Source organism: Anguilla rostrata, chromosome 3, assembly GCF_018555375.3.
Source record: "Anguilla rostrata isolate EN2019 chromosome 3, ASM1855537v3, whole genome shotgun sequence".
Classification (NCBI taxonomy): domain Eukaryota; kingdom Metazoa; phylum Chordata; class Actinopteri; order Anguilliformes; family Anguillidae; genus Anguilla; species Anguilla rostrata.
This window is the reverse complement of record NC_057935.1, coordinates 12,185,392-12,321,275: the sequence shown is the minus strand read 5'-3', so window position 1 is coordinate 12,321,275 and position 135,884 is coordinate 12,185,392. Positions and strand designations below refer to the sequence as shown.

General features: G+C 45.6%; 9 protein-coding genes and 1 long non-coding RNA gene across 13 annotated transcripts in view; 7 read left to right on the top strand and 3 right to left on the bottom strand.

The window, feature by feature from the left end:
• Positions 1-15,187, top strand: part of LOC135250191 (integrator complex subunit 6-like) — a 22,335-nt gene extending 7,148 nt beyond the window's left edge. The window contains exons 3-18 of the mRNA XM_064326243.1: positions 597-746; positions 939-1,028; positions 1,474-1,657; positions 2,095-2,223; positions 2,735-2,898; positions 5,915-6,067; positions 7,738-7,870; positions 8,209-8,303; positions 9,158-9,268; positions 9,522-9,737; positions 10,192-10,318; positions 10,719-10,861; positions 11,293-11,521; positions 11,881-12,261; positions 12,365-12,458; positions 13,160-15,187. Coding sequence (XP_064182313.1) covers positions 597-746; positions 939-1,028; positions 1,474-1,657; positions 2,095-2,223; positions 2,735-2,898; positions 5,915-6,067; positions 7,738-7,870; positions 8,209-8,303; positions 9,158-9,268; positions 9,522-9,737; positions 10,192-10,318; positions 10,719-10,861; positions 11,293-11,521; positions 11,881-12,261; positions 12,365-12,458; positions 13,160-13,262 — 2,502 coding nt within the window. The 3' untranslated portion in view covers positions 13,263-15,187. The remainder of the gene's footprint in view (positions 1-596; positions 747-938; positions 1,029-1,473; positions 1,658-2,094; positions 2,224-2,734; positions 2,899-5,914; positions 6,068-7,737; positions 7,871-8,208; positions 8,304-9,157; positions 9,269-9,521; positions 9,738-10,191; positions 10,319-10,718; positions 10,862-11,292; positions 11,522-11,880; positions 12,262-12,364; positions 12,459-13,159) is intronic.
• Positions 15,188-16,176: 989 nt separating this feature from the next.
• Positions 16,177-19,825, bottom strand: LOC135250195 (ER membrane protein complex subunit 5-like). The gene is made up of 4 exons (XM_064326248.1): positions 19,589-19,825; positions 18,427-18,479; positions 18,106-18,209; positions 16,177-17,299 (listed from the first exon to the last, which is right to left on the bottom strand). The coding sequence occupies exons 1-4, from the start codon at positions 19,665-19,667 to the stop codon at positions 17,137-17,139; spliced, it is 399 nt and encodes a 132-aa protein (XP_064182318.1). The 5' UTR covers positions 19,668-19,825; the 3' UTR covers positions 16,177-17,136.
• Positions 19,826-20,184: 359 nt separating this feature from the next.
• Positions 20,185-34,511, top strand: LOC135250192 (sodium/hydrogen exchanger 6-like). The gene is made up of 16 exons (XM_064326244.1): positions 20,185-20,601; positions 21,807-22,021; positions 24,125-24,202; positions 24,415-24,491; positions 24,775-24,887; positions 25,048-25,153; positions 25,980-26,121; positions 26,672-26,777; positions 27,399-27,487; positions 27,816-27,929; positions 28,126-28,237; positions 28,444-28,597; positions 29,326-29,356; positions 29,519-29,601; positions 29,936-30,041; positions 30,558-34,511. Exons 1-16 carry the CDS (start codon positions 20,259-20,261, stop codon positions 30,813-30,815), a joined length of 2,127 nt encoding a protein of 708 aa, XP_064182314.1. The 5' UTR covers positions 20,185-20,258; the 3' UTR covers positions 30,816-34,511.
• Positions 34,512-37,407: 2,896 nt separating this feature from the next.
• On the top strand, positions 37,408-50,943 carry fhl1a (four and a half LIM domains 1a). 3 transcript variants are annotated; one of them, XM_064326242.1, is made up of 7 exons: positions 37,408-37,551; positions 39,264-39,356; positions 48,209-48,390; positions 48,896-49,070; positions 49,467-49,636; positions 50,028-50,214; positions 50,644-50,943. In XM_064326242.1, the coding sequence occupies exons 2-7, from the start codon at positions 39,347-39,349 to the stop codon at positions 50,796-50,798; spliced, it is 879 nt and encodes a 292-aa protein (XP_064182312.1). In that variant the 5' UTR covers positions 37,408-37,551; positions 39,264-39,346; the 3' UTR covers positions 50,799-50,943. The 3 variants fall into 3 exon arrangements, with proteins under 3 accessions (XP_064182312.1, XP_064182310.1, XP_064182311.1); XM_064326240.1 differs by lacking the exon at positions 37,408-37,551 and adding an exon at positions 38,949-38,967; XM_064326241.1 differs by lacking the exons at positions 37,408-37,551; positions 39,264-39,356 and adding an exon at positions 45,470-45,608.
• A 648-nt stretch (positions 50,944-51,591) lies between these two features.
• On the bottom strand, positions 51,592-83,962 carry LOC135249711 (ensconsin-like). The gene is made up of 22 exons (XM_064325229.1): positions 83,810-83,962; positions 73,274-73,384; positions 71,626-71,706; positions 70,874-71,037; positions 70,293-70,407; positions 69,285-69,365; positions 68,248-68,355; positions 67,381-67,482; positions 66,679-66,774; positions 64,414-64,539; positions 62,366-62,499; positions 60,263-60,399; positions 59,901-60,139; positions 58,360-58,495; positions 57,856-58,036; positions 57,468-57,572; positions 57,297-57,350; positions 57,040-57,106; positions 56,555-56,875; positions 56,366-56,504; positions 55,726-56,048; positions 51,592-55,513 (listed from the first exon to the last, which is right to left on the bottom strand). The coding sequence occupies exons 1-22, from the start codon at positions 83,853-83,855 to the stop codon at positions 55,506-55,508; spliced, it is 2,874 nt and encodes a 957-aa protein (XP_064181299.1). The 5' UTR covers positions 83,856-83,962; the 3' UTR covers positions 51,592-55,505.
• A 1,216-nt stretch (positions 83,963-85,178) lies between these two features.
• Positions 85,179-91,179, bottom strand: LOC135249710 (tumor necrosis factor receptor superfamily member EDAR-like). The gene is made up of 10 exons (XM_064325228.1): positions 91,153-91,179; positions 89,733-89,849; positions 89,182-89,360; positions 88,682-88,809; positions 88,368-88,418; positions 88,145-88,255; positions 87,694-87,874; positions 87,092-87,251; positions 86,713-86,752; positions 85,179-85,831 (listed from the first exon to the last, which is right to left on the bottom strand). The coding sequence occupies exons 1-10, from the start codon at positions 91,177-91,179 to the stop codon at positions 85,533-85,535; spliced, it is 1,293 nt and encodes a 430-aa protein (XP_064181298.1). The 3' UTR covers positions 85,179-85,532.
• Positions 91,180-96,122: 4,943 nt separating this feature from the next.
• Positions 96,123-97,109, top strand: LOC135252018 (uncharacterized). Its single transcript, XR_010329255.1, has 3 exons — positions 96,123-96,182; positions 96,542-96,690; positions 97,030-97,109. It is a non-coding gene; the product is annotated as an uncharacterized LOC135252018 (long non-coding RNA).
• Positions 97,110-98,018: 909 nt separating this feature from the next.
• Positions 98,019-109,110, top strand: LOC135250189 (adhesion G-protein coupled receptor G2-like). Its single transcript, XM_064326239.1, has 18 exons — positions 98,019-98,059; positions 98,179-98,201; positions 98,385-98,536; positions 98,813-98,942; positions 101,112-101,221; positions 101,821-102,025; positions 102,284-102,449; positions 103,346-103,486; positions 103,895-104,020; positions 104,343-104,388; positions 104,780-104,883; positions 105,326-105,447; positions 105,711-105,976; positions 106,096-106,201; positions 106,387-106,667; positions 107,163-107,264; positions 107,552-107,707; positions 108,184-109,110. The coding sequence occupies exons 1-18, from the start codon at positions 98,051-98,053 to the stop codon at positions 108,288-108,290; spliced, it is 2,352 nt and encodes a 783-aa protein (XP_064182309.1). The 5' UTR covers positions 98,019-98,050; the 3' UTR covers positions 108,291-109,110.
• A 281-nt stretch (positions 109,111-109,391) lies between these two features.
• ch25hl1.1 (cholesterol 25-hydroxylase like 1, tandem duplicate 1) lies at positions 109,392-114,052 on the top strand. Its single transcript, XM_064326238.1, has 2 exons — positions 109,392-109,479; positions 112,891-114,052. Exon 2 carries the CDS (start codon positions 112,946-112,948, stop codon positions 113,867-113,869), a length of 924 nt encoding a protein of 307 aa, XP_064182308.1. The 5' UTR covers positions 109,392-109,479; positions 112,891-112,945; the 3' UTR covers positions 113,870-114,052.
• An 11,871-nt stretch (positions 114,053-125,923) lies between these two features.
• Positions 125,924-135,631, top strand: LOC135250186 (opsin-3-like). Of its 2 annotated transcripts, XM_064326236.1 has the most exons (4): positions 125,924-126,336; positions 129,465-129,793; positions 132,389-133,573; positions 134,388-135,631. In XM_064326236.1, the coding sequence occupies exons 1-3, from the start codon at positions 125,958-125,960 to the stop codon at positions 132,632-132,634; spliced, it is 954 nt and encodes a 317-aa protein (XP_064182306.1). In that variant the 5' UTR covers positions 125,924-125,957; the 3' UTR covers positions 132,635-133,573; positions 134,388-135,631. The 2 variants fall into 2 exon arrangements, 1 of the variants encoding a protein (XP_064182306.1); XR_010328869.1 differs by lacking the exons at positions 125,924-126,336; positions 129,465-129,793; positions 132,389-133,573 and adding an exon at positions 133,614-134,205.
• Positions 135,632-135,884: the final 253 nt, after the last annotated feature.

Here is a 135,884-nt window from a genome sequence, read left to right as displayed (position 1 = left end):
CGGTAATGTGCTCTGTTACAGAGAGGTGTAACGTGCTCTCTTACAGTGATGTGTAATGTGTTGTGTTGCAGTAATGTGCTCTGTCACAGAGAGGTGTAACGTGCTCTGTCACAGAGAGGTGTAATGTGCTCTGTTACAGTGATGTGTAATGTGTTGTGTTGCAGTAATGTGCTCTGTCACAGTGATGTGTAATGTGCTCTGTCACAGAGAGGTGTAACGTGCTCTGTCACAGAGAGGTGTAATGTGCTGTGTTGCAGTAATGTGCTCTGTCACAGTGATGTGTAATGCGCTGTGTTGCAGTAATGTGCTCTGTGACAGAGAGGTGTAATGTGCTCTGTTACAGTGAGGTGTAATGCGCTGTGTTGCAGTAATGTGCTCTGTTACAGTGAGGTGTAATGCGCTGTGTTGCAGTAATGTGCTCTGTCACAGTGAGTTGTAATGCGCTGTGTTGCAGTAATGTGCTCTGTTACAGTGATGTGTAATGTGCTCTGTCACAGTGAGGTGTAATGCGCTGTGTTGCAGTAATGTGCTCTGTTACAGTGATGTGTAAGGTACAGCGTGGTGTAAAGCTCTCTCTCCCTGTCCCTGTATTGCAGGCGGGCTGGAAGGAGAACCACGCCACCTTCATGAGCGAGCTGAAGAACCTGCAGGCCTCGGGCCTGACCACGCTGGGCCACGCCCTCCGCGCCGCCTTCGACCTGCTCAACCTCAACCGCCTCGTCTCCGGGATCGACAACTACGGACAGGTACTGCGCTCCTTCCATTTCTCTCTCCCTCGTTCTCTCCCTCCATCAATCTCCCTCTCTATCTCTTGATCCCACTTTCCTTCTGTCTCTCTCTCCCCCGTTCTGTCTCCATCCATCTCTATTTCTGTTGATCTTTATCTCTCTCCCCCTCAATCTCACTCTCTCTCTCTCTCTCTCTCTCTCTCTCCTCAGGGCCGGAACCCCTTCTTCCTGGAGCCCTCTGTGATCATCACCATCACCGACGGCAACAAGCTGACGCACACGTCCGGCGTGCCCGATGAGGTGAGAGATGGGTCCTCAGAGCTGCATTCACACGGGCAGCACTGTGGAGTCAGCCACTGAAACGCTCCAGAATCTCCCCTTTACACATTTAATCTCCGCTGTTTAATGAAGTGGGGTAATGGACTGAGGATAATGGGTGGATAATAGATAATGATAATGAACAGACTGGACCATAGGTGAGAATGCTGAGGTGGCCAGGCCCCACAGGCTACTGTAGCTTTTACTTCACTAAAACAGTATCATTATCAGTCTCATTATCTCGTGTATATGGTGCAATAAAAGAGACCACAAGCCTTGTAATGTGTTAACAGCACCTGCTGACACGATTAGGAATATGTTTTTTCTGACCTCCTCCGCCTCCCCCTCCTCCACCTCTTCCTCCTCCTCCTTCACCTCTTCCTCCTCCTCCTCCACCCCCTCCTCCTCCTACGCCTCCCCCGAGCAGCTGCACCTCCCGCTGAACTCGCCCCTGCCGGGCAGCGAGCTGACCAAGGAGCCGTTCCGCTGGGACCAGCGCCTGTTCGCCCTGGTGCTGCGCCTCCCGGGCGCGGCCGCGCTGGACAGCGAGCAGCTGGGCAGCGTGCCCACCGACGAGTCGGCCATCACCCAGATGTGTGAGGTCACCGGAGGTACCGCCCCGCGCCGTAGCCCGGCAACCGCGCCTCGTCACCCGCGGCCCCTAACGACGGCCTGTAACCGTGGTGCACGACCCCTGGCCCATAATGCAAACTCAGCCCTGGGCGGGGACAGGGGCCGTGGGCCGTGAGCTGTTCTCTGATGGGTCAGTCATGTGACCAAACGGAAGGGGGAGCTCTGTATATTCTTCAATGCCTTGTGTGTGTGTGTGTGTGTGTGTCTGCGTGAGACCTCTGTGTCTTCTCAATTCAATTTCACTTCAATTCAGCATGCTTTATTGTCATGGAATACATATAGTACATATTGCCAAAGCAAACAAGAAACATACAAGACAAGTTGTAAGTAAAATATTACATTTACAATTAGAGTTCAAGTAAGATAGTAAAGTAGTAATTAGTGTCCTGTCTCTCTCTCTGACTCTCTCTTCCAGGCCGGTCCTATTGTGTGCGCACCCAGAGGATGCTGAATCAGTGTCTGGAGTCTCTGGTGCAGAAGGTTCTGAGCGGCGTGGTCATTAACTTTGAGAAAACGGGGCCTGATCCGCCTCTGGTGGGCGAAGGTAGGCCCAAAGCGGGAGACGTCACTCACAATGTAACGTCAGTGAGGGAAAGACCGTTTCCTGTTGCAGTTACTCCAAATTTATTCAGTTATCGCAAATTCTGCAGGGTAACCAAATGGTCAGCTAATGACAGGAAGCTTCTCTTTCAATTAGTGCCAGTGTTGGTGATTACACAGAGGTTTCTTTGGTCCAAATAGCCTGTAGATTTTAAAATGAAAACAAGGACCAGCCACCCCAGGGCTCTACAGTGCCATGCTACTGAACTGGTGGGTCTATAGGAGGGGTTTATAGTCCTGCTAATGGTGGTGAACCATAGGATCTGCATGTTTTTGTTTTTACTCTAAAATCAGTGACCAGTTTGGCCCCAGTAAACCTGAGTAACAGTGATGCTATGGCCTGCTGGTCTGTGGAGTTTCTGTAATGCGTGGTGCTGAGTGGGCGGGGTCACGGACCCTGCGGTGGTTTCCATGGTGTTGGCGGCTCACCCGCTCCGTGCGCTCTGGCTCCGCAGACGGCCTGGCGGACCCGGCTCGGCCCGCGCCCCCCTTCGGCCCCCAGGCCTGGCACAGCTGCCACAAGCTCATCTACGTGCGGCCCAACCCCAAGACCGGGGTGCCCGTGGGCCACTGGCCCGTCCCAGAATCCTTCTGGCCCGACCAGAACTCCCCCACTCTGGTGAGTCTGATCCAGGCGTGTTCGTTCTGCGGCTGGGCTTTGTTAGAATCCAGGCGGTTCCAGTTACAGTCGGTCGGTTCAGGTTATTAGTCTAAATTCATCAATCGACAAATCCATGTTGAATATTGTGGGCTTTTTTTTTTTTTTACAGTACATGGATCGAATCGCCGTTCATTTCCTAAATTGACTGAATAGAAATGTAATTGACCTCCACCTTGATAAGGCAGTGGTGTCAGACTGCAGTACAGGCGAAGCTGCTGGCCAGGTACACTGCTTGTCACGTCATGTAGTAGAGGCAGAATCTCTGGGGGTTTTGAAGACCAGGCTTGATACGGTGCCAGATGCTATCTAGTTTGTAGTTAAACCAAGTACTAGGTACACTTTAGTGGTAGGTAAATTACATGCATTGTTTTGTGCTAAATGGCTTGTTATGTTATGTTATGTTATGTTATTAGGGCTGCGGTGTGTTTAACCTGAGTAACAAGCCCACATCTCTAACGACTGTTCTGCACTGCTGCATTTTGTAACGGGAAACCACATTGACCTCTGTTGTTTCTCACTGGCTTAAAGCTTTCTGTCTTTTTAAGGTGAAACCTGGCAGTGTTGTGGGTGCATAGTACATGTAAATGTGTATTATGGAAAACAAACAAAATTATATTTAAAAAAAAAGGGAATGTCGAAAAACTAACCAGAGTATGGAGTCATTTCGCTCTCCCTAAGCGTTGCTAGACTGGGGCTGTTCTCCTGCTGGCCGCTGGCCCTGTGGCTCGCAGTGGCTCCTGCGTTGCGCCGCTTGGCTCTCCTGTTCTGGGTGATCCGCAGAGGAGTAAACCTCTGCAGGAGCCCCTGGAGGCCTGGTCTCCCCCCTCGCTGCCAGCCTCAGGAACACAACTAGCCCCACTCCCACACGCTCTGCTTTCACTGGGGCCCTCGGAGCCAGGCTCTGATTGGCTGGCCTCGGGCCATTGGCGATGCGTGCCAGCTGAGGGAGGCATTGGCATTGCCATCTTCAGCTTCAGCACTGGCTGCTCTTCTCTTAGCTTGGTGCTCTCTGTCGCCCTCAAGTGACAAGACCACAGTACGGCACCTCTATAAACCTGCTATTAAATCCCTGTGGTTTTGCCCCGGAGAGCTGCACAGTGTGTTGGTTTTTCTTCTTCTTCCTCTTCATTGATGAATTTAGCGGTCGATCACATGATTAACCCGGCTTTTCAGATTTTTTTTGGGCCTGAATTGGAAGCTGAATGGAGTTGCAAACATAAGCCAAGCGCACTGCGGCTCTCCCAAGGGCAGAAGTGAATGCCGCTGTGTCACAAAGTGGGTCTGTGTATAGACTACTGCGCAGATGAGCTCAACCTGTGGGCTGCTTTAGAGGACACGAGCTGCAGACACAGGCAGGTACAGCACTGAGATAAAAAAACCCACAATATTCACCACACAGAACACTCAGGCTGCATACCAGTGAACATATCCAGCTTAAACTAGCTGCTGCGATCATAGCTGCACTCAAAGATTCCCTCTTTTTTTGGTCTTGTAAAGTGTGTTGTGTGTGTTCAGGTTATGTATTGTATCGTGTATCGTGGTTTCAATAATGTCTGTTGTTTGTCTCATAATACTGCCATCTAGCCACGTATGCCTCTTGGGGGACAAAGAAAGGTTCAGTGTATTGTTGTATTATATTATATTGCATTGTATTGTATTGCATTGTATTGTATTGTAATAGGGAGGATTACAGGTGCCAGTGTAAATAAGCAGCAGCTTGCTGTGAGCTTGCCGAGCTCAGGATTGTAAGAGGCGAGGGAAGGGCGTCTGTGCTGCTGAAATGCTTATCAGTGAGGCAGCTGTGCGGTTGATTTACCTGCGATGTTAGCGGTCAGCTGAAACGTACGCTCGTTGCCTGGGAGGAACCGTAATGTAGCTCCATGCCGCGAGATTAAATCTGTCGGGCAGCGAGGTGACCACCCGCGGATGAGAGAGGTCCCCGCGCGTGCGGGCGAACGATGATGTCATGCAGTGAGAGCTTTCGCCGTGTGACTGCGGGGACATCTCTCACAAAGGGCCTCGCTTTGCCTTTCGCTTCAAACGGAGTCCCATTATTTCTTCTGAAAGGGGTTTTAAAGTAAAAAAAAAAAAAAAAAGAAGCAGAAGCACCCCTCTGCTCAGCAGGTGAGCGCTTATGCTGAAGTGGGTTTCGTCATTCAGGCCACATGCACTGTTGAGGCTCCGTGGAAAGCTGGCACTGAGGACTAGGAGTTAAAGGAGTGTAGTTAACTGTTCCTAGAACTGTCCGTTGTTCAAATCTCTCGACAGTTTTCCACACAGGACAGTTTGGTGCATGTTGCTGTGTAGAATAATCTTCAAGGCTTTGACAAATTTAAAGCAAAGCCTCTCTCTCGCTCTCGCCCCCTCTCTCTCTCCCTGTGATAGAGAGACATTTGGCACTAAAAAGCAGGTTTGCTTTCTGCAGATCTAAGCTCTTCCCCCCCCCCGCTTTTTCGAAAATCATTTTTCTGTTGTTGGTTTTAAAGCATCCGTAAGCACAATGACTCAGTAGTCATCAGCACTGCAGTATCTTGCCTCAGTGATAGCTGAACGGCGATAGTCTGCCTTGGCAGACCCATGCAGGGTGATTGGCGCACCCGCGGTGACATCAGCATGCAGGACAGGAAGTGAATGTGATGTGTCAGAAAGAGAAGTTTGCCTCAGATCATACCGGACCACTTTTCTCACTTTTAGAAAGGTGTTCTGGCCGTCCTTGCACAAGCTCCTTCAGGAATTCGGTATCCAAAAATATGTAGATCCACAAGGGGGCGACAGCTGTCTGCCGTGACATTCTGCCAGTTTCGGAACGAAGCCAACCTAACTCTTTTGCTTCCTCAGCTGCTTCCATGAGGTTGAACTTTGTATGTTTTGTCTGACAGCGGAAAAATAGTGGCTCCTACATCCAGGGGGCAGTGATGGCTGTCCTGGAATAATCATTGCATGACCCCCGCCCCCCCTCCCCTCCTCCCCCCAGCCCCCACGCTCAGCCCATCCCGTGGTTCGGTTCTCCTGTGTGGACTGCGAGCCCATGGTGATCGACAAACTGCCGTTTGACAAGTACGAGCTGGAGCCCTCCCCCCTCACGCAGTACGTCCTGGAGAGGAAGTCCCCGCACATGTGCTGGCAGGTAGGGTCCACCGTGCAGCTTTTTAAGTGGGTACCTGGTGTAGGAGCCCATGTTAAATGGGCTCATGCTCACCCCCTCTATTGAAAATAAAGGTGATGGCACCCCAGTGATGTAATGGTTAGCCAGTGACATCCTCGTGCTCTGATGGTCAGTTAATGAATTACATCCTGGTGACCTATTGTCAGTTTGCCAATAGCAACCAATTGGTCCGTTCAATTCACCGGATGCCTCCTGGGGAATTAATGACAGTTAATCAATGACTGATGGGTAAACCGCTTTCCATAAGGTGAGAAACACACTTCAGAAATATCTCAGTAAAATGTCTCAATGGTAGATTCATAAAAAGTAGTAAGAGCTTAAAAAGGTTAGAAAAACATTTTTTAAGGTTTATAACAAGTGAAGTAATATGAAGTAATACAAAATTAGCCTCTTCTAATATTTTTCAGGGCTGGAAACAAAAGTAGTTACAGAAGGGCTGTTTGAGCAGTTAGCCACCGTACAGCAGCAGTATCGTTATGTGATATTTTTGTAGAAAAGGGAAGCGGGAGAGAATGTCTCTTAAAAACAGGATGGAGGTTCTGCTTTATAACCACAGACCGCTGATACAGCCCACCTTAAACACCCCTAGAGCTTCACTTGCAGAAGTCCAAAGTGTTAGGAAACATCTAGTGTCATTGTGTGAGATGCAGTATCTCAACACAGCTGCTTAACCTTTGGTGTACTGCTATTTTTTGTCATTTTTGTTCACATCGTATTATTTTTAGCTGCAGATACATGATTGGTTTTTGAAACCTTTTACAGCACAGGTGCCTCATCAGAATGTGTTGCGAAGGAATGCGAAGGTTGTCCCCTGAGTTGGAAGCAGATTGTAGTATAAAGTTTTATAATAAGGCATTGTGTCTGATTGGGCTATTTTAAGAGTCCCCAAAGTAATGGTGCCACTGCAGTATTGTAAAGCAAGTGGACCACTAGGTATTGTAAAACACAGCCTACTGGCTGTAAGTACGTATCCAAAACTATGAGGCCATACCGCCACCTTAACCAATCACCTGCCATTGATCCCGTGCCAGTTAAAGAATGACAAAGCAATCATCAACATGACAGTTAAAACAATGGCGTCCCAGTCATCTGCTTTCAGCCAGTCACCCTCAGATGAACCAGACCTGTTGTTATTGTTTCTGACAACCTTCACCAGCCGCAGAGCTGGCAGAGACGAACGGTGTTTGTGCTCCTGCAAAGGGCTCCCGCTGGGAGAAATATAAAAGATCCGCTTAACGGTTATGATCCCGTCTGCTCAGTGAGGGAGTCTCAGAGGGCTGGGAGAGAGAGACGGGGTCCCGGAAGAGCCCCTGAGCCTCAGCCCTCTGCCGTGCAGGGAATACAGTTTATGCACGCACAGGGGCGGCAGTGTAGTGTAATGGGTAAGGAACTGGTCTTGTAACCTAAATGTCGCAGGTTCGACTCCTGGGTAGGACACTGTCGTTGTACCTTTGAGCAAGGTACTTAACCTGCATTGCTTCTGTATATATCCAGCTGTCTGGATAAGAGTGTCTGCTAAATGCCTGTAATGTAATGTAATGTTATTACACTGTAAGAGGGACAGAGTTTATACACACACTTTTTCCACTGTATGAGGGGTAATTTATTCAGAGATTTGTCCTGTCATCCAGGTATTTGTGAACAGCAGCGGGAAGCACAACGACCTTGGCCAGCCCTTCGGCTACCTGAAGGCCAGCACCGCCCTCACCTGCGTTAACCTCTTCGTCATGCCTTACAACTACCCGGTCCTGTTACCACTCCTAGGTATGCGTGTGATCCGCGTGTGTCACTTCAGTTGGCTCGTTTGCTTTTGCATATCTTGCCACGGAGGTGGATTGTGGGAGAGCTGAAGGGTGCTCCTCTCTGATGGAATTGATGTCGCCAAGGTGCACGTAGTCAAAGCACCGCCATTTTTTAATTGAGCTCTTAAAAGAATCTGGGCAGTTGCCACCAAGTTGAAAATTGTTGACTCATCTTGAGTGTTGGCTTTAGACTGTAACTGCATGCTTCGTTATGTTTTTTTTTTTTGCCCATTGGTAATCTTTCCTTGCTCAGCAGTCTTTGGTTCCTGACATGTCCCCAATCCTGTTCTGTCCTTGCAGACGACCTGTTCAAAGTGCACAAACTGAAGCCAAACCTCAAGTGGCGGCAAGCCTTTGAGATCTACCTGAAGTCAATGCCTCCCTACTTCCTGCTGGTACTTTTTTTTTTTTTAATGCATTTGTTATGTTACACAGGAAAATACATTTTCCATCAAGGGCCTGATTTACTTAGCATGTGCAAAACCTTTTAGCACACACAAAACTAATAGCATAACCAGTGATCGGTGCAAAACAAATACGATGACCAATTATTAGTTATGTTATTGGTTTTGCCTATGCTAAAAAGTTTTCCTTGTGCTAACGGTCATAATAAAACAGGCCCCAAGTGTAGAGATGTTTTTATTGAAACTCCACAGTTTGAAAACTGTTAGTCAGCTAATCCAGTGTGTGGGGTAAAAGGCACAGAAGCAAATAGTTAAGGATATAAAACAGAGAGATAGGAAGAGTATGAAGGCACATTTACATACATATACTCACATACTATAAACTGAACATAACCCTATTTCTAAGGGGAAGGAGAAGGGCTGCTTTCTTGAATAGCTGTGTGTATGCACTTAAAAATGCATTATTATCCAGTCGAGGTTCTGAGACTGGATACCTACCCCAGTGCCCCTCAGTAAAATTCAGGGCAGCAGGCTTCGTTGTCTCTGCTAAACACTAGAGCTCGACTCTGTGGACTACTAGCAACAACAATAAAAGAAAGCTATTGACTTAGGTTTGTCTGTGACCTCAATTTCTTTTTCAGCTGAAGTGCTGCTCTTTGATCCTTGTTAGCTGTATTTACATCCAGTGAGTGTCTCCTCGGATGAGGGCATCTGTTAAACAGCCCAATGTACTGCGGTTGTGAATGTGTCCGCCCTCCCTAACATCGGCGCGCCAGCCTGTGCGTTCGCCGTGCGAACGCGTCGTGTGACTCTCCGGTTGAAAGATGCTCTGTTTCTCTCCGCAGCCTCTGAAGAAGGCGCTGAGGATGATGGGAGCGCCCAATCTGATCTCGGACAACATGGACTGTGGCCTGAGCTACAGCGTCATTTCCTACCTAAAGAAGCTGAGTCAGCAGGTGGGCCCCCTCCCTCTGCAGGCTCGCCTGAATTTTACTAATAATAATGGCAATAATAATAACAATACTTTTATTATTATACATTTCATATTGGAGCATGTTTCACATGAGAGCATTCAGCCGAAAGTAAAGTGAAGTGGAAATGTAATTGAAGTATACTGTCAAAATGATCAAGTAAAAATGACACGTGTTAAAAGCACAAAAAAGCAACAGAAAAAGTCAGTGCATGAAGTCTGACCCGGTTGCTCCTCAGGCGAAGATGGAGTCGGACCGGCTGATCGTGTCGGTGGGGAAGAAGCCCCCCCAGGAGACGGGGTTAAAGGTGAAGAACCACTCCAGCGGCCCATCTCTGGCCCTCCGCTGCGACTTCAAACAGCTGCTGCAGGGCATCACCGGGGAGACGCCCCTGCGCCTCGCCGACGTCAACCTCAAGGAGTTCGCCGGGTTCCAGATCGCGCTGCTCAACAAGGTACCATGGCGGTGTCTGCAAGGGTCGTGGGGCCCCATTTTAAGCTGAATGGTGTCAGGGTCACACCGTAGGACATAGTGGAGCCACATTCTCAACCTCAAACCGTGTGCTTGTCCATGGGAGATGCTCTCCTTGCATTGGCGCTAGCTCTCTCCTGCAGTACTGCGTGGACTGAATAGAGTCAAATGGTCATGTGCGCATGGGGAAGTGCATTGGAGAAGTGCACATGATTCAGCTGCAGTGGCCCATGCATGTGTGCGAGTCACAAGGGGCCCAACTGGTCTGAAATCTGAAGAGGAATATTTTAGAGGAAAGAAGGGAGAGATAGAATTTGAATGATAGAGCTTGAGCATGCATATGGGGTAAGTGTCTGTATAAGGGCAGAGCTGTGTGAAGATTTTTCATGGATGTTTCAGAAACCGATCACTGATTTCCCTCCGTCCCTCCCATCCAGGACGTAAAGCCGCAAGCCTACCGGAATGCCTTCGACATTCCCCGGCGGAACCTTCTGGATCAGCTGACGCGCATGCGCTCCAACCTCCTGCGTACCACACAGAAGCTCATCCGCGGGCAGGACGAAGGTACTGATCCACGCACGCAGCTCTGATGTTTGTGAAAATTGGTCAACCCAGTTTTCACAAACATTAATCATACGTATAGACTGACAAGATAGAACATGTCGTAGTTCTCAAATCCTTATTCGGGCCAATAGTAGATGCTCTTATCCAAAGCAATTTACACAGCTTACATTTTGTTTACATACAGTCCATTCATACTGAAGAAATTCTAATTAAGCTCTTAGCTCAAAGGTACAATGGCACCAATCTGTCTGGGAACTGACCCAACAACCTCTGAGTTCCTAGCCTAGCTGCTATACTACTCCCCTGAGATCCATGCAGCCTCTTTAAATTGATGAATTGAATATGGGTTCATTCCCTGAAATGAAATGGTGTCTCAGACGTGGAGTTCTCCGGTTCACAGACTACCTGCACAGCATCCCGGTGGGTCAGATGGGGAACTACCAGGAGTACCTGAAGATGATGCCGTCCCCCCTGCGGGAGATCGACCCGGACCAGCCCAAACGCCTGCACACCTTCGGGAACCCCTTCAAACAGGACAAGAAGGTGCACCCTCGCGCGCGTGCACACCGCCAAGCATTTCCTCTCTCTGGCGTTTAGATTTTAAAAGATCTTTCTAAATACTGGTCCAGCAAACATCACTATGGGCCGGTGTAGGGAACCCAAATGTGACTAGAATTTAAATTTAGAGTAAATTAAGCGATGGAAATCCGTTGATCTTTCTTTTATAATTGGGCATGTATGTTAACAAGGAAAGCATTAATATCTCAATAAGGTTAATGCATGGTCAAAATATTTTAATAAGCAGCTTTTAAAAAAGCTCAACTGGATTAGTTAGTCTTAAACTGGACCTGATGTAGAGTAATTTAATTCACACCTTCTTGAAAGCATTAATTTGTCCTGTAAATGTAATATTGCGCCTCTCTGTCTCTCTGTCTCCCCCCCTCTCTGTCCCTCTCCTGCCTTTCCTTACTCAGGGAATGATGATCGACGAAGCGGACGAGTTTGTGACGGGCCCCCAGAACAAGAAACGAGGGGGTGCGGGGGACCCGAACTCGGGGGCCACGCTGAAGAGGAGGCGGAGCATGTCCCCGTTGCTGCGCCGGCCGCAGACTCCGCCCATCATCACCAACCACGTGGTGGGGAAGGGGCCCTCGGGGGCCCTGGCGCAGCACAGCCTTATAAAGCCCATCCCGCTGCACAAAGGTGAGGCTGCCATGGCGGTGCCCGCAGCGACTCTGGGGGGAACAGGTTTCAGTCTCTGAGGTGCGATAGTGGAGTCTGAACAGGAGGACTAAAGCTGCATCACTGTGTGGTTAAACACATCACCTTCTGTGTAAGAATCCTTCAGATGTCACTGACCAACATTTTAGATCAGGAGTAGGCAACTCTGCACCAGGAATATTCAGAGATGTTCCTAGTTTTTTGTCCCATCCAAACCACAAAGAAATGGTAACTGTATTTGTCTATTTGTTGCTTTTTGAATGTGTTGCAACTGTGTTTGGCTAATATGTTGATAGAGCTTTTTTTCCCTTTGTTGATGTTTGTGGTATCTCCCCCTACAGGAGTGGAGGGGAACAGCGTGTCGGGGGTGGAGAGTAAAGGGGAGCGGATGCAGGCTGGAGAGGCAGCAGACGGCTGGCCCGGAGGACCGGACGAAGTTGGGACAGGGCTCCCCCTGGAGGACAGGCCTGGATTGGCGGTGGGCGAAGGCGGGGAGGACGGGGCGGGGCTGGAGGACAGGATGGAGGAGGACGGCCTCGATGTGAGGCCTCTGAGCCGGCCGGGGAACTGCGAGGAGCTGAGTCCTCCCGGCCTGCAGGGGGCGATGGACGACGCTGGCGCAGACCCGGCCGTTACCAGGATGGTCATCGTGCTTCCCCTGGAGGGCAACAACGCAGAGCTGCGCGCTCGAATCATTAAGGAGGTCCGGAAGCCAGGCCGCAGTGAGTACCTGAGGGGAAGCAGTGTGTCTAGATCAGCTGGACTTTGTCAAATTTAGTATAAAAGTTGTGACTGGTACTCAGAATTCGCACTCTGACTTGACAGATTTTGAGGCAATAATAAGGCTGCTGGAGGAAGTGAAGGGACCTCTGGACGTGCAGAGATACATCATCCATCACGCCATCAAGGAGGCAGCCAGGTATGCCCACCGCCACACTGCCCAGGCCAACACGCCTAGGAGCATTTACGCAATTACTACTATATGGAAGTAAACATTTCTCACTCTCTCTCTCAAATTCAAATTCAAATTCAAAATGCTTTATTGGCATGAAATACACTTGTACTTATTGCCAAAGCGTACACATAGAAACAGGAATAGGAAAAATTAAATACAAACAACAATGCAATCAACAGTGTGGCAATGGCCATAACGAGTAGGCTATACAACAACAACAATAACAATAAAAAATAATAATAATTGTGATTATAATAGTAATAATAATAATAATGTAGAAGAAAAAGGGATAGAAATTAATAAATAATTAAAATAAATATATTTGTCGTGGTCAACCAGTGTCCCTCAGATTATGGCAGGCCGAGATGTACTTTGCTGCTAGTGGAGCCGTTGGCCTTTCTCCTAGCAGGATTTGCATTTTTTCCTCTTTTGTTTGGGAAAGGAAGTCCTTTATAATTATAGAGAATTTGTTGAAATAATGTGTCCTAATTTCTGAATATTTTTCACAATGTAGGAGAAAGTGCATCTCTGTTTCCACCTCTCCTGTCTTACAGTGACCACATATACGTTGTTCTTTTGGTAACCATGTATTCCGGTGTCTGCCTTTTTCAATTGCAATTTCCTCTCTCTCTCTCTCTCTCTCTCACTCTCTCTCCTTCTCTCAGGTTTAAGAAGCGGGTTCTGATCCAGCAGCTGGAGCTGGCCATGGAGGAGATGGAGGAGAAGCAGCTGCTGTCTGCTGGTCTGAACAGCATCCACAGCAGATAGGGCTGGAGCAACGCTGAGGCTGAGACACGGAGCCTGAGAGGGGGAGAGACCTGGGGCTGCACACATGGTGGAGAGGAGAGAGAGGGAGAGAGGAGAGGAGAGAGAGAGAGAGAAAGAGAGAGAGAGGAGAGAGAGAAAGAGAGAGAGAGAGGAGAGGGTGGGAGAAAGGAGAGTGAGGGAGAGAGTAGAGGTAGGGAGAGAGGAGGAGGAGGGAGAGGGGAGAGGGAGAGAGAGACTCCACTCTCACACTCCCCACCTGGTAGCCAGCAGCAGCCCGGACTCTCAGGGTCCCCTCGCACACGGACGAGGAAGAGGAGGTGGAAGGGAAGCACCTGAGCCTTCCCCGCGGTGACAAACTCCGCCCCCGCCCGTCCGTCTGTCCAGCCGTCCCGGCGTCCGTGCGCGTGCTCCCGCTGAAGCCCCTCGCTGTAATGGGCGCAGTCTGCCGGGAGGCTGCCGGACCCAGGGCCCGGTCTTCAGCCTGCACCCCGAACCCCACGCTGGGCGTGTCTTACGGTACCTTCCTAACGAACGGGTCAGCAATAGAGGAGAAGGAGCGAGACCCAACCCAGCAAGTACCTGAAAGACAGACATTTACTCAGAAATGTGTGACCGGAGGGCTGGAGGCTGGGGGAGCTCAGCTGGAGAGCTCCTATTGGACGATACAGAGCAATGGGACCTATACAAGCTAGCAGCCTCAACAGCAGGGATCTCAAACGCCAGTGTCTGAGGGAGGTGCAGTGACTGCTGGTTTTATGAGCATTTCAGAGCTTAAATGCTGAATTTAAGTCAGTGAAAAGGAGCCACAACATCCTGAGAGCAGATACTGCTGGCCCTCTAAGACTGGAGTTTGAGATCCCTGCTGCACACAGCTGAGTTTTCATTCTCCTCTTTCCCGTCCTTAAGGGGGAAGGCACTGACATATTACATATTAAAGGGAGAGGGGAAAACAGGTCAATATGTTTGCAGGTAGGAGGGCCTCACAAACACACAGACGACGGGGCCCGGGAATCTTATCTACCTCAGTTTTTTAAAAGTGTGGTGTAATTTTTTATTATGTTTTCATTTATTGATATCTGTCTCCATGTCCTTTGGGAGTGAAGTGTGGTGTCGGTTGGCCCTTCTGGACAACAAACGTGACAAGACGTTCCTCTCAATCAACATCTACCAAAAACCGGTGTCTGTTGGTTTTCGGTGTGTTTCAGCACTTAAGAGTGATTCATTCAAGCCATTGATTGGCTGAAGATTTCACACAATCCTTTTCCAAGGCTGTGACTGGCTGCTAATTGAGAAGAACCAGTGGCACTCCATGACTGGAGTTTTGACACCCCCACTCTAAATCATATTTGCAACAGTTCAGGCATGCTTAAAAGCAATAGTATCACAGCACCATTTTTATGAACATTATTCTCTTCCCTTCCCAACTCAGTTAAGGGTAAAACTAATGGTAAAAGGTATGTACAGCCAATCTGTCACCTGAGAAATCTGTGCAGGTTGTCAGAGAGTCCAACCCGCTCACCTTTGTCTCACTTGCAGCTCACAGCATCCCCTAATTGGTCAAATTTTGTGGGGTCATTTAGAATCTCTGCAGCCCGTGTCATCGGGCACCTGTTCCTGATTGGACGCCTGCAAACAATCCATTCAACAAATCGACAGATGCAAAGCTACCTGCTTCTTCTGTTTATCTTTTCTTTGGGTTTTATTTTTAAAAGAAAAAGATGTATACTACTTTCTAAATGTTCATACATGCAAAAATCAAGAGGTTATTTTTGGACAGTATTCTTTCAGAGCATAAAAATGGAAATATTTTAAAAGAGAAAAAAGTTGTATAAAGAACATTTTTTAGTGTTATATATAAAATGGAACATTTTATGATTTTTTTTAAAGAAACAAAAATGAATAAACAGCAGAAAGGTACGAAATGAGTTCAACGGTGTCGTTACATTTGTCTAATATGCTCGGTCGCTTGTTCTCTACCTCAATTTCACATAAACAAGTGGTAATCCAAAATGGCAGTTCTCTTGCCAGTGATTCACATTTCCCTTTTTTGATTTCACCCACAATAATGTGAAGACATTAATAGTAAGTCTTATGTTGTAATGTGGTTGAGTGACTTGCAGGTGTGCCACATGCCAAAACCAGGTCACACAGTTTTTTGTGAAATTTTGAGTGAAAGGTTTACAGACCCTGCAGTTGCCAGACCAGAAGACCAGTTGTACGTGAGCTCATGTCCGATATCCATGCTCATCAGTAGTCTTACAGGGCAAGGCTCCGTTTACCCCACACTGAGTGAAGCTGCAGTACCATGTACTCTCAGTCCCTGACTAATTGTGAACCAGCTGCAAGACACTGCTTTCCAAACATGTCCGTGGTGTGCTGCGATGACTCATTCATTTTTTGGGGTTCATGAAGCCTCAGATGTTCCAGCACCACAGGCTCATTACGTGCTCCAGCTCAGTGCCGGCCCTCCATCACTGGGGTGATGGGAGCAGCATTAAGGTTTGGGCCAACTCCCCTTCAGCTCTGCCAATTCAGGAAATAAACTCCATCAAAACTTGATTGAGTTCATTTGATTGAAAAATGACCATAATGTTCTTAGAAGGGTTTTCAATGAATTCATTGAATTTAATTTCCTGAATTGGCTGAACTCCCTACTCTGAGAGATACAACCCTTTTCTCAAGAAGGATCCTGTTCAGGAGTACCACTGCCCTTCACAATGTGTCTGCTGGAGTACTGGGTAAGAAATGTTCTTAAAATTGGATTGAGGGAGGTTTTCATCAAATGTACAGTGATATTTTCTGTGAATACAATCAGACATAGTGTAAATAAATGTGCCCAGTCTAGTATATGATGGACACATGTCTACAAAAATGATTCTAAAAAAAGAAAGATTATTTTTAAGGCCAAAAAAAGTCATCATAAAGCTTAAATTTATTTAGTTACAAACCCATCTGTTGCATTTTACATAACATAAAAAAGGAAAACTATATCATTCCAGGAAAATGTATCAAGTGAGGTTCAACACCTCCATGTTCACAGCATAATTAGCAAAATAACTTTACCATAACCCATGTCCAAATGTATAAACAATTATCATAACAAACCTGCATAAGAGGCCTATACCAGCTCCATTTCCCTCAGGGAGATCACTATAAATATGACCAGAGTAAAAATGGCTCTCGGTTTATAAACCGAGTCCTTGTGTACATTGGAGTGCACAGAGAGGGGGGGGGGCAACAGTTCAGCCAGAAACAGCTGCAGACAGGAATATTTAAAACCCAATAGGCAGCAAAGTTTGACAATGTAAAAGGAAAATCCAGGAAGAGTTTGATTGTATATTAAGGGTTCTGCTACTGCTCTTCCTTGTGTCGACTATTAGCGCTGATGTTTTGGTGAAGTCTTTATTTTCCAGAAAGCATTTTAAATGTCTGAATGCATATACATTAAATTTATAATTCTAAAGTTAAAAATAATATTTTACAGAGGCAGCAATGCATTTGAAATTTTGGACATGACAAAGGTTTGCAGTCTTACTTGCTGATGCAAATTGCACCTGTGGCAAACTTGTTTGAACTAAGGGTGGCTGCATAGGCAAAATCCTTAGGACTTCCAAGCATTGGCATTTATTTACAAGTAAATCAACCTATAAACCAAAGGAGTTGGCACAGTCCAAAGAGTGAAAAATGCTGTTACTGTTGTGATGAAAACTGAATGCAAAATGAATTATGTATCATAAATAGAAAAGAAGAAAAAAAAGGGCTTCTTTGCTTCTTAAAAGCTTTTCTCCCCCCTTCCAACCAATGAGCTCGTCTGTTCATGGAAAAAGGAAGAAAAACAACCAGGGGAGGGAAAAAGGCCCCAGAGAGGCCGGCCTCAGTGACGCGAGGGCTCCAGCTTGCGCAGCCTCAGGGGGTTGGAGGGCAGGGACTCTGGGCCCGACCTACAGGGGGGCTCCTGGTCGGGGGGACAGAACAGCACCCTGCCTCGGTGGTTGAATACATAGAAAGAGGGATGATTCTTTAACGTGTCGAATGACCTGGCCAAAGACAAAAAAAAAAAAAGCATTAGGAGTCTGTGATTTTTTCCATTTAATGAAAGGGTAAAATATGGGGGCAATAATGAAGACAGCGGCCTCATAACCAAAGGGTTGGGGGTTCAAATCCCTTTAGTGAAGCTGTTGTTGTTGTGCTCTTAATCAAGCTACAGGATCTGAATTGCTCCAGTACCTATGGAGCTGTTCAGATGGACAGAATACAAAGGGTCAGGTATGTAATAGGCCCCAGGTAAGGATTTCTGCTGAAAGAGCAAACAAATAAATAATTCATTAACTAACAGGACGTAACTGATTATTTTGCTAAACAAAGAATAGTTCCTCATTAAACTGATAGGGTCAAGCACCACTCTGGTAACTTGTGCATTGTGTAATAATTGGTTTGTTGGTAAGTTGAGGCAAATTATAAATTAAATTAATGGTTTATTTGCAGTGAAGAAACAGGACCAGTTCAAAAAAGCATTTCTGAAACCGCCAAGTTTATCCAAAAAGGCCAGTTAGACCACGTAACTAATTTATGGTAAAATCTGTAATGTTCGAAGTCACCAAGTAACAGACTGTGCTTCCACATATGGTACAAGTCTGATTCTGATCAAGTGATAGATGATATGATGGAAGGTATTTCCACTGGAAATGTACTGAAAACTAAATGAGGCATACAAGACTGCAGTGCACAGAGGTTGCACTGAAGGATGTTAATTTGTCATGTGTGCTGATGTTCTGACAAGCATACTTATGCATTGGCCAGTAGGGCCAATACTACAGGACTGAGATGTTTCATAAACACTTACTTGTTCTTGAGCTCTGATGAGGCATCCATTTCTTTGAACTCTCCCGCAATGTGGACTATGCCATAACAGGTCATTATAAATGCTAACAATGTCTGCAGGACTATCTGTAAAAGAAAAAATGAAAGCCCGGTTATTACAGGACAGACAGATGACTGGATGACAGTTATTTATTGACACATTGTTCATCTCTAGAAGGATTTTATTACACAATTGCACAGAATAGTGTTTCAGAAAATAGCAAAGCTTTCAGTTACCTCAACTCTGTCTAACAGCTCCACACCTCAAATGTGATTTGTACAGGAAAAACGAGTAGGTACTCACGTCTATTGGAAGTGTTTCATTCTCCTTCTCTGTGAGTCGCATGTACGATCGATCTGGGTGAGGGTGGAGGAAAAAAAGAATCAAGCTCTTTCACTGCCTATAAATCCTCAGTAAGATGAAAAAATTAGCCAATTTACCAAATTATGCTCAAAAAGACATTGGTCATCTTGGACCATTTTTATGGCTACAAGATCAAAGACATTGGTTACCTATGAATAGCAATCTGGATATTTTGCAGTTTCAGTTACCTATAAATTTTCCCTGTAAATATTATTTTGCTCTGGAGCGCAATCTTTCATCGGAGTCAGCGACAGAGAGCTCAAGACAGCTCGAACCATCACCGAGTCCACAAAGCCTCACTCTGTAAACTGTAAACAGGCCTACATTATACCCATATTAAACGTCAACGGCTGATAAGATGTTCTGAACAAAACTTGAACAAGGAAAATGCAATAGTTCATAGACTGCCACCCAGTCAACTAAAATCATAATTTCTTTATATGGTCAAGAAAATTACAGCTGACCATCTACATACATGTATCATACATTAGATATAAGCGCACTCAGTTAGAACACGTAGCTAAACAACCTCATACTTGCATATGGCTAGTTATCGTCGAGCTTCTTAGTCTGTTGCAATTACGTCCAGGCTGTACCCACATTTCCTAAGTATTTTATGAATTATTGGCAGGCTGGTGGAATAAATGAATTACATTTATTGACACTGTTTGTGCTAGCTACATCACCAGCTACATGAGTGACTTTCTACCCAAATACTAGTGTAAAAGCTAACTACCATGGCTAGCCACGTGAACTGGGTTGTTAATTAGGTACAGTGAAAACTGTCAAAATTATCTCCATTGCCATCAACTGCTTTCACCACGAGTACATCGACAACATAAAACAGTATATGTATGGCTAGCTACCTAAACATATCTAACGACCCAACTTCGTACATGCACATTTTACAATACAGCAGAACTGTCACTATCAGATAACCTTAGCAACCAAGCCAACTTAACAAGCTACATAGTTCTCCAGCTACCGGCTTATTTTAAGCAGTCACTCGTAGACAGGCCACACTGTGTGGGTTAATGTGTGGCCGGTACTAGTTAGCTAGGCAGCTACGACTTTTTCCCTTTCAGCGTTTTATTATACTCACGTTGTGCCGCTGAGAAAGCTGCATGGGCCAAAGCAAAAAGACCAATACCGACTAAACCCTTCCAAATAGAAGAAGCCATTTTCAACGTCGTCTAATATAGCTAGCTGGCGAGCTAGTCACGCAGCTAGCTTCTCAGCGGAAAGCTTCAGCTAACGTGTTTGCTAGCTAACCACTTTGTGTGTCGCGACAGAATGTCGTCATTAACAGGCTATACGGCACAATCGGTGCGCTGTTATCATAGATACATCTATGGCTGTTATCACATTAACCCTTTCAGATTCAAATCAGGTCACTAGCTAATAACATTAATTTGGAACGATTGCCTGCAGGTTATATTTTGGTTACAACGTAATTGAAAGCCCAAATATATAGGCCCCGTACATTAATTTAATATGGCTAATTAGAAAGTTATTGCGGCCGTATACGCTGAATGCCTGTGCATCTCCCAGCATTTCGCGCTACTCACAGCATCACATTCCAGTGATTCCACTTTTCGCTTACTATTTTTTTAAAACTATTTTTATTAATAAAATATTACAATGCGTAAAACTTTTTATGGGATTTGTCTCATACCTGATTATTCAGGACTAGTAATATCTCAGTCATGTGACACGTGAGTGGGGTTGAGCGGGGAGGAGTGGCGCTGCTGCCCACTCGGCTGTTGCTGTAGATGATAACAGAGACGTCGAAACGGAAGCACCAGTCAATAGTAGGGGGCGAGTTAAACCACAACATGGGACCCAGGACGAGAAACACCGTGGCCCTCAGGGTCTGGAAGACGGCGCCCGTGTCCGTTTTTGTCAGCTTCTTGGTTTGCCTGTGTGCCATTAATGCTGATGACAGCGCTATGGAGAACATTGTAACCGAAAAGAAGGCTGAGGAAAGCCATAGACAGGACAGTGCCGACCTGCTGATATTCATCATGCTGCTTACCCTCACGATCCTAACTATATGGCTCTTCAAACACCGCCGGTTTAGGTTTTTACATGAAACCGGACTAGCCATGATATACGGTAAGGACCAGCGATTTCTGTATGTAATTAAATTGATGTTACAATGTAACTGTTTACAACTAACGTTAGCTAGTAACTATCCATGTGTTTCCAAAGTGTTCATCATAACAGTCATTAGCCAATTAGCTAGCTTCTCACCGTACTTAAGTAGGCGTTGCTAGGTAGCTAAGAAATGGTCCAGCAAGTTACATGGAGAGCAAGCTAGTTACGAGCAGGGAAATAAGGCGAAATTAATTTGATGGGAAAATGAGGCCTTTGAAACCTTGAAGTCCATGCATTACAGCTAGCTAATTTAACCATCTAATTTATAAAGCGTAACGCACATACACAGACACACAGACATTGCTTAATCAGGTAATGACACTATGATTTAGCAGCTAGCAAGAATGCAGCGAGAATAGGTTTGAGTTGAGCTTGAGTTCGAAGCTGGCCAGGTAGCTTGCAGGTTAGTTAACCTAGACTACCTAACTGGTCAGTCCACTTTGGCAACGGGGACACTTGGAATGACAAGTGTAAGTGCTCCGGCTAGACTAGAGTTTTGCGGTCGTTAGCCTTTAAACACTTCTTCCAACACTCATGCTAGTTTTAACCCCCCCCCCCCCACTCCAAAAAAGGACTCTGAAGCATCAACCATCTGGCACCATACACATTTTGTCCCACAAACCTCAGCATGGCGACCCTGAAGTGTATCTGAAACATTCAGAGAATAAAAAGATTACTCGGAAGGATGGGACCAAGGGCGCGCAATAACGATTCAACTGCCTATTCACCAGAATCCAGCACCCCTTGTTTACGCTTCAGTGGCTGTGTGGGTCACCTTAAGACTGACATAGACATTTCAGGCTAATGGTACATTTTGAGAAAGAGGAACAAAGCATGTTCTCTTATCTAGTAAATAAGTAACGCTACAAATGTGTTTGACTGGTGAGTGGTGTATTTCACAATACAGTAAATACACTGGTCACACTTTGACTTATGCCATGTTGCTTGCCCCTAAAGGCTCTCTGCCATAACTTATAAAAAATATTTTGAACTTCTCAAGATGTGCATTTTCCAACAAACATCACTTTTGAAATGTGTAGCTCTTGCTTAGACCCTGTGAGTGGAGTTATTATTTGGCTGTTACATATTATTGCATGTGTGTTGCATCTAGTGTTGCATGTACGCACCTTGATTGTCTTAACATTTCCCTCTCTTTATGGAAGGCCTGCTGGTGGGTGTGGTTCTGCGCTACGGAATCCATGTTCCCCGGGATATCAACAATGTCACACTGAGTTGCCATGTCAATGCAAGCCCACCCACACTGCTGGTGAACGTCAGCGGCAAGTTCTATGAATACACTCTGAAGGGCGAGATAAGTGCCAGCGAGGTCAACGATGTGCAGGACAACGATGTGCAGGACAACGAGATGCTGAGGAAGGTAGTGTATAGACTGCCACTACATACTGGGCACTTCACTGTTTACTGTAAAGTGTCGGTGCTTTAGTGTTTCAAACCAAGTGATGAAACAGGAGTGTTAAGACTAAATGAACCTCAGCAAGAAGAGTGTTTCTCCTGTGGTCTGATTTTTCAAATCACAAGGGTGCTGCTCAAGCGTACTGCTGATAATTGCCAGACTTTTTTGCCACATTAGTACAGTTGCTTTAATTCAGAGAGAAGCCCAGGCAGATTGTACTCTTTTTTTTTTTCTTTTTTCTTCCTGCAAATATTTATCCCACCTCTTATGCTAATGATAAGTAGACTCTACTGTACACAGTTAAAATGACCTTGGATGGAGTATAGTGCTGGATCTGCATCTCTCCTTGAAACCACTCATTCAAAGACTAACCCAACAGCCAAAATGGAAAATATTTCTGTAACAAAATGAGCCTATATTTATATTAAGAATAATCAAAATTGGATCTTGTATGGTCTCTGATCTATCACCATAAAAGGAGCTCAGGAATCAGTTCGAGGATTATAAAAAAAGATAAGGAAGGTGATATGAATGGATTATTAGTTTTTAATGTTCAGCTTCCTGTAGTGCATGTAATGTCATTGACAAAGACAGATCCTGTTTGACGGTCAAAACAATCCACTGTTAGTGAATGGTGCTCTAAAATTGCGGGACCATTTTCATTAGTGTCTGTTAAATCTGCCAAGAAAGTCGTTCGGCCATTTCCTTACACACGGAAAGGCGAAGCGTGTGTATGTGTCCGGACTGAGAAGTGTATCGATTGATGCCAGACAGCTCCTTACGGGATTATTGTGATCATTACTGATGAACTCGGATGCTCCGGTCTTGGCCTGCTCTAAAGCAGAATCGTTTCCAATCTGTTTTTAAACGGTAATAATGCTCAAAGCCAGGCAGGCTGATCCAATGGCACCGTTTCATGCATATTATTCGCTGTGTTTTGTGGATTGTGCCTGACGGTGCTTATGTGCTGCAGCGAACAAAAGATTCTCCGAACCAAGCAGTATTAAGTTTGTTAAGAATGCAGGCAGTTCTGGTTGTGAGCGTTTCAGATTTCTCTGTGCGCTGTTTAGCCCCAGTGTCACCTTTCAGGACCTGGTGTTGTGGTTCGAAGCCTGGATGCTTTCACGGTGTTGGAAAGCACCTGGAAAGTTACTGGACTGGTGTGACGATCATTTTTATATCGTTGCGGTGTCCTGATTATCTTAAACATGTGAGCGTTTGATTTTCAGCTTCCGGGTGGCGTGGCTCACATGGGCGGGCTTACATGTTGCCAAGGCAGCAAAAGGAAAGGTAGTTCAGCCTCAGGGAAAATATGTGATTGAATGTTTACAGTAGCCTGAAAGAGAGGTATGAGTAGTGACAGGAATGTCGCTCAAGTTTGCGTATGGGTCAGATAAGGATGTAAGGGCCTGCGGTTCTGGTAAATGGAAAAACCAGAAGGTCCTGAGATAAGCACCACAAGTGTGTGAAGAAATGCATTCATGACTTGCGGTGAGATTTTAGTAGGCCAGAATGTGGTGACAGGATGTGGTGATCACCATCTAACTTCAAAGATCACAGAACCTGTAGGAAAGGCATACATGTACACAATATGTATGTATGTATGTATGTATGTATGTATATATATATATATATATATATATATATATATATTTTTTTTTTTTTTTTTAATTTCAACTGGTTATTTTCAGTCTGGCCAAGGTGGCTATTTTCTGAGAGCAGAATCAAAGCAGTTGTTCACTGTATTGTGCAGTGGAGGATGGCAGGTTTGTACTTGTTAGTGCTACTCAATCTGAGTGCTGTTCTATTTTGGCCCTAACTTTTTTTATTGTTATTTTTCTTTCCTGTCACTGGTGCAAAATTCACATTAAACTCTGTCCCTCATGCTTTTATGTGGACTGTAAAAAGGAGTCTCATGACCTGGAAACGACATAAAAAGACATCACATGTTTGTATTCAGATTAAGTTAATTTCAGTGCTCTGCTTTGCAATGCTCGTTTTGTTAGTTTTGTACATTGTACACTCGATGATGCCATTTCATGGGGTTTTATATGCTTTTTTTTCTAGGTGACTTTTGACCCTGAGGTGTTCTTCAATATTCTCCTGCCTCCAATCATTTTCCATGCTGGCTACAGCCTGAAAAGGGTAAGAGTCCCCACCCCTGAAAAGCACTGTGAGTGAACATTGGAAAGGGGAAGTAAGATATGATGCGTGCATTGTAAAGAAGAACAGACATGGATTAATTATCCTTGTGTTGACGGTTGTGAAATTCAGTCCAAAGCACAACCTCATCTTGTGTATACCCCCTGAATGATGGATGTGCCTGATTTTGTCTTTTCACCTTTTGTCCTGTTCAGAGACACTTCTTCAGGAACATGGGGTCCATCTTAGCCTATGCCTTTGTGGGAACCGTCATATCATGTCTCGTCATTGGGTGAGTCCTCATTCAACAAGCACATTTGAATTATGAAAATGTAGCTGCCTGTGGCAGTTGAGCATCAGGCCCCAGCAAGCATTAACAGGTACGTACAAAGACATTTTTTAAATTTTATTCCTGTAAAAAAACCCATCCACGCCAGGATGTACACCCCTGGTTTAGGAGGTATCACAGCCTCGAAGCTGAGCCTCAGTTCTCAGCTTAACTGTAAGGGGTTTGAGGCTTCGGTTGACGGTGCGGAGGTGAGTGATGTCGTGGTGTGTGCCCCTCTCTTCTGCAGATTGCTGATGTACGGCTGTGTGATGCTGATGAAGCAGGTGGGCCAGCTGGGCGGGGACTTCTTCTTCACTGACTGCCTGTTCTTCGGAGCCATCGTCTCCGCCACGGACCCAGGTTTCTGCCCCTCCTCGTGCACCTTTACCTGCACCCCCCAACTGCGCCCTCATAAGGGCTGTGTCGAACAAGACACTGTCAAGGCTGCAATTTAATAATTTTAGCACCCCTTGTTTCTCCCTGGGAAATTTGTTGCCCTTCTCCTCCGTCCATCTTGCAGTGACGGTCCTGGCCATCTTTAACGAGCTGCAGGTGGATGTGGACCTCTACGCTCTGCTATTTGGGGAGAGCGTCCTGAATGACGCGGTGGCCGTGGTGCTGTCCTCGTGAGTCCTCTGTCCCCTGTCCTGTCTCTCACACACACACACACTCACACACACATACACTTATATATCCGTGCTGCTTTACACCCACTTCCTACTTGGATGGATCCAGCAATCCTCCATGACTTCTGTCAGCACACAGATTGTTAGCGTTCGTTGGCTGTATGTGCCAAGGTGATGACATCACAATGGTCCAGCTCAAAGTGAGGGAATGTTCTGGTGGTTTGCTGTTCGTGTGGTGTGTAGGCCAGTTGGGACCTGTTTGTGTGGCCTACTGCAGCTGCAGCTTTTCTTTGGTTCTCCTCCCCTTGCTGTCTCTCTGATACTGTCAATATATGGACTTGTTTTGTCTATCCACTTATCACAACATTACCTGTATCTCTAAGGAAAATTGACTGTCTGCACCATTCCTCAAATTGCTCACATATTGCATGAACCTTTCTACTCACTAGATGGGTGTGCCTTTATAAACTGTTGTTAATGTCTCGCCAAGTTTGGCAGGGGCTTGTATAATGGGTCCAGTGTACAGCTGCGTGAGTGTAGGTCCTTTCCTGACATTTCTTTTGAATTTCAGTGTGAATTTCAGTCAATCCCTTGAGGAAATTTTCAGGGCACAGAAAGTGGTTTTTATATAGTCATTAGTGAGACATGGCTTATGTGTCAAGGAGCCCAAGATGGTGGTTCTGACATACATGGTATCTCCATAGAAACCCCATTCAGTATCTCCCCTTTTGGCTCATAAAGCAGTTACCACACATATAGTCTGCTCACATATGTGTACAATGTTCTTTTTGAATATTTGAGATGCTAAATTTTTAAATGTTCTCAGGTCCATCGTAGCGTACCAGCCCACGGGGGATAATAGCCACACGTTCGAGGGCATGGCCTTGCTCAAGTGTTTGGGCATGTTCCTGGGGGTGTTCAGCGGCTCTTTCGCGCTGGGCGTGGCCACCGGACTGGTGACGGCGCTCATATCCTTTACTGGGGGGTCCCGTGCCCTCCGGTCTGAGACTGGAGCCGCAAAGCAGAGCGGTGGATTTAGGAGGGAGCTGGTGAAGCCGTATGGGGCTGCTGGGGCTGGGTCTGGGCTGTAGGGCGAGCATAGCACTGTGCTGAGGCATCAGTGAGCGCATGACTGTTTGCTAGAGAAGGTGACATCACTGGGGCTTCAGGAAAAGTGGGGTTAGCTCCCTCGGCTGGGGACCTTTGGCCATTAGCTCAGTCAGCTAATCTTTCCCCCAACCACTAAGGACTTTGAAACTGTGACAGACCTGTCTGATGAAACAAGCATTTTTTTTTACTTTGTTCAGAAGTTAATTATGAAAGTGGTCACATGTGGTCATTAAACCTAATAATTTATCCTTTTATATCCTGTTAAAAGCAGAGGCAATATCTGGTGTTGTGTGATAAGGGCTGTCTACCCCATGTGTAGGGCCTAGTCAGTTAGCTGTTCCTCAGTAGCACTGCAGTGGGCCACTGTAATGGTTAGTCTCTTCCTTGACTGGGCCTCTGGTTTCTCACGTCACCAAGTTCACCAAGCTGCGGGACTTCCAGCTGCTGGAGACGGCGCTCTTCTTCCTCATGTCCTGGTCCACCTTCCTGCTGGCAGAGGCCTGCGGCTTCACAGGTCAGAGCGGCCCTCATCCCCCTGCTCCTCCTCATGCTCCTCGTGCTCCTCCTCCTCGTGCTCCTCCTCCTTCCCCCGCTCCTCCGTCTTCTCCTCCCCCTGTTCATTCCCCTGCTCCTCCCTCTGCTCTTTCCCCTGCTCCTTTTTTTGCTCCTCCCTCTGCTTCTCCTCATGCTCCTCCCACTGCTCCTCTTGCCCTGCAGTAGGCTGCTGCTCTGTTCAGTATTTAAGCCCCGATATTTTTCTCAAAGCCTGGAATTTCCTGGCAGACATTTTTGTTTTTTTTGATAGCTTAACAGCTGGTTAAGCCTCATAGAACACTGGCCCAAAACCACCAGCAAAGTTCCCTTCTTCCTGACTGTTCTGGTGCTGGGTGACTAATCCTGTGGTGTAACTGGGCGCAGAATTCCTTGGTTGGCTCTGATTCTGGTCAGAAGGTCAGAAGGAAGGTGGGTTGGAACCAGTGAGCGGAGCCAGGGAGGCGGGTGATTGGACGGTGCTGGGGAAAATGCCACGGGTGATCCATGACCACCCGCGCCCCCCTCCAGCACAGCTGATTGAGGTCAAATGTGAGATTTCCTGCTCTTCCTAACCTTGTGCCCCCTCTGTCCCGCCTTGCAGGGGTGGTGGCTGTACTCTTCTGCGGGATCACCCAGGCTCACTACACCTTTAACAACCTGTCCCCAGAGTCTCAGGACCGCACCAAACAGGTAAGATCCCCCCACCCTGCCTCCCGCCCACCTGGCATTCCACCGGGGCACTTAGCTTCCACCGGTCCATTATCATGCCCCCTGTTTCTGCGTAAACATTTAACCCTTGGCCATGATAAGACTTGTTTTTGCACTTCAAACACACTGCAAGCCATTTTTCAACCAGTCAGAAGCCTTTTCATCCAGGCCGTGGCGTAATGTCAAATATTGACCTTCTCATTGGTGTTCACGTGCCTAGAACCAGGCCCACACCTGTCAGCAGTGTGCACTGTGAAGGAAACCTTCCCGCCAGGTTACTGATAACTATGTTGTCGGCGCTGTCCTGCAGTTGTTTGAGCTGCTGAATTTCCTGGCGGAGAATTTCATCTTCTCCTACATGGGCCTGGCGCTCTTCACCTTCCAGAACCACATCTTCAACCCCACCTTCATCATCGGGGCTTTCGTATCCTTTGCTGTGCGTGTGTGTGTGTGCGTTGTACTGAATAAAGTGGTTGTGTGTATGCTAGTGATTCTGCTGAGCTGCTCAGTCCTACAGTCTTGCCTATTTAAGGTGTTTGAATAGGCCGGTGCCTGGCGGTTCTGGTTGGATATTAAATGCATTCTTGCAGAGTTGCTCCTTGACCGCTGTCCCCTCCCAGCTGGCTGTGTTCCTGGGCAGAGCCGCCAACATCTACCCCCTGTCCCTGTTCCTCAACCTGGGCCGCCGGCACAAGATCGGCTCCAACTTCCAGCACATGATGATGTTTGCAGGCAGGTGGACGCAGGGAGAGGCGGTCTGTTGGATAATCGTACTGTGTGCGCGTGTGTGTGCGTGTGGTGTATGTGTGTGGTGTGCGTATGTGTATGAGTGATGGATGGGTTGTGAGTGACTGGGTGGGTGCGAGAGAGGGAGAGAGAGGGAGGGAGGGGTCTATTTTCTTACTGAAATCCCTGTTGGGTCTGGTCCTCCTCCTCAGGGCTGCGGGGGGCCATGACCTTTGCCCTCTCGATCCGGGACACGGCCACGTACGCGCGGCAGATGATGTTCTCCACCACCCTGCTCATCGTCTTCTTCACCGTGTGGATCTGCGGGGGCGGCACCACCCCAATGCTGTCCTGCCTGCGCATTCGGTGGGTCTGGGGGGGGGGGTGTACGTTAAATCATTACTCATAGGGCCAGCTGTTTAACTGCTGTCAGACTGAGATCTGTCCATAGATGGGCAACAGAGCATGTAGTTATTTAGAACAATGTTTTGAGCCAAAAAACTCTGGTGCTTTTAGGATTTCAAGGGCCCTAGATTTCAAGGGCCCTGCCCGGCTGTGAACTCCCAGTGACTCCTGGTAATGCGCCGACCGCAGACTGAACTGCGCCTGACATGCGGTTGTTAGGGGCGACGCTGCGCGGCTAAGCAAGAAGAAGCTGCGGCCGCCGGGCGTGCCCTGCAGAGGGCGCACACGCGCGCGTCCGCGCTGCAGCCATGGGAGAGCCTTACGATCGCAATCTGGCATTCATCCTCAGGAGAACAGGAAATACTGGGGAGTAAAAAAGATGTTTAAAAGCGTTTATGTTATAGGAGAGCTATCAGGTTGTAAACGTTCCTGAGTCTTATGGAGGAAAGGGGTGTGTCAGTAAAACGGTGGCGTAATTAGTGCTGGAACTGGTGCAGAGGAAGACTGGGGAGAGGGACATTTCTGGAACTTTCTTGCACTCTTTTGTATGGGCAAGGCAGTCTTTGGACAGTGAGATTGTTGTTCACAGTGTCATGTGATGTTTGACTGTCTGTTTCTCTGTCGACCTTGTTTACATGGAAGCTTGTCTAATGAAAGATCAATTTATCTCTCCGTTATTTTTTTGACAGCGTGGGAGTGGATTCTGATCAAGATAATTCAGTAAGTGGGTTTATTTGAGGTTTTTCTGTACATTATATGTTGACAGGGGCTTTTTTGTTTGTGTTTTCCCTCTCCTCTCTCTCATTTTCCCCCTCATCAACCTCCGCCGTTCGAGCTGAAAAGTGTGTTTCTGTTAATAAATGTCTTTGTGCCATTATACAGATCAGCACAGATGGAACTGAGAGAAAGAGCACCAGACAGGAGAGTGCCTGGCTGTTCAGAATCTGGTACAACTTTGACCACAAGTATCCTTAACGGTTGTCATTCCCAACAGTGCACAGCAGGGGGAGCACTTGTGAAATGAAAGTCACAATGGAAACTGTGTTCAGGCAATTTTTGCCCAGTCATCTCAAAGTTTTTGTTTGTAGAGCTTAGTTCTGACCACTGTTGTTTTGGATCGCAATAGGCCGGTGGCATTTGAGCATCCCCCAAAGGAGGAGGGGGGCTGAAATTCCATTTCTCTTTTTTTTTTTTCTTTTTTTTCCCACCTAAGTGTAAACTAGTTTGCTTTGGAGGATCTCCAGGTTTAACTAAGTATATGCAGTTTGTTTCTAGTCCTTGACTGCAGCCCCTCTCCAGGTACCTGAAGCCCATCCTCACGCACAGTGGGCCCCCCCTCACGGCCACCCTGCCCGCATGCTGTGGCCCGCTGGCCCGCTGTCTCACCAGCCCCCAGGCCTACGAGGTGAGCCCGCTGCAGAGTAACAGATAGGAAACTGGCCTACTGACCCAGAGGTTGCAGGTTTGATTCCCAAGAGCTGTACTGCTGTTGTGTACTTTGGACAAGGTCCTTGAGTTGCTTCAGTATACCCTGCTGTGTAAATGAATTGTATGTACCTGTGTGGGCTTGTGCAACCTAACTGAATTACTTTAATTCTTCATACACCAGTCAGATGCCTGCAGAACCAATGTTCAACACAAAATAATTTTTTCATATGATATGAGTTTCGGTTTGTTAAAATATTTTCATTGCCTGTTTGCCCCAGATCTCCTGGTGAATGAACACACCTTTTGAGTGTGTTACCATTGCCACTGCTTTCAGAAAATTAAGCTTTTCTGCATCCTTCGTTTTCCCTCTTTTGTTCTCCATTCTTCATTCCCCATTCTCCCTTCATCCTCCATTCTCCCTTCTTCAATCTCCATCCTCCCTTCTCCTTCCTCCCTGCTGCGTCCCCTCCCTGCCGGCTTTTTCTCCTCTCAGAACGAGGAGCAGCTGAAGGACGATGACTCGGACCTGATCCTGAACGACGCCGACATCAGCCTGGCGTACGGGGACGTGACGGTGAGCACGGACGCCTCGGGGGCCCACACCAAGGCCGGGGCCCGCCCCCCCGCAGACCGGGCCCCGGATCGCGAGCAGGCCACCCGCGGCACGCGGCTGGTCCTGCCCATGGACGACTCTGAGCCCGCCCTCACCCGCGCCCAAATCTCACCCGCCATGGGCAGCCAGCCGGCCTGAGCGCAGAGCCAGAGACTCCGCCCTCATCCCTCCCCTCCTCTCTCTCTCTCTCTCTCTCTCTCATCCTTCCTTCGGGATCAGTATCTCTCTTTTTCTTCTTTCTTTTATAGTCTCTTTCTCTAGATTTGGCTACTGTTTCTGTTGCTCTACCTCACTGTCTTCATGATCTCCCTCTCCTCTTACCCTCTTTGTAATATGTAAATATTTATTTATTTGTTACATATGCATAATTTTAATTCATTCACACGGAGATGTTTAACCATGCTTATCCAGTAGAAGTCCTCGTGCCATCCTTACCCTCATCCTTACCGTGCCATGGGAACATTGAGAGAGGTACTTAGACGCACGCTCGCCAAACTCCCGCAGGGTTGCCACAGCCAGCCTGAGACGCTGCTTTTCTTGACGAGTGTAGCGAGGTGTAGAATGATGCGAGCTGCCGTTCGCCTCCTCACGCAGCGCGCATGCTTAGCGGGGCTTCTAATGCGCGGAGGATCAGGAGGGGCTCGGTCGCCACCCTCCCCGCTAGTCTCTCCTTTACCAGTAGGTGGCGCTGTAGGGCTGTTGGTCTCTCCTTTTCTGTGCGACAGCGCTAGTCAGAGGCATGGCATCTTAGTGGCTCTGTGTTGCAGTGCTGTTACAACCAAGTGCCTGAAGAGTACAGTCCCACCCCCCCTGCATAAATACCACCCCCCCATTGGGCAGTGAATCCTGTGCGCTCATTATTGAGTTTGTACTTCTGAGCTTTTTTACCCAAAGCTGTATTTTAATGTGTGCTGTCAGTGCAACGTGCCACAAGTCTGGGATCTAATAGGTTGGCCTCTGACTGTGACAGCAATGAGGGTTTTACACCTTGTTATATAACTTGACGTTGTGTACTGCAAAAAAAATAATCTAGTGTTGTCCTAAAGTAGGAAACGAGTGCCCTTTTTTGGTGTCCTAAAGTTTTCTGAGAACTGAATTCTTACAGCCTCAAAAATATATTTTGTATTTATTTTGTAATTGTGGTTTGGAAGTACTTTTAATATTCTCGGTCTAACTAACATTTTTGCACTTGGGTTTGGAATGGAAAGTAGGCCTACTGTTCAATAAATACAGAAATAGAAATGATGTGAGAAATGTAGAATTAGCAGTTTTAATGTGGAATCTCTTTTGTGTAAGATCCCCTGATGAAGCCAAAATCAAGAGCTTTTATTTAACAATTTGCTAAGGATATATTCTCGCTATGGTATATTCTTAACAAATAATTCTAAACAAATAATACAAGCATTACTGTTTTAATGTTTCAGTAATTACTGTCTGTAAAAAATGCCAGCAGACATCCTGGGAAAATCCCTGATTTTTTTTTTTCTTCATGTTTGAAATGGTACCTTACTGACCTTTTAAAGCTTTCCAGCACAGTAATCCTAGCCATTACTTGTCCTCTTGCACTTGTGGGGTGGCCAATCTTCACAGAATTTAAACCGGGTCACTAGTTACAATTCAGACTTGCCAGAGGGTACTGGCAGTTCGGTACTGGCAGTTGAATTTGAATTTGAATTTAAGCTTTGGAATTTTTGCATTTCAGTTGAGTTTGGCACTGAAAGAATGGGAAGCAATGATTCCGTGGTAGTGCCACCTCCTGGGGGTTTACTTTGTTGCACTGCATTGTTCTGCATTGATCATGGGTAAAGGCAAGTGTAGCTTACGGTGAGTTGTATGGATAAATATCATGCTTGAAAGCGAAATACATTAATTAATATATATAACATCTGGGGGGAAAAAAGATGTCCGTGTTAATCGTGCTTTTAAGGATTGTGCGAAAATAGGCCAAAGAGAAAATAATTGCGTTTTGTAATTGTTAATGGCTCAAACAATTTTATGTGCCAAAGTGTGTTCTTTTTGTTGGTTTAGGATGTTGGTTGAATTTGAGGTCCCGCTGAAATGAAAGAGCATTGATCAGATTACTTAATTGAATGACTCCCACGAAGATCTTTTAAAGGCTTTTTACATTTTTACAACTATGTTTTGGGATTAGATGCTTTGCTAGCGGGTGAGAGAGATCTTTGTGTGAACCCTAGGTGCTTTAAAGAGACACTTTATTTTTGAGAGTTGGGGTGGCCAGTGTATACAGGTTGAGTGAAAAGTGTGGCAAAGCGGTTGTCTGAATTTATTTTTGATGGCAATTAATAGTAAGTGTCAAATATTAATTGTCAAGTAAATTCAGTGTCACTATTTCTGCACATTCTGGATTGTTGCATTTTTATTTTGAGTCAGTGGTGAACTGATTAAAGTTTGGAATTGGGTAGCATATTGAGCCTTGAATGATGGCTGTAGATGCAGTTCTTTTTTCATAAAGTTCAGATTTGGGCAGAGGATCATTCTCTCATTAGGTCAGAATCTGTTTCTGAATTTAACGTTGATCAGTGAGAAAATCAGGTCCGTACTTTTCTAGGACATGTAAATCATTCCCCTGTGTGATGTGACAATAGCACCGTGGAACAGGAGGCATTGAAAAAGATGTTTCCGTAGTAACACACTGTCAGTGTAGGAGGGAGCTGGCTATAATCCATCCACTGTGAGGAAGCACTCTAGTGAATACACTGATTGATTGACTAATTGATTGATTCATTGATTGATTGACTGTTATCTCCTGCCATGTAGGAATGAAGGAGCATGTTTTCTCCTAATTTTTTAATGAAGAGTCTTGACTGTGCAATGTATTTGAAGTAAGTTTTTTTTTTTTTTTTTTTTTTTTTTGTGCCAAGGGAGCAAAAAAGAAGATGTTGGAAGATGTTTAGCGATTGCACATTGTATTTATTTGCTTACGTTTATTTCCTGTGGGAAGTCATGTATTACACGTCTAAGCTGCTGTACAAAACTGAATGAAGATAAATGAAGAAATTTGAAAGGTCTCAGGAGAGTGGGGTGAGTTTTTTTTTTTTTTTTTTTTTTTTTTTTTTCTTCTCCCAATCAAACTGGGAGGTTGACGGATAGTGAAATCCATATGGTAGTGATCAGCTCTAGGACAGAACTGAAGTAAATATCGAGTACTTCAGCTGGGAATGCAGAAGCAGTGATCCATCCACCGATTCAGACATTTCATTCTGCATTATTATTACCACTGCATCTATTTAGATCATGTTGTATATTATGTGAGGTACAGTCCACAGGTATATTTACCAGTCTGAATATTAACGCAGATGCTCTGAGATCTAATGTTAACTGTTTACAAAAAAAAGCTGACCTTATACTAACTATTCTTCTGTCCTTTAAATTTGACGCTGACCATGACCCTTGACCCCGCCTGATCTGTGATGCGTAATCAACAGTAGAGCTCCGCTTGCTCTTCCGACTCTGGTACATGTAGCATCTGTGTGCATTTCAGTGGCAAATGGTCTATGTGAGACCGGTCAGCTAAAGAATAAACGTGTAAGTGAGGATCTTTTTTTTTCCTATTTGAATATGTTACTGGTGATTGCTTGCACATTTAAGTATAGTAACTGTTGAAAGTAGCGGAGTAAGACTTTGGGGTCTTTGTTAGAAGACAACATTTGATGTTTTATCGGTACTTAGCTATGTGATGGACTTTGTCTCGGCTACTTCTTTTATATTAATGTTGCATTTTCCAGCTATATTAATACCACTGTCTGTAAATATCTTCATACGTCCATGTGCATTGAATGGTCAATAAAAACTACATGTGCATTTCTTTAAAAATGTGCCTGTTTGTATGTTGTTCTTTATTTTCTTTGTGTTTATTCAGCATGTTTGGATTTTGATATTGGAACTTCCATCAGAAAATAACTCCCTCCCCATTGTTGCATATCTATGAATGGCTGGAAAGAGAGAAACTCAAAAGTGAAGAAATGTTCCACTTCCAAGCATTGACCTAGAATCACTGTCTGCTTATAGAGTGCATGGTAACAGGTCAGTTTTGGGTTGGGACATTATTCCCTTTTCTTTATCCCAATTTCCCATGTCTTGTGCCAAATGGGAGGATAAGGAGAGTCCTGGTGCTGTGGAGTTAATAGCAAAGCCTTACTGACTGAGCAACCTAGGAGCCTCTAGAAAACACATTTTCAACAACTGGTGTTCCCGTAAAACACAATTGAACCCCTCCTCAGTGATGAAGGGCCTGCTTAAATTAAGGTGTATGTGCTTGTTGCCAAGCAGAAGGGATGCTGGTGCTGGCCGTCTGGTGGTTCTGTGTACGTTCTGTGACAAAGTATTTTCTTACTCAACGATGACACTCGTTAACACTGAGGAGAAAAATAATTCCTGCCTTTGATGTGTGTTTATTCACGTGTCCAGTAGGAGTCTAACTGGGGAAAAGGAATGAAAAACTCTCCCGTTGTTCCCAGAGGACATGTGAATAAACATACATCAGAGGGAGCAATCCTTGTTTTTTTTTTAATCACTCGGGGTACTTTATATCATGCAGGGAACATTGCTGGCTGTCCTGTAACTTGGAAACTTTCAATATCGGCAATCCAGACATGTAGACAGGAATGGCTGCTAACAATAACATAAAGCTAGAAAGGGTCCATATACTCATTTATAGTTCTAAAGGGATGGCTTGTTTTTGCATTTTCAATGCACAGAAGGTAGTGGTTTGCGTGATACAAGGAATCTTATTGGATGAACTAGACATCCAAAAGGAAAGGCTTACACAGCAAGGCCAAAAAAAAAAAACTCTTACCTTGGAAGAAAATAAAATGCATCTTCTGGTATTTTATTTATATGGTTAAACAAACACTTTTTACAGCAACAAAGAACACTTCACAAATCATTGTAGGTGTGTGACTTATTGTGAAAACTTTGAAAGTTTGTTATTGCAGGCAACATTGTCCAGATGTAGAGCTTCTGCTCAGTGCACTTCTGTTGAGCTCACAGCTAATAACAGCATTCTGCAACTGTCCGTTCAATGCTACACTGTTTCCAGTTAATTTGAACTGCAATGTTTCTCCCTATCTTGAACGCATCATTGATTCTGGTAAGCTAGCCGTCGGGAGCTCCATATAACGCTCAGCCCTGCGAAGGACAAAAAGGTCTTCCCACTCCTCTTCCTCAGTGGCGCCAGCTTCTTCTGCCCGCGGTGTGGGCACCAGTGGCAACTCCATGTAGCCGGTGGATCTGTGGAGGGCACGCCCCTCACCTGCTGAAGCAGCTCTGACTGTCTCCAGCTCGGCCTCCTCAGCTAGTGCGTAATAGGCGATCCTCAGCTTAGGCTTCAGGCGTTGCATAAACCTTTTCCAAAGCCTTTTGCCTTTGGCACGAGTTGGCGCCGTTGCCACGTCACCCTCAGTCACGCGTGCCTCTCTCGCCTTTTCGGCTTCGCCCTCGGCAGCGTGACGGAGAGGAGCGCCAGACGCTTTAGAAGTGATCTTTCTTGGCCCGGCCCTCAGGCCCTTTGAGAGCCTGTTGAGATACAGGAGCTTTCGGCGCCTTGCGATGCTCGGGCTGGGCGCTGCGGCCGCTCCCACTGACCCCTCCTCTACGCCCACAGGAGCCTCTTCAGTGGCGGTAACAGCAGCTGGTATTTCCTCATTTTCCATTTCCTCATACGAAGGATGCAGAGGCCTACAAAGCCTGTGCCAGAGTTTCACCTTTGAACTTTTGGCCGCTGCCACCGCTGTGGCCGTCAGTTCAGTAGCAGTCCTGGCTTCTCCAGGTGCTGCTGGTGTTCTGGTGGTTGAGGCTGCCGCCCCTTCTCCTTGTCCCTCGGCTGTAACTGCTACGCTTATTTCCATGGTTGACTGGGGCTCTTTCCCGGACATTAGCTCTGTCACAAAGTCAAAGAGGTAGAAGGCCAGGAGGTCTGCATCAGACCAGAGCATGACCAGTAGCAGAACTTGGATGGAAATGCCTGACAGGAGGCTGAGTTCTCTGAGAAGGCTGATGACCTCTGTCCATCCTTTCCTCATTTTCTCAGTCTTTCTGTCTTTCATCAGGGTCTCGTTTTCACCCAGGGAAGCCGTCCCTCTTTCTCGGGTCACAGTGGCACAAGACGTCAGTTTTTCATGACCCTCCAGAATGCAGAACACTGTCATTTGGGTTGAAGATGCTGTCAAGAAATTCAGTTCCCAAATTCCATCTGCAATCATTTGGACCAGTTTACGGGCCTGGTTATGTGCTATCTCCATTTTTCCTGAGGCAAGTTTTCCAAAGTGCTTGAGGAAGATTCTCAAGTGAATAGTGAACGTCTGTTCTAGATTTGTACTTTTTTTTAACGTATGTCTACGTCACTAAGGTCTGGCAGTTAAGTCACAGTACCCGTTAATAAGTTGACTACAGGAGCAGTTTAAAGATGCGAAAATATGTAGAAAAACAGTAGCCTAGTTTTCACCTTCTGCAATCAAACACAAATTTCAGAGCGCGGGTTTAGAACATGTTTATTAAATGTATTTAGCCCGTTTAGCCTAGCTAAATAATATGGGAATACAAAAACGGTCAGCATTCATCCCTTACAGTACCATCACCATATGTCATTTCTATAGAGCGAATAGACTATTTCTTTAAGTTCACAGCGGAATGTGTTTATTATTTTCTCTCTTTTTTTTAAGCCACACTTAAAAAATTCCTTGCTGGAGTCATTGTTGATGTGAATGAAGTCACTTTTGGATCACATCCTTTCTGCCCCCCCATACTTGCCTCTGCTTTCATCCATAAATGCGTGTACTTAAGAAGTTCAGAAGCTAAGTAGAGACTACAGGCGACTGTAGCGGAACGCGCGCAAACTTCAGACTTGAAAAAACTGGTGAGTTTAACCAATTTTTCTATTAAATAGTACTATACAATATACTGAGTGCGAGGTTACATGCACTCTAAAAACTGAAGCTGTAACTTACGCAACCTGATGAATGCACTCCGCCTTTCCTCAGTGTACCGTTAGACCATTATGAGGAATGCTAGAACTTAAATGCGTATGTTCCAATTTATCCCTTGTGCAGTTTTATGAAAAAGTAGTAATCTTTCTAAGAGATCTGCAACATCTGTGTTTTTGCTCTGATATGTGGAACGATTATAATCAGTGCTCTCTCCAGCTGTGCTCATTTTGCTTGTGAAATTAATAACAAAATGAATCTGACGTAAAATTTACAATATTCTGTAATATTAGGTATGTGCAAGATGTTAAAAAGGGAAATTATCGCACCTATTGTTAAGCTTAAAACGTCACCTCTTTACTAAGAAACCACTATATGCCTATTCAAACCTCATACATAGCATATAATCATTTCCTGTGATCGAACTTTCGCTCTTGAATACGGTGCATATTTGATTGATCGATTGATTTCATTTGATTGATTTCATGGGAAACATGTTTGTTAAATGTCATGTTTGTTAAATGTCTGTTTGTTAAACATAACTCCCCCTGGCTTTACTTTTATAGTAAGCTTCTCCATTGCGATGTTCTGACTTAGCCTACAGAGCACATTATTTACCGCTTACATTTTCAAATCCATTTTGAGTATCAGATGACAAATGGTCACTTTAACATTTTAAAGTTAATTGCGCTTTTCTTCTGGGGCCTCATTTATAAAATGTCCTTTACACTTGCGTAATGTAAAGATAATTCCCCAGATTGTCCTTACACTTGATTTAGTAAAGATGTTTAATAAAAATAAAATAACTGAAACCGAAAAAGATTGCTTACGTTGGTTTTAAGAGCAAATCTGCGCCTTAAGCACCTGTGATATATCGACCCTACAAATCTCAAATGAACTTCAATTTGAACGCACGTGTACGTGCTTTCCAATTACCCGGCATTGTGAATTCTGTGAGTAACAGCTATTTCAATAATAGCCCCTAAATAAGGTTGCAGTTAAACATTTCTGGCATTCTTCATGCCTAAAATGATTAATTAAATGTTTTTCTTAAAGCGCGCCCACTTCGGGTTGCACGCGCAAATCTCCATCGCGTCTCCATATAACCAGCCGGCAATTAACTTATTGTGTAAACTTTACGTAGACACGATCATATCCACGTCACAGTGAGACTTTATAAATAACTACCTAGACACGATTTTCTGCGTGAGCCACTATTTAAGATACAATTTGATTATAAGACCATTTATAAATGAGGCCACTGGTCATCATCTCATTCGGAGGCCTTGTGCTTGTTTTTCAGTCATTAAAAAAAAAAAAAAAAAAAATAGGAAGCTGTCACTATGGGGGTAAGGCATCCAAGCTCCGTGTCAATCCAATACTGTGTAAGCAATGTCTTTCCCTCAAGAAGTGAAGACGAGTGAGGACATGTCCCCCTATACATTTGACCTGTGCATCACATAAATTATTTTTAGTCACGAGTCTTGTAATGTTTAAAATAAAACATGACCAGATTGCCGTGTGTATGCTAGTGAGAATGGTGTTTTCTTCTGTTTGGAGCAGTTACGTTCCCCAGTAAAGCTTTAATAGGGTGATGTGAACTGTTTACTCACCCTGAGAAACCCATATCATTTCTTTGGGGCAGTGACATCACCACAGCAGGCCGAAACACCCCTGCACAACTTGATTGATCTGAGCATAACGCCCAAAGCGGAAATTTGGAGTATCATGGACGTGGGTAAGTGAAGTTTGATTTTATTCATGAAAAAGTAGAAAAGTATTTATGCCGTACATGGCGCACCTGACTTGTCCCATTGCACTTTAGACCACTAGCATTATTGCAAATTATATTATTGTAAATTAAGTTTAAACTGCATTAATTGTATTACGTTTAATGTTCATGGACTGGATTCATGGCCTGGATTAGACCTTCCGAAATCTGGCATTGGAATGGAGGGGTGACAATGGTATTGTGCATAGAACGGGTGTTTATGAACTATGTTCCGGATTCCGGGGGTCTCCCCAGGACTGGGGTCTGCACAGTGGGGACCACCCCGGGACACAGCAGACGTGCGGATGTCCTGCAACTGGAGCTGCTCATAAATGTCAATAGTTAACATCGGTAGCATTGCTAGCAGTGAAGTGTTAGGGGCGTCCCCCTCCCCGCAGAAAGAGGGCGGGTCTCTTGTGAAGACTCAGGGCCCGGACTCCCTCCTTGTCCAAGTTAAACAGACCCCTCCATGAATCTCCTGGACACATGAAGCCGATGACACTGATGACATTGACATGGCCAAAGTCTTTACTTGATAAACTGCGCCGTGCTCTCCAGCAGCTGGTGGATGAAAATGCTGCATGAAACCTTAATAGCAGATGCAACTATCCAATGACACTTTGAAGCGTGGCCTTTCTGATCATTTGGGGTAATGAACGGGAGGTGCGGGCTGTCCTTACTTGGACTCTTGAACTCCTTGACCCAAAGTGGGTAAATTACTGCTTTCATAAAAGGTGCCGTGTAAACAAAAAAACCTTTTTGGCCCTTGTTTTAAAGTCTGTGAGTTTGGAACGGTGAGTCACACAGGAATGATTGGGGGCTGAAGTGCTGGCTCACCATGGCGCTGCTATCGCTGGTCCATGGAATGGCATTAGAATGGAAAAGAACAGATAATCCCCCCTGCTGGACCCATTTGTGCCCTTCACAGAAGCACGCACGAGTGTGTGTGTGCGTGTGTGCATGCGTGCGTGCATGCATGTTTGTGTGTGTGTGCGTGTGTGCGTGTGTGCGTGTGTGTGTGTGCGTGCGTGCGTGCATGCGTGTGTGTGCGTGTGTGTGTGTGTGGGTGTATGTGTGTGTGTGCGTGCGGGTGTGCGTGCGTGTGTGCATGCGTGTGTGTGTGTGTGTGTGTGTGTGTGTGTGCGCATTTGCCCCAGCAGTACAGAGGACTGGTGAGGACAGGGGGTAGAAGTCAGTGTGTGCTGTACAGCGACACTCAGGACAGACTTCTCACTCTTTCACTGATGACCAGCTCAGTATGAGTCCCCGAGCCTCTGTCTCAGTGCTCAGTGCAGGGGGGGGGGGGGGGGGTTAACATGGTGAAACTGTGGACAGGTCCTGGACTTTGCAGACTCTCCCATCTGAGACCAGAGCAGCAGACAGAGGCAGTGCAGTCCAAAACTTCACCTGATCTTCTGTCTCTTTCTCTCCCTCTCTCTCTCTCTCTCAAATTCACATTCAAATTTAAATGTGCTTTATTTGCATGAAAAGTAAACTTGTGTGCTGCAAAAGCAATTGGATATACAAAATGACAAACAGATCCCTACAACCTGAAGAGGGGAAAAAGAGAAACAACTCCCCCATACAAATACGCAAGTATAGATATAAACACACACACACACACACACACACACACACACACACACATATATATGGGTTTGACATTATACTCCCTCTCTCATGAACTTAGGCAGTCTTGCTGTAATTTGGTATGTCTGCTGAGAAGGTGATGGTTTTATGTGAAACATCTCTATAAATTAATGGTGACAGATGTGTGTGTGTGTGTGTGTGTGTGGGTGGGGTTGGACCGTGTGGGTGCACCTGTGCAGACCAAGCGGTAGTCTGACTCAGAGGGGTGTGTGGTTTTCCTCTCACATAGACACCATGGAATCTCAGCTGTGGGGGGGGGGGGGGGGATCAGAGTGGCACAGGATTAAAAATGGAGGTGACCTTCGCCTTTCTTAGCAGGCAGGTAACAGGACGCCCCTCAAGACCTCTGCCTGAGTCACTCCTCCATTGCGGTGACTGTCATGGCGACAGTTCTGTTGTCGGTAGATGTTGGTAGTCACAGCTGTGAGTCAGTCGTGTGTTTATAGCCCCCTTGAACACAAGGCAGATATGGCGGCGCCATTTGCCAGCCTGTGAGAAATGGTTATTCATTCCGTGGAACTCATTAGTCAATATTTGTCCAACTCAGTGTCCATTAGCTAAGGACGTGTTGCTTACAATGTATCTAAAAAACTTTAAATACGTAATTAATTTTACTGTCTGTTAATTCACGGGAAGTTTATAGTTGTAATAAAGTTTTCTGTAAATGAGCTCATTTCAGTTTACAATGGAACCTTCAGTTCCCAGGGTATTTACATTTCTCAAAGTTCAGTGACTGTGGCTTATACCTGGTGGAGCCAAGACAGGGTGTAACCACCAGGGGGCGCTGCATCGCCTTTCTTTACTTTGCCAAGGTCAAGGAGAGCTGACCCTTCCAGCGAACCAGATACCACTCTGCTATAAGTAGAGATTTGGCATGAAGCTCTATTCTCATCTCTTTATGTGTGTGTGTGTGTGCATTTGGTCCTGTTCCAGGTGGTGTCATCGCCTGTCAGCCTTCTCAGTAATTGAGTGCCTTTAATCTCTTGGGGAGTGTGCACAGTTGAGCCCTGTGCTCCACAGATGAGCAGGCTCCTCAATCCCAGCCCTGTTGGGAGTGCGATGGAGTCGGGGAGATAAGAGGCCATACCACCCTAGGTTATCTTTGGGGAAAAAAACTCATAGCCTTAGTCTGGGGCAGTTTCCATAGTAGCAGTTTTCTTTGGTACGGTGTGGGCCAGTGACCAGTGCGAAGTCCTTTTGCTGTTAAAAACAGAAAGGTCTGTGTGTGGAAAGGGCCAGCTTTTCTGTTTTGGTGGGAACAGGTATGCATTTGGCCTATCAGGACCGTTGCAGGCTAATAACAAGCATGATACTTATGATATATATTGCATGGAAACACAGCCCTCTGCCACTCCCATTACTTTCCCTTTGAATGCATGCCCAGTCACACTGAGGGGTGCAGTATGTTGGTGTGGGTATGATTTTGTGTGCCTATTTCTGTCCTTGGCAAGGGCAGGTCTCAGGGGAGGGCAGGTGGGCTGGGGCGGGGCATTCCTGTGCTATTGTTTAGCTGGCTAACAGACAGGGGTGGAGAGACAGGCATCTCATGCTAGCTTATCAAACAGCTGACAGCATTCCTTAACCCACACAGGCTATATATACACACATGTGCATCAGACACAAATATTAATCGTACACATTGTATAAACACTTGGACTATCCATAGAGTATATGCATATTAGGCATACTCCTGCTTTACACATGTGCATGTGTGCACACGCAAACACGCAGACATAGCCAAGCTGACAACACTGTTTACATCCATGCAGAGCTCAGAGGCACACAGTTTACATTCCCAAATTCCTTTGGGAAAAAATGCATTTTCCAGTCATTGCCTTTCGTGTCAATCGCTGTAGGCATTTCCTGCAGTTCTGTCTGTCTCTGACTGATTCAGTAAAGGCAATGGAAAATCAGCATCTCCATCATTAAATACCCCCAGCGTGGCTGAGGCTTTGTTTGCTTTTACTGGTCATTTCATCTGTATGGAAAGTTGAAACTGCTTGATGTGCATTGTATTTGTATTGATTGGCCTATAATTAGCAGCCACAAACACACACATACAGTCACAGAGCTGATCACAGCATAGTGGAAGCCATCTAGCTGCTTGTATAGTGTGATTTACAGCTGGACCAATATTGAGTAGCAGTACCAGCAACAGCAGCAGCAGCAGTAGCAGTTACAGTAGTATTAGCAGCAGCAGTTTCAGTAGCAGTAGCAGCAGCAACAACAGCAGTAGCAGCAGCAGCAGCAGCAGCAGCAGCAGTAGCGTGAAGCTGCAGCAGTAGTAGCAGTAGCAGTAGCAGCAGCAGCAGCAGCAGTAGCAGCAGTAGTAGCAGCAGCAATAGCAGCAGCTGTAGCAGTAGCAGTAGCAGCAGCAGCAGTAGCAGTAGCAGTAGCAATTGCAGCAGCAGCAGCTGTAGCAGCAGCAGTAGTGTGACACTGCAGCAATAGCAGCAGCAGCAGCAGCAGCAGTAGCGTGAAGCTGCAGCAGTAGCAGTAGTAGCAGCAGTAGCAGTAGCAGCAGCAGTAGCATGAAGCTGTAGCAGTAGTAGCAGTAGCGTGAAGCTGCAGCAGTAGCAGTAGTAGCAGCAGCAGCAGTAGCATGAAGCTGTAGCAGTAGTAGCAGCAGCAGCAGTAGCAGCAGCAGCAGTTATTTTCTTGGCTTCTGAAAAGGGGAGTGCAGGCATGTGGGTAGCTCTGGACAACTTTGTGACTGCTGATGGACAGGAACCACAAACGCATTCAGACAACATCACACTTGTCAGATGAAGGTGAGAAAGATAAAGAGAGAGAGAGAGAGAGAGAGAGAGAGAGATTGGAAGGGTGGAAGACACTGTGCCTCAGAGGGGTTAAGTGATTCCAAAACCATGGCGCCTCCTACGTCGTTAATATTTCTGTGAGGATTTACTTAATTGTGTGCCACAGATTGTTACTTGAACAGGCAGTGCGCTAACATGTTTGTATGTTTGTCTGTCTTTTTAACATTGACATTCTAAGCATACCATTTTTTATTGTTACCTGCCCAGGGATTCAATTTGGCTTGATAGCTTATTCTGGGACAGCCAATTGGCTGCCCACTGTCCCTATCAAATAAATAGATAAATAACATCAGGCACTGTGCAGTCATTAGTAATATACCAGATAACATCAAATAAAGCCTGATGGAATGGGCGAAAGAACAGTATTGTGCTTTCTGTTATTGCTTATGTTTAATTCAGTTTTTCAATAAAGATTTTGCCTCAAGGCCATAACTGAGAAGCTTTAATAAATGTGAGCTGTGCCCTGCTATAGCAGTTTCATTTAGTCCGAAAATGAAAAAGGATATGACTGTTTACTTGGGTCAGAAACTTTACAGCCCCCTTTAAATACATTGCTAATTTCCCCTAACTGCCTGGCTCGCTTGCTCTTTCCGTTCTAGGTCAGGCTCATGTCTGCACCTCCTTCTCTGAGAGAGGGAGATAATCAGGGAAAAATCGGAATGCCCTTTTCCTCCAGCCTGGAATTATAACCCGTCCCAAGTGCACCTCTCAACAGGGGAAAGGAACAACAAACAGTGCATCATCCGGAAAGAGCAGAAACTGCAAACTGTCCCTGCTCTCAGCGGATGGGACTGTGCACAGTCCTCACGCCACAACACTGACCGTGGTGCCTGTCTCACTCCTTTCAAGGAAATATTTTCACAAGAGGATCATTCAGGGGGCGCATCAACCTCCAAAAATGAAGTGCTTGGAAAAGTTCCTCTTTTCCAGCTCATTTCAAACTTTAAAAAAAGTTCTTTGCGTAAGAAATTTTGGCTGGATTAGTGAGATGCATAGTTTTATGAATGTGTCAGTGACTTGTTTAAATACATGTAAACAGACCTGACAGAGAACAAAAAGCACAAAATGAGGTAATGGCCCCAATAGAGTCACTTTAGTGGAGTATTTATGGAGCTGGATCTAAATGTATAAACAGAGCAGCAAATGTCCCCAGCAGTCATCCCTCACCTTCAAAATACACGTTAAACAAACTGACATCACGTCACCATCAAATTTGTAAACCCGGTTTTAACACCGTTTAAACATCACATGCATTCCAAAGTGTCGTGCCCTGTTCATGTACAGTAGGCTAATAACCCCCAGAGCGCGTATCTATACACTCCTGTTTACCCCCACACCAAAATGTCAGTATAAGAGGGACTTCTCTTCCTCCCAGTCCCTCATTCCAAACTCGCAAAACCCTCTTTCTCCTCTGTAGTCATGCTGTTGGAATTCGTTCTCTCTCTCTCTCTCTCCGGCTGTCTGTCTGCCCTTCTCCCACTTCTTCTTTGGCCAGATATCCAAAAAAGGGGAGGACAATTTAGTGGGGGGATTTGAATGTGTGGACAGGATAATGGGGTTGTGGGGGGACTGGGCGTGGGTGGCACGAGGGGGTATATATATACCCCCTACCCCTGAAAAGAGGGTGTGGAGATCGCTCCCCTGCACCTTCCTGGATATTACTCTCTGTTCATCTCTGCTTGGTTGCCTCTCTCACCTTTTCGCTTGCTCCCTCACCTGGATCCAGACATGTCGTTCTACCGACACTCAGGTACAGCTGGCACTGCTGGGGTGTGTTCATTTCAATATTGGACTCCAAGCCGTCTTTTGTCCTAACTCAACTTAAAGCTCATGTTCCTGGCTGCCTACACTCGATTAGAGCCTCCTGAGTTAAATATCTGTATTTGAGATAGTGGTCAGACCTTGTTATTCTGCAAGATTCTAAGGCTAAGTAGTTGTAGCAGGAATGTTATAACAGGTCATAGATAATTATTAGGTGCAATAGCGGCTATCTAGCTTTTTATTGTAGGAAATTTGGTGGTATTTCTGTGCTCTAGGTGCTACAGGTCAAATAGGTAAGATGTGTCGTATTACGTGGCTTACCATTATGTGGATGTTGCTATGGTGACTTCCCATAGGTGGTAATCATACATGTATACTTCAGGTGAGGTAAAAAAAGAAGAAGCTTTTTCTCAATATCTGCTACATTAAGGCTAATGAGGGAAAAGAATACTGTGATGTATGAACTAACGACATGCTTAGCCTGCCTCTCTTTGTGAAATGGTTAGGAAGCAGGTCCTGTCAGTTGCAGAATCTTGGCAATATGTAGTCACTATTCTGATTCAACACTTAGAACTAATGTAGTCTTACTTGATGGCTGTTTTTGTTTAACTGATATGTTTGGCCTCATGCATTTGAAATTGCATGGAAATTACATGATGAGCAAGTGTAAGTTGCACAAATTGGATTTTTAGTTCATAATAATTGCTCGTTAATATCTGTAATTTCATATGCCTTTTCTGGGGTAGACTTTTGGTTGGAAGAGTTCTTTTTACCTTGTGTAGTTGCACCCTGATTGGACACCCTGGTTGACCTGGGCAGTTTTCCACACACTGTACTATCTGCCACTTTCATGACTCATTGACTCAATTTATTCTCACCATGACCTTTCCAGAATCAGGATCACCCACCCCCCCCCTGGAAGTGGTATGCTTTGCCTATCCCTAACACCCCCCGCCCCTGTTGCATACCATGGGAGTTTTTGTTGGCCGGATGTCCAACCAGTGGAATTTTGAAAGCTGTGTTGAACTATAGCTCCTATCTCCCTAATGCCGTGTATTTTGATCCAGAGGGACAGATACTCTATTCTGGCCCACAAAAAGCACTTTTAAAAGGGCAGTACCTGGACCCTCATTGGAGGGTGTGAGTCAGGCTCCAGTACTGCTCCAGTATCCAGTTTCTCCCCAGCCTGGATGGATTTGGGAATGTGCAGTGGGGGGGATGCAGGCAGACTGGGATGGGGATGGGGAGGGGTGGAGGGGGGATGGAGGGGGATGATTCACTGGAATCATCCCCCTGGGTGGAGGGGGGTTTATACCAGACTGTCCGCTTGATCCTCTCCTGTCACAGCTGTGTCCAGAACTCTGTCAGTGTCTGGTCTGGACGAGATTACAGCGGGGAAGTAAAAAAAGGAATAAAGAACCCCTCAAAAAAGAATTTCCTTGATACCAAGCAGCGGTGTTTATATTTGCAATGTTTCCATAGTAACGGGGGAGCGTTTGTCATTCCAGGGTAGCAATTACAGACCCATAATCTAGCCTGCGGAATACAATGATGCCTCTTATCTGTGGGAGTAAATGACAGAGGCCAAAGGCGAGAAACTCGCTGTGCTCTCTACTGAGGAAGCGAACGTCTGTTTAGATGGCGATAATGTTTATGTGACAGCATGTGTGGCCCCAACTTGTGTGTGATCATGCAGATGTTCAGCAGCAGACCTGGGTCAAATCATTATTTCAAATATTTTAACCCTTTTGAAACCAGGTAATCAATTTTCCACTGTATGTGGAACAAAATGATTACATACGGTTGCATACATGACTGTGTTGTACACAGTACACATAGTGTGTGGGCTTTCTCTGTGCTTGCTACCATTACCTAGGGAGGCCTTATACCTGGCAATCACAATGAAAGGTTTACTGAGGAGTGTGACGTGTGGAAGGTTGTTTGGTTGCGGGCTGAGGATCACTGGAGGGCTACTGCATTGTTACCGTAGCCACCAGACAGTCAGTTGGTGCATGTCGGTGGGAGTGGCAGTTGTCGTATAGGGTTGAAGATCTGGACAGAGGACAGACTGAAATGTTTATGAATCTTAAGAGAGGAGGTTACTGGATGACATCACCAAACCTGAATTAAGAGGTCCTCTGTGTTTGTGCTGTAAATCCTGCCCAAAGATGAACCATACTGCCACACTGTGGTCACATACAAGCACTGAATATCTGATGCATATGCGTTGTGGGCATTGTGCACTTTCCAAGAGGCCCTGTAATTCCCAGTCTCAACATTACAAAGGGGTGAAATAATTTTGTCATACAAAATAATTTTTAAGTAGTGTTTTGCCGTTTTTATACAGCTGATACATCATGCCTGTGTCTTCACAGTATCATATCATGAATTTAAAAAAGCATATCAATAGTTTCCTCTACTGCTTTTATCTATTATTATCTACACAGACAGAAGGAAAGCAGTATAAACTATTAGTCTAATTCCTCTCAGCACGACACAGACCATTCTTGCCTTCTTTGATCACATGTGCTGTCTGTCTGTCTGTCTGTCCGTCCATCTGTTTGTCCGTCTGTCCATCTGTCTCGGCAGGCCCGAGGAGCTACCTCAGCTCCACCATGACGGACCGCTTCGACTGCTTCTATTGCCGTGACAACCTGCACGGGAAGAAATACGTGATGAAGGACGATAAGCACGTCTGCGTGCGCTGCTTTGATAAGCTGTGCGCCAACTCCTGCGCTGAGTGCCGCCGTCCCATTGGCGTGGATGCCAAGGTGGGCGGACCCCGCCCGCCGCCACGCCCTTCTGTCCCCGTACCACGCCTGTTCCTCTCTGTTGAACTCCCACACACAGAAATCCAGTGGATTTTGCAGTGCTTTTATGGAGTTGTTTTCTGAGGATAGCAGTGTTGTGCTGGCTGTTTATTGTACCAGTGTCAGATCCGTAATGTGAATTTTTAACGTACCACAGTGTCAGATCCGTAATGTGAATTTTTAACGTACCACAGTGTCAGATCGGTAATGTGAATTTTTAATGTACCGCAGTGTCAGATCTGTAACGTTGCCTGTTTATTGTACCACAGTGTCAAATCCGTAAGGTGGCCCGTTTACTGTACCACATGCAACACAGCCATGAGGTCACCCGCTTACTGTACCACTGTGTCAGATCCATAACGTAGCCTGTGCACTGCAGCACATTGCATCCGAGCCGTGAGGTGGCCTGTGCCCGTGCCTGTGCGCGCCTCCCCTTCCTCACCTCACCTCCCCTCTCGCTGCCCAGGAGCTGCACCACAAGAACCGGTACTGGCACGAGGGCTGCTTCCGCTGCGCCAAGTGCTACAAGCCGCTGGTCAGCGAGCCCTTCTGCTCCGTGGACAACAAGATCATGTGCGAGAAGTGCGGCGCCCTGAAGGAGGGGAACCGCTGCCAGGCCTGCTACAAGGCGGTCATGCCAGGTGGGTGTATGTGTGTGCGTGTGTGTGTGCGTGTGTGTGTGCGTGTGCGTGAGTGCGTGTGCGTGTGCGTGTGCGGTTCCCTCTGCTTCACAGCAGGGTTCCCCAGCCCGGGTCCCAGAGACCCACAGGGTCTGCAGGTTTTTGCTGTTGCTCACAGCTTGATTGGTCACTTGATGACCCAGCTAACTTCACCTCGCTGTGTGTGGGTTTCTTCAGTGGAAGGGAATTGGTCACTTACTTTAAGGTGAAATTAAGAGCCAGGGACTGTGGATTGCGACCCCAGATGAACACACAGGACGCTGCTTGTGAACGCTCACACATACACTGCACAGCAGCTGGGTGGGGATCCACGTGCCCCTGGTAGTGATGTTTGGCACCCCTGTCTGTCTCTTGCAGGCAGTAAGAATGTGGAGTACAAGCACAAGGTGTGGCATGAGGAGTGCTTCACCTGCTTCACCTGCAAGGAGCCCATCCGCTCCCAGAGCTTCCTGACCAAAGGAGACGACATCTACTGCACCGCCTGCCACGAGAAGAAGTTCTCCAAGCACTGCGTCTGCTGCAAGGAGGTATGAGAGCGTGGGAGCACATGCACACACACACATGCGCATAAACATGCACACACACACTCATATGCTCATATGCACACGCACACACACACATGCACATACATACTGTTATGCACACACACACACACAAGCACACACACTCTCTCCAGCCTGGACACAGGGAATGATAATTGCATCAGGGGTGGGCAGCCTTGCTCCTGGGGTGCCAGGCTTACAGCAACATAACCGTTCAGCTTCTTAGGCTCAACGAACACAGGCAACCTTGTGCTGGAGGTACTCGGAATTTTAGCGTTCAGACTGACTATTCAGTCTGAGCTAATAAACCAATCAAACACCGCAGTCACGCTCAGATGGAACGGCCCCCCCCCCTCCCCTCCCCTCTCCCCTCTAGGCCATCACCACCGGGGGGATAACCTACCAGGATCAGCCCTGGCACTCCGAGTGCTTCGTGTGCAGCACCTGCCGCAAGCCCCTGGCCGGAACCCGCTTCACCGCCCAGGAGGACAAGGTGTACTGCGTGGACTGCTTCAAGACCTCTGTGGCCAAGAAGTGCTGCGGCTGCCAGAACCCCATCACAGGTCAGAGCCGCCAACCGCCACACGCTCACACACGCAGGCGCGCACACACACACACACACACACACACACACACGCAGCCACTGTTTCATCTGACTGGTGCGAAAGGAAAAGATAAGTGCCCAATATACCGAAAATATTTGAAATATCTGAACCTTTCAGACACCTTTAAGTTCTTTATTAATTGGCAATTTTTTAAACCAAAATTCAGAACGCTGAATTGAATCCAGAACAATGATTTCAAATGATTTTCAGGAGGTATGTTTTTTTTGTTCAGTGTTATCTTGACACTCTCCAGGTGAACTGGAGGACTGTTTCAAATCTGACCAAAGCTAAAGTATTTCAAGTACACTATAGAACCTGGTTCTGAGCCAGTCCGGCGGTCCGAACCGGGTCGGCTCTGACTGTGGCCACTCCTCCCCGCTCCGGCAGGTTTCGGCAGGGGGACCAACGTGGTGAACTACGAGGGCAACTCCTGGCACGAGTACTGCTTCAACTGCAAGAAGTGCTCCCTGTCCCTGGCCAACAAGCGCTTCGTGCTCAAAGGCGAGGACATCTACTGCTCCGACTGCGCCAAGAAGCTGTGAGCGGGTCGCTAACACACGCTAGCCTCACGCGCTTCAGAGCGGCAGCTGAGCAGGGGGTCAGAGCAGGGGGGTTTGGTAAGAGAGTGACACCCTTACATATATACACACATGCCTTTAAGAAACGTGCGCCTTTGATAAAGCAAAACGACACAAGGGTTAACATGGGGGTCCAAAGGTTACCAGAACCTTTGAGACATTCAGTAGGGTCAAATGATCTCATCTTCAGCTGCCACCTGAATCAGCTCCTTGATTGAACACACACACATTAAGCTTTGAACAAACATCAGCCTACTTTAATACACTATATACTATTTGCTTTGTGGGCATGCAACATTCAGTACACAGTAGCTTTTGAGCGCTTAGCATAAGTTGAATTCCTACTGGCCTTACTTGGGGATAAATCCCTGATCTGTGCCTGGAAGTATTTTTAAGATTAAAATAGAAATATTACGAACAAGAGCTCTGCTTTTACTGAAACAAATATTCACTTTCCATTACCTAACATTTAGCTTGGAAATGATACATAATTGTGGGGCTGTTTTAAATCTCTGGCAAGTATTTGTTTGATATGTAGGTTCCAGGTGGTTCTACCGTCTGGAGATAAAGCAAAGTAATTTCCTTACAGCATGCTGCAGTGGAATTTAACATTGTGGAAACACATGTAAAATCTGATTTACAAAAAAAAAAACAAATAAAAGAGGTGAAAACTACAGCTGGCTTGCTCGTGTCACATTTGATCAAAGGGTGTGCAGTTCCCCTCAACTGGTGAGAAAAAAACAGCCACTTTCCTTGATTTATTCTTTAAATAGCTTTTATTTAGCAAAACTTTATTTTAACATTCCATATTTCCAACATTTCATATTTAGCTCAGTACACTTCAGGAGATGTATTTACAAATGAACGGCGCGTGGACAGGGATATCCAAACGTCCACACAGCCCAGAACAGTTAAGCAAACGGTGTTCACCGCCTGGTTCGGGTAGAATGATTGTCATAACCCAGGTGAGTACATCTGAACCCTTTCAGTTAACAAGAGTAACACATTTACAGGCTATTCTCACCCTAAGGCACTGTTCTATTCTACAGTCGTAGCGACCATTGTGGGAGTAAGAATAGTTAGTTCTGTAGACACACAATACCAAACACGAAACTTCAGTTTAAGCAGCAACTACACCGGGGAGGTCCTCGTCTAGGCCAGGTTATGCTAACCGCGCCACTGACACGACGTAGCGACGCTTCGCTAGCAACGCGTGAGCGAAGAAGCACAGCCCACCGCTCGCTCCACTCTCCAGTGGCTCGAGCTCTTACGTCAGGTGCGAAGAAAATGGCCGCAGGAGAAGACCAACGGCAAAACAGAAACAAAAACCTTAAAACTGGCTTCAAAGCGCTCACAATTTACCCCTCCTTCTCAAAACCCCCCTGCAAGATCCAGGGCTACTTTCTGACGGAACCACGTCCTCAACTTCCACAAATTTAACCAATTCACCTGATTTTGTCTCGGCCACACAACACTAAAAACATTACAAAACACGCCAGACACTTTTTTCTTATGGAGAGAACAGTGTGGGATTAAAAATTCTCAAAAATCTCTCTTTGAGGCTCTTTACAGCTTTGGAAAGAAGGAACCATCCAAACACCACCGTTGTAATGGTACAAAATGCACTCCATTTTGAGTTGGTATGTTCAGTTAGGGGTGCACAATGTGACTTTGCAGCGTGGCAGCTGTCAGGTGAACCACACAGATAGGCAGCCAATCAGTAGAGGGAGATGCATCCCACCCCCCCCCCAATGTGCTAGGACACAGAACTTACTCTGAAGGCCAAGGCACTGCTAGATCAAAACAGAGGTCTGAGAGATCTCCAAGAGAAGACGTAAATTCCTTTTCTTCAAAAAAACAAAAAGAAATTGTCAAATGTCCTGCAAATCTATAGCCAGGCGGTGCTCATTCTCACCTCTATTAATTTCTCTGGGCACACACTGTCCCCTGACACAAAACAGGCTAAATATCTCCATTTCACCAACCCTGTTTTAACTCTCCTCTCACAACCCAACAAGCAGACATGCCCACACCTCCACGTTATCTGCAACACATCCAGATCTCTGAAAACCAGCTGAAAGAAACAGCCCGATTCTGCACTGAGATGACTGTGACAGAATATTAAAAAAAACATTTTCTCCTTAAACATCACTGCCCAAACTGAGCTCAGAGTCCCTGTCAAAACACAACATCCTCCTCTGACACTTACACAGAACCGCCAAGCAGCGCACTTCCTGTCACACCCGAGTGTTCATCCGAACGTGTCGAATCTTCAAATCCGATATGATGACAGAAAAAAAAGGCCCCTTCCTACGAAACAGTGTTAAAAACAGGACTGACTACCCAGGAGAAGGGTTTGCGTCTGCCGGGACCAAACTAAAATCTACAGTGACAGGCGAATTGACTGTAACAACCCTCCGACTACTCTCCCCCACCTCTTTTATGGCCTAATACTGATTACATACACAATACTTAAACATGAAGCCATATACTCTATACACCTATATCATTTTGGTTGCCCGATTAGATTTACCGTTAATAAAAAAATAATTATCATGAGATGGATGGTAGGAAGCAAATAAAGTCGTAAGTCTGCTCTAGACGATGCACGAGTGTAGAAATGTTTAAATGGTAAAAAGATAGAACAGGTGAGCATGTCAACACAGATTTACAGTTTTTCTACCCCTGAATGTTTATCAAGTACAAATTCTGGCCCCTGAGGGGGACAGTGGTCCTTAGTAAAATATTTCCAGTTGGATTTACAAATTTGCCTACCATATTCACCTCTGCAAACACAAAAATGAACCAAACTTCACCATCTGAAAGCAACTGTCAACAGACACATTACAGTAATATGTGTGTTATATAATTAGTAATCTTAGGTTTTACCTTCATGTAGACAATAGCAACTGCTCCGTTTCATAGTTCGGTTTCTGACTTGCATTTTAAGTTAAAAATTTGAAAAGTCTAACTACATCGTCAAGTATATATACATGGAAAAACACCACGAAAAACGAACAAAAACCAAAAAAAAAAAATCTGAAAACATGAGGTCCTGACAGAAAAAGACCATATTCGAATGAACAGAAACCACAACAGATAAACATCATTAATATAAAGCACTTATGAAAACTGTTTTTCCCCCCTTAAATTATTCACTCCTTCGATTTTGAGGAAAAGGAAAAAAAAAAAAGAGGAAACAGTTACAATAACCAAAACAAGTGTTTTTACACTTCAGTTCAGACTGCAGAGCACCCCCTACTGACCACCTGCGGAAATGTCTCGACCAGGACTGAAAACCTTCACGCAATTCACAAGAGTACCATCAGTCATGGAACAAGCTTATCACCAACGCTTGACTACAGTAGAAATCCTTGATATAATCTCAGCAAAAAAAAAAAGAAAAGCCAGTTACAATGGCAAAAATGAATTCCACCAAGTCAACACAACACCGAAGTACTACAAGAACATCCCAAAGGGGAACCAACTGTGAATGTGTTTCTATGGAGGCCAGGCTCTAATTACCCATGGACACAGCATAGAAAAGTGTGGGTGCGTAGCTGGACATAACGATGGGGAAAATAAGGATTCATTAACCCAAACACAGGCAGAGATGCTACATGCTATTAGCTGCATTAAATCATTGTGCTTTGCTGTGGAGGGTAAAACTCTTCTGATTGGATTAAACAGGTGATTGGCAGTTCATCATAGGTCCATCCATATTTGAGCACATGAAGCCTCACTCTCCCATCACCACTAACAGTCCCAGTACCTGACTGTGAGAAAGGCGGTAGGTGGGGTTACTGTGCTAAAGCCTGTCCCAAAGAACAGACTGGGCATGCTCAGACTAGCCTGGATGAGTGACAGGTGAGCGGAGCAAAGCCCCCCCCCGGGGGGAGAGAGGACAGAAAAAAGCCTTCCCTGTCTTCTAGCTGAGTTAAACCTCCAGAGGCTCACCATATACTCTTCATCCCCCTCTTAAACATGCAGACGCATTCTTCGCTTAGACTAGGAGTCGGCACTCTGTCGTAACTGGTCGGTGCGACGACTGGACCAGGACACGCCCACAGGAAGGACACCCCGCCCTTACTGCTTGCGTCACTTTCAAAATTAAAACCCAATAACTTAATCCTACACTAAGCTGGAGCAGTGACGTTTTATGGTTTTAAGGTTCAGTCGTGACGTTTCTTCTGATCTACATCAGACACAAACTCCTTCAAGCACACGCGTGTAGAATGGACCCGTTTCCTGGAATTTATCAAAACCAACCAAAACAAGACGAAAAAAAACAACAATGGTATCGGAGGAATAAACGGTGAGGATGTCATCAGAATAAGTTATAACACACTCCTCACAGTATCAACACAGTAATAATGAGATATAAAAACAGGACCATCTGTGCTAGGAAGAGACCTGGAGAAGTAAGGAAGGAATATATTTTCCCTGAAGCTTTTAAAAATTATTATAATTTTTTTATCTTTGAGGTGCAAAGTTAGCAAAATCCAAATTCCTCCGTTTGGGATCCTTTCCTCCTGTGGTCCTCCCCCAGCCTGTGTCCGTCCGTCCATCCATCTGTCTGTCTGTCCAGTTGAAGGGGCTGGGCTGGAACTGGAAGGTGTGAGACAGGACTGCAGGAGTGCAATAATCACAGGTCTTCTGGGGGCCCAGGGCTCACATCTCTGAGAGGAACATGGAGAGAGAAACAGGGGTCACACACACACACCACAGCAAATGACCTCACAGCACAGGAGAGAGATGGGCCAATCAAATTATCAAAATCCAATCCAATACAATCAGACATGATTTAAGAAAAAACTATGTCCCCAGTCATATCTATGAAATGAAGACCTGAACCCTCCGATTTCAGTGACACCGCCCCACCTCTGCTCACCGGACAGGGCTTGGATGGGGGGGCTGACTCCGTTCCCCTTCTCCTCGAAGGCCACGCGGGGCCCCTCGGGGACCCCGTTGTGCTCCAGAAGGCCCTGGCCGCGCCCGTCCCCGTCGATGAGCGCGTGGGCCTTGGTGTGGACGCCCAGGTCGATGAGCTCCTCGAAGCTCCAGGTGCCGGCCTTGCCCTTCAGGCCCGGGAGCTCCGCCTCCACGGGGGGGGCGTCCTCGTTCAGGAACTCCAGCCCCTCCAACCCGCACCCCTCAGGGGTGGGGCTACAGGCCAGCTCAGGGCCCTCCGTCACCTGAGGATTCGGGCTTAGACTGGGGGACAGAGAGAGAGATAGAGAGAGGGATAGAGAAAGGAACAGACAGATATATATATATATATATATATATATAGAGAGAGAGAAAGAGATAGAGAGGGACGGGGAAGAGAGAGAGAGATGGAGAGGGGGGGAGAGGCAGAGTAAGTGCAAGTCTGCCAGGATTCAGTTCCAGACTGAGGGGTGCATCATCACTAGCCCAAACCAGCCCTGCTTTAACTGGTAGCATCACCCAAGTGCTGCTAATGTGCCTCTAATGGCTCTCCTCTCCCTGGATGAGACGTGAGAAACAGCTCTGAACCAATGGTTCCATACCTGTGTTCCGCAGGCTCTTCTGGGCATGTGCTGACGTATTTCTCCGTTCCATCACCCTCTTTTCCATTGATGTTCCCAAAGGGCCCCTCCTGCTCTGCTACTGGCTCTTCTGAATATGGGGTCAGTCTCTGCATTGTCTCTAAATGTTTTCACTCTCTGCATGTCTCAATATGGGTTCAGATTCTCTGCCATTGTTCCTGAATGTAGGCATCTCTGTATGTCTTCGATATGGGGTCAGCTTCTCTGTCATTGGTTCTTCTGAAAATGGGTTCAGCTTCTCTGCTATTGGCTCTCCTGAAAATGGGGTCAGCTTCTCTGTCATTGGTTCTTCTGAAAATGGGTTCAGCTTCTCTGCCATTGGCTCTCCTGAATATGGAGTCAGCTTCTCTGTCATTGGTTCTTCTGAAAATGGGTTCAGCCTCTCTGCTATTGGCTCTCCTGAATGTGAGATCAGCTTCTGTGAACTGCACTCCTGGTCCGTACTGTCTGCAGCATCTACAAGCCCCTCTCCTGTACAAAGAGAGGACAACACGTTTACCTCACAAGTACATACACACAGACACACAGACAGACATAGACAGACACCGACAGACATAGACACGCACGCACGCACGCACGCACGCACGCACGCACGCACGCACGCACACACAGAGGGAGAGGGAGAGAACACTTACCTTTCGCTTCCTGGTTTGTGTAATTGTCCGCCTCTCCGTTCAGGTCAGACATGCCCTTGTCGTCTCTCTGCAAAAAAAACAAAAACAAAACATGCAAACGTGTACCCGTGGGCACATTCAGAACATTTACATTTTTAAAAACTTAACTACTCTACATGTACCAAGCTACTTAATTTAACATGACATGGTGACAATTTCTTTTAGTGTTTAACAAACATAAGAGCAACTCTACGGGGATTTATGGGTCACTGTCCTACCTTGAGATCGTTCTGTTCTGTTTTTCTGGTCCTCTTCATTATCTCCTCAATTCTCTGAGGATGGGAAAGGAAAATCATCAGTACGGAGCGTGACTCGCTGGGAGCGGCTCCTCACTGGGAGGAGGAAGAGGAGGAAGAGGAGCAGGGGGAGGTGCTGCGGGCGTCACCCACCTTCCTCCTCTCCAAGCGCTCCTGCTGGTTCTGCTGCATGATCCTCTCTCTCTCCTCCCGCTGTTTCTCCGCCTCCTCCAGCGCCCGGGCCTCCGCCTCCTCACGCTGCGCGCAGTCAACAGAACATATTAACCGGCCAATCAGATCAATTCTCTCTAAACCTTCCGTGAACCAGTTATAATAATCCACTAACCAACCAACCAATTGCGTCAATCCTCCAGTCAATCAATCATATTAATTCTCTACCCAAACACCAACTAACTGTATCAATTCAACAACCAACAAGCGGATGGCCCACCTTAATTGAACTCAAATTTTTGAAGTTTATTCATGATTTAAAGTTTAGCCCCCTCACCATGGGGGGGGGCAGTATAGCAGAAATCCTCACCTCTTTCTGCAGCTCCGCAAGCTTCTCCTCCTCCTCCTGCTCCCGGCGCACTCTCTCCTCCTCCTCCAGCCGAGCCTGCTCCTCCTCCTCTCTCCTCTTTTCCTCGGCCCTCCTCTTCTCCTCCTCCAGCTGCTTTGCCCTCTCCTCCTCTGCCAAGCGCTTCTCTTCCTCCTTTCTAAGCCTGAGGAGAGACAGCATGGCATGTTCAGTACTCAGCAACACCCCGGCCGGCATCCGCTCACCCAATATCCTCCTACCTTTCTGTAGCAGATTGTGTTTAAGGAAATAAAACTTTAACCAGGTTTCTCAGAATGTTTCTTCAGAATTCTAAGTCGGTGTTCTAGAACTCCAATCCCCTCAATCACCTGTAGTGATTGTGACATCAGCATTAGAATGTTCTCTTATGCATCACATATTTCTGATCTGGGGTTAAGCACCCAAAAATATAAGCTGAAATATACACTGTTTTCTTCTGTATTTACTGAAACGCTGGCTCTTCCTCACCTCTCCTCTTCCTCCCTCTGGAGCTTCAGCTGCTCCTCCCTCTCCTTCTGCTCGCGCGCAAGCCTCCGGTTCTCCGCCAGGATCTTGGCGGCCTCCTCGGCCGAGGTAGTTCCCGCCACGGCCTTGGCGCTGGAGTCTGCGGGGGACAGACAGACGGACGTTTTTATGTGCTTATACTGCTCTCTGCAGGCCTGAGGTGGGGGACAGACATACATATGTTATGTTGTGCTTATACTTCTCTCAGCAGGCACCAGGAGGGGGTTCCTGTTAATGACTGAATGAATGGGGTCTAAAACCATAAAAAAATTACTATTTCCTGAAGACAAAACAAGCAGATAACAAAGAAGCCAACCAACGTGTTGGTATAAATCCCCTTAATAAGCCGTTGAGGGGGATAGATAAAATTCAAATACTTGAACATGAAAGGAACAAATTCAATAGTGGTAAAATATGCACACAGGCCCAGTTTCCACAAAATAAAACTGAAGAATGCTCCTTCTAAAATGCACGACTGCATTAAAACACGCGCTGCAGGCATGAAGCACAGACACGTGTACAGCGGTCGCATGCGAGCGTGCCCTGTGGGCCCGCGGCCATCTCCTGGGTTTTAAAGAGCTGCTCGGCGGTGCTTTCTGTGAGAGGCAGGATGTGCCGCGCAGGCCTTGTGGCGGGGTGGCGGGTGGGAGAGCAGCCGTAGCGGGAAACTGGCACGCCGGCGGTGTGTGCGTACACCACTGATACTCAGAGCAGTGGCACACAGCGCTGGAGACGTGCAGAAGTCACACGATCATCCACAAGGCTTCATGGCCCACACTCCGATAGGCAAACACACTTTCCCTCGCACACAAACAAACATCACACAGTCCTCAGCCACACAAGCACAGACAGACACACATACACCCACGTGCACGCACATTAACACACACACACACACACACACACACTCTCTCTGTCCTCCGGGCAGTGTACGATCACAGTAAGCCGCTAAAATCCTGCAGGACATGTCCCAATGAGAGCGAAAGCACTTTGCATCCTGTTTGAAGAGGAGCGGTCTGTTTGCACTGCATCTCCTCTGCTGCAGTACCCGCCTCTGGCCAGCAGAGGACGCGTACCACTCACAACCACATTTTCTCTGTGCGTAGTGCTCGTAAACAGACTGCAAGTGAGAAAATAATCTGCGGGTTCTGAGCTGCCAGGGCGCTCATGAGGAAATGAGAAAGATAAGGCAGAACAGAGCTGGGCACAGAGCAGACGCCTGGTGTTTCCCTGTCATTAACTGTGATTAAGTGTGTCCGTCTGCTGTTTTTCCAGCACAGGGAACAGTTTTATCTGATGAAGGCTACAGAACAAACCGCGTCTAACTTTAATAAAGTGTTTATCAAACCGACACTACAGCGAGGCCTCTGACTATGCCTGGGTCAGATAATTCTCAGAAACCAGAGGTACATTTCCTACAGAATACAGACAAAAAATCCTCCATCAATATACTAAACAAAATGATTGGTCAGGATGGTAACACCCTGTTTGTGTTCTTCACTCACCATCTTTGGTCTTGTTGCCAGGCGTGCCGTTAGTGGGGGGCGTCTCCGGCGGCTGGGGGGGGATGAGGGGCTGCATGGGGGAGCCCTCTTTGGGTTTAGGGTCACGCTTACGCAGGGTGGGGGGCCCGTGGGGGTAGGGCGGGGCGCTGTATGGGCGGGGTTTGGAGGCGGGGGGCTGTGGGGAGGCGGGGCGCTGTCTGGGTCCGCAGGGGGAGGGGGGGCGGGCCCGGGGGCTCTGCCTGTGAAGGACGAGAGATGCACAGACATGACGCTAAAGCTGCAGCCTTCACAGCTGGAGTAAAGAAACGCAAGCTCTGAAAGAGCCAGATGTGCGTTTCCACCGGTCAGCGGGCGGGTCTTACTTGGCCGGGCCGGGGGACGGCGTTCTCCTGCCAGTGGCGGAGGGCGAGGGGGAGGGCGACCGGCGGCGTCCGGGCACGTTGGAGGGCGAGGACGGGCGCTTCCAGCCGGGCGAAGAGAATCGCTTCTCCTCTGCTTTCTGAGCCAGCAGAGAAACAAGAGAGGTGTGAGAGAGGGCTTACACACACACACACACGCACGCACGCACGCACACTATACTTAACACAGCACCAACCACAAACCAACTTTTTACTTACACCACCCCACGACGCACCTATTCACTTACACACACACACGCACGACACACTATCATTTACACAGCTCCCCTTCTCAGGTTATCAGATCATTTAAAAAGCAGAACAGTCACAAGGTCCTCATTCAGCAGGACACAGAGCAGACCTGAAGGCACTATTCTTCACAACCGGCTCAGTGCTAGGAGGTAGTGCAGAATTCTCCTCTCACATTCAAAACTAACAGAGCTACATGCAAACATTCGGCGGATAATTTCGGTCCCACGTGCGCATGAAACGAGAAATACAATGTGGACTACTGCGGGGCGGCGGCTGAAAAGGTCTCTTTCTTTTCCTCTCTCTCTCAGATCCTGTTTTGGCACAGTGATGCTATTTAATAAAAGCACAGGGCTTGTGTATAAATCCATCTGTGGGCTGGAGGGTGAGCATGCCATGGATTAATCAGTTTCTGAGCCCCTGGGGTGCAGGCGTTAGCCTCAGACAAAGTCAGACTCCCTGGGACAGCGCGGAGCAGATGAACTCAGTCCCTGTAAAGGACAAATCTCACCCACAGACTGAGCCCCGACTACAGCTCGCCCAAAACCCTCCACACTCACGCGGCTGGGGAGGGAGGGGAACAAAGTGTAGCAGTGGGATGGCCGTCCCCTCACATCCTGTCCACAGGTCGCTCCGAATGCGCGCACTGAAGGCCTCCATAGAGAACACAGGCGCTCGACTGAGCTTTGGAGCCATTTCCATTCAAGGCTTTTAGACAGACTCTTTAAAAAGAGCCGCGGCCTTTCAAAAGTGGGAAAGCGGGGTGTACTGGCCCAATAGGGAAACCCAAAAGGGACAAAAACAAAATGGTGGACGCCTGCTGGAAAATTCCTGCCATTCTATAACACAGATTTAAGCTGTTTTAAAAAAAATAATTTTGAACTGAATAAATGGGAGCAGGTGTGGAAAGGCGGCCCCAGTAAGGGCGGGTGTCCTCCCGGGATTCGGGGCGCGGTGCTGCTGGGACGGGGCCGTGCCCCTCCGGGAGGGCGGGGCCGGCCGTGCTTCGCATCGCCTGATCCGCTCCCGTCATTGTGCTCCTTTGTCTCCGCGGCTGACAATGGCCCCCTTCACACGAGAGGAGGAAGGAGGGCAGCAAAGCCCGGCAGAGCTCCGTCTCTCAGCGTTTCCTTCTGAAACCTCCACCCGGCCCGGCTGCCATTGTGTTCTCCTTCACCAGCGCCCCGTAGGAGACGCGCCCGTCCCGCCCTCCTCCTCCTCCTCCTCCTCTACGGCCCCACAGGCCTCCTGCCGGGAGAGGCCGTCCCAAAGCTCGGCTTCCCCGGATTCAAATGGAGGATGAAAGCGACTGAGCTGCTTTGAAAGTCAAATGGCGCTGGACGTATGGATATGAAAGAGGAGCAGTTTCGACATATCCAGGCCCCGGACCACACTTTGTAGTTTGGCATTTTGGGATCCGAAACGGCGACGGGAAGATCCTTTCAGCTCCTGCTGAACCGCCAAACTCGTTCCACCGCTGGAGCAAAGTTCCCCGCAGACTTTCGACAGCCCCGGCGCGGAGAGCTGCCTGGTCAGCAGAGTGTTTCAGAGCCAAAGGGCGTATCGGCACCGCGTGCCTGTTTAAAGTCTAATTTTAATAGTACACCAGCCTACGCGCTAACGCTAATACTACCACGTCCAGGGTCGCAGCCACGCATCCTGAATTTGGCTTACATCTGGGCCTCTCAATTGTAAGGCGACTCAGCCTTAGTACCTGCAAGATGGCTGACAGAAGACTCACCTGTAGTCTCACACCTGTAAGACGGCAAAAGGCTTGCCTGTGTGAGAGTTAAGGCTCACCTGTGTGAGAGGGCTCACCTGTGTGGCATCGGGGGCCCCGTCGGAGGACGTGGAGGACGGGGGGCCCTTGCGGTCGGTGCTTCTGCTGCGGAGGGGACCCCTGGGGGGTTGCAGGGGGCTGGCTGAGGCTGAACGAGGACAGAGGTGAGACTCTGATAAAAGACAGTGTCATTGGAGCGTAGCCAATGGGAGGGGCAGGAGCAGCCGGGATGGTGAGCGAAGCAGAGGAAGAGAGGAGGAAGAGAAGGGAGAGAAATAGAGGGGCGGGGTAAAAACAAAACAAGAGGGAGGCGTGTTAGACACAGGACTTACTGGCAGGACTGAAAGCAGTAGACCCAGGGGGCTGGGGGGAGGGGGGTGGGGGGGAGCGTCCCAGAGCTCACAGTATCCAAGCGACAGCATAACATCAGTACAAGGCGGTACTCTGCAAACCCCAGCAGCACCCCACAGAGACAGCACACGACATGCCCTCATCACCCTCTCAAACAGCAACTCATTTCATCAGTCCTGAGAAAATGGTTTAAAAATCATTTGGAAGCTGTTTTGATATTATGGGAACACAGTACCTTTTGAAGAGAAATAAATATATTTTGTAAAATTGATTTCATGGTCGACTTGTGTTCTGTCAGTAAATGAATGGCTAACTATTTAATCATGTGAAATATTCCCAACGTAAATTCTATTCTGGGAAAGAGGAAGTTGCGTTTGACTTCCATCCCAACAGTCCCAACAAACAGGCCTACTTCCCCAACAACTGACCAGAGCCACAGGGATAGCTCCAAATAACGAAAGGGTGCAGATTTTGCTGTTCATTAAACAGCAGTTACTGTTGGAACCATATAATGCCTAATTTTTATACTTCAGCTGTGATATTGAAATCTGCAGTTTGCAGGGATATGGGGCAGTAATGCACTCTGAACCAGTAATGAATTGTAAAATGAGTGCATATAGTTAAATCTGATCCACGTGAGGACTCATGTTTGATTCGTTAAATTAAGCACCCCCCCGCCCCCCCACTGTGTCCCTAGATGATCAACAAAACAGAAAGAATGAGTAAATCAGAAACAAGCAAGTGCCTCCTAAAAAGACCTCATATGGCAATATGCAGCACCATTCACAGTAGTCAGACACTATAGGCTTCAGAGGTCTGCTAAACTGTCATTTCTTTATAAAGGCCAGAGATTGTGCTTTTATGCGAGAACTTTGCCAGGTGTTCAGTGCACAGCAAAAAAAAACAAAATGGACAGAAATGGATTGAAATGAACTTCAGATTTTGCTGTGAAACCAGGCAAAAGCGCACCCCTCAGATAAGCTACATGGCCAAAGGTATGTGGACAACTGACAACCAAAGGGTGTCCAGATACTTTTGGTCACATAGGGGACAAAGCAGCAGAGGGCTCCCTCAGCTAACGGGCTGTCAGCAGTAATCTGAAAGTGTCTCCATTTCATCAGTGGAGCTGGTATTAATCCTGATACGCGGGCCCAGGTGAGCGGCTTAGCGCATATCTGCAGGGGAACCCAGGCTCCTTCCATGCCTGACGCATTTCAGTTACATTCTCTCCAGACCAAGAATCTCTATGAATGTGCACAGGTAGCGCTCTGACGCTGCTGCTATGCCATAACGTTTAATAGGACAGTGCTATAATGATCTTTACTTCAGACGCCACTGAATGAATGTGCTCTATATGCAGGTATTCAAAGACTATGCACGCACATTACTGTAAAGCATCACATTTACGGTAATGCGTTACGGTAATTGTATTACAGTAATGGCATTACTGTGACATACTGGTGCCTTGCTGAGTACCCAGTATCAGTTCCTGACTGAAGGTGTCCTGTACTGAGGCACAGGTGCGAGCCTGACCACGCCCATGCACCTCTCCCTGAAAACCACGCCCCCCCACATTACATCACCGCACACCACAGCAATCAGGGCACAGCACCCACACCGCAAGTTGCCATGACTGCAGGGAGAGAGCTGGGAACGGGGCGGGGACAGGGGTGGGGACAGGGGCGGGACGGTCCCCGCAGGCCGAGCCCCTCCGGGGCGTGGCCCGTCCGGTTACCTTGGGCGTCGGATCCTTCCGCGGAGAGCGCGGCGGCGCTCTTGCTGCGGGCGAGCGAGGCCTGGGTGGGGGTGAGCAGGCGGCTCAGGACGCCGCTGTCCACGGGGCTGGCCAGGGCGCGACGAGCTACAGGCCGCCCCCAAAACCGCCGCGGAGCGAACGAAACCAAACGAAACCACAGAACAAACACAGAGGGGAGGAGGAAACAAAGGGAAGGGAGTGGGGGGGGGGGGGAAGAAGGGGGCGGAAAACCACATGAATCAGCAAGAGAAGGGGGGGGGGGGAGAAAATAAGGGAGAATCAACACAAGAAGCACCAAAAGAGTGATTGAACCCATCATTAATAAGGACACAAATCAGACGGCTTAGTGACACAAATCAGACGGCTCTGATCCGAAACGCAGGGCAGTGCTGAGGGGTGAGCAGGGCGCATTAGTGAACAGGACAGGCTGGAGGGTGAGCAGGGCGCATTAGTGAACAGGACAGGCTGAAGGGTGAGTAACCCGGTGCGTGAGTTAGAGGAGACAGGGTTCGAGGTGACTGGGGCGGGGTCCCAAAGGAGGGAGTAAAACTTGTAAAGGCAGTGACCAGGCAAGAGCTATTTCATCTCCGCTACACAGCTATGTTCAATGGCCCTTTGATGGGAATACTAATGGATTACAAAGTTAAGGAAGCTGAATACACTGTAATGATACAGTGATTACTCCCATCTCCTGTGCAAGTCCACGTACAGCCAAATATGCAGCAGTGTCCCTGGGAGGCATATTGCTGTTACAGATAAAAAAGCTCTTGCCTTCATAAACTTCAGGAGGATATCGTCCTTATTGTAATCCTAGTCACAATAAAGGAAATTAAACTGTAGTATCCAAAATGGAAAATAAATAAATAAATAAAAATTAAATTAATTGAAAAAGTAAAAAAAAAAAAAGTATCCTGAGGACCGACAGATTGGCCTGTCGGTTTCTCTTCATGCCCCGTAAAACAGCAGGTTTTTTTAAATTCATTTTTTTTTTAAACAGAGCAGCCATGTTGTGTTAAAGACACGTCGTGTCGAAATGCACTGGGCCAGTTCCAGGGGAGGTCCAATCAGATTCAGCGACAGTCGGTGCTGTCTGGACTGGCTGACAGCTGGGGCTGGCGTGTAGCTAGGAGCCGCATTAGCGAGGCGAGGGCGGCCCCTGTGTGAGATCAGCCTGGCCTCAGCGCTGAATTTACATTCGTTTTCACAGAATTCGGCAGTGCTGACAGACAGAGTAGGGCGTATGTGGGCAGTGGAGCGCAGAGCGTTAAGTGTCAATGCACAGGTCGTCTGGTGGGAGGGGGATTATAACACTTCTGTACACATCACACAAAATGCATTCCCCTGGATTGAGGCAGAAAAGCAACTTTGCATAGTTACTGTATGAAACCACCAAATAAACACACACTCAAGGCAAAAAAGAGACATTAGAACACAAAAGTGTAAACATACGACACGTGGCACGCCGTGTGTGTCTGTGTGTGTGTGTGTGTGTCAGTGCCAGTCTCGTTGCTCGGGGATGGCACTGACACACACCACAATCACAAGACCGAGGCGGCAAATTCGCCGTTACTTCGTCTGCGAGGACAAAACAGACAAACATGTTCATGAGACAACAAACGATTGTGTTAGTGGCACAAAAGGCCCATTCCTGGAGGGCGCAGAACGAGACGAAAGTAGCTGCAAGCAAACGCTTCATGCGTGACCCGAGCGCAACATTTCGCCAGCACAGCAAGCCGAGCGGAGTTAAGGCACAGGGCAGGACACAGTCCGGAAGCTTCCAGACAAACGGCCTGTTCTCAGAGCCAGGCGGTGGACAAGTTTCAGCTGAAACAACCAAGCCAAAGCGTGACTTTAAAATGACATACCTACACACAGGTACTAGAAAAAGGTGTGATGCTTGTTAAAAGGATTTCTGCTACCTGGGCCTTCATCAGATGAAGCGTCAGGTTTTACATAATTTAGTAAACCTTTCTCCGATTGGGTCAGTTGGCAGAGGGATGAGCCAGGCGTTAGCTGATTGGACAGGAGAGGAGGGAGGGGCTGCAGACTGCGATGCCTTCCTGCTCTGCCATGTCCGCGGCACTCTGCATCTGTGCAGATTAAAGCGCTCGTCGCCCAAGCCGGTTATTCCCATCGGTCATGTGACTGTCGCCGTGGGTTACAGAGCAAGAGGGTGAGTCAGCGGCGCGGACGCTCAGGCAGTGTTAGACGGGGGCAACGTGAAAGCCACGGGGGGCTAGCCACCTGATTGGTCCTTGGTGCCTTGTTCTAGTTTAGGGGAAGGCTGCGATTGGCCCCTCATTCGAGTGAGGGAGGAGCTCCGCCTCTTCAGCGTGAGGCCTACAGGGCAGATGATTGGATAGGGCAACGTTACAGACCACTGACAAACTGCTTACTACACTGACTGCTCACAGACCACTGACAGCCTGTTTACTACACTGACAGCCGGTTTACTACACTTATTCGAGGGAAACAAGCAACCAACCTGGATTTAATTTAGTTTAACACATCACTGCCTTAATTTCCCATGTAACTGATGTCCAGCAACACCAAACTTGCAAAAGAGCGTTCAATCTCAATGGGGTTTTCCTGGTTAAATAATGGTTAAATAAATCATTAAAAATAAATCACATTTCATAATCAGCATCCTAGCAGGAACAACTTGAGCATGGTAGACATGCTGTATTTTTGTATGATTATAAGGCCACTTCCATCAATAAAGATAAGGAAGCTAAAGTAGGTCAAACACAATAGGAGGTAAACCTTACTATACATTAGTAAGGACTACATTGAACAGACTGTTAGTTCTTTTCAGTCCAACTGTATCTCAGACTATCTATACTCCATGAATACTGCACAAGTCTGAGCAGCCCCTGAGCTGCAAACTGAGCTGAGCTGTCCAGCGCCTGTTCAAAGGGGTAGCGGGGGAGGGGTCAGCTCCTGCACCTGTCTGCTCCACCTGAGGCTGCTTGGGGAGGCTGCTGTCCTTAGCAGGCTGGGACGCGTTACTAGGCAACCGGTTTAAAGACGAGCTCCGTCGCTTAGGACCTGAGAAACAAAGAGTTCACAAACTGAAATATTTTTGTTAAAAAAAAAACACAGTGGCTTTATTGGGAAAGGCTCGATGCTGCCTGCCACAGGGAGGCCTTGACAGAGTTTGTGTGTGAGATAAAAGCAGCTGTGAATAGTCTCACACAGCTACAAAGGCAATTAGGACCTAATTAATAAAGGAGAAAATATGCAGTGGAATCTAAAATGGAAACACAGAGAACGATGTGTGAATACAACCACTGAGAAAAGGCTGAGCTCAGTAAGTGGCAATCCACACTGGACACAGCTTGGAGGGAAACTGTGGGAGAGATGCAAAACGACACACTCCGTGCAAACCTTATCACAAAACACAGAAAAATACACTCGGAAACATGTATGCACATCAAAGGAGGTGCAACAACACTGATGGCAAACAAAAGAAATGAATGAACTTCAATCAAAATGACATCATGCACATAGAACAGGGACCTAACCGCTTCTTGCGGTTCTGATTTGGTCTCATTCCGGATCGTTCTGGAAGGTGAACCGCGGGCGAGCGAGCGCATTCTGATCAAACGATAAACAACCAGTGTGTGGGTCAGAGCCCAGTGCTCTTCTCCAGCTGGGTCCTACAAAAGTGAACATCCAGAATTTGGAGTGGGGTGGGAGGGTGGGGTATTAACAGGCAGGGTCAGGCAGGTATACATTCAGTGGGGAGGGAGGGGGGTGTATTAACAGGCAGGGTCAGGCAGGTATACGTTCAGTGGGGGGGTGCACACTTACGCTTGTCAGAAGAGTTGATTAGGGTGGCAGAGGAGGAGGACAGGCGCTTGCTGATGAGCGAATCGCCTGGCGGTTTCAGGTTCATGGTGGACGTACAGCGCTTGTCAGCTAGGGACACAACACACAGACAGAGACAGGGGGGAGGGGCAGGGGGCGGGGTTTACAGCCAGCAGTCCATAAAGAGACGGGGTCACACAGGAGAAGATGCAGGGGCACAGAGGAGTGGAGGTGTAGAGCAGACTAGCCCAAACCACCCTGCGGTTGGCGGGACCAGCGCTGCCCACCGCCCTGACCAACACTGATGGGACAGAACCGTGAGATGGAGCTACCAGACATGCACTCTCTTGTACGTACCACTTTTTTTTGATAACTGTGCCTCGCAGAATATCGAAAAAGTACAGCCAAAAAAAGTCATCATGATATAGATCATGATGAAAAGTGCTATATATATACATTTATGACATCACATTGCAATTAAAATGTCAGTCCTGAGGAGCCAAACTCCAAATGCAAAGATTCCCCGTTTCCATCCCACACCACCTCGGTTCAGTGGCACCCTCATGCTCTTGTTACCCAAGGCAGTGGCATTATAACAAAGCGTGCTTCTGTCTGCCAGCAAAACCCACTTCACTTCAAAGAGTTTAAGGCAGGTCATTCACAATGCACAGGGGGAGCCATTGTTAGTCAACAAGGAAAAAAAACCAACAAATATTTAGATCTATGACATCACAGTGAGCCAACGGTGACGCATCCACCACAGCACCAGACACGGTGGTCAGCACGTGCACGTTAGCATGGGGTGAGGGAAGTGCAGTTGTGTTAAACGCATTTAGGTTTGTGCATTTCAGAGTGAAACCTTGGGATGCCATTGTGACCCTTGACCTGGAAGTGCTTGGAAGGGGTGTGACCGTGGCCGCGGTTCTCAGGGGGAGAGTGAGGAATGAGGCCGTTACTGAGCCGGTGGGGTTTGGGGGAGGGGCAAGGCAGAGGGGCGGGGATGTGGGAGGGGCACCAGGTGAGCCTGAATCAAGCAGCACCTTGTTGAGTCTTCTGAGGCCCCTCAGGAGAGCAGGGAGACACGATTATAGCTATGGGACAGGAGGGGGCGTCGGCACCACCTGGAGGGGGTACAGAGATTGCACAGGGGAGATGAGAGGCGGGGCCACGGTGCTGAGTCACACCATGGCTGCTCGGATACCTGCGTCTCTCTCACCATTACAACCGTTGCACGGCAACAGAAGAGCTGAGATCTCCTACAGAAAGAATACCCGATGGGTATGCACCGTATGGAGACTCATACAGGGGATAAGGAAGCTTATGACATGTTCATACACATCTCTTATTGCCATTATAAATGATAGAGAATAGTGAACATGTCTTTGGTCTATTTTCTGGAGGGAAAAACATCTCATTAATTCTCATTGAACTGAAGCAGGCCCGTGGTACATTTGGGGCTCAAGTAACACATATTTTAAACGGAGCCTGAGGCAAAATGACCTCATCGGTCTACGGTATCCCTTGAGTAGATCCTGCAGCTGAGATACGGATAAAACCGGTAACTGGCCCACTGCCAGGCTAGCCTGGAGCTCACACACACACACACACACACACACACAGGCAGGCAGGCAGACATACACACACACACACACACACACACAGACACACACACAGGCAGGCAGGCATACATACACACACACACACACACACACACACCTGCACCAGCGCTGCCATTAGCAGCACCGCACGGCCTACCTTTCACAAAGGAGCCGCGGCTCCTGCTTTCACAGCTAAAAGGGTGGAGCGAAACGACACACCCCGTCTACTGAAAAGCCTGGGGAACACGGCTGAATTAAAAAACTTTATTTAAATTACGTCCAGAGGAGAGGAAATAGCAGCTTCTGCACAGGGTCCAGGTTCCTGTGCTGCAGCGGGAGAGAAAGGAGAGGAGGGAGAAGGAATGGGGAAGGAAAAGAAGAGGGAGAAGGAAAGGGGAAGGAGGGGGAAGGAAAAGACGAGGGAGAAGGAAAGGGGAGGCGTGTCCTTACCGCTCCCGTTCTCAGCGTCTGCAGTGATCCCGCCTCCCCAGGACCACCTCTTCTGCCTGTGCTCCAGCCTCTGACTGCGCTCCAGAGTCCGCCGCACCACCGCCTCGTAGTGCTCCTGCAGGCCGCGGGACAGTGACCGCCAGCCGATGTTACAAGCGAATACCACGCCACCGTCGCACGCTAATCAGCTGTCAATCTCCTGTCAATCAGCGGAAACGAAGCAATGGCTTCGACTTGGTCCGCACTAACTAAGCTGCTAGTGGTAGTGGCCTTGGTAGCCCAGTAGGGGGCAGAACTCCAGTGTCCCGCACAGCACTGTGACATATATATCTACATTAGAGAAAAGGCCTTAAAGGGATAACTGAAACTCCTGCACAGAGCCAGAGAGGATGTGGACTATGATCAAAGAGAGCAATGCTGATAAATGCATTAAAATATAATGAAATCACAACAGAGCCGCTCCCCTGAAGACCGGCTCAGGTTGCAGTGACACGCCGGCTCTGCGTTTCACATGCAAAGTAACCGGGCCTTTCCCGCCCGGGGGCCACACCCACGCGCCACACCCGTGCCCCGCGCCTCACCTTCTCCTCCTCCTGCTTCAGCTTCCGCTTCTCCTCCACCGCCGCCCGCCGCTGCTCCTCCTTCCTGCGCTGCTCCTCCAGCTTGCGCTGCCGCTCCTCCACCTGCCGCTCGTACTGCGCCCGGGTTTTGCGCTCGCGCTCCAGGATCTGCGACTCGCGCGCCGCTGCGGGGGGGGGGGAGTGAGCTTCATTCCCTCATCGAGAGCAACAAGCCATTTACACACTGTATGCGTTTACTTACAACACACATACAGCTCAATATGTTGTACTGAAATATTTATTAAAATACACATATTTTATCACATATTACATACTGTTACAACCTGCATGTCATATGAAACTTAATGATCGTTAATCGAGTTCCAGAACCGGAGAAGTTTATTTTGCCTTCAGAAGCCTGATGTTCCCCGTTCACTTTAATGGGAGCTCCGATGCTCTTCCCTCAGCGTGCGCAGCACAGCCTGTGCTTCCGGGACTTAAGGAGCTTAGCTTAGCTGAAGGCGTGCCAGCCAGTCTAGTTAATTATGCACGTCTATGGTCACCCGCGCGGCCAGACACGCCTCCCGCGCTCCAGCGCCTTTAAACGCGCTGCCCAGGCGCGGGAGCAGTGAGGTCACCAGCGCGAGCGGCGTGTGTCACAGACGGCAGAGGGGAAGGTGGAGCAGATGAGGGTGAGGTGAGGGCTGGAGGAGGCCGGTTTGGGTGGCCGGTTTGTAAACCCGCGTGCGGTTGGGCCGGAGCGGCGAGCTCACCTTGCTGCTTCTCCTGCTCCTCCCTCCGCTCTTTGGCCACGCGCAGCCTCTCGTCCGTCTTCAGAGCCGCGCCGTCGATCACTGCCGACACAGAAAGAGCCGCCGGGTCACCGTCGCGCTCCCAATGCGGCCGCCATCTTTACCCGCCGCCGCCATCTTTACCCACCGCCGCAAAAAGCACCACTGACAGGGGCCTGCTTCTTCATTATTCCTACCGGGTGTTTGTTTTTATTGTGTGTGCGAGTGTGTGTGTGTGTGTGTGTGTGTGTGTGTGTGTGTGTGTGTGTGTGTGTGTGTGTGTGTGTGTGAGAGAGTGTGTGTGTGAGAGAGTGTGTGTGTGTGTGTGTGTGTGTGAGTGTGTGTGTGTGTGAGAGTGAGTGTGTGTGTGTGTGAGAGTGAGTGTGTGTGTGTGTGTGTGTGTGTGTGAGAGTGTGTGTGTGTGTGTGTGTCAGTGTCTGTGTGTGTGTGCGTGTGTGTGAGAGAGTGTGAGTGTGTATGTGTTTGTGTGTGTGAGTGTTTGTGTGTGTGTGTGTCAGTGTCTGTGTGTGTGTGCGTGTGCGTGTGTGTGAGAGAGAGTGTGTGTGTGTATGTGTGTGTGTGTGTGTGTCAGTGTCTGTGTGTCAGTGTCTGTGTGTGTGTGTGTGTGAGAGAGTGTGTGTGTGTGTGTGTGTGTGTGAGAGAGTGTGTGTGTGTGAGAGAGTGTGTGTGTGTGTGTGTGTGTGTGTCAGTGTGTGTGTGTGTGTGTGTGAGAGAGAGTGTGTGTGTGTGTGTGTGTGTGTGTGTGTGAGAGAGTGTGTGTGTGTGAGAGAGTGTGTGTGTGTGTGTGTGTGTGTGTGTGTGTGAGTGTGTGTGTGTGTGTGGGCTCTTTTTTAGTTTAGTGTCTGACAGCCCAGAGGAGTATCAGATTGAACTCCAGCCCATTCTGAAACATGCTCCCGTTGATGTGATGCGTGTATCTGCACTGGGTCTGTGGCAGCGGCGGTGGATTAAGCTTTATTTAGCCCCAGCCCACGTAAGCTGAACTCACACATACTGCTTTGTCATCGCTGCTTAATGCTGTAAGAGAAGCTCTCTGCAGGGTAGGGTGTCAGCTAAGCACATTATAACCAATTAATATCACTGCAAGCAAGCGCGCACCCAAGTCATTTGTTTGCTCCCAATCAATTAAGTGCTTCTGGGACTCCTGCATGTCCTGCAAGCTTGTCTGTATGTGTGCTTATGTGTCTATTTGTACGTGGACACATGCTTAAATGTGTGTGTGCTTCTATGGCGTGTGCGCATGTGGGAGTTATTTGGTGTCTTGTATGTGCAAGTGTCCTGTATATGTGTGAGTGTTGCATGTGCCTGACTATGTTGTATGTGCCAGTGTGTTGTAAGCGTGTGAGCATTGTACGTGCAAGTGCGTTGTACGTACATGAGTGTGCTGTATGTGCGAGCGTGTTTGTGCAAGTGTGTTGTACTTTGTGTGAGTGTATGTTATGTGTGTTTGTATGAGTGTGTGTTGTACATATGAGTGTGTTGTTTGTGGGAGTGTGTGCTGTATGTGTGAGTGTGTTGTATGTGTGAGTGTGTACTGTATGTATGAGTGCACTGTATGTTTGACTGTGTGCAGCGAGAGTGCTAGAGACGCTGATTTTAAGGACATTACCTGGGCGTGCTCCCTGAGGCTTCGCTGTGCTTGGTGAAGGTGAAGGTGCAGACGCAGGGCTGCTCCCCGCCTGACTGCGCCGCTCCTCTGCCTGCGCCTGCGCAGCTGCAGCTGCAGATCACATGAGCAACACGACCAATGACTCTCTGCATTTCATACTACATCACACATCTCACAATGGAGCAGGGCTGGAGCTGTTTGGAACGGCTTATTTCTGTTATATTATAGCTATGTAATGTCAGAGCTAGAGGAAAAGCAAGTTCTGGTGATCTGGCCAAATGAAAGTGTAGAGTTCATCTGCATTTGATCAAGATCTAAGTTAGTCTGCAGCTACCATACAGAAAGACACTGACTCATATTCCAAACGAAATAAATCAATGCTTAAATGCTTCCTTGTCCAATCATTTCAGTGACTGCTGATAATCAATTAAGCACCCTGGAACAGTCCCATCAGCCATGCTGCGTGACACACATACAAGCAGAGTGAGCGGCCGATCGGAAACGCGCTGAACCAGAAATGGATTTATAGCGGAGAGGCTCACAGGCTGCAAGCCTAAACCATGTTTCCACGAGGAAAGCTGCACAGCTGCTACCTAACAGACACGGCGCTGGGTTTGTATACCCTGAGGTCTTCAGCTTCTATTGGACGTGATACAGACACCAGCGACATGGAGCATGCATGTCAGGACAGGGCTGTACAGGCACTGCTATTGGGGATGTACACGAGAACTGTGTCATATGGTGCACACAACCCCTTGCAGCTATGCATTAGTGCAGAGTACAAATTAGCCTTTAGCTTTCCCAGTATGGGTCTGCATTCAAAAGAAGGTCCAGTCTCAGGAAGCAGAGAGCTCGCTGACTGTAGCCCTGTGATAAGCACCCTGTCCCCCAGAGTGCACTGGGAGGCTGATTAGGGGGAGGGGGAAGGGGGTTGGGCTGAGCTCTGACTAGACCCCGGCTCTACCCTGCACTGCCCTACCAGCCCAGCCACCGCACTTCCTGTTTCCAGACAGCGTATGGCTCATCCTACAGCCTCTCCCCCTGAGGCCCAGTGCTATGCAGCTGGGCGGTGATGTCATCACCCTGTCCGTTTCGCTTTTTTTCCCTCCATTTCAGCAGTACAGAAGTCAATTAGTAGGGAAAAAAACAAAATAAAAGACTAAAAACAACAATCCAGAAATTAACACAAAAATTAGGCTGTAAACTCACTCCCCCATAATACTGCATGAGTGACAGCTGACGGGCATAACCACTCATATCACAGAAGTAGACACACAGTATCTAACCCAGAGCTACCCAGCCTGTTAATCAAGAACGTCAACCTGTTACTGCAAGTGGCAAGTTTCTGTCTGCGGTAGAACAGAGAACCTTCTGAAAAACCAAATACATGATCATCAATATTTGGGGGGGGTTACCAAAATGGGATTAGCTGGGGTGGTGTGGAGTGCTCCAAATTCCCCATTAATCCCAGAGGAAATTTAGACTGGCTAGCCTCTCCTCTGCGGTTTGGAAAAGGCCTGAAACGCGCTTGCTGTCTGCTGTAAATGCATGCGCTGGGGAACAGTGGAAAGAGGGCGTGGCTAATGGCCTTTCCATTAGGATGAGCACACCATCATCGATTGGGTTTTAGAGGCCCACTGGCCCAGGGGGAGCTACAGCCTTACAGAGCCCTGGGCGGAGCTCAGGACAGTGCAGAGCATGCTAATGGGGATGAGAAACCCGGCTGGCTACGCAAACATCACAGCTTCCATTCCCAGGTGGGGCCCTGACACCGCCATTGCACCCCTGAACAAGGTAATCAACCAGAGTTCCCCTTCAGTCAAATATCCAGCGGTATGAATGGACTGCACGTAAAGTAACGCAAGCTGAATAATTTACTCTGGGTAAGAGTGTCCAAGTGCCTAAAAGTAAATGAATCTGCTGTTGCGTTGAGAGAATATTACTCCAGCTCTGGGGGCTGCACACTGGTGTATCATGCACAGGTGTATGACGCACAGGTGTATCACACACTGGTGTATCACATGCAGATGTATCACACAGTGCTGTGATGGTGTGCATCTCCAGCCCTGTGTGCGGAGTGCTGACACTGCTGCCCAGTGCCAGTCAGTAGAGAGCAGCTTAATGTGCACACTCACAGGGGAGAGGAGAGAAACAAAACAGGAGGGAGAGAACAAACAAAGTCTTCACTGCTTTGGGGGAGAAAAATCCTTCTCACAAGACTAAGTGAACGAAAACACAAGCACACCATTTAAAAGACCCGTCAAAAAGCCACTTCCAGGTTCCTCTTACAGCTACCTCTCCTTGTGAAGATCACACGATACTTTCCGGTCGGCGCCATGGCAACGGTTGCTACCTGACGCAGGTCCCATAATGGAAAGAGAAGCTGCAGGTGAGTCCCTGGAAACCGATGGAAATCTCCCTGCTTCAAAGCAGCAGGTATCGCTGCTGCCCTGACTCTGCCCCATACAGCCTCCCACAGAGCTGCCCCTCCCTCCCCATCCACCAATGGGGTCTTTCCTTCTTTACAGCTGCAAGGGCGGGGCCAATCAATGACAATATCAGGAGCCGTGATGTCCGTAACCTGAGACAAACCCCCCTCCCCCTCCTACTCTACCCCCAGTAGATTCATATTTACTTTGATGTGAATTTGCATCCGATGTGTCCGATAAGGAAACCGGTCACAGCAAGTCGGGCGTGGACGTTAAACCCGTACGCTGTGTTTGACGATAAGAACAGACCGTAATCTCAGCCGAAAACCGAGAAAGCTGGTGTGTTAATATTTGTCTGTGAGTCAACCTTCATTCTAACATGCAATACGGGAGAGATACTTTCCTCACGTACAGAAACTGAAACACAAAGACAGACGACACCCCCCCCCACACCTTTCATCATATTTCAGACAGAAGAGGCCTCAGTTAAGTGTTCCTATTGTCATACATTATCTGTTTTACACCATCAGACTGTGGGTGTCCTTGCGGCTCACCGCACACTGAGCAACATGACATGGGGTGTTGCACACAGCCCTTTCCTCAGTGGATGCTACAGTACAGGACGCCTCCACCCTGGAGTCACGCAGTCTCGCTGCTTTTCCCTGTTAACTCAGGGCTTAATTAATCAATCAAAGCAGCTGGTCACACAGTCAACTCCCCGCACCTGGCGAGTGACCCGGTTGCTGATTACCAGGTGAAAGCCAGCACACCCTGTGACCGTCGAACCGATGAGCGGGCCTGTGGAGGCCTGCTGTGTACCGTAAGCAGCTGAAGCAGACGGTCAGTGTGCGCTGCCAGGGGAAGGTAGGCTAACGGCCCACTGTACAGGAGGACTTTTCTGCGGCTCCTTTCCCTCCTTTCCTTTCCTTTCGCTGCGAATACTTTTGCAGCCTGGGATTTCCTGGATCCCCAGGACCAGCCCAACATGGCTCCCGCCTCGCCCGCGCAGTTCTGCGGCTGCTGAGGTCTGCACAGCACAGCCAGGGAGGAGAGGCGTGGGACCACAGGGAAAGGGAGGGCAGCTGCTGACCCCGCCCCCCTCCGTACAGCCAACCAGTCACAATGACCCCTTTCGCTTCTGCTACTGTTGCAGCATCAGCTCAAATGCACAGTGTGTGCGGGTGTGTGTGCGAGTCTGTGAGTGTGCGCGTGTGTGTGCTGTGTGAGAGTGAGTGTGTGTGTGTGTGACAGCATGTGTGTATGTGCATGCACATGTGAATGTTAGTCTGTAGTGGTCTTGCGTGTATCTAGCAGGTGTGTATGCCGTTGTGATGTATATGTGTGTGTGTAGTGTGAAGTGCAGTGTCGTGTGGTGTATGTATGTACGAGGTGTGTGTGTATGCTGATGTGATGCTGCAAGGCGAGACTGAGGTGTATCACGCTTGTCAAGCCGCCTCAGAATATGCAAAGGGTGAGTCGCCCGCTCCTTGCAGCTGAAGCACAGGGCCGTCAGCGCACATCCCGTCACAAAGAGCCACTTCAGCGCCCGCATGACAAGCAAGGGCCCACACCAGCCAAGCGGCCAATTACGGCAGAGCAAGAGCCCACTGCTGTCTCATCCTGCCCCAATCCCGGGTCAGGACACGCACCGCTCGCATATCGCAGGTTTTTCATTCGTTCTTATTTTTAACCTCCATTCCCCCTCTCTCTGGAGTCTCCAACTGCAACTGTTATCCCGTTTCATCACCACCGGGTATCTACATACGGGATCAGACAGGAAAATCTGCCGTCTGGTTCCTCTTTCATCAGAATGTTTGAGTGTTGGCATGGTTACGTGACCATAGGGAAGGAATGTCTACCTGAGAGCAGCCAGGAACCTCACGGAATAAAAATCTTACGCAGGTAATGTGTGACTGTCCTTTCCTGCAGTAGAAGTGAAACACACGTGAGCCAGTGGGTAACAGGGCACCTGTAGGGCCTGATGGGTAATGCACACACAGAGAAACAGCACACACAGAGAAATAGGCCGCAAAGCAGGGCCTGATGGGTAAGGCAGGACACAGAGAAACAGGCCGCAAGCAGGGCCTGATGGTGGAAACAGGACACACAGAGAAACAGGCAGCAAGCAGGGTCTGATGGTGGAAACAGGACACACAGAGAAACAGGCCGCAAAGCAGGGTCTGATGGGTAATGCTGGACACACAGAGAAACAGGCGGCACGCAGGGCCTGATGGGTAAGGCAGGACACAGAGAAACAGGCCGCAAGCAGGGCCTGATGGTGGAAACAGGACTCACAGAGAAACAGGCCGCAAGCAGGGTCTGATGGTAGTGGAGAAACAGGCCAAAGCAGGCTGATGAAACAGGAAAAACAGCAGCAAGCAGGGTCTGATGGTGGAAACAGGACACACAGAGAAACAGGCCGCAAGCAGGGCCTGATGGTGGAAACAGAACAGGAAAAGACACGCGGCACTTTTTCTTCAGCGTGCCAGCTGGATTTGCATGAACCTTTCACAGGAAAACGGCACCGTCACCAGGTGACCGACCTGAAACATTATTTAGAGCCAGAAAAACATAACACACAGAACCAATCTGACCCTTTTCCCACGCTGTACATTTCCCCAGCACACTACATTAGCACACGATCTTATGGAGCCGGTCTCCAGGCAATGCAGCAGACATGGAGCCAGCTACTGCACAGATCCCACCTGTTACTGCAATTCAGAGCGTACGCAAGTGCTAATTACGCTGCTTTCTGTGAGCCTGCGCCTCATTCTCTGCTCTCTTAACTACAGGGACATGAAACACCGGGGCCTGCCCTCACACGCAGCTCCTCGGTGTGGAGATAAGAGGTAAACTATGCGTACCCGCGGGAGCCAAGCTCCACGCGTGGAGAGTGTGCAGACCCTGACGACGTTTCCCCAGCCCTTCCAGCAGCCCCACTGCGGTTTTAACACACCTTTCTTCCTTTGCCAGGTTCGTATAACGCGACCCCCCCCCCCCCCAAATTATTGTACTGAAGCACTCATCTGCAGCACCCAGAGCATCTAAAGACTAAATCCAGGAGAGTGACACCAGCCAGCATGACTGACCAGGAACTACACTCCAGACACCCTGTCAGACAAATACAAAGGGAATTTATCACACACACACACACACACACACACAGACATGCACAATGGCAGTCTGTCCCACTCCACAGGGGATGCATTAAGGGAGGGGTGAATTGCCCCCACACACAGAGCCGCTCAAACGCTCCGCTCCTCTCTGGGAGAGGCGGGGGTGATGGGGGTGATGGGGGTGATGGCGGTCCCCTTGTTCACCCAGAGGCACTCTCAACTAAGGTCTGTCCGAAACGTGGTTTTCTGCACTTCCAAAACTGCCACCATCTCACTCGTGCCATTCAGATACAAGGCCTGGACCCCACCCCGGGTCCCAATTCCTGTCTCCGCCACCCAGACTGGCCATCCTGACCTGAATGCAGCCAAAGCCTTTCACCCTCACAGGGAAAAACAACACTCACGCAAGGTAAAAACTGCACTGCACATAGACGCAGAGCATGAGGAGTTACAGATTCCTGACATTCAAATGCAGGAGATTTACTTCTAAAATGCTCAAGTGGCAGTCCTGGATCAGAGATAGAGAGAGAGAGAACAGCTCCTGATCCATTAGTCTCTATCGATCGCAGACAGACGATACTATGGGCAGGTCGGCTCCAGGATTGTGTGCCAAAAATAAAGACGAGAAGAACCACATACACCGCCAAACGATTCATCCAGTGGTTGCTATGGTAACAGGTAGTTTCACTTATGTCACTGAGTGCAATTGTGATGATCGTGTCTTGACCCTGGGCTGGCACCGTTTAGCATGTAAGCAGTGCTACTCACACACAGCCTCTGGGGTGCTGTATAGACTGGCCTATATCACAGCTGCTCATATAACTCCCGCCGATGCACTAATGCCTCTTCCCATTGTACACCGCTCTGGGATAAGAGCTTCTGCGGGACGAACGCAATGCAAAGCAAAGTGATTCAATGTGCTGGATGAAGAGGAGGCGTCGCTCTCAACCAAACTGCGATAATTCCACAGTCTGTATTCAGACGGGACCCTGCCCTGTGGGCCTCTTCAGAATCTCCCTCACACGTCCAATTCTTCTAAACGGACGTGAGAATATTTCACGTTTCAGACAGCCTTGCCGTCACACACGACCAGTTATCCCTCCTATTACAGAAGTCCGAGATCTACATTTTTCTGCAAATGTTCAACAATATCGTTTTCCATCCGATTGCATTCCTCTCATTTCTGCACTCACCCTCAGGACTATGCAGCCAGGTTCCACAGGACCACAGTCCTCAGAGTTTTACAGCCGCTGTAGCAGAAGCCCAATTCTCAATTCCCACATCAACATCACCAACACACCTGACCCGGGTCAAACACTTTATTTAAAATGCTTTCTGGCCTTGGCTTCAGACATCAGTGAAACTCCCAAAACACCCATTTCCACCGATACTCCAAACAAAATGGGACTTTCACAGTTGCACATTCTGGCTGGCAACGAGTCAAAGAGAAAATTCTCAGGGACCTGCAGGAGAGTTTCAAATGGCATTTAAAATGAGTAGGGGCGAGGTGCAGTGGGGCAGCGAACGCAGCTCTGTACGTACCCGTCTCTGTACGTACCCGTCTCTGTACGTACCCGTCTCTGTACGTACCCGTCTCTGTACGTACCCGTCTCTGTACGTACCCGTCTCTGTACGTACCCGTCTCTGTGTGAACTCGGGTAGTAAAAACACAGTGTGATCTTCAACGGGAGACTTTCCCACGAGAGTTCATCCCTCAAGACACATACACCTTCTAAACAAACTCTGCACAGTTGACACTGTTTGTGCCTAATGGCTACCTCTGGGTGATGTGCCCAGTCTGTGTGTGTGTGTGTGTGTGCGTGTGCATGTATGTGTGTGCATGCGTGTGCATGTGTGCCTGTGAGTATGTGCACATACGCGCATGTGTGCATGCGTTTGTGTTTGTGTTCATAAGAGCTGTCGTTTGCAGCCACAGAGAGAACACACTCTTTTAAGATGCCTGACAGTGTGGATGAGGAGAAACCTTAGAGATGCTAATTTCACTACCCGGGGTGCAAGGCTCTTGGACTGAATAAGACCGCTTGTCTGCTGTTCGCTGAAATAAGCTCAAATGATGTAGCCAAGCCAATCAGTCAGACGAACAGTCATCGGTTAGACCTAGATATTAATCTAAATAGGTGATGCTGATGCTGCATATCATTAGCAAGACAAAGTAATTAACTATGTGCAAGAACAAACTGAGCAGCAGATGGTAAGAGCAAAGATTGTGTAGTGTAACAGTCAGAGGAATGGGACAGAGACAGCAGATTGGATGAAGAACTTTTTAACTGTCAGACATTCAGATATTCAGAAGAGCCGTTGAAAAAGGGGGTGTGTGAGCAACAGTGGGCTACTCATTAACACTGCCCCCCCCCCCTCTGTCTGCAGCCATACTCCACTAATCAAAACAAGAGAGAACAACAACGAGCGTTCGCCTCAGAGAAAACCCGAGAGGAGGAGGGGGGGTTGGGGGGGGAAGGGGGGCGTGCGCATAGACACAGGCACACACTCCCGGGCTGGATTTGAAAAATCAATTAACGTTTGGTCCAATCCCGTCGCCCGAGCCAGAACAAAATGGCCATTGAGGCCTTTGGAAGCAGTTAACAACTGCCTCCTTAGTTTCCCCCTGATTCTGAAGAAGGCGGGAATGGAAAGGGAAAAGCTCAGCTGAAACCTCGCATGGACACAGGCCAGCACAACCATATAATCAATGCATTGTTGGATAAAATAAGAGAAGCCCTTGATTTGCTCTGTCTGTACATAAACGGCAAACGAATCGGCAGTATCCGACTTTTTAAAAGCAAACAAATAAAAATCTGTGTCCAGGGGCAACCCGAGCTGTGCTTCTCGATGGAGTCTCAGACTTTGACCGGGCAGCGACGTGCTCGATCGCAGTTCTGCCAAGGGAAAGTCGGCAACCATGCCAAACCACACAAAGAGAGAAAGATGTCCAATATCTCCTGAGTTAGGGCAGACTCCACTAACATGGGACCAGGAGCCAGCACACTGAGCGGTTATTCCAAGGGCCACTGCGGACCAGCATGCATTTCAGAGCAGAAAAATGGCAGCCCATCCAGTGTCACAGGCAGCTACGAGACCGCAAGCAACCCCCGCGACGCGACTGCAGTAATATGAAGTGGGTTATTTAACGCCCAGCTCAACAAATCATGAAATTCCACAGTTGCCTGGCAATATCACAGCTGCTGCAGATGAAGGCGAATAAAAAAACCAACCAATGTGGGATCAAACCTGGTAATGAAATCATTAAGTGACAGCTAGATTTAAACAGGAGCATGGTGATGGATCTAACGTTGGCAGCCAAGCAGCCAAAACATACATGTACTGACCTGACCTGCACTAACCCAACCAAAAACTACCCCCCCCCAAGAGGCACAGCCAGAAAACACAAGGGGCTACAGAGGGAGAGATATAAAAAAAACTATTTGCCATGCGATTTACGATACAGTGAGGTTATATTACAGGTAATTCTCCGTCGATGCTGGGAGACAACTGTACAGCGATAGCCGTTCCTACATGCGCAGCAGCCTGTAATTAAACACCTTTAAAAACAAACAGCAAGCTTTGATCACGCGCGTGCAAACACACACACACACACACACACTGATTCCTGTGTATTCCCACAGCGCGGACATTCCTCACTTCCAGGTCAGCAACCTTTCTTTCAAACCACAAGCGCCCCGGCTCTCAGGAAGAGACTCATCCGACTACACCGACCCAAGACCTTTACGCTAACAAGACCAGGAGCATAGAGAGAGAATGCGTTTAAAAGTGAGAGACGAGGCGGCATTCAAGAGTAGGCTGATATCGAAGTGGAAGGAAGAGAGGTTGTCATGCGTTTATCTGCATGACAGCTCTGTCCAGCTACTGTGCACTTCCCTAAATAAGATAACAGCAAGCCGAATCACTGTCACAACCACACTTAATCTTATTAGGATCGAAAGTCCAGGAGATAGAAAATCAAATCATTTCAAATCACTGTCATTTCGCAGATTATGTCACTACACGTCCACGAACACTTAACTAATATCAGCGCTGCATGCTGGTTGCAGGCGTTCAGTCAGGGAACACTAGCAGATCACATTGTCTCACATGACGCGGAGTTAGCAAGCTACCGTTGGCAAACTATCTAAGCGACTAACCTGAGCTAAATTAGCCGGAAAACAGCAAAACAATCACACTCCAAGCTTGTCGGCCGGGTGGTTAACGTTAATTTTGCCCTAAGATGACGTTGCTCGGCGAAATTACCTGGCTAGCTAACACGAAGCTATCAATAATAAAAAATAATAACTAATTCCGTGTGGTATGTCAATTTTACTATTCATTACAAATTTTATTTTCGTACGCCAGTTAGCTAGTTGCTCTTTTAGCCTTAAACTAGCATGACTTCCTTGAACCAAGCGGTTTCCACAATAGTGTTATTGGCGAAGTTTATCGTGTCATCATTTCAAAAGAGCCAGAGCTGGAAAATAACATGTACCACTAACGATGAAATATGTCCAAGACACTTTACCTCATCATCCCCTCTAACTGTTAAGGTTACTCACATCCAATGAAAAAAACTGACATCGGCTGCGTATGGCGCCAGTCAACGATGATCAACCGGCCACAAATTTCTATCTCGTTCACTAGTCATTAGGAGGTAACTTGCTCCCTTATTTGCCTTGATCAAGATAGTCACTGTTACAGGTTTACTAACTGCATCTCTACTTTAATCAAAAGCAAACAGCGTGTATTGCCGTAAGAATAATGGTATCTAGAAAACTTTTATCACTGCTGTAGCCTAATTTAGCAAGCTGGCTAGCTATGTCCGTCCAAAGTGAATGAGTTCCAGACCTGCCCGGCTCAGTGACAACAAACTGCCGGAGCAGTAACAAGCCATTCGAAATGTTGACGGGTTCAACTTCCAACTGTCCCGAACCCTTGGTAAGCAAGATCGATTTATATTTGCTTTAAAATATATATAATCTTACCCATTTGAGCTCGCAGCCCTTTCAGAGACGTCGCGCCTTCCGCCATTTTTAGTTAAGTTTTCTTTCCTATTTTTTTGCCGACACATAGACCCGCGCAATACACGGGGACGTGGACAGCTCATACAGATATGAAGGAGAACACAGCGCCTCCCAGCGGAGTTAAACGCATTTACCCATTGTCGCTGCAGAAGCAGCTATTGGGAACTTAATTAAAATAGCGAACAAAATTTTTAAAATTATGTCACGAGAAAGAATACTGCCTTTCTTAGTAAATATCAGTGAATAACACAAACAATTCTTTATTTTAGCCGATGACACTGTAATCCTGTATGAACTATATTGCCCTTTCGCTCGCTTGCGTCGTGCAAAGGGGAGCTTGCTGCCATAGCGACTGGAGAAAGCCAGGCGGAGATCGAGATCACTCTTGCTACCTTGTAAACAGTTCAAAGAAGTTTGCATTATATTTACAAGTTCTTCAAACGCATACACACAGGATATACTTTGTCATAAACACCAATATGCATCACATCACTTTCATAAGTTTCTGAAAACAAATCTTATGAGACAAAGGTGTAACAAAAGGTAAAAGTATTGTTTTCTGGGGGACTGTTTCCCCTCATACATAAATCATATGTGCAGTTAATTTATTAACAACAGGGCATGGCACAACGTCACTGATTTGGTGAAAAGGTATACACTACAAAAGCAGGACCCCAAAAATAATGAAATGAACATCGCATCACCAAGGTGCACAGTACTAAGAGACCAAAAATGTACATTTTGGTAAACAACTGAACTTACATAAAAGGTAAAACACAGACGGATGAAGAGTTGCATTATTGGTGCGGCACAGGGATGTAGTATAACGACCCAGCGCTACTGAGTGCCTGAGGCATACAGTGTCAATGCAGACGGGTGGAAGGAGAAACAAAGGTAGACACTTCCTTGTGGACTTACCTGAAGATGCAGCTGAGGGAGACGTAAGAGTCAGTTTATTTTGAGGAACTACAAGCGTTCACGCATACACAATACCTTCTCTAGCTGTCTTTACCCTCATTCCATTGAGATCATCTCTCCAATCCCCCTGGAACTTGCCACGTACGTGACAGATAGCAGTCCCCTTATTCATTTTTCATGGCAAACACAGGAATACAGTAATACACACAGTGCCAAAGTCTCAATTACCTGTGGTTAAATAATGCAAGAGTCCAAATGTTATTTAACACTCAGGCATCAGAGGGGTGTGTTGGGGTGCGGGGGTAGATGAGGCAGTGAAGAGACTGGCTGTGTTGAGTGTGTGTATATACTGAGCATGTGAGCGTATATAATGAGTGTGTATATACTGTGGTCAGCCACAGTGACTGGGGGGGGTGACTGACTTTCTCAGAGGTGACGTTTGACCCCGTGACCTCTAGTTCAGAGTCCGCCAACGTGTCACATGTTTCCAGGCTTCCTCTGCACTGAGCTGAAATGTGAGTCCTGGGTTCTTAGGAGGAGCTGAATGGCAATGAAGAATAGGACAAGGGTCTGGTTCCTTTCCACGCCACCTCCCCAAGAGACCCAGAGCAGTAGTGATGCGTCTCAGGTGTGATGAAATATCGCCCTTTGAGAGCGACATTTAAAACTCCCCTGCTAGGTTTTCTATGGCAGGATGGGCCTTGCTTCAGTTGTGGAGTTGACTTGTATCTGTGTGTCATCGAAAGTCAGTGGGTTAGCGCCACGGCTAGGTCTGGGTGTTAGCATTAGCACTAGAAGACGTGGCTCCTAGGCCGCGGTGCAACCTGGAGATGATGTCGGGGCGGGGCAGGGAGGCCACGGCCCTGGCCAGCTGGGGCAGCAGGGTGTAGGTGGAGGTGCGCAGGTACTGGAAAAGGTCCTGGAAGCCACGCAGGTTGCTGAGGACCTCCGGGGGAACGGACAGGGTCTGACCCAACCTCCTTATGCCGTCCCCCCTGCCCCCAGCGTCGAGCAGTAGAGACAGGTCTTGCACCGTGTCGTAGTCCAACTTCTCCAAGGTTTGACCTGTCCCACCATAGACAACAAGGCCACCCAGAAGTCTTAGCTCAGGATACTATGAGACAAAGGACTATCAAATACACCTTAAAAGGATAGTTCGGTTTCAGTGTTTTTTTTCTTTTTAATATCATGGTTTAGTGTAGTGTTTTGATTGGCCCAGATAGCTTTTATCTGTGATGATGGATATTTTCGAGGGGTTTCTGGGAACCTGCTGGTATTGTAATGGCAGACATAGGAAGTTTTTGCCCTGAGCCTTGGGTGTTTGTGGTCCAAAGCAAAAAAAAAACACAGTTCATGTAACTCCAAAGCAGCTTTTACAGTAATGTTATGTATCCAGAAACTGTACATAACATATTAACTTTATATGGTGTCATGTGTGCTTAAGGCCTGAAGAAAACCACATTCACATTTCTGCTCCCTTCTTAAATTTGCCTGGGCTACATAAATCAGCAAACCAGTGGTTTGTTCCTCCATAAAATAGGGAGGGTAGAATAGAGAGACCTACTTTTCCCTCTCACGGCAGTTAAACTAATGCACACACTGCACTTATTCACCGGGAAGACCAACATGCAATCCCAGGAAGTGTGAATTACTGACCCAAATCGATCTTCCCCTCCCTCTTCCTGTCTCCAATTCCCTATTTGGGTTGTCTGACCAGACTGCTCCAGGGTATGGCTCTGTCAGCTAAATATGTGACTCTCAAATTTCAAATAATTGCTCAGAAAAAGTTTAGAATGGCTTAGAAATACAGTACATCCACATGGCAATAATATTGCCATTAGGACAAAATACTGTTAACATACCACACATAGTCTGGCACATACTTCCAATTAGAATAAAATGCTGCTTATCTAATTGGGTGTAATTGTTGTGTGGGGGAGGCCTACCTTTAGTGACTGTACATATCTCTTCCAGCTTCAGTTCCATCTGTGTTACAGTGAGATGTAAAAAGGAAGGAGTATCAGTAATGTGAGCAGCCCTTACATACCTTACATTACAGACAAACACACACACAGACAGGCAGCAGACACACAAAAACACATATGTGCACACACATACACGCACACAGACACACACACACCCGTGTACACACGCACACACAAACACATATGCGGTCTATTAAAAGCTTGCTTAAATAACACAACATTGAATTGAAACGGCAGGAAAATGTACTGGTGCAAACAGCACTCGTGCTTCCTCTGTTCTGCCAGATCAGCACGGTGCAGAACTCAGGCTCAGGAAGTCATAGACCAGTGTTTGTCCCACCTCCTCCATGGAGATCTTGGCCTCAGGCGTACGGCTGGCTCCTTCACGCCCCTCCCACTCGCTGTCTCCGCCCTGGCAGGAGGGCTTTATGTTTGTAGTTAAGTTGATTACAATGGAGGGAGAATTCAGGTCCTTCTCCGGGTTCAGGGAGTGCAAGCACCTGTGGAAGGCACTGTTTCAGTTTCAACCACATTGGACTCCTCAGAGATCTGCAAGCAGCGTTTTCCAGTTAAGACCAAGCTAAAAATTCTAATGTTTTGGCGTACTGCCTTTACCACTGAAATGGTGCCATATGCTTAATGACAAATCCTAACAAATGTACCTGAACTCTGAAACGTCACCAAATGTTGAGCAAGATATCTTTTATGAATATAGTTACTGAATTCTTTGGATCCAAGCACCTGTTTTTATCATGTAGGGCTGAAATAAGCGTGGAATTTATTCATATATTGAAATCTTCAGGCACATTTCATAGTTCTCTTTTATAGGAAATGGTGAGATGCATGCCATTGCGGCACTCAGCAGATGTGATGGTGCCATGTCTAGCTTTTCCTGTTTCCTTCTTCAGGTGCAAACACAGCTGTGCTGAGTACTAACGGTACCTGGGCGTGTCCTCTGTGCTATGTGTCCGTTGGTCTGTCTGTCCCTCATGGCTGGGCATGGCAGGGGGCGTGGCAGAGGGTGTGGCACAGGGCAGGGAGCAGGGGAGAAGCATGTGCAGTGATTCGGCAGACTGGGGCCCAGAGAGGTCCTCTTGGCCAGCCAAACACTTGGGTCCTTGCTCTAGACATAAAGACGAGAGGTAGTTACAGTACATTACATTCATTTAGCAGACTTGTCAAAAGTGATTTACAGTACAAGCTGAGTAGTAGAGTAGCCCAGACCTCTTGTCTAGACCTCTGTGCTTTCATGTTCAAGTCTGATGCATTTTTGTAAGTTTCACTTCTTCTACTGTATTTTTATAACAATTGTGCATGCCTGTGCGTGTGTGTGTATGTGTGTGTATGTATGTGTGTGTGTTTGTACAATACATTAGCATTGCTGAGAACTCACTGAGTCTCTCCACTGTCAGCAGCAACACCCACAGGAGGTGCACCAGAAGGAAAGCCATAGCAGCCGACACTGAACCAATCAGAGCCATGGACACTGGGACTGGCTCCGCCCCTGAATCACAAAACCATAAACTATAACATGACTTGCAGACATAATTTAAAATGAATCAAAATGCCATTGGATGAACATTTATGATAATTGACAAAACATAGGTATCACGCACTTCTTCCTGGATCTTCTTTACGTTGAGTTCTTGAAACATCCGCAATTAATCCTTAGAGACAAAGGTTTGTTAATATGGTCTCCCTTGACAACCAGTTAATTGACGCAAGAGCACAGAACAGCAGACCCGTGGCTCTGCAAGACCAGCTTTGGCCACCCTGCCATAGAATATGTCATAATGGCAGACCAGTTTCAGTAAACAAGGGCTAATGGAGATTATAATGCACATACATGTTATTTAAATGTGCTTGTATATGTGTGTGTGTGCATGTGTGAGTGTGTGTGTGTGTGTGTGTTGGGGGGGGGGGGCGGTACCTGCTGTAGATATGTGTGCTTTCAGTGAGGAGGGGGGGTGGCATTCTTTCCGTATTTTTCCTGTAGGGCTGTAGCAGGGCATGCACAGGGCCTCAGTTACTCCACTCTTCCTCTTCATCTCATAATACCTGTTTCAGAGAAAGAGAGGGAGAGTGAGAGAGTGAAAAAGAGAGAGAGAGAGAGAGAGACCGAGAGATCACACGACTAGAGAAATGTGGGCACTGTACCATTATTTTTGTTCTTTAGGGTTCTTTTGCATTCACTTGCAAACATGTACAAGAGGGGTCACAAGCTCCAGTCCTGGAAAGCAGTATGCAGGATTTTTTGTGGTTTCCTTTCAACCAGTAGCCAACCCAATGTGCAGGCTCTTTAGAAAACCACTGAGTCAAAGGAAAAATTCCTGAAACAGACACTGACTGCAGCGCTCCATGACTGTAGCCTGGGACGCCAGACATGGACTGTAATAACGGGGACTTTTTGGGCGGCCCCGCCTTGCTCACCCCCTCAGGCAGCGCCCGCACTCCGCATTGCTGGTGGGCGCGCACGGTGCCCGCTCCTCCCGGTTCAGGAGGGAACACTGGGTGCACTGCCAGCAGGGTGCCAGCCCCTCCTCCGCGCTGAACTCCCCTTCCCCGCACGCCACGCACCGCCCCTCTCCCCCGTCGCCATAGCCACAGTCCTGGGGCGGGCAACAGACACGGCGGTGACATCACCGGTTTCATTTACCCCAACGGGACAGCTGCCAGCGGCGTTAACACGGTAACGATCACCATGACCTGAATCTGTTAAGCATCATGAATGGTTTAAATGCTGCTTTGGTTGCATGAACAAGTACAATTAAGTAAAAAAAAGGTTTCCATTCAACAAATTGTGCTATACATTGTCACTGAAAATGAGCATCACTCAATTTTTTTCCAGGTTGTTATCATACACCACAGTACATTTTATTAAATTAAAAGAAAGTGAATGAATGAATGAATGAATGAATGCACAAATGTGATCAGTGGTATTTTTAGTTTTGTGTACTTCTGTTCTTTGTTGGGGGGCCCACCTCAGAAAGCTGCTCTCCTGGCCCACAAGTGGGACAGGCCACACAGCTGCCGTTAGAGTGCAGGAACTGGGCCAGGTCACAGCTAGGGTCAGCCACGGCCAGCGCATAGCAAAACACCTGAGGAAGCACAGGTCCACACACCCTCAGCGCAAAACCACCAGCATCATAAACACTGAAAAAACACTCGAAATAAAAATCCAGGAAGTGATGGGCTTACAGGAACTTACCATCAAAAGAACTGCAGGGACACCTGGCTCCATTGACAAAAGCTCCCAAACCAGAACACTTCTGTGGGCAGAGGGCAGAGGTGAGAAGTCCTGAGTTACTGTGCTCTGCCTGTGCATTCAGTGGGAAATATGCCCCCCTAGTGGCCCTTATGTGGAACCTCATGTACCACTGGTATGAGAAAATGCCTGGACAGCCTTGTATATAAAAACCTCTGTGATTTGTAGAACTGCATTGCAGCTATGTGATTACTTTCTTTAACATGTACTGATGAACTGTAAAATATAATTTAATATAATAAACCCAGAATGTTATTGTTTTGAGGCAAATGCCATCACTTTGTGGTAGTATCTTGTTTTGAAAGCAGTGTTTAGAGCCCGTTAGGGTATACATAGGGTATATGTATACTGAGCTGACCTTCAATATAGCAACTATTCACTGCATTGTATACAGTATTAGAGTGTATTGTATATTTTGAACTATAAAACAAGGCTAAACAATGTAATTCTTGCCAACATTGCTTAATTTCAGATGTTGGCAGTTTGTAATTATTGAAATAAATAAAAAAATAAAAAACAATAATTTAAAATTAAAGTTTTTGAAACATTTACTCAATCAAACATTATCCATATTTTTAATCACTCTCACCATAAATGAAAGCAATTTTTGGATATTTTTCCCTAAGAAAACCTAAATAAAACTAAGCAATGCTAAGAGAGACTAAATAAAGCTTTAGAATTCCAATAGCTCTGAAGTAATATTTATATCAAGCTTACCTTGCTGGCTGAACTCTTCTGAGTTGAAAGTCTGAATCTCCACTGCTCTCTCCCTGAGTTCTCAGTAAACTCTCCTGCATTCTCTCACTTCTGATTGAAAGTAGGAGGGGCCAGAGGGTGAGAGGGTGGGTTCAATTATACCTTCTGTTCCCTCCCACAGTCACACCTGACTCCTCCTCCAATGCAAGAAACGTCAGCTCCAAAGGGCTGACCCAGGATCAGGATCCACTTTGTCTGTCAAAATGATGGGATTAGGATAAGGTGTGGGTAAACCGATCCTGGGTCAGCAGTTGGGGACGGACAGGAAACAAACAGGGGGAAACCCCCTGGACCACTGTTTGGGACACTGTGCCAAACCGTGATGCAGGAGAGTTCCCCTAGAGGGCAGCGGAGCGTCACTGAAACAAGAGGCACGTCACCGGCGGCATTCTCCGGTTCCCCGTCATTATGTTTCTGAGAAACAGGCACTGTTCCACAGTAGAGGACCAGGGAGCAGGGAACCCTCTCTGGGTGAATGAGCTGCTTGTGGGTGAATAAGCTTCTTGTCTGCCGCAGCCGGGCCTACCCTCCTACGTGAATGAAATACTGCACCTCTGTCGTCCAGCAACTCGGGGGGGGGGGGGAATGTGCTGGAATAAATCAGGCGCTCAGGCAAATCACAGAAATGCAAAAAGCCTACAGTTGGTTACTTCAGACATCACTGAATATTTCTGTTTTAATTATTTTTTTTAGAAAGAGGTATAGGTAGTGTTAACCTCTCTCTGGAGTCCACATGTAACAATATGATCATGCTTTGTATAAGTGGATTTAAGTTTTCCAACACATTCAAGCAGCCAATTGTGCAGCACATTGTCTTATTTTTATCTTCGCACAGTATTTTACAGCACACGACTTCCAGTCTGTTTGTTACACGTGATTTGTTACATCCCTTTCCACGACTGTGCAGTAAACGCATCGCCCGGGAAGTCAGTGACTAAACTGCACAGAGATTGCCTGGGAGGCAGCTGTGGGAATGACAGGACCGGACGGCGGTAAGCTCAGCTCGGCTACAGGTATCGACTCAAAGGCCGCCGGGGTGTGAGATGCTACAGGTGGGAGATACGCGTGGACCGCTAATTAAATTTGTTCACGCTGAGGTCTCAATGAAAGCTCCGTCTGGCTCTTTAATGAGTGGCCCAGTGAGAACATTCTCTTCACTGTTTGCAGAACATCTGTTTCCAACATCTGGCGTTTGTGCATCAGGGACATGAGCATGTGCAGTATGCTGCACCTGCGTGCACTGCAGCCCTCCTCCTCCTGTTCACACTCATTCACTCTCATGGCTTTACGCCGATCTTTCCTCTGCATGCGTGTCGGGGCAGTGAGGCTTCAGCACTGTTTTTCTTTGATACAGAAGTCTTATTCAGCTCTGGATTCACACTTTTTAAAATGTAGATAAAATCAAAGATAAAAATCAAAACAACACCAAATAACCAAATAAGCAAACAACAAACTCACAACATTTTATAGGATGACTTTATCCAGAGAGAGAGAGAGAGATAGAGACAGAAAGAGAGAGAGAGAGAGAGAGAGAGAGAGAGAGTAGTATCTCACATTTAATGAATAACTGGAGAGGAAATGGAGTGGGAAGTTCAGTTTTCAGAGATTAAGTTTATAACCTTATGCAAACAGGAGTAAATGTGGAGTCAAACACACAGACATCATTCGTCATTGCTGTGAACCTCAACACCTGATATCATAGAGGATTAGTTTAAAATAAATCATACATGCTTTATGTTGTTTTTTAGTGATACATTCCATCTCTTGTGCTTTATTTTTATTTTTTGTTTAGCTGTTAGCTTGAATAAGCAGTGCACATGCACACCATTGTTTGGTAAGTTATTCTTTATGTTAGAATTATAAGAATGTTTTGCTTAAAGTTTGATTGAGTTAAAAACAAAGGCAAATAATTGCCATAATTTTTTCAAAAGGGGTATGTGTAATATTTAGAAGTTTATTAAAGAAAGTTTAATAGAAGTATTAGAAGTATATTGAAATCTTACTTCCTAATGTGATGAATTCCCTTTTCTACAAGTGATTATACAAAATAGTAATGCAAGAATTAAATAACTAAAATTTCATGAATTCCATGAAAATTAAAATTTCTTTAACATTGATAAGTGCTTGATAATGGAAAAAATGTCTTCATTGTATAAAGTATTTGAAGGCAGCTTTCATAATTTACAATATCAGTTTTCTATTATCTCCATGGTATATTTACTGTTTTTAAAGTTCTAAGCAATTGTGTTGATGCATGGAGAACAGATGTGTATTTATTTTCAAAGCTTAATTCAAGTTTCTATAAGGATTTATTGCAGTTTATTTCATAAAATGTATCACTTGTTCTAAAAATGGGCAAAATCACAGGTTGCTTGACATTAAACACTACTGTCACAATGTGGAGTACATGCTTTGAACTTCAATCAAGCTGCACTTCAGTGGAAGCATGAAGTAGGAAGATTTTTTTAATGAAAAAAATTGCATGGGTTTTAACACAGAACTGTAAAATGGCTGTTTTTTTCAAACTCTTTTCAGAATTGTGATGGAAGTCAGACCACAATGGTTCATGCAGATGGTGGGCATTGCCTGTATCCTGTGTTCAGGTATTTAAGAAAATATGTAGGAACAATATTGGATTAGAAACATTTAATGGCCTCATGATAAAAATATAAAAAATCCCATAAAAGCCATGAAAAGATAACAATATTGCTGGTGAAGAACCATTAAATGAAGGGAATAACTCTATAAATCATTTTATTTTATGGGATGGCCATTAAATAATAAGTTAGTCTACATGACTTTGACAATGTTTTGAAAAAATAAATTTTTATTTTAAATAACAATCGGTGGATGTAATGGATGTAACATTATAACCAGGTATTTGGTCATTTTTTTGCTCATTGTCATTTTGTGCTGCTATCTGTGATATTGTAGTTACAATACTTTTTCTGGCTTCAGTGCGAATTCAGTTGATTTCAGCAGTGTGACTCACTGTAATTCTACAGTGTGGTTTGGCAGTAAGATTCAGCGTGATTCAGTGTGATCCAACTGTTAGATTCTGCGTGTTTGAACACGATTCAGTCCTGAATTTTAATGAGATTCAGTGTGATTTAGTGTGATACAGAAGTGAGATTCAGTGTAATTCTGCAGTGTGATTCAGTGTGATTCAGCAGTAAGATTCAATGTGTGCGAGTGCCCAGTGTCGTCTCTCTGTGACTCCCAGGCTCCTCCGGCCGCAGCCTCTGGGGCAGCAAGGCCGTGTTCAGCGGCCTGCACTGCAGCACAGGGTACTGGCAGCTGGCCGAGGGGCGCTCGGTGCCAGCGCTGGACGAGCTGAGCGTGTGCGTGGCGCTGAGCCGGAGGATAACCTCGCCGAAGTGGACCGCGTTCACGTACAAGCAGCAGGGCGGGACCAGGGTGGAGCTGGGCCTGGCGGGGGGTGGCGGGGCGCTGCGCGTCTGGCTGTTCGGTGACGAGTGGAGCACCGCCGTCGACCTGCCCCTGACCGACTGGCACACGGTGTGCCTGAGCTGGTCGGGCCGCTCCCGCGACCTGCGGCTCTACGTCAACGGGAGCAGCGTCCTGGAGGCGCGCCTCAACGAGACCGCGCCCGGCCAGCCCTGCTGCCTCGCCGCCAACGGCACCCTCACCCTGGGGGCGTCCCACGGATTCGCCAACGGGCAGGTCGTCGTGGAGATGGGGAGCAACTTCCTGGGGGAGATGTCCCTGTTCCGCATGTGGGGCAGGGGGCGGGGGGCCAACTTCAGCTGCTCGGAGGGCGATGTGGTGCGATGGGACTCCCAGGACTGGGACACACAGGGCTGCCCCCCCCAGCCTGATGCTGGCCTGCAGTGCGGTGAGACCCCCCCCCCCCAAATCCTCTTTCTCTGCTGCTCTTCTATTCCTCCTTCCACACTGCCCTGCACCATTTCATCTAGCCCAAATCCTCACCTTTCCTCTGGCCTCCTCCCCCAATGCCCTCTGTCCTCCTCATAGCATCTTTCTCCTCCTTTGCCTCCTCCAAATCTGCACATGCTTTCAAAAAACCTGAAATACAGATTCTTCTTTTTCTTTTATTTCACGGCTATGAAATGAACATTCATAGTCCCCTTTGCCTTAAAAACTCAGTGGCTATTCCTGGAAGTGTCATTTTCCCAAGACTGATATATTATCGTTAAGAATTCACAATCAATCACAAATGGAGTAACACAAAAGGACACCAAAGCAGTAACGTAGTAAAACAAAAAGCTGTGAATTTTATTGCCTTCACATTAACAATCAAACTTAGGTCATGTCATGAATTTTATTACTGGATAAGAGGTTGCATTTAATTAGGTTGATTGAACAATTGGGTTATTTTTGTCTTTTGTTTTCAGGATGGTCTTTGTATGAAATTCAGATGAAGGTTTGCATAATCCACCAGGACAGTAATAAGACTCATGCAAATTCACTGGAGCATATTGTGAATTTCTGGGTAGGTAGACACAGACTTGAAATAATGTCACATATAAATAATTTGACAGATTCATTATGCTGTATGAGGATGGTATGATTACTTTTTTAACAGAATTATTAATAATGTAGTAACATTGACTTTATTTGTCATGTTGACCTTTTTTAACTGTTCTTTCAATGTTTTGCAGCTAACGACCACGTTTCCTAGCAACATATCCGTGCTTACTATCTCTGTTTCTCCTTCAGCAAGGTAGGAAGAGAGCAATGAATTGTAATAACCTGTAATTTAACTGTGTATATATTGACTCTATATGTCTTGAACTCATGTACTCTCTCTCTCTCTCTTTGTCTCTCTCTGTACGTGCGTGTGTTGGTGTGTGTGCATAACTCATGATTGCACATAGGTGTGTATTACTAAAGATATTGCCATCTTGTGGAATGAAGTGAAAAGAGCCAGGTATTCAATGTGTCTGCTTGTTTATATCGCCTGTGTCCCATGTGTTTCAATGCTCACTTCAGGAACCACAGTCTTCATGCGCAAAACACAGAGGGAGACCAGGTGCGTTTCTGTCTACACCCTCTGCTGGATTTTCCACGAGGATGACAAACATCACTTGCGAGAAACAGGGCATATACAGGAAACACTACTGGAATGTCCTAGACTCTCTGCTAAATATGCATCGTATAACCAAATTTTCTAGTGTACACTACCCAAATCTATTTCAGAAAAACAGCATTATTTATCTGTGGGTGTTACATCAAAAAGTTTGGTTTTGAATTCCTATTTGGCATCCATACTGTGATGCAAGGGGGATGAAAAAACCCTGATTATATCCTGCATTACAGTATTCTGTGTGAACAGTGATTGCGGGGATAAGTGGAGCACTGTATGAAACACATGTTCTTCAATTTTTCAGGAAAGAAGACCTTTTCTGAAGGCACCAGTGAAAGTCAGGTAAGATTAGAGTGGGGTGTAACGTTTCAGACTTCAGCTATCAATGTGCTAGCACAGGGGTGGATAAACCTGGTCCTGGAGAGCACAGGATTCACTGGTTTTGTTGTTATTCAGCTCATAATAGAGCAATTTAAGCAACTGAGTGATTAACTCAATTCTCCTGGTTTCTTGGGTCTGAATTGTTTGCTGAGAGAAGACCTACTCCATGACCACGGTTGGTCATCCTGAGCTAATATTTAATATTTAATATTTCTAAAGAATATGCCGTTCAGAAGGGATGTTCGAATACAGTTAAATATCTATGCATTCAGAGCAACTCCCTGTTGCGGTAGCACATTTGTAGTTTTGTGTTTTACCAGGTTTGAATGCCTGGTGTACGTGAGTGTCACCCCCAGCATTGATGTGAGTGAAGCCCAGGCAGAGATCTGCAGGCTGCTGAGTGTGAAGTACAGCAACGAGATGCTGACCCTCAACACTGAGCCCAACAGCACAAGGGTCAATCCTGTGGGTAGGTGTGGAGACTGCCCCACAATCACTGGAAAAATCAACACTTGACCAACCCATCAACCAAGTAACCAACTAAACAACCAACCCATCAATCAGCCAACCAACCAACCAACCAACCAACCAATCAACCAATCATTCAATCAATCAATCAATCAATAAATTAATCAATCAATTATTCAAATATGATATTTTAAAGTCCTTTTTGTGGACTACAATTGAATGAAACGCCCTTTGGAAGCAGGAACTCACCTTCTTAGCTGGGAAAAAACAAGCATACACCCATCTGGATAGCCCTGATTTAAAGATTTCACCTGTTCCCTCTTTCACGTCTGCTGTACAGAGGCCCTGCCCACAGCCACCCCACTCCCCTCCAATTCCCCGGGCAACACCACAGCCTTCACCGATCCTGCCAGCAGCACTCCAACAGGTCAGTCCCCAGGAGCCTGAGCCCAGAGATGCGTGTGATCAGGCTGGCGTCCGTTAGAGAAGGTGAAAACACCTCTGCTCCCATAACCCCTTCTGTTTGCTAATTTTCTTCAGCAGAGCCTGAGGTTTCTGCAGTGACAGGCTCTCCCGCTGTTACCTTGCCAACTGCAGCTTCCTCCTTCAGCCCGAGCAGTGCTTCTTCAGACCCAGGTCACCCATGGACGGACATGGGACAAAAAAGCTCAGGTCAGCAGCAAAGAGCATCAAGCACCTTTAGGAAAGACCATGTGGCTGGTGTCTATGAATCTACGCTGTCGGCTGATTGTTTAAAAAAATCGGATGCTTATTCTGTACACTGTCTTGGCTTAGTTGCACTTATAAAAGAGGCCACAAATGTCCATGTTGATATCCTACCCTAATAAATAAAAGGTTATTGTTAAAGTTAAAGTTAAAGTTATTGACTGTTTAACAATTGGGCATTATATTTATTACAGACATATTTTTCATGGTCATACTGAATGTGACTGTGATGAGCCAGGATCCAGCAGAGACCATCCAAACCTGGGTAGGATCTGTCAGTTGTCTCACATGGATGTGTGTCCATTGCCACAGATGCTGGTGCTGCTAATTGATGTTAAACTTTGAGAGCTGACCAAAGCTCCTTGTTTGCTTGGTTATAGCTTCGAAACACACTGGAGTTCGAATGGATGTTAGTTCTGAACTTTGCCCTGCTAGCCAAAGCCCACAGGTATGTTTTAGCTGCGGGCCCGACACCTGCCTTAACAGGATTTTTTTCTTGGCAAAGTTATTTAGTTGCCTGTTGTTGTTACGTTTTTTCCAGTCACATTCAGGTTGTCTAAGCCTTTTGATTCTGATTCATTTTTGTTTTTGTTTTCAGTCAGATGCCTTCAATCTTTGAACACGGTATTCCAGGAATGTATACGGTGAGCACTTGACTGGGGGCTAGGTTTAGTGATCAGGTTTAGCTGTCCCAGCTCTGGCTTATAGTTATTCCGATTCACTAAATTCAGAAAATGTTTTCCTGTTTTCTTCTCTCTTACAGACCTCCATGCCAATGCAGACAAGGTAGGCGTACATCTACAGTGCACTGCATATTTTCATTCTCTAAGTTCACTCTAATGTGATTTGTCATACAGGTGAAATATACTACTGATATACATACATGTACAGTCAAGGTGTAACTCATTTTGTATTAAATCCATTGTAATCATTTAGTAATTTCTCTGTTTAATCACATTTTTCCCACAGCCACGGCTGTTCCTTTCAGGTTTGTGTTCACAGGCCGCAGTTCAACATCACAGAAACCGCGGAGCTGATTTCGGGTCTTCTGATTAGGCCGTACACCAATGGCTCCGTGAGTGTGGAGGCACGCCCTGAGGAAATCACCATCACATACATAGGTACAGTGTGTAAACCTTGCCTCTGTCCTTGGCTCCTCATAATCATTGCAATGGCCCATTTTTAGCTTTCTGTTATTACACATGCCTTTTTCTCATGTGACAAAATTAAAAATGTACATTTTTGATATGTTGGGTACATCACTGTGCCATTGTAATGGATGGGCAATATGTCTAGAGTGCACAACACGGTGTAATTCACCCTCCATAACTATAACTAGTACAACTAGTACCACTACCACCATGACTGTCATTCCAACAAAGACTCTTCCGCTCCAGAGCCGGGATGGTGCCCTGAGCGGGCGGAGTTGACCGAGCGGGGCCTGTATGTGTGGCCACAGACTGAGGCTCTGGGGCGGGTCAGCCAGCCCTGTAAAGGGGCTGCCACTGAGGAGGCCTCCAGAGTCTGGTAAGGACTGAGCTGCACCGGTCCTTCCCTGAGGAGGTCAGCTCCTGTGCACCATACAATCTTCTTGCATTTTATGATGAGATTTTCTTCCGTAAACAGACATGACAACCTCTTTAGAAGGCCAGTGTTCCTGCTTGCCAAGCCTGCATGAAGGGGGACACTGGGAAAAAGTTAGTGGGGTCAACAAAGATCCAGCAGTCTTCCCAGTGAGACAAACAGGATTTGCATTTGCTCATGAAAATTCACGATGGCTATATATAGCATTGCATTGTGGAACACTAAGGAGCACAGAATGGGTAGCATGCCGAATTAGCATACCTGCAGCTATTTTTAATCCTCTGTCTCCCATAATGAATGAATTAGGGAACAGCAGCAGCACTCAGAAATGTGAATGAATGACTAATATCTCATTCATATTCATGACTGCATTAATAACCATTTGTGGACTCATCATCATAATTTGTATTGGTTTATTCATGCATCTCCAGTTGAATAAAACACAGACATGCTATTAATATACTTTCTATTTATATTTACATCATGGAAGCTCTCATCCAAATTTAATTACTAACATAAAGTGTACTTAATTGAATAGAATGTAATCATGTATGTTCAAAATGCAATATTTTGTATTTCTCACATAAAAATACATGACATTTATTAGTAATATTTAAGAAAGTACATAAACTGTACTTTTTCTGTCCTATTTCATGATACCAAGGGAGTGTGTACAGTAAATGCATGTAAAATTTATATTAGTTATATTGCATAATGTATTTTTATAAGTTTATATTGCAATTTGTATTTCACAGATACCTGCAATACGACATTAGCTATACAGTCATAAACTTATAAAAGTTTCTTTGTAGAAATACACACAGTAAGTTCATATCACGGTAATTTTTTTCGATGTGGAATTTTTGCCTTTATTCCTGTGATAGAACTCAGTTGATTGGCTGTGAGAGGCAAACATCATCTGTTGCCATGGAGTGGCACAGGTGTACGAACTGAGGACGAATTCCGAGTTTATATTCCCCTGTTGTTTCAGCTCGTTTCCTAACGTCATTCGGTACACTTTGGTGATGATTAATTTCCAGACCGTGGTAATAGGAAGCAATTTTCATTAACTAAATGATTAGCTAGTGTAAGGGCCCAGCTTTCTTTCAGGGAGGACCGACAATATAAATATTAGTTATGAAAGTCTTATCGCCATGGTTAGGTTCAAATCTAATGACTAAGTGATAAGGAAATTGAGTTTACTCATAAACCAAGCAAATGGGTCACCAAGAAATGTAGTGTTTTTTCCAGAGCACATGATTCATTGAGACGAAGACCAGCAAAGCTTTGCCATAAAAACTGAACTCAAGTAAACAAAAGGTAAATTGCTTCTTAAAAGAAGAGTCAATGTCACTTGCTACAAGATTAGAAGCTCTGGTGATTGTAGATTATTTCCAAAAAATCAAACACAAATACAAACCTGAATATATGTAAAGGAAAATGTATATTATACAGTCTGGGTTGTATAGTTAACAATTTTTAATAGAAATGTTGTATATAAAGTTTTAATACATCTATGTTACACCAACATTGCACAAAAGTTTTAATTAAAACAGTTCTCACTCAGACAGAAAGGTGCAGATGACCATGTTGTTAGTTGTCATGTAAATAGATTGTAGGGGCTTTACTACAAGTTTGTGGTAGAATCTAAAGCAGAGGTCTCAGCAGGAACTGACCAAATAAGGTAAATCTGGTATTGTAAAACTTCATCAATAATTCTTCCAAACCTGGGTCAAATAAAAATAATTTTAAATGAAACATTTATTTTCATCATTATTTGAAATAGAAATGACCATTATTCTTTCATAGCTGTGTACATTTAGGTTTTTTCTTTGAAAGCTCTCCAGGATTGTCTTCAAATTTACCAATCTAAGAAGATAATGTATTAAAAATATTCTCCAGGTGTGCATGTTGCTCTGTCAGTGCCTCCAGTCATTTTGAATGGATGTCTGTAGGTACATGGAGTTTTCTATTTACCTGTTCTATTTAATTCACAGAATATTATCAACCATTAATTAATCTCTTAACAGAGTTTAAAGATAAGCCAAGCAGGGGATAAAATGTAATGCAATGTAAAATATTGAATCACACATTAAACATTTTTCTGTGTAGTGGGGTGAATGGGACGACGGGCAAGGCGACCTGGGCTCCCCCAGACCTGCAGCTCTGTCCATCAGTGGAGACCACCATCTCAGATCTGAGCCAGATCAACATCACTGCCAGTGAGTGACATGCACATCTAGGCATTTAGCAGATGCTCCTCTCCAGAGCAACTATCACAGCTCATGTTTATTTTAACATTCAGTTAATTTTAAAACAGCAAGACACTTACTGAAGCAAATCAGATAAAGTAACTTCCTTAAGGGTTGAACAGCTGCTCTCCACCCGGGGATCAGTCCAGCAGCTGCTGAACTGTTGAGTTTCAAGGACAGTTGAAAATCCATACAAAATCCAATGACCATGAAGGTCTTATCTTTATTTATTCCCATTTTCATTTTTCTCGATTTCATTCCAATTAAATGTCAACATTTTGCCTTGAAACGTCCCAAAGGGCAGGCCAGTCCTGTTCCTGGAGGTCTATGGTCCTGCGGGTTTTCACTCCAACCTTAACCCAAGCACAGTTCACTCAACAGCTGGAGATTTCATTTAGCTGCTAATTAGGAGAATCAGGTGTGCCAAATTAGGGTTGCGATGAAAACGTACAGAATGGTAGATCTCCAGGAACAAGGTTGGTCAGGCCTGTAACATTTGGTACATTTGTTTTTATTTCCATGGTTTCCTTACGTTCTGTTTTAAAAATAAAAAAAAATCTGTTTCCCAGATAACTCAGTGGATATGGTGGACATAATTGGGGACCTTATGGGAAACAGCATGCACCTGCCCCTCTCCCTGGTTGAGATTGTACTGGACAAGCTGGTGGAGGTGGTGAATGTCAGCCAGGTCTCCTCCTCCATGGCTTCGGATATGGTCAGCATCATCGATGACATCTTACAGCACGGGAGCGACCTGTCGTCTGTCACCAACAAGTAAGTGCATCTAATAATGCTGCACATACACTGTCTCTGGTGTGTCGCTAACCAGGTCTATATCACTGTTGATCATGTAATTCATGTGGATGTACTTATGTTCTTTCACATAGTAATTCATTCTAGATAAGAGTGACTGCTAGCGGAATTAAATGTACTGTGGTTTGTTAATCTCTCTCTCTCTCTCTCTCTCTCTTCTTTCTCTCTCTCTCTCTCTCTCTCTCTCTCTCTCCCACCCTCTCTCTCTCTTTCCTCTAGGATCCTGAACATTACAGGCAGTATTGGGGACAAGGTCTTGTGTGATGGGTCCGCATACAACACCACCACACCCTCCCTGGCCCTGTCACTCGTGAATGTGAACTCATCCCAGTTTGACGGCCTCACCTTTGGGGTGTCCTCTTTCTCCCATGGCCTGGACCCCAAGGTGTCACATTACACAGCCGTGGAAATATAGATGAGACCAGCAACAGACCTAATGAACCTCATTAGGAAGTAACATATCTCACTAGTGCCTTGGCCAAGAATTTTATAGTTTGGAGGCTGTGTTTTCTTAAAGACACTTACTGCACACTGTGACGCTGCAAGAATATAAAATCAAGTGCATGTTTTTGGTGTGCGATTGCTAGGTTTTAACAGACTTTTAAAATAATTTTAAAGAAGGACAAAATCAGTAGATGAGGCAAATCACAGGTGTTGGTGCTCTTTAAGAAAACATCAATAAAATGAAATTTGTGTATAGGAATACTTTTACAGGATGGGAGTAGAAAGTCAGTGATACCAGAGAGATATAGGAACACGTTGCCTCTTTTTTCATGAAAATGCATGCATTATACATTAGCAGTACCCAGACAGTAGTCTACTGTGTTTATTACTGCTGTGTTGAGTCACAACAGTGTGCAATAAACAGGCTTAGCTATAACTACAACAAACTGAGTTCACAAAAGAAGCAGCTTTATTAATTTGCACTGTGCAGTAAAAGTACTGTACGGAGTTTCCAAATCAATAACATGCTTCATTAGGCTTTCACTACTCTTCAAAGGGAGAATATGCCCTTGAACACAAAGATGCATGAATATTTCATAAACAGGACAACGTGTTCATAATCTGAAAGAACCTTAAGTTGTTGTGAAATTGGAAGCGATTTCAAGAGCTTTTGGAGCAGACAAGTAAGGAGCCCTTGTTCAAAAATATAAATGTAACAGACTTTTCTGTTTAAAAGGCAGAGATAGAAAAATAAGGTCTCATTTGTGTGGTTTTATGGAATGCTATGCACCATGAAGGTGACAGATACATTTATGTGGGCTTTTCTCCTGTGAATAGATCTACATCAATGAGAAGCTCCTGAATGACATGGTGGCATTCATCTCTCTTCCGCAAGAAGTAGAGGACTTCTTTCCCCAGGGCGAAGGGACCCAGTCTCGCATTCAGTTCCAGTTCTACGGGACGCCTGATCTCTTCCAGGTTCCCACAAGCACTGCTTATTTCGTTTAAAAGCCTATGAAAGGGGGCTGCCGGGGTGCTCATCCTGTTAAGGCACTGTTTTGGATGCATGGATGTGCCCCACAGTCTGATATTGAAACCAGACAGTGCCAGTGTGGGCTGTGGCCAGCAGCCCCTCAGGGAACCACACAATTAAGGCTAGTGTTGCTCAGGGAGGGAGGGTGTCAGTTGGGAAAAGTAAACTGGATGTTAGAGTAATGGCAAAGATAATTAATTTTACTGCACAGTGACCTGGTCCAAAAGAATGTGAGAAATAAAGTGTATGACACAACCTTGCGCATACAGTCTGGCGGGCACTCATTAAACAATGAACCGTGGCTAAATGTGGAGAGGCTAGGATTCTCACTGCAAAATCTCTCTCATTCCCAGGACCCTGGAAATGGGCTGGAACTGTACACCCACGTGGTGTCGGCAAGTATCACAAATGCCACCAGGGACATCAAAGACCTGGAGCAGTCGGTCAGGGTCACCCTCCACCACCACACACCGAACGAGGTGAGTGACAGGGATCACCAAACTGATCCCTCCAAATTAACTGATGATGTTAAAGTGCCTAGATCCGTATTCACAAAGAAGAGGTGTGCTGATCAGGGGGCCAGGTTCCCATTGGTCCATATCCTCATCATCACAATCCTGGGATTGTCAGTACAGGCACAGGAACAGGAATTTTAACTTATCTACGATCAGTTTTATCTTTTAGCTCATAATACACAATGTTAAGATGTGGGAAAGGAAAACCTGATCCTAGATCAGCACTCCTGCTCTGGAGACACTTTATTATTACAGCTCCTGATCCCTTTCTCTATTTCCCCTTCAGCACAAGGATAAGGTGGAGTGTGTGTTCTGGAACTTCCACAGTAATGGTACGTTTTTTGTCTTTCCTTTAGAATGCCTGGGGCTTTTCTGTTAATGGGACAGACACAAAACAACAACACATATACCTATATTTCTATTACACTAGCAAAGGGAGGACCACAAGGCACATTATCTTCAACTGGCAGCAAATACATGTCCCAAAAAGCATGTCCTGAGCTACAGTCCATGTTTCTGATTGACCATGGCAGAGTATTCCAAAGATATATCAGGGAGTTAAGGTGGATCTCAATTACATCAGCCTTTGAAAGTGAAAAGAAGAATTCTGAAGTTGTTTCTGAGTAGAATAAGCAGTCCGTAGAGATGATGCAGAGATAAAGATTCATGGGTTTCTTTACTTACTGTGTCTGTTTTGCTGTGTTGAACTTTTGTGTGCTGAAGGCAATCGAGGTGGATGGGACAACACAGGGTGTGAGAGGAACAGCACCACTGCCAACCACACCACCTGCCTGTGTAACCATCTTACACACTTTGCCGTGTTAGTGGTAAGGCCTATATTTACCAAGGTCATGCTTACAAATAAAAATCCTGATCCTGGTGATAATACTACAGGTGTGAATTACTCTGCTTGTTCTGTGAAATGACACATAACCAAACCACAGTTTGATTTCATTGTGATTCATATGATTTGTCATTTATTGCCTCAAACTTAAAAGCAAATACACTTTCACTTGTGACATTGTACAGAAGCTTTTAATAAGAGTGACATTGCACAAGACGGCTTGCATTCTTTTACATGCAATACATTTGTACAGCAGGATATTTACAGAAACACTTTAGTCACTATGTTCAAGAGTACGATGGCGGTGCCGATGGGGATGCCATCGACTCTGCAACCCTGGAGTAGCTAGCCCAGTTTTCCAACTGTTATGCTACTCTTGTTGCCCCAGTGACATGAACCCTGTGCCCCTTGGCGTTTTTGTACAGGACATGTCCAGGTATAAACTTAGCAAGAAGGACGAGAGGATCTTGAGTGTCATCTCCAACCTGGGCTGCGGCGTCTCCAGTGTGTTCCTGGGCATCAGTTTGCTGACATACTCAGCATTTGAGTGAGTGGCCTCAGGGGGTCAGCAGTGTGCCATCACCGCTTTTATTTTATTTGGAGGGGGCAGGTGTTTTGGGGGGGATCTCCATTACCTCCATTACTGGATTAAAAGATGTAATTGACATCTTTTCACGTCTCCGGTCCTATTCTGTGCTCCCTCATTTTCACTCTTCCCTTCACTTGCTATTTACTTCCATCCTTTCTTCCCCTGCTCCCTCCTTCAATGGGCCCCATCTTCCCCCTCCTTTCTGGCCTCTCTTCCCACAGGAAGCTGCGTAGAGACTACCCATCCAAGATCCTCATAAACCTGTCCCTGGCCCTGCTGGGCCTCAACCTGGTCTTCCTGGTGAACTCGTGGCTCTCCTCCTACGGAAACGTGCTGTGCGTTGCCGTGGCAGCCACCCTGCATTACTTCACCCTGGCCTCCTTCACCTGGATGGGCCTGGAGGCCGTGCACATGTACCTCGCTCTGGTCAAGGTCTTCAACGTCTATGTACCCTCCTACATGTTCAAATTCTGCATTCTGGGCTGGGGTAAGACAGGAGGATGGATGAATAAATAAGCTTACAATGACCATGGCTCAGTTTATCTTAAAACTCCATTTTAACATAGCTGATATTTTGCAAGGAGATGTGGTTGTGTTTGTGTGCAGGTGTCCCGCTGGTGATAGTCGGCACGGTCCTGGCAGTAACGCCGGAGGCCTATGGTAGCAAGCTCTATGAAGACAGCCCAGAGTCACCCGTCAGCACAGAGCAATTGTGAGTGCGAACTATAATGCGTGTCTGTGAGTGTGATCTTCAGAGTATGTCTGTGAGGGTGGCCCTAGGTGTGTGTCCGTGAGTGTGATCTTCAGTGTGCGCCTATGCCTTACTTTGCTGTATGAACACAATTAACTTTGTAAATAAAAGACATTTTAACTGAAGAGGAACACTCTCCCCTCCAGTTGTTGGGTCCAGCACAACGTGGTGTTCTACGTTTCCGTGGTGACCTACATCTTTCTGATCCTGATCTGCAACATTTCGGTGTTCGGGCTCGTCTTGGTTCAGATTCGGAAAATGCAGGTCAACAGGCCAGCAGGCACCCAAAATGGCCTATCGCAAGACCTGCGCAGCGTGGCCAGCCTCACCTTCCTCCTTGGCCTCACCTGGATGTTAGCTTTCTTCTCCTGGGAACCATTCAAAGTGCCCCTGTTCTACCTGTTTGCAGTCCTCAACAGCTTGCAGGGTGAGAGACACACTCAGCGGAAAACACAAACAACCTCTGCAGCATCGATTAGCTTCAGAGTCTATGCCTGTTTTTTTGGATCAGAGGCTGTGCTTTAGTAGTTCAAACAATGTACCAACATTTCAAAAAAGAACCATCCCCAAACATGTTGCCGAACACTGTTGTCAGTATATTCAATATGAAGTCCATGTTCTTCATTTCTTCAGGCTGCTGAGGGGCACATAAACGCTTTATTTCTCAAAGTTGCTTTGCACAACTCAGGATCATTGATCCGCAACTTCATGGAGATTTTGTGTCAGGAATTTGAACACATTTTGTTGTCTTTAAAATCTCGGTGTTATCGATCATAAACGATATCCTTGCACGAGTTTAGAAACCTCATTTGTTAGTTTGACCTCATTTGTCAGCCAAACCAAATATAAATCATTCGGACAGAGAATCGTCCTGTTGTCAGTACTTTGTGAGTTTTGACTTTGTTGTGTTGGTGTGCTTCAGGGTTCTTCCTCTTCCTGTTTTACTGCCTGATGAAGGAGAATGTGCGCAAGCAGTGGAGGGTCCACCTGTGCTGCGGCCGTTTCAGATTGAACGACCAATCAGGTAGCACCGACCTGCTGTTCACCTGAGGATGTTACACGGACAGACAGATGAAAATGTACTCATATTCACATCCAGTAATAACTCGGCTCTGGTAGCTAATTCTCAGTGTTTTTCCTAATGAAGGAAGACAAGCATTTTATCATTTGTGAATACAGCTGCATGCTCAGGCTTCAGGGGGGAGGGCATCCCCAGGTGATTTTTTTTGGAAATAAGGCAGATGTGGCAGATAATACCACACAGACCGCTAGCATCTGAAGCGGGGTCGTGTTTACATGACTGTTGTTCAGAATGGAGCCGGTCCATAGGGGTCGGCGGGAAATCCAAACCGAACCAGATGGGCCGCACGCCGTCCGTGAAATCCGACGATTCCAACGAAACCAGAAGAACCTCCAGCTCTTCCAACTCTGGTCAACAGCAGCCCAGTAGCTTCCGGACCAGCCTGGGTAAGAGAAAACCGCTCTACACTGCAGGACAGAGGCTCATACAACATGATGCAAAACAATTTGATGCAACGCTACGCAGTATAAAGACATCAGCCAGATTCAGATTGGTAAGCGATTGAATGTCTGCAACAGATGGGCATCCCCTGCAGCTTCAATAAGAATGAAATTAGTTCCCTTAGTTGGGGACGTTTGGTCTTTAGCTCTGAGAGATATTTGTATCATTTGTTGTATACTTTGGCTGTGGTGGGCTGGGATCTGAAACTGGTAACAGACATACAGACATACAACTAGACAACTTCCCAGGGTTGCATCATTTGAAAAAATTAACGCTTGTCACTGCACAGCAGATTACAGCCATGAATCAGAGTGTATTATTAAGGTGCATATATTCAGGGCAGCACAAAGAGAATTAATTTGCCTGTGAATTTGTCCATTTCTCCTTTGTCCACCTCTCCATCTCTCCACGTGGGATCAAGACCTGATGTATGAAGATGGTGTGGTTTTTCCTCAAACCTACACGGGCGCCTCCATTCCCCCGTTCAGAGAAGCCCCTCTGTACTCCACCCACAGATTAAGACACTGAGATGCCCTCCTGGAGACGCTCAGTCCTCCATTTTGAGATCTGTCAGGGAATCATGTGCTGCTATTCTGTCCTTTTTTTGCTTCTCGTTTCCTCTGTTTGCTCTTCTTATTTTATCTTGCTACCAAGAGTTTTGTGTTTTTGTCTGGATGTTTTTTTTTTCAAATTTACCTGGAAACTAGTTGGTGAAATGAAAAATTAACTGCATTATATGGCCATCAAATAGAATTCCATTTGAAATTATTTGAATAGATTAGGAGATCAACAATTATACTGTAAAACATTCTGCGGCTTACTGTCTGTACAATTATACTGTGATATATGATACATAATTCTTTTTAGCATATTAATATTAACATAAGAAGTACATTTTAGGATTTCTATGTACAATTTCATCACTAAAAATTTGATTTTCTTTGGATTTTAGCTTTGCATTAATACCCACTGTTTTATTATTTGACATGTAAAATGATTTTACAGAAAATATTAATAGTTTGGTTGTGTTTTAACAAGGATATTAAAGGACATATTCTTATAAGTAATATATTTTTTTACATCGATTTTGCTTGCTGTTCTATAACTAATGTCTATAAGCACAGTTCAACTACTGAAGCCATATAGTTTGCAGTATACAGTATTTGGCAGTGTTAGGGCACACCGGCGGATGGAGGCTTAGACAAAGCAGCCAGGACGTTGAAGTGGAGCAAGCAGTAATTTATTTTACAGGTGGTTCCCAAACTCTAGTGCAGAATACAAACAGTGCCCTAATACCCAACAAAATGAATATAAGAACAGTACAAAAATAAACAAAATGTGTATGCAAGTGCTATGTCCTGCCTAGACTCAACCAGCCTCTCCAGGCCTTCACCACAGCTATTATAAAGCTGTAGCTCCTCCCCTAGGACAAACCACACGTACAGTTTACCAATTAAGACAAAACAGACACCAAATGACATAACAACAATTATAACCTAACATACGGTACCATAACACTTTAACAGAAACATTAAACAAAAACTATATACAGGGGTACATAAAATGCAATATAACAGTTTGCTATACGTTCCTATTTTATCCCTCCCCCCCCCCCCCCCAATATTAGAACAGAGTGGTTGCACCCGCGGCATCCCCTCTAGAAATTAGGATGGTCTGGGCCCAACACCCTGTTTGCCAGTCCACTCAAACACACCACGTAAGTAACTACACAGCGCACTCATTTTCTTTACCGCGTAATTAATGGTTTCCATACTTTACTACCTGTTTCATACATATAAAGCAAATAACTTATTGCACAGTCCTGTTTTTATTAGTTATCGCCGTTAATGCCAGCAGACCTATTCTGGCTATTACAAACAGCGGTAGTGTTACAATTACATTCAAACAGCCCCAACTGTATAGTTTCCGACACCAGCTAGTTTGCCCCTTTCCATACACAATATTTTTTTAAATATTTTTGCCGGCGATGTTAAAATTGTAAAAGAATGGCTGCACACAATTCAAGTGTCCGTGTTTTTAAACTTCGAAGCTGCAGACACGTGACAGGCAGTAATTGCTGAGCTTGTTAAAATCGCTGATTTTCTGTCAGTGGAACTCCATTGCTATACCACAAGAGGGTGTGCTTTTCCGAGCAAGTGAGTTATACCAACACAATCCCAGGGTGTGAAGTTGGTTTAAACAGCTGTTACTTCATATGCAGAAGCTCATTGCCACAGTGTGAAATAAATATGTATTTACAAATGTAAAACATTCTGTATTTCTGTATTTAGTTCAATAGACTAAAAAAATGTGGCTTTTAGTAAAATGTTAAAATGCATTATGATTAGCCTGTAATACCTTTATAAATATAAAATACATTATTGTGCTGTTTTTGTTTAATATTGCTTTTAATATTATTGTTCTGATTCAAATGTCTTTTTCGCCAGAATAACAATTGGCTTGTACAGTGCAGTCTGTATTTTGACAGTGACACAATTTTTGTCGTTTTGGCTCTGTACCCCAGCACTTTGGTTATGAAATGAAACTATAAAATTGAACTTAAAATGCCAACTCAGCTTTAATTTGAAGGTATTTACATCCATATCAGGGGATCTTTGTGGAGATAAAATTACGACTATTTTAACCATTTTTATTCCATATTACATACCTGTACTTCCTGTGGAATATCTGTGAGTCCATAGCCCTGCGGAATTCTTACATATGAATATACACAACTAGTGTGGAAAAACTGTGGAGTCGTAGTGCCTTATTGCATGAACTTCCAGACCTGTACTGTACAAGGCTTGTTAACAAACAATAAAAAGGCAAAAAATAGTAAGGGATTCCAGACAACAATTGGAACAGAGGCAATGCTCCCATGTATTCCTTGAATCTTTAATTTCTAAGAGTATCCAATGTGTTTACAAAACCAAAACCACAGCCATTTTACTATAACCAGTGGATGTGTCCATATCACAAGACCCACCTTAATAACACGAATTTGGCTTGTGGTGAGCTTGCAACATTCCCACAGGAATAGCCTAAGATGTTAATTAGCATAATTCTGAATGAACGGGTCCTTTCATTCCCGAGGAGCAGTGTGCCTTGTGGAGGATCAGGCACTGGAACATATGAAATAAAATGAAAACAAAGCTGCTTGATGGGCTTCTGCACATGCATGGAATGCATCCCGCTGATGCATTGGCCGCACTGCTCAGCTGGCAGATTGCAGAGAGAAAGGGCCCGGCAGCTCACAGTGCAAGGTTCAGGGTTGTCTGCGTTACCCAAGGGCGTTTCAAATCTAGGAAAACAAGAAATGGAGAAAAATTTTGGCTTAAAATAAAAAAGATATCAATATCACAGTGGACATTTATACACTTCAACATAGATTTCCAAGATTGAATTCTGAGCTGATGTACTTTTACGGACCAAAATTTTGAACGTAATATTCAAAACAGAATATTAATAAACGATGCAAGATATTTAACACCTAAATTGTATGGTGTGCTTAAATTTTAAGTTAAGTAAGCGTTAGAAGTCTAAAAATGTGACTACTTGTATTGTTTTTCCACATGAAATGTAAATAGACATTCAGCGTGTGACCCATTCTGGAATGTGAGTGCCTGAAATGTTCTGGAAACCGCTATAAGTAAGACGGAATGTTTTAAATATAAGGAATGGTCGCGATTTTCTGAAAACAGAGTGTGGCATTCAGCCAGTAATTCTGAAGCATTCTTCATCTTCATTTAGTAAGAGGATAAACTAGGGTCAGGGATATAAAACGGACTTAGCCTGGCTTAGACTAACGACCTTTCCTGTTTCCATTAAGTACTAATTTATGGAAGTTTCCCAAAAGCTTATATTGAGCACAGATTGCAACTTGAAATTATTGTTCTCAGTCCCAATGCATCCTTGTCATATTCCAGGAAAGAAGCCACATAAAAATAAAAAAAAATTAAGTGCCTTATGTGGCCCTCTAATTAAATTCAGTTTTCTTTGCCCACAAATATGTCAGACATATGCTTTGGGAATCCCATTGCGTAGTTCTCTTGCCAGACTTTTTAGGTCAGCCCTTGACTGATGGTAGGACAGGGAGTTAAATAAGGGTCCCAACTTTTTTGTTCTCAGAACATTCTGGAAAACTTTGAAAGGCATTCACTCAACATGTAGAGTTGCCCCGTTTCCTGGATGTCCCTTTAAAGCAGTTTTTAATGCCAAAAGACCATTGGAGGAACAGTCCAGGAACATTATTAATATTTTTGTTATTCAAGTTCATCAGTGCATGCTAGTTTTTGCTTTTATACAGACCCTGTTGTGCAGTATAGCAGAGGATCTGGCCAAAATTGAGGTATGATCCCTTGTTTGGTCATGCCCAAGAGGGACACTTGCAAGCAGCATAAACAGTGCCCCCTGCTGTCATAACATGTAAATGCACCTGGATTGGACCATGTACATCCCTGGCAGTCTGTACAGGCTCGACGCATGTCATTTTTCAAAAAAGTGATCTCTTTTCAAACTGCCTTGATGATTTTTTTTTTTTTTTTTTTTTTTTTTTAAGGTTCTGCCCCCAAACATTTTTTTTAATTTTTATAAATGAGGTTACCACAAATCCAAACTATCCATTCCATAATAGTACATCAGGGCATAATGTGATGCAATAATGCAACATTAAAAAAATAATTTACATTGTGATTGTTTAGAAAATTGCAGTAGGGACTACTGAATAAATGTAAGAATCAAATTGATCCGGTTCATTTTCAATTCCAGCTGAATTTTTGGGGGTTCATACAGTTTTCTAACATTTTGAGCAGTTAAATAAATTCCCTGGTTAATAAGGATTTGCTCAGACAAATGCAGTTATTGTCTAAAAAGGATGCACAAGATCCTCTCATATATGAATGTCTAATTATTTACAAGTGCAGCTGAAAAGCCTTTTTTTGCAAAATGTGAAAAGTAATTTTGCTAAAGTTAATACAATTAACAAATGCAGAATTTCATTGCACACCTACCACAATTCTTGCAAACTATCTCAATGAAATTGAAGATATAAAAATCACAAGAATCCATAACCATGACCTGAAAACTGGAATATGCAGTACCTGTCTTGAGTCCCCGTTTCTGGATTTAGGTACTGTTGGGAGGAGGAATGGAATGAGACTTCAGATTTTATAGCTCCAGGTCACATGCACTGCTTCATAAGAGCTGCCCGACCTCCTAGCACAGCAGTGGCTAGCCAGGGTGCGCAAGGGGAAGCAAGGATGTGGAACTCCACCTCAAGCTTACTGCCCCCTCCGGAGTCCCGGGACCTGTTCCTGCAGCCCCTCTGGGACCACATCCTCCTCCACCACCGTGCCCTGGTGTCTTCCCCCTTCCTGCCCGTCTTGCTGGCCTTCTCCAGCTACGTCCTGTTCAGTCTGCCCTTTGCAGTGCTGGACCTCCTGGGCGAGAGGGCGCCCGTGTTCCACCGCCACAAGATCCAGAAGGGGCGGCGGCCCACGCCGCGGATGATGGCGGCCAGTTTCTGCCGGGCGGCCTACAACCACCTGGTGTTCGTGGTGCCCGCCGCCCTCGTCGGCGGCCTCGTGGTGCCTCCGCCCACCCTGCCCGACTCCGCCCCCACAGTCAGGGAGCTGCTTGCCGGTCTGCTCGCGACCCTGTTGGTCTTCGACACCCAGTATTACGTCTGGCACGTGGTGCACCACAGGAACCGTCACCTGTACAGGTGGGTGCACGCCCTCCACCACGACTACGTCGCGCCTTTCTCCTGGGCCGCCGAGCACCTGAGCGCGGTGGAGCTCATGACTCTGGGATTCTGGGGCAACCTGGACCCCATCCTGCTCCACTGCCACCCCTTGACCATCTGGGCGACCACCGTCGTCAGCATCTGGCTGTCCGTGGAGGACCACATTGGCTATGACCTGCCATGGACCCTCAACCGGCTGGTGCCCCTGGGCCTGTTTGGGGGTGCACCAGCCCACGACATGCACCACCAGAAGCCCAACAGCAACTTTGCACCCTTCTTTTGCCACTGGGACAGGATCTTTGGTACGGCCGCCAGTTTAGAGACAGAGACTGACAAAATCCCCTGGAGAAAAGGAAACTTTTAACCACCAACACAAATCAGATTCACCGTTTTCATCTTTTTTCTCTTTTTGATGGGTTTCAGGGTTTAAGAAGCTTTAAATACGAATGTTTGATTTATTATGCTTTTCATTTAAATGCATTGTCTTGTTTTGCTGCTTGTTCCTAAGATATGTTTTTGATATGTATTAAAAGAAAGTTCCTCTGAATGTGGTACGTTGTTCGCCCAACTCAAGATCTTAAGGCAGCCAGGTTACTCGTTATTTTAAGTAGAGCCACCTTGAAATTCTTTTACAGTGCTATCAGCCAAATGAACCCTTTCATCTTCGGGCAATGCTAGAGTCAACTGTGCCATGCCCTGGGTGGCTTCAGGGCACAGTCAGCGCCTGGCACGATCTGGAGTTGTTACCAGGCTGTGGGGTCCATCCATGCGCTAGAACAGTGCCTGAACAGGAGGATCCACCCAGCAGTCCCCAGCGTTTATTTATTGGTCAGGCTTTGGGGTGTGCAGTAGGCCTTGGACAGAGTGTAAGAGTTAATTGCTCTTGGCATATGGGGTCAGCAACTATGAATTAAATTCAGAGGCTGCACCATTTACCACCTTGTATGACATTAACGTGTTGTGTTATATGTACTGCGGGGATTCTGACCTGTTGAAGTAGAACAGCCTCAAGTCCTATCACGGCAGTGATTCTGCATGAGTTATTCATGGTTTCGGTGGACTTGCCTAATATCAGGCAAAGGTCCACCGGTTTAGCACGCCGAGGTGCTCCGGAGAACATGCACACTCAGCCTTTTCTCTGACACACAAAAGCTCCTTCAGCGCAGGAGGTTTGCGAGGTCTTAGTTTTCCACTTGGGTCCATTAATGAGCCTCCAGGGACTTAACTTCCCACACGCCGCACTGCACACCACGGCTCTCCCCGAAGTCCGCTAAGTCACAAAAGCTGCCTTCACAGGACACCGGCTCCGTGTTACACTTGTACTTTTTCCAGCGGCATTGTGTGTGTGTGTGTGTGTGTGTGTGTGTACACTCTATTTTTCAAACAATTAATTGGAAACGCCTTTTAGCATTCATAGTTCTCATTTGGCTTAGCCGTTACTGCTTCATAAATTAACCGAAATATTCAGAGAGCACCAGGATCAACCTGAATAGTGAATAATTATTTGTATGTTTGGAGACATTTTTCCTGCTTGTCTGGTTACTTAATCAGAGGTACTCTCACACTGTGCGAATATGAGTGTGTTTGTGTATGAACATGTGTGTGTATGTGTGCCTGTGTGCTTGTATCTGTGCAACCACACCACCCAGCTTATGTCCAGGCACCTGAAATCAAACTCTCAAATGGAGCATTCTAGATAAACTTCATGAGAAGATATATCTGTGTGAGACTCATTCATTTAAGAGAACTAGGTTATGTAAAACTTACTGGGGTGAATTTATGATATGAAATATGAAAAAATAACAAGCATTTGTCTTGTAGCAGAGTTGGGATCAATTCCATGCCAAATCAGTCAATACAAGAAGTGAATTTGTCATATTTATGAATGATGGAATGAATGATTGTAATTTTACTGAACTGAATGACCTTCACATTAAAATGGGCCCAGTTAGTAAAAACATACTTCAGAATAACATGGAAATGTGTGGGAGACGCACCGAGAGCCGACTGCCCTTACTGATGGACAGATTTCACTGCAAGGACACAGTTGACCTAGCTGGTTTGCTCAAATAAAAGAAAAATGAAGACATCGTAACAGACCAACCAAATCAAAGGGAAACGTTTATATGAAAATTTATTGAAAATCAAAGTGGTCATATTTATGTGTCCAGACATACAATTAGGGCACCGCAGTAAAATATCAGTAGTTTCAGATCTCTCGTTGTTTTTCATATATTTGGCCGTGAATGCTGATGTTGTATCTTTTGCATTTTGTAATGAGCTGGGGTCCCGAAGGATCGGTTTTGGGCTAATAAATGGTGAAACTGAGGGGTAGTCCCAACAGACAAATTCCTACTACAAAATTAATTAGCAAATAAATCGGGAATAACACTGGAACTCCTTATTTAATTAGGTTTTAAACTCAGTTGTGGAATGTGAATACATTCTTAATAGAACTGTCACTATTTTGGCATCAAAACTTAATTTATTGCTGAAAAGCCTTAGAATGCAATGCTATGAATAGTCCATTAATTGAAATGCCAAGCTCATGAAATTATTTTAAGTTGAATGATTAATTGCACTTACTTGGCTGATAACTCTCAAAATTTAACCACTATTAAGAATTAAGAATTCAGTAACACTTATCAGCAGTTTCCCAAGTATTGTCGAATGAAGGTGTGTTTGCGCAGTACTGACGCATGTTAGTGGAAATATGATAAATGTGTTCCTTTCCAGCTTGTGATTCAATGCAGACTTTGACCTAGCTGTGTTCTGAACCTTGAAAATACTTGATTTGCTTTGTTATATGAATAAGAACAGCAGCACAGCCAAGGACATTCTGCACATGCTGTAGTGTGGAGACGTCTCTTCACACTCCAACCACTAAGTTTCTCACTGAAGCAACCTTTAATAGTCACCCACGTAGTGTGAAGCATCATCTCATTCTCGATGGAAAATGTTTTTTGAGAAATTGCTTGCAGGTCATGAGTGCTATTGCTCACGCTGCAGAAAAGTGTGCTTCACTAAGGCTTTTATCCGAGATGGAACAGGCCTGAATGAATTGTGGAAAGTCGTCTATTTTTCTTTTTTCTCGCCGTGACCATGACAGTGAATGAGTGTGGTTGCCAGCTAACGGTCCCCAGTTGCATTGTCGACTGCCCCATGTCTACAGTACTGTTGTGCACCTTCATAATAGCACCTATTGTACTGCTGAGCTGTGGAGAGAATGCCCTCATTCACAAGGGCATATCACATAATCAAATATAATGGTCTAATACAGCCACTTCTGACTTTGCCATCATAAATGCAGCATGCTGTCAGTCCTCTTTCTCAGTCAACAGTGAATATCTCAATCCTGTATGGCAGAAGCCAAGGATATCTGTGTTTGGTAAGCATTATGCAGAATTTTTTTTGAAAAGTTTTCTCTCTTATTGAAACTCATCTTCTATATTTGGTTGGTTGTGCAGATTATTATTGAAGACAATGAATGTAAGCCTACAGGATGTGGAAAAATATTTTGAGTTCAGGTTTTTGGCAAGCGCACCCTCTTCTGACTAATGAGGAAAATTAAACGTTCTTATAAAATAATTTACACAATATATTTATTGACCAGAAGTAACAACTGCCGTCATATTTAGCATGCTTAAAATGTTCATAAGATCAAGATTTCAGTGCTCATTAAAGTCAATGAAAAAAGTACAAGTTGAGGACAAATTAGGCTATAATAACTTATATTACAGTTGAAACTGATGCAATACAGTATTGGACATGCAGTCTCCAGTGGCCTCCAAAACAGCCAAACAGCCTATGAAAAAGGATGTATCTGATGTTCATGTATCAGATAGCACGTTTTTACAGTACTTGTCAGCCCTGCAGAATCTGTTGATAACTTGGTGGGAGGAACATGAATGCTGTACTTTTCATTCCAATCAAAGACTGGTCAAATCACATTTGGGAACAAGATATTTCACTTGGTACCTCTCCCTCCTCATTCCCCTCTTGGAACACAGCTTTACATGTTCTCTTCAGACAATGTGAGGGACCCAAAAAACCTGTGTGCAACAGTTGGTGAACCATAAATCAATAAATCATTTATTCATAACTGTTCTGCCTGCCAATGTATTCATTTTTAAATTACATATTGCATTTAGAACCATGTGGCGCTAATGAACTTGCAATATGGCTCTCGGGCTGCTTGTGCAGAAATTCATCATAAATGATTAAATGCTCATTATCTTGCCTGAACAGCACTGAATAAGCAGAGGGAGTGCAGTGTGACTCATCTTTTATATTTCGCTGGAATGAAGAGGTACCAGGCCAGTTTCACGTGATTAATCAAGTGAAGATATAAACCATGTGATGCAAGTACACAGTTGGTAGAGTAATTATTGCAGGACCTGTTGAATCCATTTGCCCGTGAGAAGCCCTATGAAATGTTGGCTCATAGCTCCTGCTGGGCACTTCATGTAGTGCAGGTAATGATGTCATTCTTTATCACTGTGTGAGTGGATCTTTGATTATGGCTATGCAGGACTGTACCCTTTACCCGAATGGCAGTGTTCAAAGTCACTGGGTTCATTGAGCCGCTGTGTTTCATAAACCTTTCATCACACCACATATATGTTTAAAATTTAAACATAATTTTGCTTCGGTTTAGTTTTGGATGACAGGCAAGCCTTCTGCCTACTCATATTGAGAGCTAGCATTCCTCAAAAAAGGGTCCTCAACCCCAGTCTTGTTGGGGATTTAAGATGAAAACTAATACCAGTAGTGGACATGAATGAGAATGCTGCATGACTGTTGCCCGGACAAAATATACGGTTACCCTATGAGCTAACTGGAGGGGTAATAATTAGTCATGAATTTGTAACCATACTCACGGTGAATGTAAATGCAAAAAGAGAGTCCCAGTCTTTCTTACGCTATAATTGGAAACATGCTACAAAATTGAACCAGTGAAAGGGAACAGGTGGGGTGGAGTGGGGGGTGGAGGGCTTGTATCTGTAACCATGCAGCAAACCCATGTAGCCTCTTTTTTCCTCCTTCATCTGCACCACTTGATTAACATCTTTTTTTTCTTCTAATGAGGCCCACAGGTACGCGAGGGGAGATTACATCTTATGACACAGAACACAGAGAGCGAAGGATGGCAGTTAAGCTCTTTTTGAAGAGGTCTCCTGAAAACCCCTAGTCAAGAGGGTTAGTGTGATTAGATGTTTAGCTGTCCGCTGTCTTGTTGTGGAGGTTGGGCGGTCACAGACGGCTATGATGTGGAGTGTGGATTTTTAAAAACCCAATTTTTTTTTACCCCCCAAGCTCACGCACCTCATGAAATGAAAATGACATGGCTGGAGAATTGTTGTTGGGAGTGTTTACGCATGCCAGGCACACCTCAGTAATGCCCTTGAACCCTTGAAATGAACTCATTGAGACTCATCACTGAAGGGAGGATGAACCTGACATGCCACAACGGCATGGCTAAACGTGTTCCCGCAAAGCAGGTGTTAATGAATCTGGAAGTGAGAAGAAAAAAGCACAGGGGACAAAAAAAATAAATAAATAAATAAATAAAATATATATATATATTCATCAACAATGCAAGCTGACAGAGCAGGGTCAATGCTGAATGCATTATCCCTTCATGGGCGGGGCATTTGTTCCTGTGGCAACAGTCTACGGCATGTATACGAACCCAGTGGAATTGATGCACAAACGATCATATTTGTGACAATATAACCCCTCGACAAATGTATTTGAACCGCTTTGAAAACGTTTGAAAGAAACGGTAAATGATTCATGAAACCCTGTGAAAAGAGAAAGTAATTCCACCTTTGTGTGATAAGAACGGTTCATGAATATCAAAGTAATTTGTCACTTTGTGAGTGAAAATGTCAAGCAAATACATACAATTTCAGGAATTGTGAGGCAGTGACCATTGTTCGCGTCTCCTTTACTGTGAATGCAAAAAATCTTTAATAAATCACATTTCTGTATTTTTCTGTGCACTGTCTTTGTATGGTCAGTAAAGAGCAATTTGATTAACACTGGCGGAAACCAATGCTACGGAAAGGTTATATATGTACATGATACAGATTGCCTTATGAAACTGATAAAAATTCCCTTTCATTAATAAAGTGAAGAGACAAGACCTTGACAGGGTAATTTGAATGTAGATTAGTGATTCATAGAAGCAGTGTGGGCACTCAGGAACAAATCAATGGCATCCCCTACATCTATATTGGCTACATGCAGTTGATTCCCTTTGGGGGGTGAATGGTCAGGGCCAGTTTGCATATTATTTTATCAGTGAAACAAATTCCTCACCAGAAGTTCAATAACAACTTTCTATTTCAAGGTTCAGATTGAGAGAGTGAAAGAGAAAGAGAGTGAGAGAGAGAGAGAGAGAGAGAGAGTGATGGATTGTATGTGACAACCTGTCATCAGTACAGAAGGGCAATGACTGTCGTAACCTGCAGGTAATTACATACCGTGTAGCACAAATATGGCAGTATGTTAATTTTGCTGTTTATATCATATGTGCATATAATATGTGTGTATTAGTTTACAGGTTGTAGAGTTGATTTTTATTTTATATTATTATTATTATTATTATTATTGTTTTTTTAATTTAATTAATTAATCTATTTTTGTTATTAATGTTGTGTGTGTATGTGTGTGTGTGAGAGAGAGAGAGAGAGAGAGAGAGAGAGGAAAACAACATTCTGCACTGCTATAAAATCCAAAGGGCTTGTATGTTTGTATGTATGTATGCCTGTGGAGGCATTGTCTTGGATAGGTGCTGCCTCCTCTGGTCCTGATCACATTTGAGGGTCTCAGCTGCATCTAATCTCAGGCTACAGATGGATAAAACTGCCTCCTCGAAATGTTTGTGTGTGAACTCTCAGGGCTTGCATCATCATTTCAGGATCCCACATAATCTGCTTCTCCTGGAGTCTCTTTTCAAACCAAACAGAACCAGGCAAACCCAGGCAAGCCATGCCCGCCTCATTTCTCTGCACACTCACACACACACACACACGCGTAAACATGCACCCATGCATGCACGCATGCACGCACACACATATTTTTAACATCTTGTAAAAAGGATAAATTGATCTGAAAACACAGAGGGTCTCCTATTTGCTTTGTTTTTTTCAATGGTTGTCTTATGGGAATAAACCCCACCCAGTGTTTTCTTCCCCTGAAGGAGAAATATAATGGAACCCACCCATTCTTCTTTCAGCATTTAGGCAGCTTGACTGATGCCGGACCCCAGGCTTTTGTCTCCAGGAGCCCATTCCATTAACCCTGAGGGCCTCCGGTTCCTTTGTTTACTCACACTGCATCTTCATTCCAAGAATCCCGTCGATATAACACTGGAGTCACAACGCCCCAAACTAATTTAACAAAAGCCCACGCTAAACTGAGTTATTTTAGCCACTGTAAGTCTGATCGATGATCTATAATCTATAGGAATCTTTCTCTATATCGCTAACCTTTCCAATCTCCTGAACCAGAGACATGCCCCTGACTTGTGCCATCCCCACCTCATTACTCTCCTCCTTTGTTCATTAGCTGCCTCAGCTTCAGTCCTGCTGCAGTATTGCTGTTGGCCGCTAAAGCAAGACTGCCTGTTCATACATGGCATGTCTGTGCCAGACCTACCGTATATTTTTCATACCTCGGTCAAGCTACTGTAGGCCTATTGCAATTTTAAAATATAGCAAAGGGGCTGGGGGGTGGGTGGACAGTTTCAAACTTGGCAGACTGCCTTCAAGGACCGGATTCAATCAACATTTGTCACATAACGCAAGACTACATGCTAAAAGTTCAATTGGCCAAAAGAACTCTCAATTGTGTTTGTTGATACAGAATAACACTTTTAGGCATTTTGTTCAGGAAAAGGTGTAGAGATGTTGAAAGTAATTTTTTGGGGGTACCTGAATTGAAATGAGGCTAAGATAGAAACCCTTACGTGATAGCTTGGCTTTCAGAGAAGCACCGCCAAGAAAAACTCACCGTTTCTTTTGTGGCCATCCGTCCCTTGTCCACTGTTCGAAAGGGACCCTGGAAGATCACTGGAGGGAGGGCAGAAGAGTGCATCTGGACTGGGAGTGTCAGACCTAGCGGAGAGGATTCCATAGGCCTGACTCAGTTGATGATCTGCAGAGAGTGGCAGCCCCCAGACATTACCAGCACCGGTCATGTCTGTACTGAACCTTTCTCTGTATTCTGGCTGTTAACATCAAAATTGGGCAGGTACACGTTTCGTTTGTGCCAGCTGAGAATGACAGAGCTGAGCACAAAACAATCAAACCTTTCTGTCAAAATTTGTTCACACTCTCAAGTAATTAAACATAGTACAGTTGAAGAGATAAAACTAAGTTTTATGACACTTTAATTGGATGACATGTCATAAAGTCTACACAACGCTTCCTTATGATTGACAAAACAGCAGTCATGATAACATATTACACCTTGTGTGAAATTTATTCTGACATTAATTATCCAGATATATTCGCACTTTCCCTTAAAATCATAATGTGAACTGTCCAACATCCAAAGGGTGAAAGGCATTTTTTACTATGTGTAGGTGCAGTGCAGGTACGCTACACATACAGTACTTATGAAGTTACCGTGTACTTACAGTACATTCAAGCTCTTATTAGGGTCACTTAATGTGCAAGGGGGCACTCAGAACAATAACTCTCAATCACTGCTCACTCTGCCCAGGTAGATCATCTTACTTATATCAATATTTTCTACCTACTAAAGGCATTTTGCATATGTGGCAGAGCTTAAAATGCACAGTTCAAAAAAATCCTGTTCAGTGCATTAAATATCTGCATCGGATGTAGGGAAATTGATGAACCTTCTGTGAAATTGTGTGATTCTTGTTTAAAAGATTCTCTCAGTGTATCTTCGAGGTCTATACCTGTGTCTCCATCTTGCTTTTGCCTGGATTTCCGCCAGCAATTTAGAAGCGGAGAAATTCACGCTAAAATGGTCCCTCGTTAATTGCCTGAACTTTAGTGAGTTCAACGGAATACATAATCAGCCACACTTATGGCATGTCCTCTCATTATTTGCACCCTTAAATGCATGTATTCATATGCATTAAAGAGAGAAAGCACCTTGTGATGACTCACGTAGATGACACTCATACTGAGCTTCCAGCACCGTGTGCCTGTTTGATGCATATGACGCATGTTTCTATGGCAGAATGCATCGTAATGTGTCAATTCACCTGCACCGAAGTTTCTTAACTTCTTTTTCATGAAGATTATTTAAAAAAAGAATGACAAATTATGCAGATTTTACACAAGCTATTTCTAAAACAAAGCATGAATAAGTTATATGTATAAATGTGTATAAACAACATCAAGGCATTTTTGGAACATTCATAGTTATGAATCATTATTCTGTCACTGGTGAGCATTTCATGGACACTGTGCAGATGCAGATCTTGACATTGTCAAAAGTTTTACATATTTTGAAAATACATTTTATCTGGCATGTTTTCTCGGCGTTCAAAGGGCCAAGAGTGATTCTTTGGAGGGCCGCGCTAGCCCTGAGTGGCCAGTCGAACTGCCCTGCTCAGCTACAAATCTGCAGGGCTGATGGGGCACTGTGGGAGCCTTAGTTATGACAGGCTTTTCTGGACTTGAGCAGATCTGTTCGCTCATCCATCTTTAAAACAGAGGTCACTTCGCCTGGGACTCTGGAAGCAATGATCCTTCTGCTCTTTTGCTGTCACCTGAAAAAGTGTAATGGTACACACAGAAATGCGGAGCACTTGCAGTTTTAGTACTGCACAATAAGCTCTACAGCTTGGACTTGGACACGCATTGAGACAGTGGAGATTTGCATGTCTTGCACTGTTTCAGATCTGGTGTGAAGACACAAGAGACAAATACCTCCAATAACGCATTTAGCTCTAGTAATCATGTGCTGTCCTGTTTAACATGGTACTGTACCTTATACCCCGGTCAACGAATGTGAAACTAGCAGCATAAAGCAGACCTTTAAAAATAAGATTTGTCGTAATGGACTACCAGATTTCCACTGAAGAGTGCTTGCTGCCAAACAGTAGTGTACGATGCTGCCACACCAACTGGGCAAAACAGCCGTCTTTTTTTGCAACCTTTTACATACTGTAGCCTAGACAAGTGGCATTTCCTTCATGTCCATCATACTTCCTGGCAGCTAAATTATAACATAAATCAGGCATTATCAACCCCGGTCCAGGAGAGCGGCATAGTTGATTGGTTTCTATTATTATGCAGAACATAATTGATCAATTAAAGTGGCTTTAATTGATCAATTACATATTTAACTCGCCTCGCTTTGAGGTGAAAACAATAAACCAGCACACCCGATTGGCCGGCTAGGGGTTGAGGACCCCTTGGCAACAATCATGAAACGGATGATAAATCATCGCTCCTCCTTTGGAGACAGCCTCGGCTGTGCCCAAGAATCCTGGAGAGATTTCAGGAAGCGATGGTCGGACAGAGAAATGCACGGCCAGCCATCTGGAGTGGCACAGAAGGGACATTCGGGAATGTTTATGGGACTGGGAATACTGAACTGGGAAAGGGAATGCATTCTTTCATTTCCAATCCAGATCATTTAGATGACTTGGCCTTTTGGAAAAGGGGGGGGGGCGGGGCGGTCATTAATAAATATGGCAGATTTGGGAATGCTCTGTACAGAAGGGGGGTCTGTGTCTGATGGATTGACTGTAGTGGTGGAGATAGCATGCTGTGTAAGTGAAACTCCTTCATTGAGTAGGAGTGGTGGAGAAAGCATGCTGTATAAGTGAAACTCCTTCATTGAGTAGGACATACTTTTAAGTTATCCCCACACCTTAGCTGTTACCCCATTGGAGCAGGTTTCTGGCATGGCTGTCTAAAGCCTGTATAATACCTGTGCAGTTGAATGGTAATTACATTGATTTTCTGGTGCTGCTCATTCACAAAATTTTCATTGATTACAAAGGCTGTGTTCAGTTATAATAAATAGCTCCACTAGACGAAAGACTTCTCCTGAGCTGCAATATCTAGCCAGTGGTAAATCTGCATGGAGAAACATTTGAACATCAAAAAGGTTAACACTGATTTTACAATCAGGCATGGTTTTGTAAAGAGGAAAATTGGTTGGTTGACAAGAGAGTGTTCTTGTGCTTTGTCAGGAAATGTAGAATTTGCATCAAACAATTTAGTAAATGCTCTTGAGGAATGCTTCTTACAAACAATTCAATCTAGAAGCACAGTACTAAACATATAAAATTAACTAAGCAACAGAAAACTGTACAAACAAGTGCAAGATCATGTTTTTTAAAATTAATTACTATATGAACATAAAATCTGTTTATTTCTGCTCATGGTGATACTGTTCAAGGTTTTTAGTGGAGTACGATTCTTTTGAATTTATTTTGAAGAAAATTTTTTTACAAAACAAAGGACAAAGTGAATTCAAATCCAGTGTCAATATACTTGCTCTGACCCCTGACCCTCACTTTTTTTCTGAAAATATGAAAATTTGCCAAATGAAGGGTACATAAAGGGATTCAATTTTGATAAGAGTATAGGGGTCTAATATTTTCCTCAAATACCACCGTACATGAAGAAAACAACTTTTTCTGGTGGATTCTGAAAACTCTGCTGTCAGATTCAAGCTTCTATGAATCAAGTCTACTGAAAACACCTTGTCAAAACGCCACAACGATTCGGGGTAGCCTGCTTCAAGTGTCAACGTAACGAAACATTTATGGCAGTTAAATTGTAAAAAGGTATTCAGTTCTTAAAGACGAGAGAAATAACTGACAGAACATAAAAAGCGAAATACAACTACATGACTTCGTGAATCATGCTAGAATAAATTAGATGGAAATGTCATATCTATAATCATAGACTTGAATGTGTACGTATTGCCGCTGGTCTTAGCTTTTTAAGTTCCACTTATTTCACCTGGTAATCGAAGAGAGAGAGAGAGAGAGAGAGAGAGAGAGAGCTTTTCTCTGGTATCTGTAATGTACGAGCATTAAGGCTAAAACTGCTCAGAAATCAGCCGCAAGGCTAAACAAAATCACAGCAGCTGTCATATATTATGTACTTGAGGCTCGCTTCCCCTTTCAGGAGCCCATCCCCCGTTAAGGGATTAATAAAATCAAGGAGTTTTAAAAAAACCAGAAGTAAGGCAGTGGGCCGCGATCGGAGATCGATCGGCTCCTTTGTCCTCCCTGGGGGTTCAAACGTAGTAGCCTAGCCTACGTCCTATTCTCCGAAAAAGGAAGAAGAAAAACTCTTAAGACATGGCCATAAATTGAAGGAGAACGGAAATGCAGACAAGTGAATGACTGAGCTGTACAGCACGCTCGTTTTACTTTTACTGAGTTGGAGCCTTCTGCATTTCGAGTGTAGGTCCTAGCTACTCGTGGTCCAGGGGTTGTCATGGTTATCCACCGCTGGAATGTGAATTTCAGCACTAGTGACAGCTCCCTTTTAAACTTGAGCACAAATATGAGCTTCCTAGAACCCGTGGTGCCACAGCACCCATCCGGTTTGAGTAGGGCTGGCCACACGGTGGTGGCAGTATTCCTTGGACTCATCTTCATTCTCGGAGTCCTGAACAATTTCCTCGTTCTCCTAATTTTCGCGAAGTTTCAGTCGCTCAGGACGCCCATCAACCTGATTCTGTTGAACATCAGCGTGAGCGATATGCTCGTGTGCATATTTGGCACTCCGTTCAGCTTCGCCGCGAGCCTCCACGGACGATGGCTCATAGGACATCAAGGGTGCATGTGGTACGGCTTCGCCAACTCACTTTTCGGTAAGTTTTCCGAAATCGAAAGTTTCTTATGTCGTTATTTAATAAAATACTATTATTATATACTAAAATATATAGTGATCAACCATTGAGTGCACGATAAAATAAATATTATATTTATATTTTTGATTATATTTATGTGCTTTTCGCATTTTGGTGCCATTTCTGTTTTAAGAATTAAATAGTTAATTATGGTAACATAAGCAACACTCACGGACAACGACCGTTTGTCTACGTTGTGCATGGTAGGTATAATTCTTCCATTGTGGAAACTTCTGGAGTACGAATGTTGTTACACTGTTCACCGATTGCACAGAATATTATATGCAGCTTCCAGTTTCGTCCCTCTGGAAGCAGTAGCTTAATACGTATTTAGTGAGCGTGAATTTCCGGGAAACAGCACTCTGTGCGATTTATTCAGAAGCATTCTGAACACATCCTCAAAGGAAAAAGTCTGTTTACCTGGTTAATTGATTTCAAAAAGTTGTAGAATCTATTTGGAATGAAGGACTATATCGCAAACATCTTCCAAGAGGTCCAAAGGGTTAGGCTAAGGCATATAATTTAATTAACTCGGGCGGGATTTGATGATGTTGATTGATGTTTTAAAATGGAATAATAATGTAGTTTAAAGAAGCAGTCAGGTTGCCAGTTATTTAGCAGGACATACCGCAGTCTCTTCAATGAAAACATGTGTGTGTGTGTGTGTGTGTGTGTGTGATGATTACATCTGAATAAATCAATCAATAAATAAAATGTTATTTAATCTTTGAGAAAAATGCACATTTACATATATTAATTTTGCAGAAACTTTTCCTGGGAAATGCAATGCATATGACTGGACCATATAAACAGTGGTAGCCTACTGTAAGATCACACAAATCATGTAAAATAATGTAAAATAAAATAAAATATTAATATTAACAGATTAAAATAATATAAAACAATAACACAAGAAAATGTGTGATTATACACAAGTCATGTTGTGTGTGTGTGTGTGTGTGTGGGGTGGGGGGGGAGTCAATGGTTTTTTGTTATTATTGTTAAAGGCATACTATGCAGGATTGTTGCCTTGGAAATATTGCAAAATACAAATTACAAATCCACCTTCAGTCATATCTGTTATGCACTAGCAATCTGTCCTTGCGTGCATTCACCAAATCTACGGTCCTCTGTCTGTATTTCTTCTTCTAAAATGTGTTCGGGACATTTCTGGACATGATGCTATTTTCTGTGTGGCAATAAGGTGTGACTACAGAGCTTGTGTGTGATCAGGTTTCAGCAGAGCATTTGTAGTCAGCTACTGCAATTGCAGAGTTGGAGAAGCACAAGTACTGTACAGTGAAGTGAAATGAAAAACCAAAAGAGTTTGTTCAAAAACCAGAGTCAACCTTTTTCTTAATGACAGCTGAAGTTCACGAATGGTATGAAAAGTGTAGCGAAGTTGGCATGTTTTCTGTGGGAGCTGTAAGTAACATTATTTCTCGCTACCCAGTTAGCTAGGTTAGGTAGTCGGGTAGCCAAAGTCTGGTACTCTGGGGTGAGTGGGCAGGTTTGAAGATGAAGGAGGATATTTATTTTATTGTAAACACATGAATACAGCATGGATAAAAGAAAAACTTCATAGTATGCCTTTAAACAGTGGTTTGAAAGGCACCAGGGTATTCTGAAATGTATGGTTTGCTGGTTCAGCCACTGGGGGCCCAAGAATCAAGTAGACGTGTGACTGAGATTGTCCTTCACAAGTATAAGAGAGGAGCAGAGGTCTTATAAAAGGTCAAGTAAGAGGGGGAAACTTTGTATTCGAACTATGAATGCCTGAGAGTTTTGAATCTAGTGCTAGCCATTGGAGGGAGATGAGCAGAGGTGGATTTCTGCGACACTGTATCTATATGCATTCAGAGATGCATGGGGAGGCTAATTTAGGAGCTTTTCCATGTCTTAGTGCATCTGTGAATGCATATAGATACAGTGTAGCACAAATTCACCTCTGATATATATATATATATATATATATACATACATATTTACATATATTGAGCTTTTCTGCAGAACTACAGTATACTTATGTTATGCTGTGGTATGTGGCAGTCTATATATATCATTAAGGAAATATAATTTGTAAAAGCTGCTGTTACTATTAAATGTGATGTTTTATATAAACACAAATGATAACTTGTGGAAAAGATGGCTGGAAAGATGTTCTAAAGCTCATTTTGAGTGGATTGGGGTGGATGTATCTTCTGCAGAAGAAAGGATCATTCCCTGAGGCGTTCCCATTGACAGATGAAAAAGATTGCCATGGCAATGCTCCAGTGGGTTTCATGAGTTAATATTCCTGAAAATGCACTTAGAGCCAGAGCTGTATGGGTTATATTATTCAACATGCTCGCCAATTGTTGGATATTGATAGAATCTAAAGTGCATTCATTACAGATATGTGGGCTTGTCTTTTGTGAATATAGTTAGCTAAATTAAATTCCTTTGAGCTTTGCACCTGTTTTTAACTTAAAGGGCTGGAAGAGGGGTATAATTTTTTTCCACTTTATTCCATTCAACCCACTGATGAGTTAATTTTGTGCTTCAACCAAACGTCCCAATTGCAATATGGCCTTCACAGTTGTAATTTTTATTCCCTTCACGAGAAATGATGTGGAAATTTGCAGGGGAAGGAGAAGATGCTAAATATAAATCTTGTTACCTGTTTGTTGTGGGGGGAGGTGCACACTAGCGCATATGTACTCCAAAATGCCTACATCCAGCCACTGCTACTTTAAATGGTTAACATCACCAAAAAATGTAAATTTTATATTTTATTAATCTTTTATTCAAAATCAATAGACAATACTTTGGCTGTACAATTTACCTCATAAGGACTACATTTCCTAAAACACTGACAAAGACTGATCTGCTGTTTTCATTACTCAGCCATATATATTTTTATTGTTATAATATAATATAATATAATATAATATAATATAATATAATATAATATAATATAATATAATATAATATAATATGCTACATTTCAGCTATGGATTTGGCTATGAAACTTCTTCTTTAAACTCAACACAGCTCGGGGCACCCTAACCCCTGGGCCCTTCCTCCTCCCCCTCCCTGGTCTCCCTCAGGCATCGTGTCCCTGGTGTCCCTGTCCGTCCTCTCCTACGAGCGCTACACCACGGTGCTGCGCTGCGCCAAGGCGGACGTCTCCGACTACAGGAAGGCCTGGCTGTGCGTGGCGGGGTCCTGGCTCTACGCCCTCCTGTGGACGGTCCCGCCCTTCCTGGGCTGGAGCAGCTACGGGCCCGAGGGCGCGGGCACTTCCTGCTCGGTGCAGTGGCACCGGCGCTCGGCCGGCAGCGTCTCCTACGTGGTCTGCCTGTTCGTCTTCTGCCTGCTGCTCCCCCTGCTGCTCATGGTCTTGTGCTACGGGAGGATCCTCGTCGCTGTTCGGGGGGTAAGTACCTAGCCTCTCTGCGCTGCCCGCCCTTCTCCCACCGAGAAAATGGAAGCACCGCTATGTATTTCCAATACATATTTATTTGAGCCCAGTCTGCTGGAGAGGCCAAAGGTGATTATGAACGTTCAATGTCATTTAAACTCTGCTAATTACTGAACAAATATGGTGAAGTGAACCACAACATGGCTAACACATGACTGGTCCCAACACTCCACCTGTCTCCCTTTCCACCGCACCTTTTCAGAGACATCAAGACGAAATAACAATGTAGGGCGTCAGTCACACAAACAAGTGCTTTAAATTAGTGTCTGGGGGGGTCTCATTTCAATATTGGCCCCTCCGTCAACCTCAAATACCCTTTACGTTCTAAAAGTCGATAGTCAGTAAGCTGCCGTGCTAGAGTAATGAAAAAAGCACGGTAAATCCATCGCCATTGAGTGGATTGTTGAATTGTTTGTTTTCTTCACAAATCTGTGAAAAAACCTAAATAGTATTTTCACGCCCCCAACAACAACGAAAAAAAAAAACACTCAATACCTCATGTCTCAAGCGATCGTTATATTATAACAAAGGGGTGCCTGCCCCCCCCCCCCCCCCCCCAGACTGTGTCCTGCGGAACAAGAACAGTGCGATAATGAGGTCCATGCTCCATTTTCCTCTTACAATTTTGCGGCCCATTTTCTCCTTTAGCCCACGATATAATGGCCCCCCACTAATGACCGGGAGCCGGCTCCAGTGGCTGGAGACAGATATCACAGTGCGAGCCCATTTAAAGTTAGCCGCGCTGTTTTTATTTATATTTAAAGGCTTTCAGAGTGCCGTTTTCTATTGATTTGTCTTCAGAAAAAACCCCACGAAGACGGTGCAGTGGGGAGTCGGGTTAACTGTCGCACAGGGGTCACTGGCCCACTCGGGTCTGTGAGTCATCCTCGCTGAAGAGGAATTACGTAAGGTGCCATCCGAGCGAGGGAACATGTAATTACCCCCACAACCGGTGGTAAAGCGACTGCATTTGCCAGCCCCCGGTTTTACAAAGGAGCACTTGTTGGTATTTTTAGAATCTTGGGGCTTGTCTGTTACTATTGGCAACCACCTGTTGTGCAACTCAGTTCCTTTCTTCTAGGATTTCTCTGTACATCTGTGAGACTGGGGATTTGTGTTCAATTAAGGCAATGAGTGGCCTCTTTCTGGCCAGGGGCTTTTCGTGGAAAGTGATTACCAACCTGTTTAAAAGCCAACTGAAGTGTCTATAAACACACCAGCCCATGGCATCCTTGTGAATGTAAATCATACAATGGGAATCAGTCAATGAAGTACTTTATAGATCCATGGTCTCATATGGATTTTGTGCCATCTTTTTTACGGCAACAACTGTCTTGGAATAATATTTTACAGGCCGGTTGTTTAAAACAATCCTCTAACAGCCCTACTTCACAACAAGCCTCCAGCCACAAAGTCAATCGGGCCAAGTATTTAAAATCAATGACCAGTATGATGAATATACTGCAGGGTATGATGCCAAATAAGCGTTGGTACGTTTCACAGACATACTGCTCTCTTCATCATTTGATAATACTAAGGGCAATTATACAATGGCAGGTGAAATTCTGAGAAGAAATGATTTAGAAATTCTATAAATGAGTTATTTTGAAGGCATGTCTTCAATCAGCCACATCCAAATATTCAAAGAATGTTGTTAGAAAATGTTAAGAACATAGCAATACTAAGCAATGTATTTCGGCCTGAATTGCGGTATTGATTTTATAGAATATCAGATGTACTCCAGAGTCCTGACATCAGCTGTGCAGCGTTAATACTGTGTAACTTATTCTTTCACCAATTCAAACCACCCTTCTACCACCAAGTGCCTCAATATATAAACCAGCCTGGCTGGCCAATCAACAGCGATTCTAGTCTCCTTCACTTTTCTCCCTCAGCCATGAGTTTAAACATACATGTGATGTGGTGTAAGATAGCAGGAAATTGCACTTGTTACTCCATTGGCAGTGTGCTAGCTCGAGAGGTTGGAAGCGTGGAACGGAGATCACGAGTCAGCCATTATATTATCTATTATTATTATCTATTCAAAAAATCAACTTAATCTTTTAAGAGACATGAGCATCTGCAAAGCAGGCATAATGTTGCCGTGTTGTACTTTTGTAAGGCAGACAGAGGTGGAAAGTCCAGGGGTCAGAAAGTAAAAGACCTGCCACGTTTGTCTTCCACCCTTGAACTCAGACAGCTGACTTCACTAATTAGTTTTACCTGGCTGAAGAATTGTGCAATTTCACAAATCCAGGTGCTGGGAACAGAATACTGAAGAGGACATGTACTTTCTGAACCTGCAGTAGGTACTTGTGTAGCCACAGTGTATACCTTAAGAAATATACAACAACAAAAACAAGTAAAAGGTTTCTTTCAAAAATGCGTCAAAGAATTTATGGCATGTGGGATTTGTACTATGATTGGACCACAACAAGCAATATTATACATATTTATTATAGATTTATTATCCTATATTTATCCTACCTGTGATAGTATGTTTGGCCCGGGACGACTGAGAAGAAGCATGACTCAGAGCACCCCCCACAGGTGACAAAGATCAACCTGACGTCTGCGCAGAGGTGGGAGAACCACATCCTGGTGATGGTGGTGTCCATGGTAACCTGCTACCTGCTGTGCTGGATGCCGTACGGGGTGGTGGCGCTGTTGGCCACCTTCGGAAGGATGGGCCTGATCGACCCCGTCGCCAGCATTGTGCCCTCCATCTTGGCCAAGAGCAGCACGGTGTTCAACCCCATCATTTACGTGCTCCTGAACAACCAGGTGAGCCACTAGGGCAGGGGTGCACAACTCCGGTCCTGGAGAGCCGATCTGTGTGCTGGTTTTTGTTCCAACCGATTGCCATTTCTTACAGCTCTGTAAACTATGCTGCTTCACTCCTGTACTTGAGCACGGTGAAATCTCGGATAAACCGGCAGACTGTGACTCTAGTTGTTGCTTGTACACGTCAGATCAAGATATGATTCGGCCAATTCAATAAATGTTGGGAAATGTTGGCACAAAATCCTGAAATGGATTGGCCCTTGTTGTGCACCCCTGCACTAGAGGAAGTGATATTGTGATTATTATTGAATTTGTGCGGTGAGCATCGAGCCCCTGTCTGTTGGCCCCTCGGCTTGTGGATTTCACTGCAGTGGAGTTCGTGCTCTTTGTCATGTCATTTCTGAGAACACCCTGCGTACCAGTGTAAGAAAAGCCCCAAATTTAAATAAAATTCTGATTATTATCATTATGATTTTGGTCATGATTACACAGCATGCAAGATTTTGTTTTCAAAATGTCACGCAAGCCAGGGCGTGAAACATAACTTTAGATTAAATATGGACAACAACTAAGAGTACCCAGCATCTGTGCCAGATTGACACATTTTAGACAAAAAAAGGATTTATGCAAAGTCATTGCTAAATGGTTTACAACAAAAAAATGAACCTTGGCAAGATGAAGTGTAATGTTTGGTATTGTTCAAGCAGCCCATTGTTGTGGGGTTTAGGGGACTGGGATCGTAATGAGCAGTCAAACTCAAGCACCTGGTTGGACCCAGCTGTGATGCACCATTAGGTGCTCAAAAATGTATTAGTTCAGTGAAATATCCAGCTGCATAAACTGGCAGTTTATAAAAAGCAGGCTTTGTCCAAGATAGTTGTTATCTACAAGGGAGACGTGGATAGCATTGCAAATACAGGGGGCAAGAGGACGTTGTACCATTCAGACAAGGTTTGTAACAGGCTATCATTGCCGAAGGAGGGGTTTGATAAATTTTTTTCAGCTGAATAATATGTCACCATCAGCCAAATAAGCTACCAGCTACTTTAAGCTTTCACAAAAAAAGCAAGGACTTGCATCTGTTGTACTGCTCCTGATTGTATAACAAGGTTTTCTTAAGATGAAGGAGTACTTGATCAGTGTTATCAGTGTTCTAGTTTTATTATAAACCATAAATATATTCAGCCATCCTACCTGCCGTAATATAGCTTTACATACATATGTTTAATGGGGCTGTTCCAGATTATTCAGTTTATAAGAGGATTTTTGCAAGGCTGAGATGAAATGAATATCTACTGTGAAGTTGTAGAATTACGGTTAATGTTCTGTATGCAATATGGCAGGATCTGTAGGTCAAGGCTATACTTGATTCATCACCCCAATTAATCTACCAATTGCTACATTACATTAAGCTAGTATGTCACTACACGAAGAACTTAAACTTCATCTGGGCATACCCCCTAAGAGCCCCTGCCCCTGTCTTATTACAATGTCTATTTATTATTAAGCTATGCTACGCATGACAAAAACTACACACAGCACTCCGTTCAGCCAACTGCTCCTAGCTGCTTGCACTCATCCTGGTACGTCATAAAAGTGTTCCGGCCTATTTGATCTTCTTCAGGCACTAATGTAATGACTGTATGATTTTACTTTGATGTGTGGCTGTGTGTAAGCAAGCAACTAAGTAAGTAAGCAAGTAAGTAAATAAATGCGGACATTGACAAAGGAAAGTGAATCTCTTTTTTTTTTTGCGGGCTGCCAGTTTTACAGGTGCTTTGTGGCCTTCGTGAGGTGCCAGGCGGACCCCCTGTCCAGCCACACCTTCCACACTCAGCAGAGCAGCAGAGTAGAGGACCATCCGCCCGCTAACAGCCGCCATCTCCACCCCCCGAAGGCCGGGCCCCTCCCTGGCAAGCAGGCTCCCTGCCCGGGGGGCCCAGTGGGCTCTCAGACACAGCAGGGGGATAGCACCCTGATCCTGGTGGTGCACTACATGCCCTGAGCTCCAGGGAGCGCCCAGGACAGAGACGGGAAGCCCCCACTCAACCCCACTGCACGCCCCCTTGAGGGTGGCCACGTGACTCTGAATCACTACATCAAAAGACATGAGGAAGATTCCTGGCTTCAAAATCTGGTCACTTTGTGGGCCGTCTGGGGTATGGGTATGAGTCCTGATCGTTGCATTAGCGACTCCTACTGGTTGGTCGGGGCGCCTGTTCAGCAGGGAGGGGATCTGGGGGAGATAGCGTGAACCTCCGTGCACGTCACGCTCTCCCAGTGAAACTCCTTGCTGTTAGGTGAAAAGAAGCGGCTGGCGAATCCACATGTATTGGAGGCTGGCATGTGGTAGTCTACACCCTCCCCAGCCCGACAGAGGATAGCGCATCGACCAGGACTACGATACACACGGTGAATTGGTATAGCGACTAAATTGGGGAGAAAATGGCAAAAAAAATAATAATCTGGTCACTTTGTGCACACTTGTGCAATAACTGAAGTTTGTGCTCCAGCCCCCCCTACATTGATCAGATGTTTACATGTTTGTTTGTTTTTTGCCAGCCTGATAGTGTGACAGTTCCATCATATATTGGTCTTCCCCTCCCCTAAACTGATCCACCCTTGCCACTGTATCCATTCTTCATAATATTTGAGGACAATGTCTGTCTTATAAAATAATAATAATAATAATAATAATAATAATATAACAACAACAATAATAATAACTTTATGTACATGGCACATTTATATAAATAATATATAAATAATATATTGGCACATAAATAATAATAAATAATACATATTAATAAAAATAATAAAATAAACAATGGCAATAAAGCAAGATAAAACAAGAGAACAACAACAAGTTGAACAAAGCTAAACCATATGTATACGCATTTCCCTGTATATATGAGCATCAAGTAGCTGGCACAAATGTAAGATAAATACAGGATGTTATCCCGTTCCAAGCTAATGATGAACACACAAACACACACACACACACGCACAGACAAACACATGCGCACACGCACACACATACACACACACACACACCTGCATTTTTGAATAACTGTGGAAGGGCCAATGAGAAACCTCTGGAGTCCACAGCAAGTAATTGCATAATAAGAGGCCAAATAGTGTGTGGCTGTGGAAGCTATATATACCCTGTTTAATTTGAATCTAAATTAGATTTGTGTTCCTTATTTATTTTAGACATTGCTTGATAATCTGAGCTTTAATTAAGTTGTTAGCAGGTATTTAT

Coding starts and splice junctions, on each gene's coding strand:
- LOC135250195 (XM_064326248.1), bottom strand. CDS start 19,667: ATGGCTTCTTCTATTTGGAAGGGTTTAGTCGGTATTGGTCTTTTTGCT. Junction 18,480..19,588: donor AGCTTTCTCAGCGGCACAAC/GTGAGTATAATA, acceptor ACCCTCACCCAG/ATCGATCGTACATGCGACTC. Junction 18,210..18,426: donor ATGAAACACTTCCAATAGAC/GTGAGTACCTAC, acceptor TTTCTTTTACAG/ATAGTCCTGCAGACATTGTT.
- LOC135250192 (XM_064326244.1), top strand. CDS start 20,259: ATGATAACAGAGACGTCGAAACGGAAGCACCAGTCAATAGTAGGGGGC. Junction 24,203..24,414: donor CTGGCTACAGCCTGAAAAGG/GTAAGAGTCCCC, acceptor TGTCCTGTTCAG/AGACACTTCTTCAGGAACAT. Junction 26,122..26,671: donor CCGGACTGGTGACGGCGCTC/ATATCCTTTACT, acceptor CTGGTTTCTCAC/GTCACCAAGTTCACCAAGCT.
- fhl1a (XM_064326241.1), top strand. CDS start 45,587: ATGTCGTTCTACCGACACTCAG. Junction 48,391..48,895: donor CCATTGGCGTGGATGCCAAG/GTGGGCGGACCC, acceptor CTCGCTGCCCAG/GAGCTGCACCACAAGAACCG. Junction 49,071..49,466: donor CTACAAGGCGGTCATGCCAG/GTGGGTGTATGT, acceptor TGTCTCTTGCAG/GCAGTAAGAATGTGGAGTAC.
- LOC135249711 (XM_064325229.1), bottom strand. CDS start 83,855: ATGGCGGAAGGCGCGACGTCTCTGAAAGGGCTGCGAGCTCAAATGG. Junction 73,385..83,809: donor AGGGCTGCGAGCTCAAATGG/GTAAGATTATAT, acceptor TGTGATCTGCAG/CTGCAGCTGCGCAGGCGCAG. Junction 60,400..62,365: donor GGGCCCCCGATGCCACACAG/GTGAGCCCTCTC, acceptor CTGCTGGCTCAG/AAAGCAGAGGAGAAGCGATT.
- LOC135249710 (XM_064325228.1), bottom strand. CDS start 91,179: ATGACGGGGAACCGGAGAATGCCGCCG. Junction 86,753..87,091: donor CCAAGATCTCCATGGAGGAG/GTGGGACAAACA, acceptor ACTGTAACACAG/ATGGAACTGAAGCTGGAAGA. Junction 85,832..86,712: donor GATATGTACAGTCACTAAAG/GTAGGCCTCCCC, acceptor ATGGTGGGACAG/GTCAAACCTTGGAGAAGTTG.
- LOC135250189 (XM_064326239.1), top strand. Junction 103,487..103,894: donor GGACGCCTGATCTCTTCCAG/GTTCCCACAAGC, acceptor TCTCATTCCCAG/GACCCTGGAAATGGGCTGGA. Junction 104,389..104,779: donor CTGGAACTTCCACAGTAATG/GTACGTTTTTTG, acceptor TGTGTGCTGAAG/GCAATCGAGGTGGATGGGAC.
- ch25hl1.1 (XM_064326238.1), top strand. CDS start 112,946: ATGCACTGCTTCATAAGAGCTGCCCGACCTCCTAGCACAGCAGTGGCT.
- LOC135250186 (XM_064326236.1), top strand. CDS start 125,958: ATGGTTATCCACCGCTGGAATGTGAATTTCAGCACTAGTGACAGCTCC. Junction 126,337..129,464: donor CTTCGCCAACTCACTTTTCG/GTAAGTTTTCCG, acceptor GGTCTCCCTCAG/GCATCGTGTCCCTGGTGTCC. Junction 129,794..132,388: donor TCCTCGTCGCTGTTCGGGGG/GTAAGTACCTAG, acceptor CACCCCCCACAG/GTGACAAAGATCAACCTGAC.